The sequence below is a fragment of the Periophthalmus magnuspinnatus genome, chromosome 10 (assembly GCF_009829125.3).
Source record: "Periophthalmus magnuspinnatus isolate fPerMag1 chromosome 10, fPerMag1.2.pri, whole genome shotgun sequence".
In the NCBI taxonomy this organism is placed as follows: Eukaryota; Metazoa; Chordata; class Actinopteri; order Gobiiformes; family Gobiidae; genus Periophthalmus; species Periophthalmus magnuspinnatus.
The window spans coordinates 11,491,943-11,636,121 of record NC_047135.1 but is presented as its reverse complement, the minus strand read 5'-3'; the positions used below and the strand labels follow the sequence as shown (position 1 = coordinate 11,636,121).

General features: G+C 38.8%; 7 protein-coding genes across 8 annotated transcripts; 3 read left to right on the top strand and 4 right to left on the bottom strand.

Moving 5' to 3' along the window:
• Positions 1-4,233: 4,233 nt before the first annotated feature.
• On the top strand, positions 4,234-7,388 carry hmgn7 (high mobility group nucleosomal binding domain 7). The gene is made up of 6 exons (XM_033973927.2): positions 4,234-4,392; positions 5,344-5,376; positions 5,564-5,593; positions 6,153-6,200; positions 6,303-6,422; positions 6,518-7,388. Exons 1-6 carry the CDS (start codon positions 4,378-4,380, stop codon positions 6,563-6,565), a joined length of 294 nt encoding a protein of 97 aa, XP_033829818.1. The 5' UTR covers positions 4,234-4,377; the 3' UTR covers positions 6,566-7,388.
• Positions 7,389-14,020: 6,632 nt separating this feature from the next.
• Positions 14,021-26,250, top strand: LOC117377489 (proteoglycan 4-like). Its single transcript, XM_055224987.1, has 3 exons — positions 14,021-14,269; positions 19,344-19,658; positions 20,844-26,250. Exons 1-3 carry the CDS (start codon positions 14,255-14,257, stop codon positions 23,841-23,843), a joined length of 3,330 nt encoding a protein of 1,109 aa, XP_055080962.1. The 5' UTR covers positions 14,021-14,254; the 3' UTR covers positions 23,844-26,250.
• A 30,758-nt stretch (positions 26,251-57,008) lies between these two features.
• tbx22 (T-box transcription factor 22) lies at positions 57,009-63,335 on the bottom strand (the record flags this gene model as incomplete). The annotated part of the gene is made up of 8 exons (XM_055225067.1): positions 57,009-57,523; positions 58,400-58,485; positions 58,663-58,727; positions 60,077-60,241; positions 61,404-61,578; positions 61,667-61,768; positions 62,461-62,652; positions 63,154-63,335. Coding segments are annotated over 8 exons (1,479 nt in total), but the record flags the coding sequence as incomplete, so codon positions are not given.
• Positions 63,336-82,579: 19,244 nt separating this feature from the next.
• Positions 82,580-97,273, top strand: LOC117377741 (integral membrane protein 2A-like). The gene is made up of 6 exons (XM_033974225.2): positions 82,580-82,800; positions 86,719-86,856; positions 89,875-90,054; positions 90,554-90,664; positions 91,730-91,874; positions 92,530-97,273. The coding sequence occupies exons 1-6, from the start codon at positions 82,729-82,731 to the stop codon at positions 92,622-92,624; spliced, it is 741 nt and encodes a 246-aa protein (XP_033830116.1). The 5' UTR covers positions 82,580-82,728; the 3' UTR covers positions 92,625-97,273.
• Positions 94,180-105,933, bottom strand: gpr174 (G protein-coupled receptor 174). Of its 2 annotated transcripts, XM_055224988.1 has the most exons (4): positions 105,760-105,933; positions 102,849-102,929; positions 99,285-99,595; positions 94,180-96,985 (listed from the first exon to the last, which is right to left on the bottom strand). In XM_055224988.1, exons 3-4 carry the CDS (start codon positions 99,477-99,479, stop codon positions 96,131-96,133), a joined length of 1,050 nt encoding a protein of 349 aa, XP_055080963.1. In that variant the 5' UTR covers positions 99,480-99,595; positions 102,849-102,929; positions 105,760-105,933; the 3' UTR covers positions 94,180-96,130. The 2 variants fall into 2 exon arrangements, with proteins under 2 accessions (XP_055080963.1, XP_033830288.1); XM_033974397.2 differs by lacking the exon at positions 102,849-102,929.
• Positions 105,934-109,495: 3,562 nt separating this feature from the next.
• On the bottom strand, positions 109,496-116,203 carry p2ry10 (P2Y receptor family member 10). Its single transcript, XM_033974396.2, has 4 exons — positions 116,092-116,203; positions 114,094-114,353; positions 112,645-112,825; positions 109,496-111,717 (listed from the first exon to the last, which is right to left on the bottom strand). The coding sequence occupies exons 2-4, from the start codon at positions 114,279-114,281 to the stop codon at positions 110,902-110,904; spliced, it is 1,185 nt and encodes a 394-aa protein (XP_033830287.1). The 5' UTR covers positions 114,282-114,353; positions 116,092-116,203; the 3' UTR covers positions 109,496-110,901.
• Positions 116,204-122,380: 6,177 nt separating this feature from the next.
• lpar4 (lysophosphatidic acid receptor 4) lies at positions 122,381-131,754 on the bottom strand. The gene is made up of 3 exons (XM_033974399.2): positions 131,652-131,754; positions 125,341-126,100; positions 122,381-124,236 (listed from the first exon to the last, which is right to left on the bottom strand). The coding sequence occupies exons 2-3, from the start codon at positions 125,914-125,916 to the stop codon at positions 123,766-123,768; spliced, it is 1,047 nt and encodes a 348-aa protein (XP_033830290.1). The 5' UTR covers positions 125,917-126,100; positions 131,652-131,754; the 3' UTR covers positions 122,381-123,765.
• Between the last annotated feature and the right edge of the window lie 12,425 nt (positions 131,755-144,179).

Sequence of the window (144,179 nt, the reverse complement as noted above, 5' to 3'; positions counted from 1 at the left end):
CCACTTTGGCAACTGAACAAAAACGGTCAGGAAAAGCATGTTGAAAGATGTTATTTTTGCATGAATAAACAGACAAGTGACTTTGAATGTGAGCACTAACATAAGGTATATTTTACATGTTTGGAAATTGGTATTTGCAATTCAAATGTTAGTTTGTGCTTAGCTTTAAACTCATAGAAGTGTAATTTCTCTTGGGAGTGATATGAGGTCTAGAGTGTCTTTGTCAGTTTTACATAATAGGTGCAGCGTTTGTTGTATGACCTAATCTTGGCGAACAGCACTGATTGAAATCTTATCCCTGTCTCTGAGGAGTTCACGTCCAGTCACCAGTGCAATGTTTTCTCAGGCATTACAAACATATACAAATGACTTTTCTTCATTTCAATAAATGAAACAACTGCTTTTAACATGTTTATACATATTAAGACAACGGTCAGACAAATACCTTTCTACACACAAACTACAGACAGGCAATGTATTGAATTATTGATTCATGCATTCATCTATTAATTTAGTGAACGTTGTTTGATTCTGGTCTGTGTACTTCCTCATTTGTACAAGAATGGTCCAAGGCAGAAAAGGTTTTAAAAGGTAGTCATTAAATATCATCAAACTGAAAATGACTTTTAAATAGGTGATTTCAAAATCAATGTTCATGACTAACTTTTGGATTGACATCACCAGGGGCTGTTAAAGGTCAGAGGTCAAAATCGACTGAAAAACTGGAAAGCATTCTTGGAAGTAGGAACCGGACGGAATACAGAGAAACTGATGGCCAATAAGCTCTGCCAATAATTTTGGGCAGATATATAAGGCTGATTTCGATTATTTTCATCAAAATGGTGTCATTACAATCATGATTATATGAACATTATTATATTGCTTTTGTTTTTACTACAATATTTTTAATTGAATGAGTTAATAATTGAAACCACAACTTTAAATTTGATTAACTGTGCAGCCTGAGACTAAAACTAAAGAGAAATAGCATAATTCCAAAGTGTACAAATGATGCCCTTCCCAAATAAATTTGCCACATCACTTTTTTCCCCTTTGACTAAATATTAACAAGTACAACTACTTTTCAAAGTGCTAAACAGAACTGATATTTTTAGATTTGCAAATGGAGACTTCTTATGACATAAAGAATAGATTGTCACTCTAGCCTTGTTTATAAGGGAACATCATTACTGTGTACTTCCCTGCACTCGCTGTCTTTTAAGAGCAAATCAATGGCAGTTCACTAATGCACTTTGCAGACAGACTCACTCTAAACTCAAACACTGACTGAAAAGCAAGACTGAGACTCTGCTTCTAAGCTTCTGTAAATGTCATTTAATGTTTAGCCAATTAACTTTCTCTGCTCTGTCGGACTGCAGGCTCTGAGCTGGGACATTTATCGTGAATCAGCTGAGGATCTTAACACAAGCTGATAAAACAAACAACAGATATATTTGAATTAAGTCAATTCCAAGTGCTTATTAGAATATTTGACTATTCAAACTGCCACTATGTAGGCAAATGAAAGAGGTTTTGCATATAATTCAGGATTTTTTGTTATAAGAAGAACTCTTAGACAGTTGTTAACAAACATTTTGAATGAGTAAGTTTTGCAAAATGTACAGTTCTTCACAAGGGTACTATTATTTTATTATTTTATATTATTTTACAGTATTATGATCTAGTTCAGGCATGCCCAAACTGCGGCCCGGGGGCCAAATGTGGCCCTCAGACCAATTTTTCTTGGCCCTCAAGCTTCCAGGTGAATTGGCCTATATTACTTTAAACAGTACTTTTTACTGTATATTTCTGAAAATCTTCTTTAACAAGCCCTTATCAAATATTTAATGTGTCCCATTGAGTATGTAAGCATGAATAAAGGTCTAGCAGTTCAGTCTAACTTGTAAAAAAAACCAAAACAAACATCTGCCACAGATGCAAGTGTTAATAAAAAGTAATATATCTACAGATATAATATGCAACACATGTAGTTATGATTGTTCTGTCTCATCCATGTTGCCATGGCCTGCTTTACTCACAGCATTATTGTGGTATATGGGACTGGCACAAACCCACTGCAGCCAGCCACAGTCAAATGACCTAAGCTGTGTTGTATAGTGTCACCAGGTGCCTGTTTGCTTTGATGTTTACTAGGCTTGCATAATATATCACAATTTGACTTGGTGCAGTTGTCAGATGCAGTGGTAGTTTTAACCTCTACAAACATATTATGAAATGTATGGGATTCTTGTATTCCTTAAGCAGTTTATATTTCTGTCTTCTCCAAATGTAATGCCCTGGAGTTATTGACAATGTGCACTATGAGCATAATTCTGCTTTTTAAACAGACACATTTCCACACATTTCCACAGCCTTATTTTTGACTATGATAAACTGAAGCTACACACTACTGGTCAATAAGCAGTAGAGTCAGACTAGAAATTATTTTCCTCTGACATCAACATCTTTATATTTAAGTTATTGCTATTGATGCCTGCTAATAATAACATGAAGTCACTTCCTGTATTTTAGATGAGAGGCACTATAGAGGCACAGGCAAACTGGTGCTTTGATAGCTTTGCTCCATGTTTTGTCTGGACTCTGGGTCTAAGGCATGAGGCTTACGCGTTCCTGAGCTCCAGCTGCATTTCTGAAGGGGCCCTGGAGAATTGCATCACCATTATTCCTCTCCTGCTCCAAAGACTGGCAGACCTGACTGAATGACACTGAATGATGTAGCCCCATATACACATACCCTTCTACACCCGTGGACAAGTAAACTGTCTGCTCTTAACATCACAGTGCAAGCATTCTGGATGTGTTTGTTGTTGTAAAAATACTTTGAGCTTTTCCTGTTTTTGTGAGTGTCAGTTGCAGACAGTCAGTACAGGAAGCTTGGTGACAAACCACAGCTAAGAGAAGGGTGCCCAAACTCGCTTCCTGCACAAAAGTTTTTTGGATAATCTGAAATAAATGCTGTCTTTGTTCACAGTCTAGAATTAACCAGAGCTGGACATAGTCCAACGGTGATGAATCAGACCAGCGCATGCTAAATGATTATAATGTTTGGAATAGCTTCAATAAGAGTTCAATAAAAGTTCCGCTGTTCCCATCCCTCTGCTGTCTAGAACAAAAACATAGCTACATAACTGCTAAATGGTGCTGTTCTTACCGAAGTGGATCCGGAGGACGATGCTATGAAGACTCTGATCATGCTGAAACCGTGATGCTGACGCTGTTGTAGCGGTGAAGGTGCTCTGTTTCCCGGTGACAGCCTCACTGTGCGGTTCGGGCGGAGACAACGAGCACCAAACTTCCCGGAGGCTGCTGCTAAAGCTGTCGCGAAACGCAGCGCAGACTATCTGCGCAAATGCTCCGAGCTGTGGATGAAGGTTTGCATTCCTCCTCCGCCTCTCCGCTGCACCCCGCCCCTTCAGTCCTCTCTCTGCTTTCTCTGGACACACACTCCCAGACACGTACGCGCGCGCAGCGAGGCGCAGTAGACCTATCATGATGGCTTGAATCTTTCTCACCGGCCCATTGTCTGTGGCCCTATTGTCCTGTACCCAGAGCAAACACTGGTCATGCCTCGTCTCTTCTCCCAAATGTCGCTGGTGTTTTTGTCAAAGTGGCAGAAGAGTTCATAATTGACCGTGATTTCAGAGGAGCGTGCGCCTTTGTAGCAGCACAGGCAGTAGAAGCGCTTCCACGCCGGCTCAGAGGCGCTACATTTATTTCATAGACTTTGTAGGCCCCCTGCAGGCGTCTGGAGCAGGCGACACTGAGGCTTTTCCCTGAAAAGAACTTAGGAAAGCCGACTGACAAACAAAAAATGTGTCGGAGGGGAATGGGCGCCATATTGGACTCAAACATGAAGTGAATAGTGGTGAAATGCCTCCTCGCGGGGCGCAGCAGATGTTAGGACTTGTCTTTGTACAGGCTATAGGGGATGCATGGCTTTTACCTAGGCGCATGTTGCGCTCGTTACAATGTTGCATAGATGAACAAGGAATTCTCATTTTGACTGAACATAAGCGCTTGCAGGCGACTTGCCCTTGTTTGCAATGCCGATTTGTTGCAGGCTTTCCTCCCTTCTCGCTCTGCAAGAAGCCATTCGCAGAGACCCAAGAAGAACATCACCGGCTCCAAAAATGCTCCAAGTGTTCTGCAGCCTCGAAAGTCGCCACCTGATTGGCCGAGAGCCTATCAATCATGCCTTTAGCCGCACCCCTCCCCCATTCAACCACTCTCCTCTCTGTTCTAGTGTGTTTACTACACTGCCGACCATAGGGGAGACACTCGTCTTCACATGCACTGAGCCTAACAAGAAGAAACTGTTTTTAGTTGTCTTTGTAAGAAAATCTCCAAAAGATCAACATGCCCAAGAGAAAGGTACGTATTCTCCAAATACTGTGAATTATTTGAAGACGGTAAGAGCTAATAACGGTGTGCAAAGGATTGGGAAGACATCCTCAGAGACATTACTTAATTATAACGCAATGAATAGTCGTCGTTTTTTGTTGGTAATTTTTGGGCAGGTTGTAGATAAAACGTGTATTTTTTGTGTGTTTGAATGAATATTTTCCCATTCGGACATGACCTTTAAAATGCGTTTGAGTGCGCGAGCCGCTGTCCTTTGGGGAGTCAGAAGTCTCTCGGTCTCCATGCAGTTAAAGCACAAGCAGCAGCCATGCTTTGCAGCTCTTGTCCACCTTCGTCGCCGACCTACCGAGAACAAACGCCGCACTTATCGCCATTTCTGCACCAAACCCGACAAAAGTACTACGAGAAAATGCCCTAGTACCTTTACTTTGCATTTTGACCACAAAAATAAACATTGGCCGTCACGTTTCAATAAAATTATATATTTTCTCTCTTTGTTCATGGTCCCAAATGGCTGCAATAGCGGGGATCTGCCGTATGGTGGCGCGTGTGAGTTTCATTGGTCCCTCCCCCTTCTCAGAGACTCCCGCGCCAGCTTTCAAATCTGAGCTCCATGCTTTGAATGAGAGAAAGAGATGGGGGAGTGAAAGGGAACAGCGGGGCCGGGGCCCTCAAAATGCGGCTCCAGTGGCGCACAAGGCTCGGCTCTCACCCCTTAATCCTGAATCCAACCAAAAGTGCTTTATCCACAGCCCTCATTTACTAAAATACACCTGGATTTCAAATAAAATTTTATTTACAGGTGAAAATGAAAAGTTTTTTCACCAGGTCTGTAATGATGAATAAAAAGCATTGGAGACATTAAACAAAACTTCCCTGTTTTTATAAACTGCCAATAACCTCTTAAAATGGGTTTTTGATGTATTATGACTAATGTTGTTGTTTCTCTGTATCTTGCAGGCCGCGGCAGCTGAGGGAGGTGAGAAGGAGGAGGTAAGCACCACAATGTCAAAAACACTTTCTAAACGTGATTAAAACTTAACTTTTACTCAATAATTGATCAATAAAATGATTTATTGTCTGTTTTTGTCACACCTGATGATGTTTTAACTTGTAACTCCTAAACGTGATTGTTTTTTAATACAGAAACATGTGAATAACACTTTTTATTCTGTTTTAGCCCCAAAGGAGATCGGCTCGGTTATCAGCGGTAAGAAAACTCAGGGAAAACACACCGCACATGTCCATTTAGATTCAGACAATGATTTAAAGTAGTCAATTAGTGATTTGTACATAGTAAATCAAATTTAACTCCCTAGACTAGTTTAAAGAAGTAAAAACGACAACAAAACAACATATTTCACCTTAGTAACACATGTTTACGCTTTATAATTAAAATAATTACAAAATATATAATTTTACTTCCACCAGCACTATAAATGCGCATTAAAGTGCTTTACATGGTAGAATACTGATCAAATGTTTATTCACAGAACTATTGGACCCTTATAAGCAATTAAAACCTAAATTATGTAATTAAAATGTAAGCACAAGTGATCAATGGTGATAATGTAACTAAAAACACATTTTAAAACTACAATTACATTTAAGGGTTCCAGAAACAGTGTTAGATGCAATTTTAGAGGCATTAATCAATATTTTTTGGGAAATACAATTTGTTCTGCTTAAATTAACATGGGGAAACACTACAGAGCAGATTATAGTGTTTACATTTCCATTTCTTTGTATATTTTTATTCTTATTTGCAGAGACCGGCCCCACCTAAGCCTGAACCAAAGGCTAAGAAGGCAGCCAAGGTAATACAGTTGAAACTGTTTGTCTAAACCCCACATTAACAATGAAATTTAGGTAAATTCAAGTGAAATTTCTAATAAAACTTTGAAACTTTGAATTTGCAGAAAGAAAAGGCTGTGAACGACAAGAAGGAGGACAAGAAGACCAAGAAGGCGAAGGAGAACGCAGAGGCTGAAGCGAACGAGGAAAACCACTCTGAGAACGGAGATGCCAAGACCAACGAGGTAAACACAACACTTAAAATGACAAAAATTCACTTTTATAACCTCTTAATTGACTTATTAATGGACTTTTTGACATTATTATGTGTGTTTTCCAGGATGAGGCAGCTCCAGAAGAGGCCAAGGAGGAGGCCAAGTCTGAGTAGCAGCACTGCCCTATCTCACATCCCTCAGCGCCCCCACTTCCCTCCGATAAAAACCCCAGCCAATCTCACACGGTTTCCCTCCAAGGCGTATTGTTAACAGAGGAATATTTTTATCAATGATTTTATAAGTATCCGTACAGATTTTTAGCACAAAAGCAAAAGCTGAATAATATGGAGCACCTTGCAGACTTGCAGTGGTCAAATCAAAAAAAGAAGAAAAGAACACACGCAAATCTTTTTTAAATGGCATTCATGATTGTTGAAGGCTTGTTTGGTGTAGAAAGTGTGTCCCTTTTTGCCGGATTGGCTACTATGTTGTGAGTTGTGTACCCCTTGTGTTCTCTCCCTTAATCTAGATCTAAAAACCTTTTCCAGCCGATTTAGTCCTCTCCTCTCCTACAACTTTCTCCATGTTTTATTAACGGTTCAACCATTGGTAATGTGGGTGATTTCTTTTAGACTCTAAATGTGCAGTGTGCAGTTCCCTTATGCTTCTGTCTCCTGATCTATTGTTTTATTTTTTCATTGAAATTGTGTTTTAAAAGAAAAAAAGTGTGTTGTCCATAAGAAAGAGGAAGATGAACATGTACAAAAAACATTCCGGGAACAGCCTCCTCCGACCCTGCGTGTACAAAACAGCTACTGCTCCATCCACATTGATGCTGTCATGTCGGCTTTTCTAAATAATTACAAAACATTGTTTTTCTTTTTTTTTTTATCAAATGAATTTGGAAATCTCTCTGACAAATGCAGGTGTCTGGTCCCTCTCTTATGTTCTGAAATTCTCTTAATAAAAACGAGTCCTGGGAATTTTCCTCGAAAAGTTTGCATTCAATTTGTTCTTTAACGATAACATAAGACTAAAGATACAATGTAAATAATACTGTATGCCAAATGTACTTTGAATTTATTCAGCATGTACATCATTGTAAAATACACTGTTCAAGAAGTGGTATAATATAAACCCCATTGAATTTTGCAACTAATGTGTAAAGGCCATTGTTATAATCATTCTCCGTAGCACTTAAAGGGATACTCAGTTAACAGCCATACATCCATTAAAATAAAGTTTACTGTAGTACCTACTTTCACCAAGTACTCACCATTAAAATTTTATAGGTGAAAATCCAATGAGTTGTACATTCAGTTGTCTTCACAAACTATAACCAATAGTTATGATCCCATCTACAAGCTCCCCAAACCAAAATTTAGGGCCACAAAGTTGTCTTCAAGCATTACTTTCCACTGTACTATGCCTTATCTTTCATTAAATGCTGGTAAAACAATTCCGTTTTGTTGTTCATCAAAATAACGTGCAGCTACTTTCAATACAACCATTAAATGTTTTAGTTTTGAAAGACTATGTCACAGGGCCCACCATCCATCCATGTCACCTTTGGGCCTTGGTCCTCAAAATGGCTGACCTTTGTAACCTCAATGTGTATGTCACAAAGACACATTATATCAGTCTCAATCATATCAGTTTCAGCAGATGCCCTCTAAAGTGTTGTGGGGTCAAGCTAAGTTCATAATCCTTGTCAGTGTAAACAATGCCCTAATTAAATCAATACCTATAATCTTCAGTGAGAATAGTTGGCCTAACATATGGTTGAGGGCCTCTTGTTACTGTCATCCCATTTAATACTCTTATCATATGCATTTCTAATTCCCTTAAGGCTTTCTTTTACATTTAAGCTTAAGTGTGCAGTAAACGAACCATAAAAGTCGACCTAGATTCAGCCCAAATCCCCTCTTCAATTTGCTCATATAGTTGCTGGTTCTTCCACTTCAATTCACACATCGTTGCCCATCCAGTACATAAATAAGTGCATCTTCTCTTGTAAGTAATCACACAATGAAAAGGACACGATCTCTTGTTTTTTGTTAATGGAAACTGGCCTGCAGCTTTAAACCGTGCGTATGTAGGTTGTTTACGCACATCTGCACCACGAAGAGCGCTCTGATTTGATTTTTGCGGCTAAAATAGAGTATATTTTGGTAAAAGCCTTGCATAGTAGCAGCTGCATTTATAAGCTTGCTTTAGAGACTGAAGTCGTTGTCAGCGTTAATTAACACGTTGATAAGTTATTTCATCGTCTTTATGTAACATCTTAACGCTTGTGCTTGCATTTTCTTCCGTCCTCTTCAATAGCACTTGCAGTCTTTGTGGCCTGCATTGTGATGGCCGAGACTCCTCCATTTTGTCGATATTTTATTGGGGGAGTTGAAGTTGCTGTTGCGTCGCACGGACACTAGAGGGCACCCGTGTCTTAGTTTTGAATACACGCACCCGATGCCCCACAGCAAGTTGTAGCCTGTCAGTGTTTGATTAACATGTTGTATTTAGTGAGGTATCAAACGTGTCACAGCCTAGCCACAGGGAGTTATCAACGAGACTGGTTACACTAAGAAAGATTAGTTGTTTTTATGATGAAATAACGCCAGTGAGCTCAGAAGTGGTTTCTTTTATGGGATTTCAAAATTTCCTGGCGTCTTTGAACGGTACAATTTACCTTTTAAATGCATCTGACAGTTTGCTGTGTGTTTTTTTGTGCATAAACTTTCACTTAAGAGGAGGACGTAACATCTAAGAAAGGAGAGCCTGTCTGAGAAAGGAGAGCCTGTGAGGATGCCTGTTTATCTGTTTTCTGACTAATTTCCTTTACACTTTTATGCTTGCCTTGCCTAGAATGTTCCACAGTATGCCTTAAACTTGCTATATTGCATTTGTTTTGTCACGAGTCTCATTGCTCAAAAATGCCTTGGAAAAACATGCCACAGATCTGACCTGTAACTTGACCTGGTATTATTACTTGTATTGAATTTAAATTTCCAATAAGAAACACTAAAATAACCCAGTTCTATATTTAGCTCACCTGGTTTCAGACTCAAATGAGTTATGTAATTTGTTAATTTGTCTTGATGCTGAAGTTTTCAAAGTGATTATTTTGGGTTTCAACATTACTTTTTACAAGTCAAACCCTCAAACATAACCTGTTGTGGTGAATCTCTATAGTACTTATATGGTACTTTACAGTTTACATTTAATAGTTTGACTATTCTGATTCTGAAGCAGAATACTTTACTCAGTAGGCCTATACTTTCACACAAGTAATTCATTCATTCATTTGAAGAAACCATATCTTACTTGAGAACAACATTTGATGACTGAACCCATGACACTTATTTTAGATTTCGAGGTTTTGAGCTGTGGTTTTGAGGTACTGGTGTATTTTTAGCCGTGCATCTTCAGCCTGGTTGAATAACCCCCATTATACCCTCATCCATGAATGAGAAGATGCCGTAACTGACATTTTAAATCTCTTCACACACATCATGTCTGAAGAGCATCTATTGACTTTATACAAAACTCTACCGAAACCGCTTTTTATGTGCATGTCTGACACTTTCCACCACTTTTACTCAGGGCTTTTTGCACCTACGGTTATATTTCTTAAAAAAACAACAACACACAAACAAATGTGTTTTTCTTTTCTTTTTTCTTTGCATGCATTTAATTTATGAAATATATTCCATGATCTACTAATTTAACCGGAATGACTCAACTCTGTCTAAACCAGGATCATTCATCTGAGAATTAACTATTTACAATTTAAACCTGGCTGTTCAAAATTGCCCCCATATTTTTAAGGTAGGATATTATTGCTCCCAAAAAGAAAAAAAGCTGGTATAAAAAATGAAATTGTAACCTAAAAATCCTTTCATTATGATGCCTGCTGGCTCCTAGAAAAATAGTATTTAAAGGTCCTATATTATGCAAAACTCTTGTGAGCTTTAAGCCATGTTATAATGTTGTTACTTCCTGTGGTAACAGTGGCTCAGTTGGTAGAGCTTTTGTCCACTGACCCACAGGTTGGCGGTGTGATTCTGGCTCCCACAGATGTATGCTGTTATTGTGTCCTTTGGCAAGACACTTAACCCACCTCGCCCCCTGTGTCTACGTACACTGGTGCATGAATGTGTGCGTGAATGGGTGAGCGGTTCCTTGATGTAAAGAGCTCTGAGTGCCTTGAAGGTGTAAAAGCGCTATAAAAAATGTGACCAATGTGACCATCAAAAACATCCGGTTTCTTCACGAAGATGTTATAGCTTTGCATGGAGTGATCCACAGTATGACAGTAAATTATTAGCCACCACAAGACCATGTTATGGACCATATCTGTGGAGAGGCGACCCTGCTCATAGTAGAAGGGCACAGGAGATAACTTAAATGCCATACTGTGGAACATTACAGGAAAATCACTGACATGTCCATGATAACATAAGCAGTGATGGACTCTCCGAAAGTTACATAGTGCCCCTTTAGTACCAAAATGCCTAGCCCTCTTTATTATAGCTACATCTGTTTCAGCTGACACAACAGCCTCTGGGATCTTTCTCCAGATCTTGAGCCAGTTTATTGTAGTATTATTGATCTGGAGGATTGGCCTCCAGATCTTGAGCCAGCTTATTATAGTATTATTGATCTGGAGGATTGGCCTGAGTGCATTTTTGGGTTGATGAAGGAAAACTGGCTGCCTAGAGGAAACTAATTAAACCAATTAAAGTCCATCAATAAGTCTCATTTTCACATTTAAATCCAAACAACAACATAAAAAGATTTGAATGCATTACACATCACTGCTGAATGCGTGGTTTGTCTGCCTCTGATTTGCCTCATGTGAGAATATCCACCTAAAAACACATCCTAATTATAAGTTGAAAATGGTAAGTGCATTGAAATATTTAGATAAACGTGATAACATAGTGGGTGGTAACACTGGTCACACATTTGACACACGTGTTTAGGTTTGTATTAATAAATCGGATTGTTCAAAATAATTATTTAAAAATATTATGAGTACCCCTCTACAAGGTTGCTATTGATAGGTAGCATGAGGCACTGTTTTTGGATCAACAGTCCTCAAAATGGCACACACTAAAACCCATGAATTAGGATGTGGCAATCTACCACTATGAGCCAAGAGTTTATATTTAGCCAGATAGTAGTTTACAGACGGTGAATGCTCCTGAATCCTGAGGTGATGCCCATTCAGAAATAGCCCACACAGAGTTGCCTCTGGTCCCCTCAGTTGTTTAATTATTTGTTGTGGCTTCTTGAAGGACTGTGCGGACTGTGAAATACCAAGAGCATATCTCCTACACTTCCTTCTTCGTTTCCTGAATAATCACATTTAAATATACGTGAGTCAGAGCTCCAGGAGTGCCTTCTTTCAAATCGTTAAAAGCCTAAACAGATTATGTCTATTATTGTTAGTTTCTGTCATGTTTATGCTGAATGTAGAGGCTAAGAGGCTAAGTCCACGGTATGATATTTTTCTGTTTCGGTAGCTTGCAATCAATGTGCTTTATTGTAGCATACCCACGAAACAATCACCTCTCTAAAGTGCAATTACCCATCTCGATCCGCTCTTATCTTTGGAGGCACTTCTGGCTACCTTTCGTCATACGGTCACGATTTTACATGGCGTCGTGCCCGCGTCTACGTCACGAGCACTGGAGAAGAAGATGAAGTGAACAGAAGCGCGTGCCCGGGATAGACAAGTTCCATTTGGGTCTAAAAATAGTTTGTTCTCGGTGTCGGTACGTCGTGGTACACGTCTGGTGACGTCATTGGTGCTTTTTGTTGAAGGAGTAAATTGACCTTTTCTGCCGAGAGCCGTTCCCAGTTTACCTTCCTGCTTTCATTCATGTTCCTTACGCTATTTTTACGCACAAACGAGAATAACTCCAGCTCTTTTTAGTTCAGATACAGGGTATGTCTTTATGGCATTATGTGTACGGTTCACATACATATTTATGTAGACTGCACCGCGCCTTAATGGTACAACGTGCACAAACCTTGAGCCAAATAACACGATGACACATTTTGAGTGCGCAAGACATGGGGCCAGTATGAAACTTCAGTTATTGAGAATGTGCATCACTATTCCAGAAAGCAGTGCGTTGCGCGTGCCCGTTGGCTTTGTTAGAATATCTGACTTGGTTTTGGTTCTAAAATAATACAAGCAAAAATCAATATTATACAAGTGTCAAAGTTATAATGGAGGAAATGATGTTGAAAGTTTCGGAGAAAGAACAAAGACGTGTCCGTGCGTGTACGTGCACCGGGGGCACGGGGGGCGAGTGGGGGGATTAACGGATGGGTCACGGGGGGAGCGGTGTGGATGACTCATACTGTGTGTTGAGGCTGGACACAGCCCTAAATGCGAGGATGTGAATGGGAAATCAAGGACCATGTGAGAAACAATGTAGGCTATGTAAAAGTGTGCACAAAGTATAAGTATCATAGAATAAGTGATTTTCCTTCCGTTGCCTGTACAGCTGTTATGTTTAGGGGTGAATTTGAATTCCCTAGATTGCGTAATAATCTCTTGTTCTCTACTGAATCCCTTTTGAGACCAAGGGCACGTTTGGCTCATGGTGCGTAAGGGCTACTTACTTAACTTGAAGCACAGTTGGAGTCTACAAAACCAAAACAGATAAACCACTTTAACACCAGGTTTAGTGAGCCATGTTCTTCTAAGCAGTCAGAGTGTCATTTCCCTTTCCTCCCTTCCTGACCTGAAACGCTGTTAAACATTAATGTTCCCACGCAGCAGGCACCATTACGCACTCGCTACAACCCAAACTGTACCCTAATAAAACCAGTATGTCTTAAAGTGCGTATGGCTTTGACTTTGATTTTGTTTATAATTATCACTTCGTGTGATAAGATAGTACCCGTGGTAAATAGTCCTATTTATAATAGTTTTACATGAGTCAGGTTGCAGTTTGTGAAAAAAGTTGCGAAAAAAAGTTGAAAAATAGAGGAAATGTGAGTTCTGGATCCCTCTGTCCCTCTATCCATGTGCAAGGGATATGGTTTCCTGACATTCATTTAACAAAATAAAGGTGTTGTATTTCTAATCCTCAATCCATAACTGTTAGACAAATAGTAAATTAGACACATTTTGGCACATTATCGTTGCTAGGTAACAGTTATGGAATTATCTAGAGGTATGTCACATCTGCTGTCCATGTCCAACCATTAAACTAAAAAAAAAAATGGACAAATAGGGAAAACAAGGCGATTTTAGCCAAGTCTTGAATATAGTCATGTTAACTATGTTTTATGAAATGTGTAATCTAGCCTGTCATATGAACTTTAAATTGAACTGCTGCTTTAAATTATAGCTGTCATTGCCAAGTGGAATTACCCTTGACACCTGTTAACGCCCCCATTCTTCCCACCGACGCCACCAGGACTCCCGGCGGCTCGAGCCTCGTCGTTGTGGTCGTCTCCCGCTGCGCGCACGCACGGTCGCACACTCCCTGGTCATAAGTGAATGACGGCAGGTCGCTATGGAAACTGCGTTACGCTCCGGGCGGCTCGAGGAGAGAAAACAAGAGACTCTTCTCAGTCTTCATTTCAGCACCACGCGTCTACCGGACAGCGCCCGGATGAACTGGCGCTACACACACACACACAGCCAGCCCTCGTTTGCCTTATAAGGGACAACCGATTAACGTATCATAAGCACTGCCGTCTATCCAGTGAGGGTAGGGACGACTTCAGGAAACAAAACAGACCTACAAAGAAGAAGTAAGAAGGCACTCCGCGACACAACCTCTTTGGACACGCTGTACTTGGCTCTGCAGTTCGTTTAGGGGCATACGCTCCTTTTAATGCCACAGCAACAGGTAAGGAGAGCTCTCATTGCTGTCAACTTTACAAAATAGCCTTTAGTTTAGTTAAATGAATGAACTATATAATGCCATGAATCCTTTGAACTCACTGCTTAACTTACTGTAAGTGTTATAGTTCAAACCTACCTGACCTGTCCAAGTCTGGGAACCTATTTCTCCAATGTATAAGCCTGTACTCTGAAACTATTGAAACGTTCTTGGTATAAATATTTGACTATGAAGTATATATTTTCATGTTCATTATAAGAAAAAGAGAGTGTAACAGTCTAGGAAGTAATGTTAAGTTGCCCTGCTTCAGAAAGTATGCTAATTCATTGAGAATTTACAAACATGACAACTTTCTAATGTTTTGTTGTATCATGCACACTGGACAGAAATTGACACAGGACAACACTGCATACATGCCTACCAATCCAAGTATTTTAACATGCTCAAAAAGAAGTAACAGGAGGCTATTCAGTTATTTGCGAATACAAAAATAAACCCAGATCAGCAGTGGTGTCCAGCATGTTGTCTGTTTTGCCTTCTCAGCCTGTGCCCTGCGTGTATCTGTGACACAGTGGGATTTGTTGGTTTTCAGTGGCCATAGATTATGTGAGAGCTGAGCCGATACGCCTGGATGAGTCACTCCGGCTGCAAGTTTGCAGAAATGTGCGAAAGGGGAGGGGAGGAGGGGGGGGGGGGGGGGGGGAACAGTCCTGCAGAGGCACTGGGGTTTATTGTGCTCCCTTTCAACCTCTGGAACAGACCAGACCATTTCGGATGAATATTTGGGGAGGATTTGAAAGATATTTTAATGTTTTCTGGTAAGCTTGATATTAAAGTAACTTTATGCATGGCCATATAGATGCAATCTCTGTAAGCAGTCTGTCTCTTTAAAATTTTGAGAATTTTTTTGAATGAGTTTTGATTTTTTTTTTTTTTTTTTTTTTTTTTTTTTTTAATTAGCTAAGTAACCCTGGATGTCTGGATGTTTTAAAATTGTTGTCAGTATCTGCATTTGACTGACTCCCTTTGAATTTGGTCATTTGTTTAAAGTTTATGAATGTACTAGATACCGTTGATTAATTTGCAGTTTGTTTATGCTGACTAGGCTGTGTTAATTTCAAAGAATACGTCTCGGCACTGTTTGTCTGGGTATTACAACAAGAAGGGCATTTGTTTTAAACATGTGCATAATTGAAATCTATGCTGTGTCAGTCTAATAAGAGCAAAGCTAAAACAAAGGACACAGTTTTTCACCAACTCTTATCTAAATAGATGATCTGTTGTGCTCTGGACCAAATGCACTCACATGTTTGATAAAATGCCCACAGAAAGCATCCCATTACTGCTCATTAAGATTCGAATGTTTACTCCACTGCCATAGACAATCATAGCAATCATGGCCATTCATTTGTAGCTCCCGAGTGACAACTATTGATTAAACCTAACAATACATAATAATGCTTTTCTCACAGCATCACTGCACTTTGGGACACTTTCCCTTTATGCACAAACAACCTCACATAATCTCAAATAACACAGAGTTCTAGTTCACTTGATTAGGCAAATGCGTATTGAAAATGTGTTGATTTTTTGTGGCAACTTTGTGAAAGCTTTGTACACAGCTTGCCAAAAGGGATCGTGCTTTAGAAGAGAAATTAATTGGTTCTGATTGAATTGTAGTAAATTGTTGTTCTTTATATGCGGAGGTGTTGCACAAAAGGCATGTCTGAACAGTCCCCTGGATACGAGCTGGAGTTTGTTGTGCTGTATTGTTTGGTAAGTGCACACATGTGGAAGTGGGGGAGGAAAAAATAGATTTATGTCTTTAATTAGTGACGTTGGTGTGATTAATGCAGTCTGCTGCTGATGACTCACTCGGATTAACCCCTGCCACGCCACCGGAAACAATCGATAAACAAAGATTAAAAACAGGCTACATTGATTTTTATGTTTTGTTTTTTTGTTGTTGTTTTTTTTGCTGCATTTGCATTTTACATTCATGAGGATATGAATTAGGCATAGAACTAAGTGCAGTCAAATTATATTTCATCAATAACTCTGTCTCAGGAAACATTTTATTACGAGACAAGATGAAATTTATGCTCAAAAGCTTTATCCCCAAAGGCAATATTACTTTATTATACTGTTCTATGTCAAATATTTACTTGGTTGTTGATAAAAATAAATACAGCATAATGAGGCTTTCAAATGTTCTTCACCTTTCCACTGTCTGCTGTTTGTGGGTCAGTGCAGTGACAGATTAGAAGTATATGTATACAGAGATCAGTTTAAAGGAGCACTATACAACGTTTTTGGAGGAGGCTGCGCTACTTTCTTGTTTCCATGGAGAAGTTATTGTTTTGTCTGGGATATTCCACAGTATGGCATTAGACTAATCTATCTCCATGTCAAGCAGGTGGCACCATCACGCAAAGTTCCAAGTCATATGTGTCAAGACGCGGCCGTGCTCACAAGTAAGAATATATGCTTTTCAAGGTATTTTTTCGCAATAAAAACACATGAATGTGTAAATTGTTATAGCAATAGCCTCTCCATGGAGACAGGTAGGTGGCAGACCTGCCACCACAAATAAAGTTACACAGTGTGCCTTTAAATGCTGTAGTTGATTGCTTAGTACTTATTTTTAAATTATTCTCTGTTTTATCTAGTTATTATTGTTTTCTCAGCCAATACAGAACTTGAGATTTTATTCAAGATAATCCATAACTTTATTTATGAACAAACATATTGGTTGATTATATTGCCACCATGTTATCTCCCCAGTGGAAACAACCAATACACAATTATTTAAAAAAAGGGAGACAGTAGCTCAGTTGGTGTTGGTATCAGTGTTTCTCCACTGATCTGAATGTTCGTTGTTCAAATCCTGCTCTCGACATAAACATCACTGGGAGAGCTGTCAGATCCACTGACCCACAGGTTGGCAGAGCAATTCTAGCTCCCAGACACTTAACCTGCCTCGCCCCCAGTGTCTGCGTACACTGTTCTATGAATGTGTGTGTGAAATTGTGTGTGAAGGGTGTGTGAATGGGTGAGTGGTTCTTTGATGTAAAGCGCTTTGAGTGACTTGAAGGTGGAAACGCACTATATAAAAATGTGACCATTTACCATTACTATTTAAAACTGTCCATTTTGTTTTAATAATGGCATTGTATTCGAGAGAGTGATGGTGGTTTAATGATAAATTCGTCATTCACAAACCCAAAGGTTGGCAGTTCAAACCTAGCTGATAAGTTCATACTATTGTTGTGTTTTTGGGCAAGACACTTCAACACCAGACTGCTTATACTTATGCTTATGAAGGTGAACATTTAAATATAATTTCCTCATAACATAAACCTTTAATAACCTTGAAAAAACAGCAGGAAAAGGTAATAAACAGTGGAGATAGGCAAAGCTTATTCAAAATTATTATTCAAGTCAATCGTTGCTCATGCTCACCTCAGCTAATTTTTCAGTGTCTTGTTTCTCACATAGTATTATTTATGCAGAGCAGATCTGTGGATGGCTCCATGTGTTGCCGTGTCAACACAGCAGTTACATTAGCATTGTGGTGAAGCTGTGAGCCAAGCTGTGAGTCCCAGACAGCAGACTGAGAGATAGACACTGACCAAGCAGAAAGAGGAGGAAGAGGAGAAAGAGGAGAGGAGGAGGTACTTAGGAGCAGAGCTGTCACTATACTAACATTTTAAATACTAAAGCAATCAGGGGTGGGCATATTGACAAAAGTAAGTATCTAGAAATGTATTTGGAGTATCTTAGTTGAGGTTAAAGTGTCAGACAAATCTGAAATGGTTGTAAAATTATCCATACAAGCGCAAAAAACATTTGTACCCTTTTTTTGGAGTTTGCAACATATACTTATTTTGTTTTGTTTTTTTTCATTTTAATCACCTCATTTTGCATAATACACAATGCACTAAATAATACACTTTTGCATCATATTATAAATAGTTTCAAAATTCTCAATATTTTATTTCAGTTTCTGTGTGCTAAGAAAGAGGGAATCTCCCAACTAGCACTTTTCAGCATCAACAATAATTTACAAATAAAAGTAATTTGAGTATTTTGAACTAGCCATGAAGGAGCCCTGTCTATACCGAGGCCCTGTCAAGAGGACACTCAGTGGCCTTAAAGATAACTGTAGAAGATGGTTGTTTTGAGAGGTCAGAAGTGTTCTAAAATTACAGCTTTATTATAGCAATTGACTTCCCCTTTTGACCTGTACATACTGTTGAACATGGTTTTTGATTTGTAACGCTCACTCTCTGTTGTCCCAGCTATTTGATTTGAACTCAACCTCTTTTGGTGGAATGCCTGACCATTTTACATTGTGATTTCACTGGTTAAAGGCAAGGGAGTAGTTGGCCACTGTTCTGGGTGTACCACACCAAAAAATTGTCCAGTGTTTTTAACAGTGATAAATGAGTCAATAACGTCCTCTTCCAATCCACATTACTTATTTACCACAGCTTAAAATGTTTCTCTGTTTCTCTTTAATGGCCCTCATTACAACAAAGAAGCAATGAAAAAGGAATAAATAAATCTTACGCTTATGTAACATGCCTGGTGGATTTTTTAGAAAGAAACAAACATAATGACTGTTCAATACAAAGCCAAAATGAAGTTTTTAAACATCTGTATTTTAGTTTTCAACCTCATGCTGATAAAATACGACTGTCTTATGAAACATTTTGTTCATACTTCATTTACCGGCATTTGGCGGCACGGTGGCTGAGTGGCCAACACTCACACCTTACAGAAACTTAATTACCCAATTGACGCAATAGACTACTAGGAAACTCATGTTAAGTAATACAAGACAATAAGATATACAAGAAAACAAATTTTACTTTCTGTGTTTCTTTCAGGGCAGCAATATGTCTGAAACCAAACCATCTAAACCATCTATTATCAATTGTCAACATTACTGATAATCCATACTACTACTTTATGCTGTTGTTAGTCCATATACCTAGTAAAACAATACAAATAGTAAAAATTAAGATACCTCTGTAGTATAGAATAAAACTTACTTATTGGCATCCTATATTTCCAGGGCAGCAGTATGTCTGAAGCCAAACCCGGCCAGCGGTTCCACAGTCTGAACGCTGAGCAGGTGGAGGTTCTGCATCAGGTGCTATCTGACGTGGTCCCGATTCATGGGCGCGGCAACTTTCCCACTCTGGAGCTGAGGCCTCGTGACATCATCATCGCTGTGAGGGCCCGGCTGCAGCGGCAGGGCATCCACGTCAGGGACGTGCGCCTAAACGGCTCCACCGCCAGCCACGTTCTAGTTTGCGATAACGGCACCAGCTATAAAGACCTAGACATCATCTTCGGAGTGGAGCTGCCCAGTCAGGAGGAGTTTCAGGTAAACAGAAGAGATACAAATTAACTGTTTTACTTTTATTTACTTAAAGATGCACTATGTAACTTTTCTGGTGGGGATATCATCATCTGCTGGTCTCCATGGAGATGTTGTTGCAATTGCCTAGAATGTAAAATGTCAAAAATACCTGTATGATGACCTGGAACATAACCTGGTGGCATCACCTTCATGTCTCTATGCAGATAGATAAGTTTAATGCCACGTTGTGGAACATTCTTTGCAAAACAAACGACCAAACAAAAGACTCAAAGCTTAAAAAGAAACCATGAAGAGCAGCATTTGGTATAGCCATTGGAGTGCATCTTTAAGAATCTACCAATTTGATAAACTCAAAATGCACTTTTTTTTTATCACATACTGTTATCAGCACGTTCTTATCATCTTCAGGTCTTATTAGCTGCATGGCAAAACTGCCTGATACACATCTGCTTGTGCCTGGTATTGTCAAAAGTTGTACTCAAACAAATGCTTTTCACCTGGACAAAACATATATAAACAATGTCCAAATGTCCAAATGCTCAAATCCCAAAATGATAAAAATGAATGAAATAACAAGACAAACTTTTAAATCTATCTTATTCACAACACAAAAGTAGAAACCAAATTGCAGGTTATTTATGGGGAGTGTATAGCTGAAAACAATATATAAAGTAAAGCTATTATTTTAGATTGTTATCGATCAAGATAAAGGTGAAAAAAAAAATGCATACACAAAGATGAGCCAAAATAAACAGAGCTTATTACTTTGAGTTGTAGGGTAGACAGACTCCCACCGCCACACTTAAATGCTATTGATCTCTTCTCATAATGTGACTTAATACTATGATACTTTCTGTAAGTCTCCCTTAAGCCTTTTATGTGCTCCAAGTCTATTAGACATTTTACACTGGGCCAGGAGGTTGCTTTCTGCAGCTTTAACCTTACTTAAAGCAGCTTTATTATCTTAAGCACTGTACTCCGAGTCAGCTCCCATAGCCACGTTGGTCTATAGATTTTTTCCTCTCTTAATAAAAAAGTTATTGTAATCCTAACAACACTACAATTTGCCCAATCAATACAATCGGTAGTGGTCTTATTTGTAGTAATTTAATGAAACAAGCAATATTGTGGTGGGATTTTGGGTCATTATTACAAACTGTGATTTTGATGTTATGTTTGTTTATATAGGTGATAAAGGAAGCAGTGCTGGGTTGCTTGCTGGACTGCCTTCCCACTGGGGTCAACAAGGAGCGGATCAGCAGTGCTACAATGAAAGAAGCCTATGTGCAAAAGATGGTTAAAGTTTTCAATGAGCATGATCGCTGGAGTCTCATCTCTCTCTCAAACAACAGCGGCAAAAATCTTGAACTTAAATTTGTCAGTTTGTTAAGGCGACAGTTTGAGTTTAGCGTGGACTCTTTTCAGATAATTTTGGACCGCCTCCTTGAGTCTTACATGGCGCAGGACTTGCAAAGAAAAACTAAAGACGTTGACCTCAAAGAACACCCAGGGGATAATCAGAACAAGCAGACAGGTGCTTCTCCTAAACAAGGTGAAATGGAGAAGTCTAGCCAAACCACACGGACAGACAGAGTGCACGAAAAGGAGTCGCAAACTGAACTATCTTTGCAAAACAACGACCAAACAAAAGACTCAAAGCTTAAAAAGAAAGAAAATTTTGGTCAAAAAACACCTGCAGGGTTGAAAGACATCACTGAACATGGTGGAAATGTCATACCCAGCCTCCAGACTACTTCAAATGACTTTTCCAAGCAGCAGGGTGAAATACAGGAAACTGAAAGTGAGACTTTGGACAAGACTGAACGCCAGAAAATGGCAGAACACTCAGTCCAAATTTGTCCGTGCGATGACAGGGAGGCACTATGTTCAAACCAGGAACTGTGTGTCCAGAAAGAGCCATCTAACCACTCAGAAGAGGCAGAGATAACTGAGAAAAAGGGACAATTTGAGCTGCCAGAAATCTCAGATAAAAGTGGGGGCGACCTGGCACAAGAAATGCTCGGTAATGGACACTCAGATGAAGGAAAGTGCTCAAACCAGGAGCGAAGCGAAGATGAAAACGCTACTTCTACTACAGAGGCAGAAATATCTTTGAATGCAGAAGCAGAGTTACACACACTAGCGACAGATCAGAAGAAAAGAGCTGTGGAGAGCAAGACAGGGGAGAAGATAGGAACAGAGAGAGTCAATGACAGCCAGGAAAGCGAAACAAATGAAGGTAGTTTCGCTTCAGAAACGCAACACAAAGACACTACAAGTTCAGATAGTTCCTGCTCCACCTTGTCAAATCATCAAGCTCAGAGTGCATCAGATACACTAGAAATTCCCCATACACTTTTAACAGAAAGCGCAGAGAATACTCAGGATAATCTACTCGCACCATCCAGCCTTCTTCTCATTGACAAAAAAACCTCGAAAGCATCGGAACGACTGTCCTACATGGTGGTGCTCAAACACTCCTCGCCAAAACCTCCTCGGAGAATGTGCCGAAAAGTCTCCCCCACTTCCATTCAGCAAAATGAAACCATCCAGACTTCATCTTTGGATCCTTCTCCCTGTCCCAGCCCTGAACCTGAAGAAACCTTGAAATCAAATGAAAATATTTTAGACTCATCCAAAATTGAAAATCACACCTCTTCCACAAATGTAGAACCAAGCTCAGACCTTACCTCATCATCTACTGATTTAACACCAAATTCACCTTTACACACATGTGAGAAAGCATCGCAAGACTCACCAGCGCCACCTCCTGACCAACAAATCGAGCCTATCACCGTTGCTTCTTTAGAAACTGCCTCTGCTGCGATACAATCAGATCCACCTGACTTACAGAACCAAGAAAGTTCTGAAATCCAAAAATCTATTGAAAATACCTCAGAAGTTGTGCTCAGCGATGCCGTAAAAAAAATAGACGTTGACGAAGCGAAGAGCGTATCACTTGAGATCAATCAATGTGCAGCCCCTCCCGTGTCCTGCCTTGCCCCTCCAATTTTAAGCTTCTCCGCTCCATGCTACACCCCATCACCTCCGAGCCTTAGCCCTCCTCCTTGTATAACTCCTCCATCTCTTTGCATAAACACAGTTAGTCCTTCTACAAGCTTTAGCTCTGCCCCGTTGAGTTTCAGTCCTACCTCATCTTGTCTTAGTTCTCCTCCGTACCTCACGCCCCCCATGCTTAGCCTTAGCCCCCCACCCTCCTGCCTGAGCCCACCCCTCCTCTGTCTCACTCCTCCGGTGGATTCGGCAGACCTAGTAGCTCAGGTATCCACAGACGTAGACATGCCTTTGATTCTTGACACAGACAGTAATGAGCAGCAGTCGAAAGAGACTGCTACTCAGCAAGCAGTTCCCCTTTTAGAGACAGTGGACGAGAAACAGGTAGATTATATATCAACTCTGCCTCAGGGCTCTAAACCTGTGTCTTTCCCCATCACCATCCCCAATGCAACCACAAATGTGCTGCCTCAATCCATAGAGCCAGTGGAGTCTGCTGCTCCCATAGCGGATGTGGCACCTATTGGGATGCAAGAAAGCAAAATTCTATCTCAAAATATCATGCCCGAACCTTGTCTGAATTCAATTGGGTCTGCCCCGGATGTGGAGGTCCTGGCTGAAAGCATGTATGGGGATTTTGAAGCAGCTATGGACCACCTACGCTACAGACTAATAGCGACGAGGAATCCAGAGGAGATCCGTGGAGGAGGACTTTTGAAATACAGCAACCTGTTGGTGCGGGATTATCGCCCGGCCAGCGAGACTCAGATAAAGACGTTGGAGCGTTACATGTGCTCACGTTTTTTCATAGACTTCCCAGACGTGCAGGAGCAGCAGAGGAAGATCCTGTCCTACTTGAAGAATCACTTTATCGGTGAGGAGAGAAGTAAGTACCAGTACCTGATGACACTGCGGCGTGTGGTGGATGACAGCACTGTGTGTCTGATGGGACATGAGCGCCGACAGACCCTAAACATGATCACAGTCCTGGCTCTCAAAGTGCTGGGTGAGCAGAACATTATCCCCAACACAGACCATGTGACCTGCTTCTACCAACCCGCACCCTACATCACTGAGCCCAGCTATTGCAGCTACTACATCCCCCAGGGGGGCTCTGCCCTACTCTACCAGCCATACCCTTTACACCTGCACTCACAGACTGGACTGGTCTAGGGCTCGCTCAGCAAAGACAACAACAGCTAAGCAAAGACAACTGTGCTCAAATCAAATCTGGAGAATAGATTATAATCCAGGGATAAACTGTTGGTCTATAATAGACCTCTGGAGGTGGGATTGAGTGGGTTCTCAGTAAACTCCGTGAGGATCTAACATGATTATATGTAATTATGTGGGCTTTGTGGGAAAATAATAATTCTTCCGATATTGTTAAAATTCCAGAAAATGCCGTATGCACTGCATGAGTCATCAGCCTTTGGTCTCCATGGGAAACCAACTGTGCTGCTGACACTTGCCGACACAAACACACAAGCACACACACAAAGCAGGGCCTGTTCCAGCTATTAGTGGACAATAGACTTACAAAAATGGGCCTCAAAGGTATCTGTGTTTATCTAATGAGTTTAGGAATAAAGGGTGGTCATGTCCTAAATATCCTCTGTGAACATTGGCTTGGTTCCACTTTTTATAAACTCTGTGGTTTAAATGAGGAAAGTCATGTCATGTTGTTGAGTAGACAGCATGATTTTCTCTAATCTATATATTATCAAATCAGATTTTGGTCCTCACATTTTTCAACATAAAAATGACAGAAAAGTATGTTTGTTTGTTTGTTTGTTTTTTATCTGCCTATTGTATAGCTGAAGTGTTATCTCATATTCAGCCCTATCTTAATAATTCTTAGTTCAATTGAACAAGTTCAGTCCCTACATGAGCATTTTACACAGACCTCCACAGTAGCTTGAATGGGCCCTGTGTTCAGACTGTACATAGACACTATTTTCGGCAGGCCCTTGTCGTGAACTTTTCCATGTTCTTATTGTGGCGTTCTCAATGGGTTTGTTCAGACGTGGACTTTTTGCCTGTGTTTGATATTGTGCATGGATCATAGGACTGTTCTCTCACTGCCAAATACTGTGTGACTACTATGCTTCTTAACAGTTCAATGTATCTTCGTTATTTACTAAAGAGTCGTATTTTGGGGTATAAAAAACATTACAGAGTCTACCAGTGTGTACAGAAATTTCACACATGCACGCACAGCCAAAACATACATACAACTATATGCACACAAACAATGCATGAGTAGCTTACTATTTATTTAGACAACATACAGAAGTCCAAGCAAAGGATTTTAACTAAATAAAAGTATCTATTTTTGCAAGAATTTCCAAGATTATAATCAATGGTGATGAACGTGTGGTTTCTATGTGGTAAATGCCAACAACAATGCCTTTGCAATAGTACTGTACAGTGTATCGGTTACAGTATTGTGTGAAAAAATGGCATTGTTTTCAGGTTCCTTGTGTTAGGGCTTAGTGCTTGGTTCCTTTCTGTTGTGTGGTCCTTTCTGTGACGTACTGTACGATCTAGTGTTGGGTTTATTTATTGATGATGTTTACTCAGTGGAGGAGAAGAAACCATCTTTGGGTCATCTCAAAATGTGATGGATATGATCTGTCAGAATGTTTACATTTAAGTTACTCCTTCTGCGTTTTCAAAGGCTTTGCTCACACTGGACTCAATAGTGGGAATTTTGTTTTCTATGTTATGATATTGTTTATTATTGTTTATGTGAAAGATAGCCGTGTCCAGAGAAAATGTATTATTTTTCAATAATTTCAATAATTTTGGACATTTGAGTGAAGGCATTATGTAAATTAATTCAACTGTTCTTTGTATGACAAGAAATTAGCAGTTTTTTAAAGATGTGTTATGATAAAATTAGTATTTGTATTCTAACATTTAAGAACATTTTGTCTGACTAAAAACTATACAAGTCTAAAGACATGGTGAATATCAGATTTGTAATATTTTCTTTAAAATGTGAATTTGGTCTTCAGCACCACGGACAGCTCTACTTTAGTTTATAAAAATGGATTTTATTTATAATCCACCTATTTGGAGAAAAATATGTAAATAGTTCCAGCAAGTTAATGAATCTAAATTAGTTAAAGGTGCACTATGTAACTTTTTTATGACAGAGGGTTTGCTACCTTCTTAACTCCATGGAGAGCTCCAAGTTGATTTGCCTGAAATCTTCTAGAGTATGGCATTTAACTGATCTTTTTTCCAAATTGGCCTGTTTTGTGTCCAGTGTGAACCAGCCCTCCTCACTTCACTGGGAACAGGGAGAACTGGTTCAGATTCACCTCAGTCTAAGTTCAGAGTGACTTCAACTATGACCAAAGATGGTTGGGCGGGGACATTAAGTGCCTAAACGTGGGACATGTATTTGGAGGCGTGTCTCATCTGTCTGCACTGGGGGTGGGAGTGGGACCGGGACGGGTTCGTGTCCAGTTGTTGACTCCTGTTATTGCTGCCTGTTTTGATGTCTTCTTTAATGTAGTCCTTTGTTGTATTTTGTTCATGTATTTTGATAAAATAAAGGACAAAGATAAACTAAAAAAGATGTTTGTGATTGAATGTGATTTGAGGTAACATTTGAGGCTAGTACTTGTGGCACATAAGATACAGGACTGGCTAAACAACCCTTTAAAATGAGGAGTTAGCTTGGAACAAGCCAACTCTTCTTGTTTTTAGTAAAGAGTAACTTTTATATGTCAATCGTCCTCGCCTAGATACGAGGCATTTTTGACCTTCCCTCACACCTAGAGGTTTTTGCGTCACCATACTAGATAATGTATACTAGACCTAGGTAAATCTAACCAAAAACCCAGATACCTGATTACCTTTATGATGAGGTTACAAAACACCTGCACTACCAGTCTACTACCAGTACTATAAGTCAATAATGAATCACTGCAAAATATCTGAATATATTTAAAATAAAATAGTATTGACCTAAAGGTTCACCATGTAACTTTTCTTGATCAGGAGGTCCGCCACATGCTTAAGATGTTCCACAATATAGCATTAAAGTATCTTGCACTCTTGTACTGCTATTTACACAGCTCTAGCATGTAGCCTGGTGCTGTCACCTGCTTGTCTCCATAGCGATAGATAAGGTTTACGCTCAGTGCTATGAAACATTACCTTCTCCATAGCACCTGGAAAGTTACATATCACTCCCTTAACATTATAGGGATGAAAAACACTCTGATCATCAACCTTTACCATATGCATACATATTTTTTCACAAAAAATCCCATAGTGACTGCACATTCTTACTTTTGTAAACAATATATGAAAATAGCAATGGTATGTCACTAAATATAAAATAGTAAAAATAAACCACAAATGTCCTTTATAAAGTCTTTTATGAGAATGAAAATCACTTCATGTATTTGTTCAAATGTATTTTCCTCGTTACATCACAGGCTGAAAACAACAGCTCCCTGCTTGGACTGATTTGGTTTTGTCTTGTCAAAATCAGTTGAAAAATGCAGTTGGTGCCCAACCTCTTATCACAAATCACCTGTCCTTCAGATGTGTGCAGAGCCATTGACGCACACGCTACGCAACTCGGTGGGCTCAACAATGTGTAAATGTGACAGAAGCAGCCCGCTGAGGTGTGTGTGTGTGTGTGTGTGTGTGGGGGGGGGGGGGGGGGGGGGGGGGGGGGGCGCTATAGTGCACTGCGCAGAGGGTCTCTCAGTAGTAGCATCAGGTGGTCATGCTCTCTGGGATTAGTAATGGGGAATGGGCTAGTGTAATGAAACAGCTATGACGTACATACAGAGACAAAGAGAGGGAAAATAGCAGTAATTGCATGGGGTTTATGGGAAACAGTGTACTGAGGGGAAAGAATGTAATGTCTGAGAATGTGGCATGATAATGGTTCTCAAAATAGGCTATTGGTATTATATAGGAATAGAGCTTGGGATTGTGTTTGCACATCTCATAGTTTTTCAGTAAGCCTAGGTTAAAGCAATGGAGATTTTGAGAGACTAAATACTACACATAGAGTTCTTTCAAAAGTACTGTGACACTAGTGTGATAAATGTTTCGTACCTACTGCGCTTGATCCTGAGCTATGATCTATTCTTAACATGTTTTTTCCAGGTTAAGTACTAATTAATTACTAATTTAATTTAGTTGTGTGTAAAAAATGACCTTTTAAATGATTTGGATGTGCCTTTACAAAACACAGTGTACAAGACAAAAAGATTTGTAATCTAAAGGCAATATATAAAGGTGTGGGGGTATGGAGGCAGAGTTGTTCACTCCAGAGAACAGGGAGGTTGTGTATCCTCGGGCTATAAGAAGTAAATATACACTCACATTAAATATATGCACTCTTTCCATTTTATGTTACAATTTACTTTAGCCTCCATAAAAAATATACTTTAAATTAAACATACAATTATTATACGAAAAACAAATACATATTCATTTACGTTTTTATGTATTTATTTATGCATTATTGAAGTTAGCAGGTCTTGGTAAATAATAGAAAATTGATTAATTTTGCTGTTGGCAGCTTCAAGAACCATTTGTTTTATTTAAGGATCCCCATTAGTTTCTGCAATGTAAAGACTGCTCTTCCTGGGGTCCACTCTCACAATACATGGTAAATGGTCACATTTTCATATAGTACTTTTCCACCTTCAAGGCACTCAAAGCACTTTGTATCACAAAATCACTCACTCATTTACACACATGCATGCACCAATGTACACAGACACTGGGGGCAAGGTTGGTTTGTGCCTTGCCTTGTCATCTGTGGAAGCTGGAATCTCACCACCAACCTGTAGGTCAGTGGATCTGACTGTTCTACCATAATGTTTACTTCAAGAGCGGGATTCAAACTGCCAACCTCTGGATCAGAGGACAAGCACTCTACCAACTGAGTCACTGCTGCCTTTGTATTCCATACTATTTGTTCATTGACAGTAAATATGTAACAGCAAGTTCCATCATAAGGGAATTAGGCAGAAAACACACACAAGTGCTTTTATACACTCCTTTAAATAGATGAACAACACACAAAAAAACAAGTTTCCAAGAAATACACCATAGACTATTACATTATTAATCCCACATCTTGTATAGTGTGCCATATAAACATAATGATCCTCCTGCTTCGCTCCAGTTCTCAGTGTGCACCACATAATAAGTAGTATATACAGTCTTTTACAACTCCACAGGGAACTGATGCACAGAGCACACATACTAGGACATGTGAACAAACAACCATAATTATTATTTATGTAGCTGCCAGCCCACCCTGTGAACTGGGCCATTATGGGCACATCAGACTCCATCAGGGTCCTCGTTTCACTGAGCCTATGGTTACTGTGTAAGGGCTTCTAAAGAACTGCCACTTTTACAGTGCGCTTTCAACCTCACCTTTGATTAGGTCATGGGAAGTGGGGGGAGGTCGTTTCATTTTAACACCAGGGAGAAGAAGGATATTTCACTTAAAAAAAAAACGATCTGGCTTTCTTGAAATCAGAAAAGATAATCAGTATTTGAGAAGTATTGACCAGGTTAAATCATATTACAGCTTGAATATTTCACTTGTTTCATGACCTTTGCGACGGGTTCCAGGTATTTTTAGCTTCAAATGAGAGAAAAAAAAAAATGCTAGCAAATTGTAATTGTCATTTTCTTACCCAACTGATAAATAATTTGGGTTGGAGTAGGACTTGCATTGAAATAAATAATATATTTTCAAATCTATATAAATCTATATTAGTTAAAGGTTCATTTTGTAACTTTGTGCATATCTCCCTTGATTTTTTCTTGCTTTGCCTGAAATGTTCAGCAGTATAGTATTTAACTTATCTATCTCCACAGAGACAAGTAGCTGATGTTGCAAGGCCAAGTTACAGGTCAGAGCTATGGAAAAGAGACCCAACTCCCAATAAATTTTTCAAGCTATTTTTGGCCAATAAAAACACCTGATATTGATTAACCACAAGATAGAAATGCCACACTGTAACATAATAACCCAGGTCAAGCTATAAAATCTCCAACTCAGAAAAATTACATAGTGTTAATTCAAATTAACATCACATAATTCAACTGAAGAAATTTAGATTCTCTTTTTTGTGGTGTATATGATATAGCATAGCCCCTCTAGGTATCCATACAATGCTTTGCTCATGGGCGTGTGGCAGTTGTACTCTGAGTGATCCGATAGTGGCTTGATCAGTGCCTTTGTGGACCTATAAGGCACGCTCATGTCCACTCAGCGTTTCCATAGAGACAGAGACGGCCAGAGAGGATTGTGGGAAATACAGGGTAGACCCACACACCAAAGAACAGGAGGAGGCGAGGAGACAGGAGTATTAAAGGAAACGATTGATTCATGAGATTAAGGTAGCATGAGATGTAAATTTAGATATGAGGAGGAAGGAAGAGATGTAGATAAACTGGATTACATGGGAGATAGGAAGCATAGATTATGACAAGGGATTAAATCAAAAGATTAAGGAGGAATTATGATGTTCTTTTTTTTGCTCATACTCAGTGAACCATGGAGACTTGGCTAATGTTTGTGTCAGATGCCCTTCCACATTAATTGATAGAAGTGGCAATGGTGGGAACCTGTAAGTCTTCATCTCATAGACTACACCACCGCAGCCCCATTAAGATATTACTGTAGAATATATGGTAATAATAATAATCTATAGGAAGCAAGGAAGAAAGGCAGGGAGGAGAGACAGATAGACAGATTGCTTATGGATTTATTCATTGGAGAAAATGGGTAATATGCTATAACTGTGATGTATGGGGAAAGCAGGAAAAAGTAATAATAAGGTACAGGCTATATAAGGTAATAGGCAGCGAAATGGGAGTATAGAGTAAACACAAAATAGGACACACAGGGGATAAGAATAGAAAGGAAGGAAGGAGAGATGATGATTTATGATAATGGACCTCTTTACAAGCAAAAGGAAGGAAAATAGTGTAAAGAAGATGTGCCATATAGATAAAATTGTATGTAAACAAGTTAAAGATGTATAGTTAGTTGTAATGTATAGTTCAATTCAAACCCAATTCAAAGCATTTTTGTAAAGTTCAAAAAAAGTCATTATCAGATTATAGAATGTATAGATAATAAAGAATAGATGCAGTGACTTTTGTACAAAATGTATTATTTATTGACTTTTTTTTTATAATTATTGCCATTTTTAAAGTTTCTATATTACACAAAAGTGACTCTTATGAGCTTTAAGCCATGAAATAATGTTGTTACCTCATCAAAAACATACCTGAAGTTGTGTTTTGTTTCATTCACACATGTTTGAGTAATTCCGGTTTATCAGTCTGTCTACATCTCCAAACTCAAAATGCTCTGTTCCACCTTGTGATGTCATGAAGCAGTAGTTTTTAAGTGAACAGCTACATTTTACCATCCATTTTACCATTTACCATCCAAATGATTCTAGTGAATGTGTCTGGAGCTTAAAAACGCAGTAGAGCACTCCCTGTATTACAGTATGACGTAACAAAGTGGAACAGTGTTTTTAGTTTGAGAGAAGAACTGAGGGTTTGAGCAGGGTTTGTGTGTTAAACATGTCTGAATGAAACAAAAAACAACCCAAAGTATGTTTGTAACGCGGAAACAACATTATAATAAGGCTCAGAAAATAGTGTAATACGGACCCTTTAAACGTCATCTTCTGTAAAGCAATTTGAATTACATTGGTTTCAAATATTGCTTTAAAATTTGATGTGCCTTGCCTTGCCCAGCATCTAGTAATAAGGATGGAGCATTAATTTTACTTTTAATAGTAGTGGTCCCTCCAAGATGTTGTCTCGCTTGTTAAATATGGGTGCTGGCAAAATGGAAGAACGGGACTTACTCTAAATTATACTCAAGCCCGTAACCTCAAAGTGTAGGATAGGATTTTAACTTTATCAAAAATATCGTTACCATTTGCAACTACACAATAACAAAAATAGATACAGTAAGTAGGATGCAAGTGCGCTGAGGTTGTCAAAGGAGCCAGGGAAGACCCACACTGGAAAAGAGTGGGCGACTTAAGAAGAAGCAGTCAGCGCACATAAAGCTAAGGACTGATCATAAAACATAAAGAAAGAGAAGAGAGAGGGAGGGGGAGAGAAAAGAGGAGAGATAGAGAGAGGGGTACATAAAAAGAGAGACCAGAGGGAGAGAGAAAAAAAGTGTAAGAAAAGTGTAAAGAGACACAAGGAGAGAAGGAGAGAGGAGAGAAGACAGTAAGAGAATAGACAGAGAACAGAGGTAAAGGGAACTATAAAGAGACAAGGAGAGAGTGAAAGAGGAGTGCGATAAACACAGAAGAGAGTTATAAATCAGAGCTGCTGGGTTGGACCAGGGGACTGTACACGTCTATGGGAGTGGACAGAAAGGAGCAGTGTGGGAGGTTGTCAGGTCTTCAGTCACTGGGGAGTCACAATGAGATGACTGCAGTGACGCTCGCAGTGATGTCAGAAGGGGGACGCACGCTCACACACACATACACACACAGTACAGGCACATGCACACTCCTCATACACGTGCACACTTCTTTAACACGCAGGTACACATCAATTTTCCTAATGGGCTGTTCACTGGTACTCCCGCTACACTGCAATATAAAGAGAGCATAACCATGTTTTGTTTTTTTGTTGTTTTTTTTTTTTTTTTTTTTTACAGTGTATTCAGCCTTGGTTTCTCTGGCTTTGTCCAAATGATGTAACAGATTCAACAAGTTGAACAAAAGCTTTTTAAAAATAATTACTCATCCAATCAATGTTGTGTGATTGCAAAAACTAGCCCTGATGTTTTGTGTATTTACCAATTATAATTTCAAAGATTGTGTGCTGGCTTAATGCTTAGTGTGTCAGGGCGCTGCTGTTTCATTTCCTGCCTGAGCTCAAGCTGTTGTTGTGCCTCTGGGCAAGACACTTCAAACCCATACCCCTCCTGAGTCGTACGGCGGGTGGTTGTTTCAGGAAGGGACTACAGCATTAAAAAAATGCCACAACAACAAACACCATGAGTAAAACAGACATATATAAAGAAAACTAATTACAAAGCATTTTTATCGCCCGTGAACCAGGAAGTAAGGCTGGTGTGCTATTGGCATATAGTTGTTAGAATCACTGTGATACTAAAAATCTGCTCTGGCCTCTGAAAGTTGAGAAAAGTGCTTATAAACAAATTTTGGGGGAATAATGATGGTGCTAAGAATGAGTTAGGAAAGTGAAGGATAAGTTTGAACAACTATGGACAGCATTTTTTCGTTTTGTAAAAATCAGGTACAGTGTCTTTAAGAACGAACAAAGTATTATGGGACAATGGGAATTGACCAGCTATTGTTAATTGCATAGCTAACATTTAGAGACACAAAAAGATTAATTCTATAATTTGAACAACGTACACATAGTCACAAATCTGGTCTATTGGGGAAAGCAGAGGATAAGTAAGAGAACACAGTACACTTTTGCACTTTAAAAGATTAACCACACAGCAGTGAATCAATAGAAAACATGGTCCAGCAAACAGATTTCAGTAAGGTGGTAGACTTTCCCATAGCAGTCAGTCCCAATAGTGGGATTTAAGTTTTTTGTCATTTACTTAACAGTATACACTTTTTGTAACTTGAATCAATGTCTAGTTCCTTCTGCAAGGTCCAGTGTCCCCCATCTACTTAAAACATGGAAAGTAGCCAGCCATGTTCCAGCTTGAGTCCTGGCTCAGTATCTGAAGAATATTGTATAAATGGATATTAAATCTTATACATTACTTCTTGACAACAATATTTCACATGAAAACACATTTACTATCTCTTTGAAGGATTACAGCCAAGACAATATCAGTCACAGTTCAATAAAATGAAAGCTCATCCTTGGAGAGCTCTTCTTCCGGTTAGGATCAATTCTTAAGACTATTGCATTTAGGGTATACCGCCATAGTTTTATTACCTCATTGTTTACTATGTGGAGCCAGCGTGCAGAGATAACAGTTTTACAAGCATTGTCTTGTTTTTCATAGAGCAAGAGCTTTCTTATAATGTAATATTCTTAAAGTTAACTCAGTTTTATGCACCCGCTGAGATTGGTAATTGTGAGTTAAAGGACCCATTACTTTCTGATCTATGTTATAATGTTGTTTCCTCATCACAAACATACCCGGAGTTGTGTTTTGTCTCTTTCACTCATGTTTAACCAACAAACCCTGCATATTAAGGCTGAGTTCTTCTCTCAAACAGAAAACAATCTGTTCCACCTTGTGATGTCATGTGGTAATACAGGAAGTGCTCCACTGTGTTTTTAAATACATACACCTTCACTAGAATTGTTTGTATAATTTCATAATTGCTCTACTGAGCAAAAGGTAAATGGTAACTATTAATTTGAAAGCTACCCCTTCATGACATCACAAGGTGGAACAGAGCATTTTGAGCTTTGGAGATGAAGACAGACTAATAATAAATGTTTACTCAAACATGAATGAACTTCAGGTATGTTTTTGAGCAGGAAACAGCATGACAGCCAACATGATTTAAAGCTTACAAGAGTCAATTTTGCAGACATCTAAACTTTAAAGCTTAGATATCCATGGGGGTTTGTGTCTATGGAGATTTGCCAGTAATGTTCCTTAGTAAGAAATTAAACTCATATGTTGGATTTACTAATACATCTGTGAACTATAGTGGGATTTTGATCAATAGATGATACTATAGATTCTGTTCTTTTCTGTGCATTTAATACATATTTAGTAGATTTCATTTTATACCCGTGTCCCTGTACATCTGCCCTGCCTGATCCTCTTTAGTTCCATCCTCGTCTTTGGGCCCATTTTGCCAATCCCCCTCTCTCTCTTTTAAAAGTAATTATACAAATCAATTCCTCTGCAAATTTTAAAACTCATCTGAGTGCTCTGATTATTAAACGTCATTTTAAAATATGATAATTAGCAGAGAGAGTAAGGATGGGAGAGGCTGCTGGCATAGAAGGCATTATCACTGCTCCCTGCTTAATGTTGTGTGACTAATACAATGCATACATCGACATTCATGATTTTTCTTTTTTCATTGAGTAGATCCGCCTTTTGCGTGCTTCACCCTCGTCGCCCCCGGATCTCCTCCCACCCACCTGCTTCCTCCTCTGCTATGACTCAGTCCTCATCCAGGGTACAGCGGGGTAAGCACCCTGCATGATGGAAAAACAGCCAAGAAAGCCACTTTAGTCAAAGACGCACAGCAATTGGCAAGCAAGAGGTTTTAGCATATTTAGCAATCTTCTATATGGGACAAACTCATACATAACATAGCATTTTGACAACCTCTTTAGATGTATGTGTACCGGTGCCATACCCATTCATAGGCTCTTTAGAATTGATAAGCACAAAAAAAAATGTGTTATGCTGTTAGTTTTGTGCTAATTCAACCTTAAATCGGGAAGTCAGTAAGGGGTGTTTTAAAAATTGTTTCCCATTTCTCTAGATAGAACAAGCTATGTCGTCACTACTCCTCTCTGACAAGGATGAATGATTTCTTAAAGGAAAACATGCCAAAACTGTTCTCTCGGCACTTCAAAACTGTCCATCAAAATTAAACTTGTGATTTTACTAACTATGTCATTCTCAGTCACTTTATATATGATTAAGCCCAGGAAAGTAAAGTGCAAAAGTAAAAGTACAGCGCTGAAGTAACATTTTAGGTATCTGTATGCTTTATTTACTTCACTACATCTCAGAGCGAATCTGTACTTTCAACTCTAGTATATTTTTAAACTGATTTGAAAAGTAAAAAATACGTCTTTCTTTTTTTCTCAATTACTATATAAGAAATCAATTGAGTTGAGGTCAAAATAACTCATCTAATCATAATTTGACCAATAATCAGAAAGTATGTGTTAGCATGTTGGTTGTCCTTACCTATGGCAGTAAAACTCTGTTCTGGCATTTGAAAGTTGTGATGCGTAGAAAAATAAATTGCAGTGAAAAATCAGGATGCTCAAGGTAAGTGAGACATAACCCACTGCAAACCGTTTAAAATTAACATTTTTTTCACACTGATTTATTCTGTTTTTGATGATACTTTTACTTTTTCATTAGTATGTTCTGTATTTTGGTCCTGTGTCTGTACTTTTACTTAAGTAGCAGCCTTGAGTACTTCTTCCACCACTGGTTAAATCATATCTTTTAGGTGTTGATAATTAATTTGAAAACCATAAATAGAAATGTCCTCTGCCTCTTCCTCCCAAAGGTATTGAGTTTGTGTAGTGATCTGTGGGCCACTAATTGTCAATTAATCTAGACTAAAAATGAGCCTAATGAATCATATTGTTTTCCATGTGACAAATAAGAAGCTTACATAAGAGCAGATGAACCATGTGGACATGAGGGGAATTTCCAGTGGAATGGGTGAGAGCAATATACAGGGACTGTGGCAGGAGTCTAGACACTTTTACTAAAGGAACAACAGAGCCGTATGGTAAAGGCTTAATGTGTACTGTTTTACAATCTGGACACAATAGGGTTCCTTTCCTATTGAAAATGTTTAAACAAAACACTATCTGGTATTTCTTTAAAGTCCCAACATTGTGCAGCATTTAGGCTTTTTTTAGGCAAAGCAATAGTGGAGACAAATTGGCAATAATGAATCTCTATCGAGACAAGTGAAGGGCAGAACCTACACCAGAAAAGTTACATAGGGCACGTTTAATTGCTTATGTTTCTTAGGTGAAGCAATAATGGAGACAAATTGGCTGGTCAATAAGGACTCTACATGGAGCTCCACCAGATAAGTTACATAGTGTGTCTTTAGTTGTTTATGTTTTTTTCATAGGTGGACGGCTGTTTTATGAGCTTAAGTCACACACTCTGACCTGTCATGTTGTGTACTTTTAAATAGTATAGTCTGAAAACCAAGTAAAAGAAACAGATTTGTGTATACTGCACTGTTGTGGTGATGGCAGAGGGAGCAGGGACTCCATCAACCACTCACTGAGGAATGAAGCAGTTTAAATAAGCCTATAGTTTAAGCCATCGAAAGAGGACCATATTACTCGTTGGTTTAAAGTTTTGAGTTTTGCAGTCTCTTTTTCTTTTTGTTGGTGTCTCCACTCCAACTAAAACAAAAAAATGAAACTTGAAATTATCCAGAAATCTGTGAAAGAATGGACTGCAAAGACTAGGATACCCTTGGAGCCCTTAGAGGAAGCTTCTGGCCGTCTCTCTTGGATCGCATGCTAGTCCTGTCCTTGGGTTTGGCAGAAATGTAATGCTAAGATATGCTCTTTGAAAATGTTGCTAATTATTGGTGCTAATTAATTCGTCATTTTGGAATATTTTGAAGAACTTTTGACAAGCCAGATTTTGGTTTACATGTAAAAATGTAATCTCAGCCAATTCAAGCGTCTGCTAATAATATTTTGCTATGTATACAATATATGAATGGTGAATTACATCATGCTCGTACGTCATGTGTGCAGTGTGTTTATGTATATGCTGTGTGGGTGTATGTGCTTAATGGTGGTATAGTAGTGGTGGTGGAGGGTGGAGGGGTGGAGGGTGTTGTTTGTTTGTGTGTCCTGATGTTTATTACCACAGTCCAAAGCACTGCTGCCTTCACTGGAGCATGTATCAACCTGGGACTCAGAGGAAGAGTGAGGGAGAAGGGGGTAAAGAGAAGACGAGGGATGTGTGAAAGAGAGAAAGGAGAGGATGGGTGGGGAGAGATAGAGAGAAGGGGAGAGGCAGAGTGTAAGAGAGAAAGAAAAAGAGTGAGGGAAGGACATAGGAAAGAGAGGCTGGGAGAACTAGAAGGTGGGAGAGAGGGGAGGCAAAAGGAGGAATGGGAAATCGGGTGTGTGGAGGAAAAAAGGAGGTGGAGAGAATGACAGAGAGAAGAGAATGGAGGAGTGAAGGGGAAGAAGAGAGATAAAGAGAGGAAGATGAATGTGGGAGATCGGGGGAGAGAGAGGGGTTAAATGGGAGGAAGGAATAGGGCCTGAGAAAAGTGAAAAGATAGAGATGTGGAGTGAGGAAGAGTGATGTACAAGGGGTGAGGGAGTGATACAGTGAGGGAAAGTGATGGATAGAAGAGAGAGGGAGAGAGAGATGATGCGAGAGGGAGAATGAGTGAAAGAAAGGGGAGTGAAAGGGAAGGGGGAATAGTCGGGTAAGGAGTGACGGGGAGAGAATAAGAGTGACGGGTGGAAGAGAGTGAGGAAGACAGAAAACAAGATGGAGAGATGGAGAGTGAGAGAGACGGGAGGAGAAAAGGAGAAGGGGGAGAAAAAGGGGGTTATTGTGGGAGAGAGTGTGTTAGTAAGGGGGTTAGAGAGAGAGGAAGACAGTAACGGAGAAAGAAGGAGAGGGGGGGATTGAGAGAGATAGAGAACAGTGGAGTGAATGGCGGTGCTAGGAGTGATAGAAGAGTGTGGGAGAGAGTAATACATCAAGAGGAGAGAGACGGAGAGTGAGGGGTGGAAGAGAGAGGGAAAGATAGGGAGAGGGAGAGGAGGGGTCTGTTTGTGTCTAGTCTGATTGACGTCACACGCACCCACTCATTTCCATCTCGTCTGTGTGTGTGGACAGAATAGATCCCCCTCTACCCCCCTCCCTCCTCCCTCCTTCCATCCTCACTCCTCCCTCCTCCCCCACTTTTTCCTTTTGCTATTTTTTTTATAATACTTATCCTCCTCCTAATCCCTCTCCATTCACTTATTTACGAGACACCACCCCTACTGAGTGCAGTTACATAAAACAAGACACAAACAACTCGAGATAAAAAGTCAACAATCTTATCCCTGTAGAGGTGTTAGACCCTTTAATACCCCCAGCAATTTACCCCAGCAACTATGAGCTTGAAGAGGGGCAAATGAGGTAATGCTGATGCGGTGTTTTATGTGGAAATAAAAGTATGACAGTTACTACAAATGTGTGAGTACTTCTAAAATTGGATGTACCGCGGATGGCCCGTCAACGGGATGGGTACGAGTGAACATAATGAAGTTTGCAGCCAAGAAGTGATCTGCCCCAGTCATCCAGAGCAACTGTTGAGCCATATGTTGTCAAAATGTGGCCACTGAAAGCTCTGTATATGGACATTGATAAAATGCAATATTGTTTTTTCCTTTGACAAATTGGCTTTCATTGATTGTTTGCTCTGGCAGTTCTCCTGACTTGCAGATTTTCCAAACGATGCCCTGGACAGTAGCCAGTCAAAAATGCTGACACAGTGAAAAACAAAAAAGGGGCGTTTTTTATTCCCCAGTCTCTTGCATGTTCTGGTTTGGGCGACGGAAGTCCTAAAAAATTCATGATTGGCATTGAAGCAAACTCGGGGGAATAACCTATAGAACAGGCAGATGCAGAGATGTGTTGACAGAAAAGCGTGCATTCTCAGATTTATTCATACAGCTATAGGGGCTATATGCAACAATCACAATATTCGATAGAGTTGACACAAATTTTGTGGGGAACCTGTGCAAAAGTTTTCTTGGTTCCAGGTTCAACTCCAGTGCCGCGTTACAGACTTTCAAAATGAAAGTCCGTAACTATTATTTTATATTTCATTTTCTTAAGAATGCATATTTTGACCACCTGGCCCTGTTTGTAACCTGTAATGAAAAAAATACCCTTTCCTTGCTTCTTTTGATTGATTGATGTGATTTATAATAAGTAGTAAACGTCACATGTTCAGACGTCCTCTACCATCACCACCTCAATAACAATAGAGCTGTGAACAATCAAACTACTGTCAAATGCACCAATCTGAAATATTCATGGTTTCAACCTACAGTCTATGTCTACAGTCTACCTTATATATATTTTAAAATGAAACAGAAAAAAAACTTTGGACACCCCCAGCTTAAATCTTGTTGCTGCTCTTCCCAAACCATTTCCAACAGTCAAACAGCATAAATGTAAAACTATAACATAATCTGTCTGGTTTCCTTTGCCTCTAAACATCTGCTCTGTTCAAGCCTGGCTGCGGCGCACCCTAGTGGGAGGGGGGAAGTTGTTAGATTTGGTTTGTTCACAGATGATGGCTCCTCATGAGTGTTTATGCCGCCGGTACATTTACTGCTGTGCAAAGTGCAGCCCTGTGACGTCTGAACACAGCCATTGTCCTGCTGCAGAATCTGTGTTCACACAGCGCTGCTATCTCAACAACATTCAAATGACTTCCTCCTCAAAGGTCACCCACGTCCATTACGCACACCAGATACACCAGGCCTCGCCCCCTCCTGCTCTGTTTATGCAGCCCCTCCCAATAGGAAGATAGTGATCAGAATGGACAAATTAGTAGCAGGGGAATGCTTTCAAAACATATGGAGTGCGTAACAACAGACTAGTCAGGTTTGTTAATGTGCATAAACATTATAAGAATATATGCCTTGAGCACTTCTAGACCAATGGTAATACAATGATGGATATTCAGTTTGCGGACTGGAGTTTTTCCAGCTGAAGTGTGATTTAGTTTTCAGGACTTTCTTTAGTGTAAAAATACCTTGAGGGCAATGGAAAATGAAAATTCTTAAAGTGCAGAACTGTAGTTATGTGTGACTAACTGCAGAGATATGATTTGGTATAAATAAAACACGATAATATAAAACGTATATGAAATGTATTGATCTAGGAGGGAAATTGTTTGGACACAGTGCCTCCAAAAATACAGTGTACAGAAAACTATTCTTAAACCTATGTGACTTTTCTGGTGGATGGTCAAAAACAATATGGCATTCAATATACATTTACATTTACCCAATTAGGTTTATTGCTTTTGGGAAAAACTTACAGAGAGTGGCTTGCTTTTCCTCAGATTCGACCTGTAACTTGATGTGGTGGCTTTCCTGTCAGATAACTAGAGCTTTCACAAAAGCTTTGTATCAGGCCAAAAATGAAAAAATTTCATCTTCTGCTTGTTCTTGCTGAGGCCCAATCTCAGTAATTGGGGTCTTGGGTACACTCCTGGCCTCAGAAAAACAATAAGTCACTCTCACATTTATTTACTACAGGGTTTTGGGTCTTCTTACAGTACATGTCAAAACTTTGGAAACAAGCTTTACTTTTACTACTTTCTACATTTTATATACTGAAGACATCAAATATATGGAGTAAGTTATATGGAATTATGTAGCAAAAGAAAAATGTTAAATAACTACTAAATATGTCTTTATATTTTATATTCAAATCCACAAAGTAGCCACCCTTCGTTTTGTCTAAGCATATTTTGTAGAGTTCTTTAACTTTTTTTTATTTACTACCAACAATTTCCATGTGTCGGCACTCATTAACACATACTCATCCATGTACCAGTATATTTCAATACTGGTGTTTGAAGGCAAGGTGAATCAAGTGTCTTGCCCAGGGCACAGCAACAGTATACACTTGTCCAAACAGGGCTTTAACCATTGCCATTTGTATTGGTGGATAAGCACTCCAACCACCAAGCCACATGTTCACTAGCTATTAAAAACAGAGATGGGCACAGTAACCAAAAGTCATACTCAAGTAATAAAATAATATTACTCAAGTACGCTATAAATAAAGTAGTGGTCCAAGAAACCACTCAAGCAAGAGTAAAAAAAAAAATATTTGGGGGGTATTGGGGGGAACAACTACTTGGACATAACGTCTAATTTATAATTCAAAGCTTAAGTAAATGAAAGGGCAAAACATTGAATAATGCATGGAATCCAGTATTTACAAAGGTTAGACCTTTTTTTTTTTTTAATTAGGAGTGGAGCAGGAAACACAAATGTTCAGCTTTGTCACTTATTAAGAGTACTATTACACTGTAAAATATATTGCTCAAGTAGAAGTAAAGTATGGTGTCTTAAGACTACTCGGAGAAGTACAATTAAAGTACAAGTAAATATACTTGAGTAAACATAACCGAGTACCCACCACCAATTAAAAGTTACATTTACTCTTTCAAAATGAAATGTTGTTGTCATTCTGCCCACATCTGATTTTAGTCTGTCTGTTTCTATATACTCCTACAATCTCCTGTCTGAAATGAGGTATCGATAAAGTGCAGCGAAGTGAGCAGTTTCTAGGGAACTACAATTATCGATCTCTGTAAAAGTTTTTTTCTGATGTCGTGCCACCAAACTGCCCTGTTAGAGCGGAGCCACTTCCCTTCATGTCCAGGGTCCTTGTGCTAGTCCTCAGCTCTCATTCAGTGTCATTGACAGTGCAATGGAGCGTGTCTCCTGTGATCAGGCTCTGAGCTTCGTTAATGGTTCTGATGGATACTGTTCTGCCTCTCTCACATCAAAGGGATAATTACAGCAGCATTATTTCATCCTCAGCACTGGTGGCTTTGCACACCCTTTTGACTAGTCTGGAGGAGAGATAGTGTTTAGCTGTTGTTGTTTTTTTTTTTTTTGTTTGTTTTTTCTCCTAGGTCATTGGCTGTTTGCTGGTCACATCTTTCTTACAGACCATAGCACTTCTCTCAGCATTCATAGTTGTTTTACATTATAGTTCACTTTGTTGTTCATTTTATGGGTCATTATTGTTGTTGGTAAGATTGTATAAAAGTAACAAAGTACAAGTAGTAAAGTATTGTACTTAAGTGGAAATTTTAGCTATAGTTATTCAGTTATTTTAGGCATACTTTTTACATCACTACATTTGAGAGCGTGTATCTGTACTTTCTACTCCACTGCATTTTTGAACTGGACTGAAAAGTAAATAGTGCTTTTCATACGATTTGAGGGGTTATTTTTACCATGTTCATGTTAACATCCTGACTAAAGCTTTTGAGTTCAAGCTTTGGCTCTGAATAAAAATAAATACCAAATACCAAATTCATAAGAAAAGTTAAGGAATTGATTTCTATTGTTACTGTTTACCAAAATATGTATCATTTTTTAATCAATATCACTAACAAGACTTGTGTACAATTGACTTTTACTTTTAAAGTACATTTTTAAATAGGTATTTTTAATAATTTCACTTAAGAAGATTTTTGTTTTTCATGTGATACTTTTATTTTTATTTGAATAACTTTTTACTTTTGCTTAACTAACAAAATTGAGTACTTTATCCGCCAGTTTGCAAAAATCATTTCCCACTAACAATCACTCAAACTACAGTCATACTTGCATAAAAAGGGGTGGCTATCTGTGCATGTACAATCTCGTCTGAAGTGGGATGCTAAGCAGGGTTGAGCCTGGTTACTAAGTGGATGGGACACTGCTGGGTACACCAAATGCAGTAGTGAGGCAGCTGTGGCTCTACTTGTGTTCTCTGGCAAGGCACTTCATCCATTATGCCTGCTATGAATGTGGTGTGAGTGAGCCTATAGTGAAAGAAAAACAAATATTCTGTCAACTGGACAAAGGTTTTAGAGTGAAGATGTTTTGGCTTCTTCAGTTCTGGTCAGATTACTGGTGGACTCAGCTTTATATTTATCTGAAATGCTGAAACTAAAACATTTGTCTAGGCCTACTGAACTATGTGAACTGTGCCTGAGTTATATTTTGCATAGTTGTTCAGGCCTCTAATGGGTTCCTCTTTAACTCCCCTCTCAAAGCCAGTTCTTTTCTTTGGGTAAGATCTGTACCTCAAAGGAGTGGTTTGTGGTTTTGAAATGGAGATTAACGGCAGCTTGGGATCCTGAGCTACTCTCACGATGGTTTTCTTACATTCTTAACCTTGCTTTTGTAAGCTTAGGACAGCTGTGACTTCAGTCGTAACTTACCATCACCATCATTCATTCTCTTTGAGTGCTCAAAAAGTGCTATAGAAATCAAAATCTTTATTAGTCTTTTAGCCCAAGGACTGTATTAAATGACTGAAAGCACAACTTTTCAGGCTTTTGTGTTGCATCTACACTTGTGAAATAAAAGGGTATGTAGAATAGACATCAGTAGTAGAAGTACTCTTTGTTATAACAGAAAATAAACTTTAGCTCCTGGTAAATGCTCTGAATCAAATCTGTCACCTCACCTTTTATATGGGCTATAGTTTGGACACTGCTGCCAGTATATTATCCTCTATAGAAATGACTGTGGTGACGCATAGAATCATGAAGAAAAAGAAAGGCAGATATAGGATAAAAAATGCATACTGCAGTGGTGTTAGGGATGCAAGTATAAGCAGCATTTCTTACTGCTCAAAAAATTCAAATACCTCATATACAGTTTACATTTTTTTGATTTATATCTAAACTAGATATACCGGTAAATGTGACTTTATTAAATGGATAAAATGTGACAGTAGCTCAGTTGGTAATGTAAGTGTGAGTGTTTGTCCTGAACACATTTTGATAAACATCATTGATTAAGTGGTCAGCTCAAGCTCCCATAGATGAATGCTGTTGTTGTGTCCTTGGGCAAGTCACTGAATCTCCCCTCGCCTCCAGTGTCTGCGTACACTGGTGTATGATTGTGTGTGTGAATGGGTGAGTGGTTCCTTGATGTAAAGTGCTTTGAGCGCCTTGAAGGTGGAAAAGTGCTATATAAAAATGTGACCATTTACCATTTAAACGCAGAAGACAGGTTGCACAAGGCCTGAAAAGCTTTTGAATATAATTGGCGGGAGTTTCATAAAGCTTACTGTGTTGATGGAAAGCACAAATTATTGTTACTACGTCTATTTCAGTGCATGCAATCAAGATGCTATCTAACTTATTGGGCGTTCAGTAGAAGGCAAACTGCATGCAATGGTAAAAGTGACACCTAGTGGATACATGAGTGCACTGCAGTGTTGCCTGAAAATAAATGCTAGTAACTTAATTATAATTTTTGTCTTGAAATTTGTATCATGAATGCCAAATGGGCACAGTCACAAACATTAAAAAATTGGGGTTTCAGCTCAACATTAATCAAAATGACTGCTAAATAGATAAGAAGGAGAGAAAATGTTGTTTCTATGTTTTATTTATTTAATGTAATGATATTAGGAAGACATAACTTATCTATAATGCCCCACTAATTGTTATACTGATTTCAGTCGTGGTATAGGTTTAATATTAAGAAGTTAGAAAGTAAATTTGTACACTCATAAACATTGATTGTGTCAGAGGGAGTGAATGTTTTACTTTTATTCTCAATTAGTACATGCATATGCTTTAAAACAATAAATATAAATAAGCAAAACCTCCATCCACTCTTTCAGTTTCTGAACCCAAAGCAAGTCCAGAATGATATTTCTCTGTAAAGTATTCTGGATCTCAGGCAAACTTTTCATTCCAATAGTTTTTCATTGAGCCACTCCTCTCTTTCTCCTCTTTCAATCACTCTCTCTCTCTCTGTCTATCTCTGTCTCTCTCTTCAACTGGGACCAGATGAGAGGTCAGAGGTGTCACCTGTAGAGGAAGTGGTCTTCTGCCATTCGCATGCCAGTATCCAGCAAACCCACCACTCCCCCATGCACACACACACAGACGCATACAGGACACACACATTTTAAACATGTCCCAGAGGAGAACAGGGGGAGCTAGGGTTGAGGTAGGAGGGCTGGGTGTTTCTCAGCTGGCAGTGATTACAGGTGCTTCTCTCCACAGATTTAAACTGGACCAAATTTACCAAATTTACCACATTTACAATCATCATCAGAGATCATCAGGCCCAGACTGCTCTGTCCTGTCTACTTGGCAGATGTTTTGATGGAGAAGCTGCTCGAGGAGAGTCAACTGCTAAAAATGTAAAATATTCACATTTTTTCAGTGCTGACCTCAAAACTCTGTCAGTCATTTCTATTAGATTGATCAGGTTTGAGTCACATATACTGACTTCTACATTGATTTCTTCACTTGCTTAATCATGTCGAACCAAAATGTATAATTTATAGAGAGAATGACACTTTGGTGCTTCCTCACAACTTACTGCAATATCTTGTTTATATCATATCTTTAAAAAAGTCTCAAGAAATCTTTTTTTTTTTTTTTAAATTTATTTAAATGTACATTGTGCCACTTTTCTGGTGGGGTACTTCACACCATGGGGATGTTATTGCTTTGCCTAGAATGTTCCATAGCATGGCACTAAAGAAATTGTATGTAGTTTGTTTGTTTGTTTGTTTGTTTGTTGTTTTTTAAAGGAACTACAGCCATAACTGAACCTGGGTTGCCAGTGTCTGAACCTGCAAATACAAGTTCTTCTCAGTATATGGACTGGCCATGTCTCATGTGAAAGCTCAGAACCTCCAGAATCTACTCACTGAGCTGCAGATGCTGCACTAGCACTGATTCATGATTGGTTGCAGGTGCTGGGGTTTAGGTAATGATGACTCAGATCAGAGAGAGTCCTTTGAGGTTTAAACCAACTGGATTTCATATTGCAAAACATTCCAGGCACAGCAATAACCTCTCTATAAAGACAGGCTATTGGCAGACAATCCACCAGGAAAGTTGATACCCTTTAAGGCTGCAGAATTCTGATGATTTTTCTGATTAATTCTGTTGATTTCTCCCTTTAAGCCCACTGTAATCTTCAAACCTTACATTAGTGAATTTTAACCTACCTTCTCTTTTACAATAGCAGGAGCATAATATGTTTTTTGCAGATGTTGTGTGGAGCAGGTGATGACACAGAGTTGCTCTCCCCTGTCGCCCCCAGCTTCACCTCTGTCCTGGGACCTGCTGACAAGGGGAAAGTGCAGGAAGGGGTCACCCATGAGTGGACCTGTCAAAGGCTTTAGCAAGGTGATGAAATATACGGTACACAAAGAAATAGTTTGGGGAAAATTCTTGCAGCAATTTTGAAAAGCTCATCAAATGTGTTTATCTGTGTTAATCTGAAACATATTTAATTGCTGTCATCATATAGTAAACCTGTATGTGGCCAATCATCAGAGCTTAGAAACTAAGCAGGGCCGAGAATGGTTAGTTGAATGGAAATATTAGATGCCACAGTGGGGCACCAGTGGCAAAACTGTCATTTTATCCTTAGGCAAGACACTTTACCCACCTTGCCTAGTGAATGTGGTGTGTGTGTGTGAGTGCTGGTAGTGGTTGGAGGACTGATGATGCAGATTGACCCCAATCTGCCCCAGGGCAGCTGTGGCTTCAAAAGTAACTTAACATCACCAGGAATGGAGTGAATGAATAATGCATGGAATTGTACAGTGACTTTGAGCATCTGAAAAAGTGCTATGTAAGACTAATATATCATTATTAGTAGCATACTGTAATAAAGCTTAGTTGAATAGTAAGGTATTTCATGTACTCAAATATGTTTTGGGCTGTAAAAGAAAATCGCATGGTCAAAGTCTCTTCCACTATGACCACAAAATATTTCAAAATCTTTTTTCCCAAAAATCTTGTATTTACCTCTGGGGAAATGGCACTCTTGGGCACATGTTCTTTCATCTTTAGATCCAAAACAGTGAATGTCATCATCTTGTATAAAGACTTTATCATCTATGCACATGCTGACAGTGAAGAAAATGTGGCACAAAAATATACTAACAATTGCACAACCTGCGAGCCCATGCCAAGACACAAATTTCCATTTTTATTTTATCATCACAATTTTCTGCTATTATGTTCCCCTCTTTCTTTCCCTCTAACTCTCTCTTTTCTCCCCCTCTCTCTCTCTCTCTCTCTCTCTCTCCTCTCCTCTCCCTTTAGCAGCCGCTCATTTGAACTATTCAATTACCTGGTGTGAAGGGTCAGGGCTCAGACAGGAAGCATCGTGATTGGTTCTCCTCAGATATCTTTGAGCATGTGTGACCAATCGCAGCTGCACAGGGCTTTCCCCATTCCTCTGTGTCGAATCACCACCACTTTCCACTCACCTTGGCCTCTGTTTCCTCTTAGATGTGTTAACGCCGCTTTTAATCAGTTTTACTATCCATGCCCAGGCCTCCAGCTGGTCCTGTCCATCCCAATCCTAACACACGTTTCATTAAGATTTGCCCAAAATTCCTTTCACTGCCCCACACCCTCTTGACCTCTAGTGACCCCTTGGTGACTCTGCTTCACTTGACCCTCACCTCACCCCATCATCGGACTGATCCCCTCCAACAACCTGTGGACATGAACATGAGCAGATTTGTCATAGTCTCTTTATAAAGTCTGTCTATAGTTGGGATACTGTATATATTAAAGCTTATCCTGTGTGGTAATGAGAAGTGTATTTTGGCTTTGTCAAAACATACCTAAAAAGTATGTGTACTTTAGGAATGGTAGGCTTGGAGAGGAACTGGCAGTAACTTTACTTAAACTGTGAGCATCCAATACAAATTTCCCTCCATCTTGTTATATAAATAAAGAGCAAATACTATAATAAATTTGGATTTCTGATTTTCAGGTACTACATACATACACATTCAAACACTAAATATATACATGTATCTATTTCAACAAATTTGTGAAACTGATAAATGACATAAAAATTCACTGCGTAACTTTTGCTGCTTCAGGATACCAGAAAAGCCTTAGCCTTACCCGGAATGTTTCCTCATATTGCACTACATGTGTCTATCTAGCATTAATTACAGGTGTTTTTTATTACTTTGAAAAACACATTTTTACTGTGAGCAATGACAGTGTTGCCTCTCCACAGATCTGACATGTACAGTAACTTAGCCTGGTGGCGCCACCTACTTGTCTTCACGGAGACAGCTAGATATTTAATGCCATACGTGGAACATAGTAAAAGCAATAATCCACCAGAATCTTCTACAAAAGTGAAGAAAAAGTCATGCAGTGCAATTCAGGGCCATGACATGAGATCCCTCCATGAACTCAACGCTCTTGTAGATGTTGGGCCACAGTGAGGGGCTAAATAGGTGACAGGAGGTTACCGTACCTCACACATAATTACACTCAGATAACTATTCCACATTTACTTCTTGATTCAATTATACTTTCAGTTTGATGGGCCCTGTTTTCCGGGTGTGTGTTGGGAGCGTGTGGTGCATCTGCTAAAGCACTCAGCGCCTCTACAGTTGGTCATAGTGCGCGTTCCAAATTGAATTAGCGTTGACAGCGTCCAGTGCGGCCTCCCGTACATGCGTCGGTGTGTACGTGTGTGTTCAAACCTCCACTGACTGTTGGCAAGCTGTCTCTATGCCGCTGTGGAAACCAAGTGAAATAGTGAGATTTGGACCATCCCCCTGAAATCAATTAAGCCCGGGTTGGAGGGGCACATCCTGTACAGGGCGGCTCCAGACAGACAGCACCATCTGGGGCAGCAGGCGGCGCGACCTCTGGGTTAGGAACATGAAAGAACCAGGGCGTGGATGAGAGAGGCGAGCGTACGGGACGACTGTAAATCAAAATCTCCCGTTAGCCTTCGCGCTTCACCTCTGCGCCAGCTCTGCCATTCGATACATCAGATATGGAGCATCACTTTCAATCTAATATATCCCAATACTGGGCTTTTACGGCCGAGGACTGATAACCTGTCATAAGCAGGAAGCAAAACGCACCAAAACCATCTATTTCTCTGTCAAAGATAGCTCCAAAGAGAAAGAGAATATCTCACATCTCTTGTTCCCAGACTTGATTTATTGTCTTGTATTAAATAAACCAACGCTTCTCATATTAGCGTTTCCTCATTGTTGCACCTGTATTTGATTGGCGTTGGGATAGGACTGTGGAGAGGTGCAGCAGAGGGACCTGGTGTGATGGACGGTGCAGGTCAGAAGGGGGCGTCCTGTTTGCTGATCATGAGCCCAGTGTTGACAGTGTTGACCCAACCTGTCTGATCTTAAACAAAAAAAACACAGCATGGGACTGATACTACTTTCTTTTTGAATGCAAGATGGTCTGGAACCAGTTTTAGAGATGCATACATTTTGGTGTAGGTTGGATATGTGCCAGAGTACATTTAGGTTCTGCTATTGCTCGTATGAGAGTAAAGTTTGGCTTGTTTTCATACCTGGCTGTTGAAATTGTTCACTCGCAGTTTTTCTCAGGTCATGTGATGCTGCTGTGTGGTCAAGTGCAATCCAAAACTGTCAGGTATGGGAAAAAAAACAAGATTCTGTTAGAATAAATAATCGTAAAACCAAATGAACCTCACTGGCCCGTTGCTTTGATCTCTACTATACCATCGCCAGAAGAAAGCATCATACCTTGGGGGGCAGAGTCTTCGCCACTGATTTTTGAAACTCAGAATCATTACAATCACTTCTGAAAAGCCGCCCGTTGAAATAGGCCAATCCTTAAAGAAGTAACGTACTTTTTCTGGTGATAGTATTAAACTTCCATATGTGTGGATCCTGATTTTGTCCTGTTTAAATCGGAAATAAACACACACATACGCAGAAAGAGAGAGAGAGAGAGAGAGAGAGAGAGAGAGAGAGAGTTCTAGTTAGCTATGCATATGACTGAAAGGTTTTATGATGATTATTTATGTTTTGATTAGTTTGTATTGTGATTTTAATGTCTTTCTTGTTCTGTAAAGCACTATATTGTGTACAAATTGTGCAATACAAATAAATGTAACTATAGAAAGCAGCTAGTTTAGGTTGTTTTTCATGACTGCAAATACCCACTGACTTGCGCTTTGGGATGAATAAATGTATCAAATTCAATAATAGTAAGTAAGCAGGACTACAGGGTACAAGGATGGGGGCGGGGATAGGGGACAATGCTACATTTGTCAAACACACATATATCAATCAGCATAAGACAGAGCAAGCTAATGATGTTGGAGAACTAATGTAATACGCTATAAAGCTTTAGTAGACTGTTTTGTTTGTGTCTCCTTTAAATTTATTGTCTATTTCAATCCAGGATTTCCTCTTCATAAAAATGATTCAAAGCTCAAATGAAGATATACGGTTGAGTGGAAACTGGCCAAAGCTGTGCCGGTCGTTAACACCTCGGAGATGGCATGAATGGTATGAATGCAGATGGAAAACTTAGGGGCCAGGTGGGACGCCACATGGTAAAGTAGTTGTCCTGGTTCACTGTGACCCCCTGATTTGGGACGATTGGAGGATGTTGAGGGCCACATGCCTCTGCTGTGACCTTTGAACTTCTCCTAAACACTGTCCCGGGTCGCGAGAGAGGGGCTAGAGCACAGGTCCCAGGTGCTGTCAACACACTGTGATGTACCACGGGACAGCAGGGAGAACAGGGGACTAACCGGACTGGAGAAAGAAAGGAAGAAAGTAAGAAAGAAAGAATGAAAGAAAGAAAGAAAGAAAGAAAGAAAGAAAGAAAAAAAATCTTTATAATGTATTATGGATATTTTAGTTTGTAGAAATGTAAAAAAAAAAAAGTAAAACTGAACTTAAAATTGTTACACAGAATATGTACTCTCAAGATAGATGTTTTTTTTATTTAATCATGAATAGCTAAATTTTTTTTGTTTGTTTGATTCTGTTTTAACTCATTTACAGTAAAAAAAAAAAAAAAAAAAAAAAAAATTAAAAATCACTGGAATAATGTATTTTGTAATAATTTGAATATTTCCTCATTATGATATGGTATGTAACCTGTTGAACTCCCTTTTTGTCTCTGAGCAAGACACTATGTAGTTGAAGACTAAATACTATGTAAATATCAGATAATTCTAAATAGTTATAAACTGAGACAATGCATGTTCCTTTTCGATGGCAAAATGCAGCGCTGGAGTAAAAGTAAAAAAAAGTAAAAGTAAAAGTAGTAAAGTACTGCACTACTTAAAGTGGATCCTTTTTACTTTTACTTTACTACATTTGAGAGCAGGTCACTATCTACTATCTACACTACTATGTTTTTTAACTGAACTGAAGAGAAAAGTTTATCTTTTTTTATTATTGTTTGAGACCTGCAGAAACATAACATGTTCATAATTTAATCAAATCACAAAATAAACCATCAAAACAGCTAGAATAAAATGATCGATATAACTGTTTCTGTTGAGCAAAATTTAGCACAATTCTTTATCCAAATCAATACATTTGAGGCCTTATTAGATCTCAAAATCTGTACAAAATACTTTTACTTTTTACACTTCAAGTGCATTTTTCAACAGGTATTTTAGTACTTTTACTTAAGTAGATTTTTTCATGTGGTACTTTTACTTGAGTAAGAAAATTGAGTATTTCTTCCACCACTGGCTATTTGTATATTTGCTTGGGATAGCACTGTATTGGTGCCTCTGCCCTGTAGAGCCAGTGTCTCCCTGTTTGACTGGGGCAGTTTTTGGTCTGATGGGGTAGTTTGAAGTGGATGTTTTTAGTCCGATGGTGTAGTTTGATGGGGCAGTTTGGGCTTTTTGAAGGGGCAGTGTAGAGCTGCTAATAACTGTTAAACTGTCCTGGTTTTTCACATTACTCACTGACTCTAATTGAATTTGACCACAGCTGTTTCCACTCGGAGCTTTACAGTTGGGCCCGGTCAGGTCCATAATGTGACCTGATAAATAACCCGCTTTATTGAGTTTGTGAAGAAAATAAGGTCCAATATAAACCCGTGTAAGAGACTCAAATGAGACTTATGGCTGCAGGGCAGATCGGAGTGGGAAAGAGACTAGAAGATTTTCCTCAAGTAACATAAACAAGCCGTGTGTTCATAAGAATTTTGTTTCTAAGCAAATGATCAACTTTTTAAAGATAAATACTCAAATTCGTATCAGATCTTGGGTATGGGTTCCAGAATGATGAAAAACTAGGACTGTTGCCATAGTAATTAACGATTTAGTATTTGTTTTGAGTGGTGAAAACTCCTCAAAATGTCACCAATGGCAAGTTCTAGTTTGTTCAGCAACAATGGCAATAAAACATATTCTGATTCTGATTCAATAACAGGAGGAAGAAACTCATGAATAGTGAGTATCCATGGGTTTCAGAATGATACAAAATTAGGACCAGTGCCATAGCAATTAACAATTTAAATGTAATTATAATGTAAATGTAATCTATCTTTTCAATGGTGAAAAGTCCTCAAAATGTCGCAAAAATGAAACCCGTGAATAGTTATAGCAGGTGTGTACAAAAAGAATGTAACTGTAGTGGTAAAAGTAGTGGTATTTACTTTACTGAAACTCTTACATTATCTCCACACAGCAGAGAAGATCATTCCAAGGTGACAAGACATGAAACCTCTGCCAGACTCAAACAGGAATCAGATGAGTCAGATGGCAACCCAAGAAAACAGGAGATTAGGTGAGTGTGTTAATCAGACAAGTTCTATTATGTGTACGTGTCTTCTACCTTCTATACCTCCATCCCTCTCTCATCTGACTCATCCTCCTCCCTTTCTCCTTCCTCCCTTATGTTTCCCCGCTTCGTTCACATTCTCGTTTCACTCTCTCTGTCTCTAGAACCAACCTCTCTCCTTCTTTCTTTCCCCTTCTCCTTTTTCCTCCCTCTCTCCCTCTTTTCATCTTTCTCCTGGATACCTCTCTCTCCCTCCCAATCTCCCCCTGCTCCCTCCCTTTTCCTCTTCTCTCTCTACCCCCCTTTATCTCCTGTTCCTTCCCCCTTGCTCTCTTTCCCTCTCCGTCTCTTCCTCCTCACTCTCTCCACTTCTACCTACCCCTCTCTCTCCCCACCTCATCCCTCTGTCTTTCCCCTTACCTTTCTTCTCCCTCTCCCCCTCCTACCCCTCCCTCTCTCTCTCTCTCCCTCCCACCCCTCCCTCTCTCTTCCTCCTGATGCTATTTTTCCTGATTGGAAACAAATGAGTCTTGTCTCGGGTTTCTCGGCTCTTTACGGCCTGTCAATCAAACAGAACGACCCAAACGTTTCCTCGTCGTGTCATTACCGCAGCAGAATCAGAGCTGCTTCCGTGTTATTTAGGCCACCGCCTCAAAAAAAGCGTTTAAGTCTCACTCGGACTCATTGTTGGGTCCATGAACAGCGTGCAGGCAGCGGTGGGCAGTGGGCAGTGAGCAACAGGGAGGGACAATATAGGGGGGTTGGATGTTGGATGTATAATTTATACATTTTTTATTTATTCCTAACTAACTGTCTGATGATGTGCAACAGTCAGCAAATTACCCTCTGAATTAACAAAACATATATACTCTTATTCACTAACAACAATACCAATACCACATTATGTAACTTTTTTCTGGTGGAAGGAAACCTGTTTGTCTTCATAGGCATCTTATTGCTTTACATGTTCCACAGTATGGCATTTAATAGTTCTGTCTCCATGGATACAAGCAGGTGATCGCACCAGAACAAATTACAGGTCAGGTCAGCATGTTTTAAAGGGCCAATACTGAGCTATTTTCTGATTTGTGTCATAACATTGTTTTCTCATCAAAAACATACCTGGAGTTGTGTTTTGTTTCATTCACCCATGTTTAACACACAAACTCTGCATATTTAGGAGTTCTTCTCTCAAACAAAAACTCTGTTCCACTTTGTGATGTCATGTGGTAATACAGGAAGGACTCCACCGTGTTTTTAAACTCCATGCTGTTTCACTAGAATCATTTGGATTATTTCAGCCCTGGAATTTCCAATCTCTACTGGCCCAAAGATAAAAAGTAGTTGTTAACTTGAAAGCTCCCACCAAAGCATTTTGAGCTTGGGAGATGTAGACAGATGAATAATGCAGTGTTACCCAAACATGTGTGAATGAAACAAAACATAACTCTGGGTATGATTTTGATGAGGTAACAACATTGCAACATGGCTTAAATCAGTTTTGTGTAATATAGGATTTCAGATATTGCCAGATATGTAGGTGGCAGATCTTCCACCATCAATATTATTACTTTACTGTTTGTTTACAGGCACCATTTTGAGGACTTTTGGCTATTCTAAAGAAACCCATGATGAACCCATGTTTGAATCTCATGTAATGAATATATGAATCTCAAATACATTTTTTTTTTACATTTTATTTTATCAAAGCATATTTTTAGTCTATACAATTGCTCTGGTATCTCCATAATCCAGCATTATGTCTTCCCAATAGCAATGACATGTCTATAGTATTTTCTATGACGATATGGAGCAGGTGCAGGGTTCAGCTCTCCTGGTATGAAAGCAATTAGTCAAATTGAAAGATCAGGCATTAGTGGAGTTTAAAACGATCGTGGCCTATAGACAAACACAGAGATGACAGACAGTATCGGGTAACCACGGGATATTACGCCTGTTTTTGGACAAAGGCAGGGCTGTGTGATAGGGGCACACCTGACCACTGACTCTATCTCAATCTTACTGCTTCAATTAACTTCTTCCTGTGATTTCCTCGTCTCGGCCACGTTAGCTCACCACCGTCCCTCGCCATGACAACTAAATGACTGTTTGGTTATGAGCGATTTTGTGAAAGCGGTCCATTTCCCCATGCTTTGGGTTTAAACCGCGATTGGAGCAGATTTGGAGAAGGGCTCACAGGAGACTTTGGTTTGAGCAGAAGTGAAGGCATGTATTATCACGTCAGCGGCAGAGCGGGCGTGGACGCTTTTAGGGGCGAGGAATAGGGCTCGGAGTGGGTAGTGGTGGTGCAGTGGTGAGCTGAGTTTAACACTGTCGTAGACGTGATTTGTGAAGTTTTTCATATTAAAACTTTCGACCTTTTTTTTAAAAAAAAATTAAACTAATGTGCTAATCTAACAATAACTCAAATTATTATTTTAGCTTCACTATAGGCCTACATGTTACGTGCTGCATCTGTTGCAATTGTTCTCTAACTATAATGTAGCTATTGCAAAAATGGCACAACTCTGACTGCAGATTCCTGGACTCCATGAAAACCCATTACATTTATTGGTATAATTCATTTTGTGAGTACATCTCTATGATATGTTGTTTGCACTAATCCAAAAGAGGTGGGGGGCTAAACAATGACTTCATTAAAACCTACATTTTCTTGTGGGCATTCCACTGTGGTAAATGGAAAATGATAAATCGTCACATTTATATAGTGCTCAAAGGCACTCAAAACGCTTTACATCAAGGAGCAACTCAATTATTCACACACACGTCCATACACCAGTGTACACAGACACGGGGGGCAAGAGGGGTTAAATGTCTTGTCCAAAGACACAACCACAGCATTCTGTAGAAGCTGGAATTGTACCACCAACCTTTAGTGTACCAACGAAGCTACTGTCGCCCAAACTATACCATTTTACTTCTTAATCACTTAGGCTTAAAAAAAAAAAAGTTTGAATGAATTCAAATGTTAATGGTAGGCTACTTCTATTTTACTCTTACAAAATATAATGGGAACCAAACCATCTTTTCAAACTGTGTTACTGATTCCTCATAGACCTCAGATTATAAGCTTATCCAGTATTCCCTGTGTGTTTTATTACCTTGTTGTACCTTCTGCCTTTTCCTCTGGGTCTGGGATCGTCTGATTATTGTTAATAAGTGCAGCTCGTGGAAATGAACCTGAGCATCTGCTACAATCACACTGATGAGCTCAAGTTCGACACAGGAGGTCAACGCTGGAATCAGGAATGAAAAAGGCTTTGTCTAATACAACTCAAGCCTGGATGAGAATTTATATATGTGTTATGGACTTTAACATGTACACTAAATACTATACTAATGTAATTGTGCTGGTGCTTTTATAATTAGGAAAAGAAAACTGATACTCAATGTTATAATAATAATAATAATAATAATAATAATAATAATAATAATAATAATAATAATAATAATAATAATAATAATAATAATAATAATAATAATAATAATAATAATGCATTGGTTTTATAGAGCACCTTTCAAGACATCCAAATCAGTTTAAAAAACATTATTCATTCCCTCCACATTCGTTGGTGTTAAGATACTTTTGAAGCCATAGCTGTCCTGGGGTAGACTGACAGAAATGAGGCTGCTAGTCTGCGCCCCTTTGACCTCCATTAATCATTCACGCACCACATTTATACTCACAAGGTGGGTGACATATCTTTCCTAAGAACACAACAACATTATGCACTTGCAGCACTTCCCCACCACAGTATGTGATTCATAGTGGTGTAGGGCCAGAATTACACTGCTTTTGCTAAGTGTTTTAAAAATGTGCATTTCCACCATAAGCTGGCTCTCCACTCCACAGATCTGTCTTGTAATTTGGTCTGGAATACTGTGAAAAATTCCAGAAAAAGCACTAACACCTCTATCAGAGACACACAGGTAAGAACAGCTTTATCTTTGATGCAAACTAATGCTAATACTAATTTGCTATTGAAGGGGTTATTAAATTAGACTCTGACTTGGAAACTGTAGCCAGATACACGGCACAAGGCACGTATGGCCAATGCAACAGTCAAATCCTTGATAATATTTAGATTATTACATACCTACTGAAGACGCTCTTTGGTATTATCAGACGACTCAAAATTACACCCTTACGCACATGTCCAAAAATATTTATACATCTACTTTCTTTGGTTCAGTTCATTGTGATGGTAAATCCAACACTTGTCTGGAATGTTCTTGTTCATGTCCTGGGGTCAGAGGCAATGATTGGAAGGGGGCGGCCATTTTGACAGATTGTTCGTAGCGTCCTCTTCCAGTTTTTGTCGTGAAACAGGTGGGAGTGGAGGGCTTATGGGAAAACTGTATCGGTATAAACAGTATGGTCCCAAAGTATCAGTGAGGTGCAGAGAGGAGCTTTGCGAGGTGAAGTGATTGGATAAAGGAATGAGATACGGCGCACTTAAGTCTCTAGATTTCTTCCCTTGTAGCGCAGACAGCAAAGGCAGGTCAGAGAGAGTAGGTAAGGGGGGCAGGAGTCGGTCCGGTCCTAGATTTGAGAACCCTCGGAGGGGCATTGGGGAGGAAGGAGAGCACAGGGCACCACCCGGGCTGCTCTTTGAGGGGTACAGGGGGAGAGCCACAGTCTGGAGAGGGGTGTCCCGACAGGAGAGAGCCGTCAGAGAGAAGGGATGAAGAGGAGAGGAAGAGGAGAACGGGAGGAGAGACTTCAGAGGAGACAAACTGCTGCTGCTTGAACCAGGGCTACCTGCAGGAAAAGAAATATTTATTAGGTTTAGGGAGAAATTCGACAAAACAATTGTTAACACAAAACAACAAAGTTTTGTTTATATTTTTTATTATTATTTTTATTAACACTTAAAAAAACAACAACAACCTAACGTCCTTGTACCTATTTCTGTTTTATTGTAAAATTCATAAATGTTTCATATTTGCATTTGAAGAGATATTTTATACATAGATTTTTGTTAGACACAACAACAATTGTTGTTTTTTATATGACTTGTACATTTGTAATATCGACTGGTTACATTGTAATCTCTGAACCCTCCCAAAAAGCACTTGAAAGGTAGGTCCATAAAGACTTTGCCTATCAATCATTTTAAAGGAATTCTTACAGTTGGACATACATATGTATGTGAAATTACAAAATAGTGTATGTATGTGTACCTGCAGCTAATTAGGGGTTGCAAGATTATCTGAAGATATAACTATTACATTTTTTTTATTTATTTAATTATTTAATTATAATCATTATGTTATAACTTGGACATATGTCGGGCGCGGTGAAAACGGAGTTGATCAGCAATATGACGTCTTGAAAATAATTGATTAAAGATTGTTCAAACATGCACTAATCACTCCAAAAACAACTTGGAGGGTAAATGAGATGGGGAAACAACTATAACATGGTTAAAAAATCTGAAAAGTCAATTTTGCATAATAGATCTGCTTTAATTGAAAACCGTACATATCAGTGAAATTGGGTTAAATAAAACAAATAAATACTGTTAAACCACTTTAAACTATTACAACTGCTAAGATAATTTAGCATTGGAGTTCCCCTAGTGGTTGGATGATTCTTTTAGGGGTCCGGGACTGAAAACTTCAAGAACCCCAGTACCTTGTAGCGTCATGGAGAAAGGCTTTAGGTCCAGGCTGAGTGGTCCTCTCCAGGGATAGGACTCCAGCAGGCCGTCCAGTACACCCCTGTTCACACAAGTACAGTCAATACACACATGTACCTCTAAATATTATTACCACAGTCTAAATATTGGTTCTGAGGGGTATGAAATTCAGCCCAACTCTCTTCCCACTGCACTATAACTTTTAATTTGGTGTCATGTTTCAGTCTTTCTCTGGAGTTGTGTTTTGTGGGTGTCGTACCTATTCCTCCCTGGGTCTCTGAATCCTTTGGCAAATGGGTTCCTGTCAATCTTCAGCTTGGTGATCTGGAGAAAAATAATGCAAAAAAATACATGGGTTACAATTGGGACAAGTGACGTTATTTAAGGCAACAATGAGCTCAACTTTATGACAAAAAGAAGAGTGGCAGTGTAGGTCTATGGGGACTGTGAGTTACTGCAAGCACCCAGGGCCCACAGCCATGTCAAACAGGATTTTGGAAGAAAGGTTGGGGTCATTTGGTTTTATTTGGTGTTTTAATAGCTGTGGAGTGTAGAGGGGCATTATTGAATTTCTGTAATAATACTTGTGCTGATTGTAAAGTGAAGCCTGATGAAAAGAGCTGGCAGTCCCCTCACTAGGTCTCTGTGTCTGGGCTAATATTAGCCAATGGAGAGGTCAGAGGAACCACTCAATGTGTTGAACCAGAAAATCAGGGCAGAAGTGAGTGTGAAGTTGTTCCCAGCAATAAAATAGACTATTACTATTTGAAAGGTGTCCTTATCCACCAATACTAAAGTAAATACATTTTACAGCACATTTTGTGAAATACTAAATAAATAAGCAGAACCAGAAGAAAGCAGTTACAGTGAAAGTTGTGGATGTTTTATTGTCCAATTTGACATCTCTGTGATCCCTCAGTCATTCAGTGTCCATAGCAAAAGGGAAAAAATACTTTGTCCAGCTGACAAAATTCAGAATTTTGCTGTCCCATTTTCATATTTTGGGAATACTGTACTACTAAATACAACTGTGGGCGACTACATGGTCTAAAGTACTCATCTGGATGACAAGCTAATGGCGCATTTTATATTGAGGGGGAAGCAGAGAGCCAGGAAGAAACCCAGTAAAACACAATGCCCACTCAGAACACAGAATTTCTTGCTGTGAAACAGGAGTGCTCTCTGTGCTTTTCCCCCAGTACAGCGATGCCAAACAAGCAGCCATTTGCCTTGGTCCTATGCTAGCAAACATTCATTTTGATTATATATTATTTCACAATTAGATTATGGTTAGGGTTACAGTTAGGGTTAGGATTAGGTTTAGAAATAGATATTTTGGTTAAGGTCAGGGCTTAGCGACAAAAAAACGGGCTTCGGCAGAACTGCATTGAGAGATAAAAATAAATATGATAACATTGCAAATTAAATGATCAAAAATAGTATACATTTATTATTTATTCTATTATTTGTTCAGAATTGAATAGGGATTCCTGCTTCCTTAAAACACACTTGCCCGTACGTACTCCAAATTATAAATACATTCTCGATTGCTGGAAAAACTGCAAAAAACCCAACAACTTACAAACATGTTCACACGGTATAATGACCAAAGCCTACACACAATCTCATCTGATTAACTGAATAAAACTTGATGTGCATTTGGTGCTTTGTACCTGTTGGTTCTGATAGGCTGTGACGGTGGTGAACTCAGTCTCGGGGAAGCAGAAGCTGCGGACCCCCTCGGCAGGCACAGACTGGATCTGGGACAGGTCAACCCGAGGGTCCTGCCTGATGATGTGAACTCGAGGCTTGTACTTGTGCATTGACTGTAGGATGATCTGAGTGAAGACAAATAACAGTAAAATATGCTCCTCGCAATGTTTTCAAATTTTGCATAATAGTATTGCATTTTAAAAACAAGATAAGTATGTAAGTGCTAAAGAAATTCACATATTAAATTCAATAGTACAAACGCATTAATACATTTTTTTTTGCCTTTTTTTTATATAAACTGATTGCTACAAAATCTAAAACCTAAAATTATTTACATGAAGTTTAAATATATTTAATTGAAAAACAGAGCACAACTTAATGACTTGAGTCCTATTAGTTTTATTTTACTTTAATTTTGCTTCCTAAATAATATTGATAATAATATAATTTTGACTGCACAAAAATGTACCAAAATGTGTCTCTATGTCTCTTTCTAACACATAACGGAGTACTTGAGTGTGTGCTGGTCTAAACAGTAGTATCAGGTCTACACCCGAGCAGTCGCTACCCTGACCACATCTGTCACATCTGCTCATCAATGAACCTCACAGGAAGTTCAGACCACACCAGGATTTCCTCTTCGTGATCTGGGATTTACCTTCTTGGAATCAGTCTGAGTTTAGACTGAGATGGACCAAATGTGGATCACTGCAAGTCAACTGCAAGTCAACCAGGACTGAGACTGCCTGTCAGATGAGCTCAAATCACAACCCACCTTTTTGTGAATGGGAGAGGAATGCGGGACAAAAACAATGCAAAAGCCCAAACCAATGTGTAGATTCGTAATGCAAGCAGGATTAAAAGTGTGTATTTTTGAGTATTTTCCATCTGATGCAATGCACAGGTCTAAATACAAAAAATAACAAGTTATAGTCCTTAAAATATTTTACCTAAAAAGTTAAAAAGAGGACAATTTTGACATTCCTGACCAAAAAAATGTGGCCACGAATGTCAACCCTTCTCTGACATGAGGGGATAGTGTGAGTCAAAAACTATAACAATCATAATGCAAGTTGGATCTTAACACTGCAGACTGAAGATGTTGATTTTTGCCACAAAGCATAACTACTGTTGCAACGCATATCCCCTTGTTATTACTATTTTAAACTGCAAAGAACTAAAGCGGCCAGACGTTTCATAAATCCCCATACCTTCTAACATGAAACATGAAACACGAAATAAAAAGATGACAAAAGCAGCTGGTGCGTGCGCAGTGATGTTACCTACATGTCCCTTGTCGTCCATCTCGTTATTGGTGAGTTTAACGCGGTCAAAGCTGATGACCTGACGCATCCACGTCTCTCCCGCGCACGGTGAGTCCGGGTGCACGTAGAGCCGCGGGGAGATGCACGAGTGGTCCGTGTTTCCAGCCACCATCCACTGTGAGCTGTGGTACACGTACCTACAAAACACAGGGACGACATAAGTATAGGCAATTGTTTTGTTTTTTTTATTTTCTTATTAAAATCATTCAAATCTAAATCTTATACCTGTAGCGTTTGGAGTCGACGGGCATTACGTCCATTGCCACATAGTACTGATGGCAAGGGTCCAGGTTGCGCACTTTTACGCGCACAGACGGAAACATTCTCCTGTTCGTAGAAAAAGATTTAGAGACTTATTTCTTCAAGGTAAGTTGCTTTACGACCCAACGATATTTAATACGCAGAATAAAAATATTACTAGGGCGTTTTACAATGTTGTTCTTATCCTTCTGGGTCATTTGCCGTTCAGAGAAAAGTTCATTGCGCTCATGGGGCCTAGATTTATGGCGCTTGTTTTCGGTAATTGAATCAACTGATCCTGGGTTTCAGCAGGTATTTAACTGCTGATAAGTTATACAGGATAAAACTATACGAGAGAAAACAGTAACTAAAACACATCTCACTCTGGTGCAATTCCAAACGTGATAACACTTCAAATTCTTATTTTTTTCTATAAGCATTTCCTCCATATGCTGTGCGTAAACCAATATATTTTAAATGTAGCATAATTTAGACGCAGTAAACCCATATAATTTGTCCTCTGAACAACAATGTGTAAATGTGACAGTTCATTACCTATCAATAAAAAAGACTGTGGAAGTAAATGCCTGGAAACAAACCTTTATAGACTATAGTCATCAATAAAATAAAAGGAAACACAAAATAATAGACCATGGACAATACGTTTCTTATTTAAATTTCTTAGCACACTATTGGTCTAAAAATAGCAACTCTATTCTATGTAGACTATAAAGAATCCCATATTACGCACGGCCTGTTTTAATCATATGATTTTGTACCTTCCCGCTTTGGTGATGATCATTTCGGTGCCAATCTCGTAAAAGCGCCTCCACAGCTCAGACCCCTGCAGCTCCACGCGCACCTCTGTATCCGCCACGCGCTCCACCTCTGCGCCGGGCTCGTGCCTGACAGCTGCTCTCTCCGGGTCACAACACGTGTCCTCTGACCTGCAGCGCGCGGCTGGAGAGGCCCTCTTCACCTGACGCACCGGGGACTGCTCCAGGCCTAAAACAAGAGTTCAAATAATGGCAAGACCGTCCCAAAGCGAATAAAGACATTTGGACTGAATATAAATTGGTTTGTGATTTTTACATTGTAATTTGATTAATTATATTTGGGATGTGAATATGTTGAAATGAATATTTGCAGGGAAGTAAAGTCCGATCAAAATTCTAAATGTACGAAGATAAAATATAAAGTGTAACGAGTATGACATATGTGGATCATTCGAATTTATGGGTTTCACCTTTTTCTTATATAAGCCACATTTTGAGGACTTGCCATCGGTCAAAAGGTAGGATATAAAGATATTTTGTTTTACATTTTGCGGCAACGGTCTAATGTTTCATAATTTTGAAATCCATGCATAGGTTTAAGTTTGGAAACTCACGGCCTTATATTAGTCCAGTAGTCGGATTGACACATTAAAGCCACATTTAGTTTCTGTGCGTAATTGTCCTATCCATGCGTACAATATACTATCCTTATTATTATTCTCACCGGTGCTGAGTAGGCTGGTGTCGCTGCCGGTGTCTTCAGTTGAACTTGAGTCGTGTTCGTCCAGTTTAATCCGTTTGCAGGGCTTCCCCATGAGCGCCTCGACTGAAAAAGCGTGCGCTCGCGAGCTTAGGCCCTGCATCCTCTCGCGCACAGACGGTTATATCCACCACAGTTTGCTCCGGGTTGGTTCAGAGTGAGATAGGGCGCAGCGGCAGCCCCTGATCTCTTCCTGGGCAGTAGTGATCGATCTTCTGTCCTCCCATGTATTTCGGAGCCGCGCGCTGGAGACTCGTTGACCCAAAGCGCGTAGTGTTGGCACGCCTCTAGTTCGCAGTATGGGTCCATGTCTGTGCGGGTTTTGCCTGTAGTTTATTTCTCACTGTGCGTCATGGAGAGGGAGGGCAGAACTGCGCATTCCTCCACATCCAAGGCCCATAGACGCTCCTACAAATCACATTAGTTCTGACCCTCGCCAATAAATTATGGTGTAAACTAAAGAACAGGAAACAGGGACATTTGAACGATCTCTTTCAATACATATTTACAGTGCAACTAGCAAGCAAAAGTTGTTTAAAAGTGTTCTGTTTAGAAGTAAATGTAGAAATGTAGCCTAATGCCCCTGGCACCCTTTGCTTTATATGTTGATAGAGTTTATGCAATAGGCTACAATACTATATAGCCTAAGATACAATACAAACACCAATATTAGGCCTGTTCTCTTCTCTTCTATGTTCGTGAATTACTTGTTATTAGCCATTTTAAATTCAGAGGGATTTCAGAAAATGTTCAAAGTTAATAGTACATTGCCATCTATCTCCATGGAGGCAAGCAGGTGACATCACATGAGAAAAAAGATGAATCCATAGATTTGTTTAATGCCATATTTTGTGTAACACTCCAGGCAAATCAATAACACGGAGACCGCATGGACACCCCCACACCAGAAAAAAAAAAATAAAAATAAATCATAGTTCACTTTTTAAACAGCAAATTTGTCTTATAAGCCATTTGGGAGTTCTCCACTTGGATTATATTTGGTGTGGACTATATATCCACGTTTCTTTCGCTTCACCTCAAAAGAAACCTGCTCTGAAGTTCCCGGTGGCCACACTGTAACTCCCTGTTCAGCAAAAATTCAAAAAAAAAAAAAAAAAAAAAAAAAATTGAGTTGACTTGTACTTTCTAATTTTAATGCAACTTGATTTGATTTACCAAATAAAACGTCACTCTAAAATAAAATTTAAAAAGTCACATTGGTCCAATACACGATTGAGATGAAGCGATAAGCGTGGTTAAGCCTATAATGTTTACACTTACTATTTTGAGTTCTTTTCAGTTTGTGCTAAGGAAGCTGTTTAATTGCCCTATGTGGATTGTACATGTACTTCCCTCCTCTTGGACAGCCCGTGGATAAATACAGGGCCCATTTTGGAGCAGTGGGAGCAGAGTGGAGGCCCAAATATTTAAGTTTGTTAATGCAGAACATGTGCAATGCAAAATCTCAGAGCGCTGTGTGTGTTGAAACCTACATTTCCTTTTATTAATTTGAAAGCTTCCCAGTTCCCACTCTCTGTCCCTCTTTCTCTCTGTCTCTCTTTCCCTTCTTTCCCTCCCTCACTTTCTTACTTGATGTCACCCAATCCATATCTATTTCCCCCTCCATGTTTGTCTCTTCAATCTATGCTCACCCTTCTCTTATCTCTCTCCTCCATTCCATTTCTCTCCCTTCCTTCCCTCACTCCTCCCTCTCACTTTTTTCTCTCGATTACTCTCTCTCTCCTCTCTTTCTCCCACCTCCCCTTTTACTCTCTCCCTCTGTCTCCCTCTATGTTTCTCCATCCCTTCATCCCTCTTTTCTATCTCTGGCTCAGATCCGTCTCTTCATTCCTTCTCTCTCTCACATTCTCTCCCCTTTTCCCTCTGTCCTTCTCTCTGTCTCTCTCTCTGTCTGTTTCTCATAAGTGCTCACATCAAAAACATAAACCGGCCCGTAATGACAGCTAGGGATTATTACATTACTCCCCGACATGAAATAGATCCGTTTTACACAAATAAAAGATGTATTTAAAACGTATTTGATCACACTGCATAATTGGTCAGGGGGGAAACAAATGAGCTTGTGTGCTTATGCGATGGTCGGTTTGGTTGCTGATGGAAATCTGGGCAAAGCAGCGGTAAACGGAGAAGTATGACCAAGAGGACTCACATGTCGCTGTCATCAAGAGGAGCAGAAAAGATTTATGTTTACGTTAAAGAACGGCTAATTCTACTTGTCTAGAACCAGAGGAACAACCACACTGGGGCATATTATGCAGTGAGAAGGACGTTTAACCAGGAGCCAAATCAGGATGAAGGCACAAAAATCTTTTATTCTAAACTGAAAAACACTGAATAATTACATAACAAATTCCATATTCATGAGCTGAAGTTTATATTTCCTTTGTATGGTGATGGCCAAATAATATGATTCACCACAGAACCACTTTGTTTGTTGTGAGGTGATTTGCCAACATGAAGACAAGTTTGGTGATTGTTTGGAAATTATTCTACAACTCAACTCAACAAGTGCTGTCTCTGATTTGTAGAGAGAAGCTGGAGATTTATGCTCTACAGTGTGGCATGACAAGCCGATGGTGCCACTTGTTCAATTTACAAGTCAGATCTGTGGAGCAGAATGGTGTGCATGTGGTGCATGCTTTTTAAAGTATTTTGATGAAGTATTTAATGCCATATTGTGGAGGATTTCAGACAAAGCAAAACATGTCTGTACCATTGCACATTAAAAATTTTGATTGGGCTGTATAATATATTAACAGAATTAAAGTGAAGAACATGAACCAGTAAAACTCCTGTGCGTATTTCCACATGTGATGCAGCCAATATTTACACCGGATGCCCTTCCTGTCACAGTCAGCTTCACTGTGACTGGAATGAGCAATATTGGTGAAATGTCTTAACCTGGTGACACAACATCCGTTTTCACCTTGAACTAGTATCAAACTGCACACCTCCTGCTTTCAAGGCGAAACCATAAAATCTGAATAAATTTTAAATTGTAGTTGTCAAAAACGTGTTACCATATTTTTAAAAACCTATGTTGTCAGAGCATCTTTTTGCTTCATCATAAACCTTAAGACTTCTGCCCTTACTGGACTAATGATTACCAGAAATAGATGCCACTCATAAAGAATTTCGCCTGAAAAATCTCTCTCCAAAACCCAGGGATCACTTTTCTTGTCTTCAGCTCGCAGCTCATAAATCATCTCTGCATTTTGGCACATCCACCACACTATGACGTCTCATGGACCTAACAGGAAGTCCATTCTCCAAAGTCCGATGGCTGCTAATCCAATGCAAGCCTATAGTGTCCACCATGTTTTGTTTGCCACACATGTTTCCTGTTATTACCCCAATACTTAGAGGAAGCAACCTCCTTAAATCCAATTTGGAGCAAGGCTTTAGGTTTCTATTAAATACGGAAGTGTGATGATGACGACCAGGTGCAATTAGGCTCATTCTAGCGCCTTAGGCTCCACTGGCTGGTCCTGATTGGTCTCATTTATGAATAACTGCTTTATAATTGAGGGTTTGTAAAGATTATTTGACACATTTGTAATCGATTGGATTGATTTTAAGGAATTCTTAAGTGATTTTGTGTCATGTATTTACACCACATTATAGTTTGACACTAGGGTCAAATTAGAGACCCATTCCAGGAAGTGATGTTAATTGATTTGAAATGGTCCAGAGGTTGTGCAGCCAACACATGGTCTGAAAATGTGGCACTGATGGGATATTTACCAAAAATTGGGCTGGATAGTTCTGTAGGTTCTGTTCTGTTCAGACATTATACAAGGCAGTAAATGCACTTGCTGTCTATGAAATAGGAAAGGGAGAATCAGTCTTAAATGTAGCAACCATTTAGAGTGGCTGACGAATCAGCTTCAAGCTTCAAATATCCGACTTGAAGGTGTTTTTGGAGTGATTCGTGCACGTTTGAACAATCTTTAATCACTCCATTTTGCTGATTTACTCCTGTTTTCACTGCCACGGTACACGCCCACTGTGACATACTTACTTCATTTTCCAATTTTACTTTCTTAATCAGTGATATACATAGGATCTGGCAGTGTGGCGTAGTCATTTTGATACAAAAAAAACAAAAAAAAACAAAACGCTACTCACTAGAATGATCTGCAGCTATCCACTGAAGAGGCTGACAGCTACAAGGCGCATTGTTGTGATGACATTTATGGTAGCTTCAGCTCCTATTGGCCACTGCAGTTTTCTTACATGGAAGTCAGGAAAACATTTCTTTTATTAAGTAGTTTCAGATGAATATTGTGATTTCAAATGTCCAAATTATAACATATTAAGCTACGGGTAATAGATTATAACTATAGAGTAGACACTGCTATAAAGCCTGCTATAAAGTCGAGCAAATCTTGTTTATTCATGTAAGATTTCCCTCTCTTTTCCTGCTTAAATTTTGTATTATTTATTGTATTTATTTATCTTTGTGGTGTTATTTTGTATGCAACCTTAATAACTGGTAAGTCCATCGCAGTCCTATATTTAAATACAAAGTTTATATACTTTGATTCAGGACTTTGTATGCTCCTGCTGCAGAGGATGGAGTTAGTTTTGTGCCCACAGCGTAATGAAATCCAGACTTAAACTTGGCCCAGTCTGCTGCCCCTGTACTGTATGTGTCCATGTGTTTATAAACAGGCATGTACACGGCCCGCTCAGTGTTAGTGGATGTGACGGGGCCCTCATGATTTGTTTTAGACTCAAACCTCAATGCCAACTCCACAAATACTCCACCAAAACATGTGTGTGAGAGAGGATATTCAAACTGCAGCAGCGGATGCCCAAACTCTGCCAAATGTCAAACTTTGCCCAGCCAACACTGTAGGAACATGCAACTCTAATGCAAAATGAGACCCCGGTTTGGACATGACAAGAAACCTACATGTAGTGTTTTATGAGGACAACTTAATGCTAATTGTGCAGTTTGTGAAGTAATATGTAGTGTTTCTTAAATAGACTCTTTGGAAATGCAGGCCACCAATGAAAAAGTAATTTGTCTACATTGAGTTGGCTGGTTTCTGGTAGATTTAGAGCAGTACTTTAAGGGAGTCTGAGTGGTGAGTTTTAGTAAAGGGAAAGTATATATGTTAGTTTACTATATATAGAATCGTTTTTTTTGTCCAACTGTGAAATGAAGACACAGGTTGAACGCTTATTATGAAACGGAAAAAGGGTTGCAAAGTTTCCATATCCTTCGCAGCAATAAAGCCATCAACCTCCTCAGCCTTTCAATCTTTTCTATTTACTACTACACCGTCTTGGCCCTTGGAGGAGAGAATATACCTAAAATAACTGTCATACTTTCTTACTGGTGACACACTTTAATTAATACTCAACAATAAGCTATTACCAAGTTTTTTCCCATGTAGTCTAACTTGTTACAATGAACATTTAATGCCTCATGTGGCGGGGCATCCAAGCATCAAAGTTTTTCATCCCAGCAAATACACAAGAGCAATGCCAACAGAGAAAAACTACCCCTCTCCCCAAGTATCCTCCACTCCCTCCTTCTTTCCCTCGCTACCTTTATCCAAACTTCTCACACTTGTTGCCATTAAATTCGTATACATCTTTTTGGTCTTTTCCTGGGGCTGTATGTTAATCCCACGCTACATTCATCTCCTGTTAATTCTTTTGATGAAAATAGCCTTCCTTTTGTGGTCTGTGCCAGTAACAGTGTGGTTAAAGCGTGTGGTGAACAGAAACAAAAACAGTCCTAATTGATAATGAGAGGCAGATTGTCCCGGTCCACTCCCTCCCTGTGTTCTCTGTGGACTATTTGAGGATCCTGTCCTGGGCACACAATGGTCTATAGAGAATTTTTAGGGATTGAAATATGTCAGAAAGAGGTGAACTAATCCGTTGATTTTAATAACTTAATGATTTAATGTAGAACTTGGACGTGGCAGTGGACAGAAAGATTGTGCAAAGGTGAAAAGAAATCCAACAAAAATATACTCTAGGATTTGGCTAAAGCTACATTGTTAACTGAATAATTCAAAATCATTGACTGGACATGCCTACAGTTAGCAAATACAATGGATAGAACAGATTTATGGATTAGATGTTACATAATATTACTGTCTTATAGACAATGTTCCTTTCCATTCATAGTTATATTAGAGATCTCATTGAAAAGAGTTAGGATGGGTAAAACTGAGTGTAAAATGTCAGAAAAGTTCATGTGCCAAGAAAAAAAATGTACCATTCAACATGTGGATATAGAATTGTAATCATATCTTCAAAGATTTTACATGCTCACTCAGAACTTTAGACTGTATAAAGAAGTGAGTGAGACATGACCCGTAGTGTTCGGCTCCAGTCAAATGAAGCTCATCGAGGCTAGCAGTTATAGGGATGAATTTGGAGCTAAGTTCCATATTTGGATTCTGACCATGGGTATCATAGCAACCAAAGAGTCAATCCAGACCAAAGCTGTTGAAAGTAATGTACCTTTCCACCCACGTCTCTGGTTTAGCAGGGGTTAGGCGCGTAGCGACACAGTCTACTACAGTCTACTACAGTCTTCTACTAGCAGGATACCTCGGGGAAAGAAAGTGCCTGATTTGTCTTTTATTAATGTTCATATCATGATTTATGGACACAATAGCAAAATAAAAATACCAGCATCATTTAGAGTGGGTTAATACAGACATTTTAAAACCAAATTGACAAGTTTGACAGCAGCAATTACGGAGGGGGGGCGACTGTTTTTCAATAGAAAGTTAATTGGAGGCAGAGTTGATGAAGCTGGAATGCATGCCCACTTCCTATTTGTAATGCAGTCTCTAGTAGGTTAGTTATGTCCATTTATAAATACAGTCTGCTCAGAACTGAAAACTGGCAATATGACTTTTTGATTGCAAGGGAGAGCCAATGCCTTGGTTTGGGTTTGGACTCTCTAAAATGTGTCATGTGGTAATGCTGAAAGCAAAGCAGTATAAATTAGTATCACCCCAACAGTTTCATGCAAAAGATTTCCTGGTAAGTCCAGATCCTCAGTATTTTCAAACCGAGGGATATCATTCGGTTTACCACTCCCTCCTCGCGCTTTGAACAACATTCAGACAGTGCCTTGGAATTAGATGTGTTTATTTCAGTGATGAAGGTGAAATGAAAGAGCTCATCCTTCATTTATCATTTTGAACAAAATCACATTGCTCTAAGTGCTCTACAGTCTTTAGTGCTTCAATCATTGATTTGTCAGTGATCAGTGATAATTTTTAATCGCCTGTGATATTTTTTTCCCTTTTTATCTTCATAAGCAGCCATATTTGTTTTGATACAGACCGACAATGCATATGTCTCTGTTCCAATATTGCACATACGTCTTGAAAGCTATTGTTTGAAAAGTGAACAATAGTAACCCAACAGTGAAATTATGTGCGGTTTGTATTGAGGTTGAAAAGTGTTGACATGTAAATTGTTGTTGTGAACATGGTTGGAGGAAGCAGCAATTATCCTAGAGGAACACTGGGTTTCTCCGAGCTTTTGTAGCAGGACTCACAAATGTCTCTGTGAGTTTTTCTCGACTTGAGACTGATGGTTTTGAACACAAATATTTTTTATCAAAGCCTGGCCACAATTTGGGGAGATTATTTTTAGATTGCCCTGATAAATGATGGGTTTCATATATCTGGATGTGGTCAGACTGACTGAGATTGAAGAGTTGAAAAAAATTGGCACAACTTTTAAAACAACATGTGAAAATCAGCAGTGCGCTAACAGTTAGCTTGTCATTTTTATTTGCCTCTTCACATGATGGCAGTGCAAGTCGTTTAAGCCTGTGCCAACTCTGGATAGCAGCAGCAGCCTGGTCTGGTTAGCACTCTTATTATCAGCACCACAGGCTGTAATTCATATGTCAATCAAACTACAGAGAGGGAGGAGCAGGGGCGGGGCTTAGATCTGTGCGTATCTCTGCAATGAGCCAGGACAGTGATGGGATCTACAGGTCTGGAAGTTGGATTATGCTTCCTTAAAGAGGAGATATTTAATTTGACTTCTATAGGGTATTAACTGCTAACACATAACATAACATATTTAGATCACCGTGTTACCTTCTAATGTTTTGAAAATGATGTAATCACCAAAAACATCATATTAAAAAGTTTTACTTTCATTTTTGACACTCTGAGTCTCTCCCTCTGTTCTTTCCGCTAAGTCACTCCTCCTTCAGAGCACAATCACCATGCATCCCGCTAATGAAACTATTGCACATCACATTCGATTTGTCAAAGTGTTGTGCACAGTTTTTCAACATACTTTTGTATATATATGGGAATTGTTGTGTGGGAGAATGGGGAACTTAGGCTTTTGGGCTGAGCATTGGACAGAATCTTATTGCTAACCATAAGGAGTGTTCAAATAGGGCCTGGGAGGGATCGCTAAATTACTGAAAAATGCATGGATGACATCTAAAACCTCTTCAGGCATGTTTTTGATGAGGGAACAACATTACAACATGGTAGAAAGCTCAAAAGATCGATTCTGCTTAATACTCCCTCTTTCAGAGAAAAAGTACTGTTGATCCAAGGAAGTATATAGTGTTTCAGACAATGTTCAAATAGGACAGAACTCATAACATGACTGTGGTCAGGTCTGTGAACATAGTGTTTTTCGGTTTTGTACAGTGTCCTCACTGTTTGGCTAGGGACTGTACAAATGAGCTTTTATGGTCTAAGGAGATGGCTTTTTGTTCTATATATTTTAAATAAACACATAATTATTTAGTTTCAGTTAAACATTTCAACTTTGTATTTAAATGAGTCGATATTGTTCCTCGGTCTTCAGGGTGTGAAGTAGTAGCCTTTATTTGTGACAAATATGACTATCTTATAAATGCATGGGTAATTCACTATAAATAAGCTGGGAGCCTAATACTTTAACACTGGGTGTACACTGATTGCAAGTGCAGTTCGTGACTCGTGTGGGTCTCGTAAGACTTACAAAGTCTTTCAAATCAACGCACTCTGTTACACTGAAAGAATCCGCAAAGAGTCCCGGACACTGCAGAGGTCTGGAGCAGTTCTCAGATCATTAGACGTGTGTTATTGAAATCGTGTTGGTTTGGTAAAAAATACGCAGCGCAGCGCAGTTATCATAAGTGGTGTAACAGGTGATCTGCAAGTAACTCACATGAGTACATGACCCGCCTAGCAGTTAGTGTTAACTTAGTGCAATTTGCCTTATGTCACTATTGTTGTGTCATTTTTAATGTGGTCGATTTGTGAACACAACACTTGGCAAATTTAACAAAACAGTGGAAATAATAAACCCTGTCTCTGCTGAATCCAGTTTTCATTTTGCAGGCTATTCAATTTTCCTTAATCACATCCAACACAATCTTCACATTTACACTGCCACTTTTCCTGTCCCACCACCAGCGACACTGTAATTTAAAGACTGGCGAAATAGGAAAGACGACATGCTATTTCAATCAGGACCTGTATTGGAGCCCCATACGATGGATGCCAAAGTCTGCCTCACACTGTAATCCTGGTGCAGCATGCGGTTACATCAGTGAGGAGCTAATGCTGTGGTCAGAGCTGCATCAGGGCCACAAGAAATGATTTATTAGAGTCTCCTGACTGAATTTACAGATAATGTGGATGTGTCTGTGTTAATGTGTAACACCAGCTATGTTTTCAGGCATAGGGAGCACTAGAGACACCCCAAAAGATTAATGTTCCTTGTTTAATTTAGTGTTAATTGTATTATAATTTCGCACATTGTACTTTTTTATTTTTTTATTTTGTTTGCCAAGCAGCCAAGATCATGCACTTTTATGAAGTTTTATATAGACCAACTAATTTGAAGTTTTATATAGACCAACTAATTAAAGACCTATTAACCAACAGTCTGTTCCCTATGTCTCCATATCAAAACAGACATGGAGGCTTATGAGTTAACTCTGTAAATCTGAGGTAAGGAAGTTATATATTTCATTCTGAATGATACCAGAACATTTGAGAACAGATGTCTTCCACATTTAAGATTGGATCATCCCAAAATTGAATGGTTGTCTGATGCACATATTTTTCCAGACCCACCAGGATGTGAACAGAAAGTTGGAGGAATTGACTCCCTAGGTAAAATATTGGTATTCAGCAGTGATAATAATAATAATAATAATAATAATAATAATACATGTGTTAATGTTTTATTTCATTTAAAGTTATGATCTGCTATGAAAGTGGCTCATTAGTTTTTGCTCACCGGTATAAAAGACCATCCCAAGCTTGGACCTGCAAATGTTGTCATATAGACGTGCGTGGGTGTGAGTGACTGTCAGTGATAGAGTACTAATATTTTAGACACTGTACTTTCCTGCCATTAACTGACAATACTTTCTTGAAATAATGGCATTCATCTGTGTGAATTGCTATTGAACTACTATAGTATTTATTGATCACAGTTCCAGGCTGTGTCCACACAGATTTTTAAAAATACTTCATTGAAAGGTTCTCCACATAGTTATAGTTCAAAACAATTTTATGAACTGGCAAATCATTGACTGCAACTCTGGTTAGGATGAAGTTTGAGATGAGATATTTTGACAGCAAGACTTTTGTATGACATCACTGTTTCCCATCATGCCTTGTTCCCATCAGATAACAGCACCTGATAGAATAATGACAGATAAAGCAGAAACAGTTTCGGGCCCAGCTGAACCGCGCAATCAGACAGGTCTCAAATGAGCGCTTCAAACCGACATCCTGAGCCTCCTCATCCTCTGTAGAGCTGTTCTGGTTTGTCCTCCCTCCTGCATTGTGACCTTTGACCTCTGGAGAAGCCCGACTGGTGTTGAGGATGTCGACAATTTTAGCGGCTTAGTCATGTCCTGCAGACATCTCGTACCTATGAGTCAAACACAGACAGGGTTAAAGGTTTTGGCAGCAGGCCTGTTACAGCAGCTGTGATATTACCATTCCCAAAGTTTCACAATAATATCAAACATTTTTACTATACAGATACACAGTACATTGCTCCATATATATATATATATATATATATATATATATATATATATATATATATATATATACACATACACACACACACGCATATACATATATATGATGTTGAGCATTGTTGCATAAATACCCTCTTGTTGGAAGACAAATACTTACCAGAAGTGCCACTGTTGCCCCTGTAGTCTGCCAGTGGTAAATCAGTACTGTGGTTGCTCCTCTTGTGAACTGAAGGTGGCGTCACTGGATCTGGAAGTGATTGACTGCGATGCTATTTACTATATGTGTGTGTGTATGTATGTGGGTATTTATCACATTGTGGGGACTGAAATCTGTACACTCAATTTATAGGGACAAAAAAAGGTCTGCATAAGGTAAATCTTTCACTATTAGATTAACGGCAAGGTCTGTAGGTGTGCTATGAAACTTTTCGGGTATAGGGATGTTGTTTGCATGGCTTTTCTTTGCTCTACCATATGGCTTAAGACTTGAATGAAACAAAACACTAGTCCAGGTATTTTTGTGATGACGAAACTACTTTATCACATAGGTCAGAACGTAGCATAATATGTGCCCTTTAAGGGTAAGGTTAAGGTTATAGGCAAGCATGGTTAAGGTTAGGATCGGTCATTAGGAAATGAATGTCAAGTCAACATTATGTCCCCACAAAGCATGAAACCCAATGTATGTGTGTATTAATCTGCGTGTAACTCCGGCCGTCCCTTAATGATGAGGTAATCCCCCCAGGGTCCAACTTTCACTGACAAAACATCCATCCATCCATTACTGGAGCCTTTCATCATGTCTGTCTCCTCCACCTCTCTCCTCTTTACCTGGGACAGACCTGCACCCCTGGCCCCTCATCACATCCAGGTGTAACCCCCTCTGATGGGACGTCCTGACGCAGCGCCATACACTACAGTTATTAAGGGGGAGCGCAGCCAAAGCTCAGATCTCAGAGACGGTGGGACTTCAGATGGACATGTACGTTTTCATGTAGATCTGGTAACAATATCAGTGCGTTTTGAATAGGATTTATACAATTACTCTGTCTTATCTTCAAAGCAATGCACAAAAGATCAACCCACGTCAATGTGTTTAAGGCATCGCATCAGCTGGTATAAAGACTATTCTGATAGACAAAAGAGGTTTCCAAATGGTGGACTGTTGGGTCATGGTGAGTATAGGCCATAGGGTATTTAAAGGTGCACTGTGGAACTTTTCTTGGAAGAGGGCTCACTCCTTGCTTGTCTCCATGGAGATGTTATTGCTTTAGAATGACTCACAGTTAAAGTTATCCATCTCCCTGGATCTATACATTGATGTGATGACTCTATTTACCGGCTGTTGTAGTTAGCTAAGTTTTATTTATTTAAGTTGTTGAAGAATAAATAGAAGCTATGTAACATTTGAATCAAGTTATTGGTATTTCAAGGACATAAATGCAATTTTCAGTCGCAGCCCCTGTATAGGTTGATATCGAGTATTGGCTCCTTAAAGGTACTTAAACACAAAGTATCAATAACAATAGGAACAAAAAAAGTTGTGACAGGATTGGAAAAAATATAATTAATATCAAGTGCCTCTATTGTCAGTACAAAATGCATAAAAAAGGCATCCAGTGGTAAGTAAAAGTACAGATACCAGAACAAAGACATACTTAAGTAAAATTATCACATGAAAAAAATCTACTTATGTAATCAAAAATCAACCATCAAAAATGTAAAAAGTAAAAGTATTTCGCTTCAAGTATAATGATTTTGCTAAAGATTGTTGCTGAATTTTGTTCAACAGAAACAACTGAATTGATTTTTTTTTTCTAGCTGTTTTTCTTCAATTTTGTTAGCTCAGACAACAAATGTATTAAACCCCCAACCTTTTCAGCATCTCACAGACAATAATAAAAATACATACTTTTACCGAATGTAGTGGAGAGGAAACTACAGATAGATGCTCTCAAATGTAATGAAGTAAAAAGTATCAACTTTAAAATCTACTTAAGTAAAGTACAGATACCTAAAATGTATATTTAAGTACACTACTTTACTACTTTTACTTTATTAGATTTCACCATTGAACTCATCGCGTACAATTATTTTATCTACAGCATTTTTTCAGCTCCAATATTGTTTAGCTGAAAACAGTTTGAATAATAATACTTGTATAAATAATGCATAATTCTGTTTCTTCATGGTCTGTCAGTCAGGCTTCTTTGTTGTAACTCATATTGCATTTTCACCACTTCTCTCTGATGGACAGCCAGCCGTAATATAAATCCATTCCTCTTGTGTGTGCTCATTTTAAAGTGCTGTTCCAAGTCCCATCATATGTCATTTTACTCCCAATTTATATATGAACCAAAGTGTGACTACAGAAATGCCTCTAATCAGGAAAGCTTTTTAGTAACTTTGGTGTAATCTGATCATTTTGTCTGACTTCGACCTCGCAAGACAGCTCCTCCGTGAAATTATAACATTTCGCTGTGCTCCGTGCCAAGCTGAGAGGAAGAGCAGGAGGAGACGAGGAGATAGGAGAAAAGGAGACACAGTGAAGGACGCTTAAGTCGATCCTGACAGGAAAACCCCATTTGTCACCCTTGGGTCCAGAGGAGGAGAGGAGCAGAAGACAGGAGCATGAGGAGGAGATGGGTGGGCAGCAGATCCTTCAAGTGTATACCATTTTTGTGAGGTAAAACAGCTAAAAGCCCTCTTTCCTGTCTCAGTTCTGCTGCAGCTGGTCCTTAGCCTTATGCAGTCATGTGATCTGGCGTTAAATGTTTCGGTATTGCCGATTAACGTTTAGATGAGTGTTGCACATTATGTTAAACAGAGAACAAACTATAACAGTCATTTTAGCTTGTGAAAGTAAGTCATAAAATTGGAATAAATAAAATGAAAATTATATTTTAAAAAATGCATTCATTAAATGAATATAAAACAAATTAAATCTAAAAAAAATAAATTGTAAAATCTCTGAGCTTTAAAAACGCACACCCTTTTCTTTTTTCCTTCTTCTGAATCTTTGTCTGAAACCACTAAGCATTCTCACACAGTGATTTTGGTGGATTTGCTCCAGCTCATGTCAGTGACGTTATGAAGCCCAACTTTTCTGGGTCAAAGCAAATCTGTGTTCCATAAGACCATTCTTTTATGTACCACATCTTTAACCTTGTGGGACTTTTTAGAGCAAGTAATCATTTCCCATATTTTAATGAAATAAAAAATTCACACCAACTAGTGTAACCAAAATAAATGTTTAAAACTTTAAAGGAAATATTTCAGAGTGATGAAAAATTAACCAATAGCTGCAATGGCAATTAACAATTCAAAGCAAAATATTGTATCTACTTGAATTTCAAAAAGTTGGAAGCTGAAACCCATGAAGTGAAAGTGCACCAAAGTAAGAGCCGCACACAATACTGTACTTCAAATTAAACAAGCATTTCTCTACAGTTTAGCTGACTTGGAAATGCATGATGTCAGTAGCATAGGCCACACAAAAACTGGACTCAGTGTGTTTTTGAGTTTCTTGCTGCAGGGACAGAGTCATTTGTCACTTGTGGTTTTGGTCCCTGGTTTTTAAATTGGTGACAAATGGAGGAGGTGAGGCGTGCTGGCGGCTGCTCTGCTGAAGTCATGCTGATTTTCACACACAGCTCTGCGCTCTGACTGTTCACAGGCTCCCAGTCCCGCACTCAGGGACAGGAGCTTGCGTGTTGTTGGGACGTTTGCTCAAAAACTGCTAGAAAGCACTGTTCAGACTTGATTATAGAAGGTTCTCATAGTTTGCTGTTTAGATGCTGCATCTGTGGTTTGTGTAACTTTAAAGGTCATCATAAAGGGCCATCATGTTGAATCAATGTGTTTCATGCTTGAAGGTCGAGTCTCCATGGAGATATTAAAATTTTAGAATGAGTCACAGTGTGACATCAAATGTATCTATCTCCATGGACCAGTACATTAATGTATTAAATCCGTTTACTGGCTATTGAAGTTAGTGAAGTTTTATTTGTAGAAAGTTGTCCAAAAGATCGCATTCATGTTGTAGACTTTGGTGATGTCATAATCTCAGATGGTGAAGGGCCTTTAACTCTATTGGACTGCTGTTGTTTTTAAAAGAAATATTGAAAACTATAAATCAGCAAACAAATAAGATAACATTTTCAAAATAGGAAAAACTGAATGTGGCTTTAAGGGCATATTATGTGCACCAGTAGCGGATGAAGTACTCCACATTGTTACTTTGGTAAAAGTACAGATAAAAGTTACCCAAGTAAAAGTAAAATATTAAATGAAAAAAAAAATCTACTTAAGTAAAAGTATTTAAACACCTGTTTAAAATTTAAAAATACAAAAGTGTTGTTAATTTGGTAAAGTGTTAAATGTAGTGATATCGATTCCAAATGTATACGTATTTCGGTCAGCAGTCATGGTTTTTTTCTTTTTTGTGTATTTGTGTGTGTTTTTTTCTGATTTTTGTGTATTTATTTTTGTTTGCTCAAAGCTGAAGGTTAAACTTGAACGAACATGGTAAAAATAACCCCTCAAATAATATCACAAGTACTTCTTACTTTTCAGTCCAGTTAAAAAATGTAGTGGAGTAGAAAGTACAGATGCCTGCTCTCAAATGTAGTGAAGTAAAAAGCATCCACTGTAAAATCTGCATCAGTATCTATAAAGTTGTCGTAACGGTGGGTGTAGCGGACCAAAGAGTGCAGACTCGGGGAATATTTACAGTGTTTGAATGTACAGATGGAGACAAAATACAAAACTGAGGGTTGATCTGATGGTGAGCAGGAAGCCAGGTGCGGGCCAGGATCCAGAAACGTGGAGTGCAGGGAAAAACCAAGACAATACCAGGGCTGAGAAGCAGGGTAGGATCAGGGTCGGAGCAGGGTCAAAGCAGGGTCGAAGCAGGGCTGAAGGCACACATAGGATCCGGCACCAAACACAGATAATCCAGTACGGAACAGGGTGAAGCAACACAAGCATGACAGGAACACAGGAATGAAGGGCCGACGGCACAGACAGGGTGAGGATACGCAGACGATCTCACCCCGAGTGTCTTCTCCCAGCTCCTCTTATCCACGGCAGGTGTGGTGATTAGCCAGATGGACAGCAGGTGCGCGCGGGAGGAGCCGAGAGCTCAGCCCAGCTCCGGCAGGTGAGGGAGGGAAGGAGCAGGACAGGAGGTAAAACGTGGAGCGGACGGTGCGGATCATGACAAAAGTGCAGATACCTAACAATTTTACTTACGTACAGTACTTTACTACTTGTAAAAAGTTTCACCACTGATGTGCAAACATGATACATTAGCACCACAGTCCTATTGGCTTCTTGTGACCAGTTGATTCTGCTATCAACACTATGGTTAGTATCTATAAAAATATACTATTTTCAATACTTTAAAAAGCATAGAAATGGGACACATTTACCCTTCTCTGTTTAAGTATGGTTTTGATCTATACTAGAACAATAAGACCATGCAGTAATATTAAAGACATTATGATTTTGTGTTGAAGATTAAATGGTGAACAATCGACTATCATTCTGGCATCAAAATCACAGGTTGGAGCCTTTTCCATAAGATCAAAATCTGCTTTGAAATGTTAGTATTGCAACCCTATGCTATATATAAATGATAAGAGACAACAAAGTCATTAAAATATACACTTTGCCAGTCATTTTGTTCTCTAGTGGTGGTCGTTCCCTTTACTCTTTCCCAGCTAAAACCCCAGCTAACTGTGCATTAAGTTTCAGACTTTGAGCCGTAAACTGTGTGGACGTACAGTTTAATCAGCTCCTCGGAAAACTCACTCAAGCATCACATGTTGTAGATTGCTCCAACTTCTCCTTGTTACTTTCTCCAGTCATCACTTTACAATTGGGCATCAGCAAACCACATCACGTCCAAATGCCTATGTGCATAATACATACATGTCCGTCTATCCGTCTAAACCCCCCCCTCTCCCCACTTACCCCTCTCCCCACTTACTTTACTGTTGTGTGAGAAGCCCTCCGGATTAAACTTAAGTCTTTTGTTTATGATCTTGGCTATTACGGTTAACGCTAACCCAGTCTCGTGTGTGCGTGTGTGGGCAGCCCCTCCGATCAAACGCAGCGCAAGTCGAGCTCATAAACAGGCTTTCAGGACCACTTAGAGTTTTGGGGGAGACGAAGAGGGAGAAAGTGCAGAAATCAGCTGCAATGTTTATGTACCTTTCAGTGGTGATTACCGGTCCAATCTGTCTGTTTAGTTGAGGAGATGTCAGAGCCTGTGAACAGTACAGTGTGTATGCAACTGTATGAAAGCTCATTTTAACAGCTACACAAATGACAGTAAGAAACATTCCAGGTGAAGCGATTATATATCCATGGAGACAAGCAGGTGGCGGACCTGTTCTGTTACATAGTGCAAATTTAACACAGGGACAAGAAAATAGCGAGAAATATAAAAATAAGTACATACCGGTAAGGATGAAGCGAGTAGAAAAGGCAACGTAATTCAGATGGTCGCATTAAACATTAGATAGCATGTTGTTATTACAATTCTAACATAAGACTTTTTAAAAGACCAAGTATAAGTTATGTTGATTTAGTACATGTATAAACACACTAAATGTTACTAGTGTCTGGACAATAATTTTTTATTTATTTATTTATTCCTATTAAGTTTAGTGAGAGTATAGCAGGTATATTAGTGATGACAGTGATGTCACCATAATCCTCCTCCACACATTCTTACAGGCAAGAAATTAAGTGTCTTGCCCAATTACAAAACATCAGTATAAAATGCAGAAAGCAAACTACCGAATGTCTAAGCTCCTTAAGTGCAACTGTAGAAACGCAAACTATAAGGCTAAAATCTTGGGGTAGTAATTTTCAGTAAGTGTAAAACAATGTGTTGAATGCAGCCAGTCAATAGAGACCTCATTAACCTGCAATAAGGTACCAATTGGGAAGTGAAGTTGCAGCATCTGTACTGAAAAGATTAGCTGCCACTATAAATGGCACAATATCTCCCACTCTTTAAATAAATGTAATGTAATGTTTTTAAAGGTATAAATAGTCTAACATTTTTGTAGCCAGTGTTGCAGTTTCTATGAGAAATTCCAGCGTAAATGAATCCACGGACTGAGCAGATTAAATGACTAGAGCAAGTGTTTATTTACCTTCATGGACACGTTTAAGTAAGTCCGGAGAGTGGAGGAGGCAGGGACCACCGCAGCCCTGTGTGTCACTGTAAACTGTACGGCTTTGGCATCGGTCTGTGTCTCCACTCTGTCCCGTGCGTAGCGTGAGTGCGCCGGCAGACACTGGCAGGTACCACCCGACCCTGCTGTGCGAGAGTGGAGCATATTTACACTGTGTTAAATTATGAAAAGACCACATTATACAGTGGAAAGATCTTAAATGCATTACAGCCGTCTCCTGATTGAGTCATTTTAATGCCATGTAGTATAAATATGAAGTTTGTAAAGACAGGAAAGTCAATGTGAAAGTGTAAACAGTTTGTGTCGTTGCGCATTTGGCTCAATCTGATCAAATGTATGCTGAGTTTAGCACTTTGAAGGTGCAGTATCAATTATGACCACCAGATGGAGATAGAGCTACAACCACTGCTAGAAACTAACCGAAATAAATCAACCTTAAAATGCCAAATAAAACACTACTTGTAAAGATTTTAATTACAACCCACTAATGTGCATTTTGTGTATAATAAAGAGGTTTAAGGTCATAGTTCAGCAATTGCCTTACGTTTTGTCTTCTTCGTTAATCTCGGTGTTGTGTGTAATTGCGCATCCCTGACCAGCTACGCACATTTCCAACATTTTGGCAAAGTGACCATTCTTTGTTGTTATGACAGACTTGAAACGCATTGGTGCTGCATCGAAAGTCTACGGGGGGCGTTTGATATTTGTCGGCTATACCTGAGGATACAATCCATTTTGCCTTTTAAAATGTAGTCAAATATAGCACCACAGACAGATCGCAGTGTGCTTGCTAAATAAGTGTAGTCCACTGCTCTTTTTATATTTTTCGGAAAATGCAGTGCTTATTAATTATAAGTAACACCATTTTATAAATGTGAAACTCTGCTTTTGATTGTTCTGAACAGTTTGCTTCAATCCCTAATGTTCCTGTCCAGTTTATATCATATATATTAAGGTTTACGTGAAAACCAATGGCCTGGGTGGAATAAGATCACTAGGCTATAACTTTCTCACAGTTTATCTTTGAATAGACATATTTTTAAATGGTCACTTTCGCTGGTCAAGACTTGGAAAAGATGCAGCATTCGGCAAAAAACAATGAGATGCAAATCTGTCCGTAACACCGGAAGCGCTAGATAAAGCCGAGGTTGCAAAGTGCGTCACAGTGGCGAGCTGCTCAGAATAAAAGGGAGACTGCAATTCAGCGCCAAAACATTCACCGGGGCGTGAAAACCAGACACACCGAGCTGTAACACGGGTCTGCGAACATGGTGAAGATCGCTTTTAACGCTGCCCTAGCCCAGAAGGGCCTAGGAAAAGAGGTCCCTTCCGCCGTGAAGGTAAGCTAACGGTGCAGTCTGGAATAGGCCTCTGCACACGCTAAATCCATGCGCATCCTTTGCCCAAATCCTTTTACATTTGGACGTGTATCTTTGCGCTCTTATACAGTCTTAAGTAGTGCATATTGCTTATTTGAGCGAATTTTGTGTCTTGCACCTGATGCCGCAGACAGTAGTGAAAAGGACCGCCCATTTGAACATCTGTCAGACTCAGGCCAAACATCCATCTGGATCAGAGCGCGCGGAGTCAAGGATGCGCCCCGCGCGTGGACATATGGCTCACACGCTGCACGTATACCAATCACTTAGATCTGATTGTGTGTCAACCTGTTAGAAATATACAATTTTGTTTCATTCATTCCATTTTCCCAGGATTATTGTGATATGACATGATTGTAGGCCTATATGGAGTTTGATATTTGTTGCATGCATATGTTGTTATATTTCAAAGTGGGCTACATTTTGAATTGAATAAAACAACTGTGTTCAACAATTTGGGATGGGACAAGGTAGAATTGTAGAAAATGTCACAGTATACTGAATGAAATGACTCACAAATTGTGTTTGACATTAAGAGGGGACACTATGGTGGCCCTAACATATGGGGGGAGCCCATATAGTCTAAAATTAAGATAATACCTTATTATCATTAATATGTAGAAACTTTATTTAATCTTTAATTGTTTATTAATAAATGGTATTGTATAAACCCATGGGAAACAGTGGTAGGCCATAATATTGAACATTCTGTGTGGGTTTGATTTAGTGAGAGGAAGTCACTTTGCTGATCAGATATTTTTGCTTATGTTGATGTGAGTTATGAAAGTGTTATGTCGAAAAAGTTTTAGAACTTCTGCAAATCCAGTTAGAATAAACTGCACATAAACTATATTTTGATTAAGCAAAACATATCAAACCTCAGACAAATGAATAAGTGAATAAATCATTTTCAATCATCAAATCATCAATCATTTTCAATATATCTTGTTGTGTTTCAAACTATATATATATATATATATATATATATATATATATATATATATATATATATATATATATATATATATATATATATTTTAATAAACAATTGGTCACGAACCAATAACATAATAATGGCCAGTAGTGTAATAAGTCAGTGGCTCTCAAACACCAAGTACCTCCAAAGAAAAAGATTTGTCTTTCCGAGTGCTATCAGATCTAAACCAAGTCTATTACAGGACTGTTCTAGGTCTAATCTAGGGCTAAACTTGATCTAAATGTGGAGTACGTTATTTCCACTGTAGTTCTAAACAAACATTTTCCAAAAGAGAACAAAAAAGTGGATAAAACAAACTCTAAATTCAGCAAACCCAGAAACTGAAGAACTATCTGAAAGAGCTTGCGCACCACCAGTGGTACCTGTACTACATTTTAAGTAACAGTGTAATTAGATTACTGGCTGGTTATTATATCTCTGGTTTGACAAGAAACATCCTCTGATAATGGAATAACTGCCGACAATAATGTAGTAATTATTGTCAAGATGTTAATACGTTATTGCCTGACCATAGTTATTACATTATCGGCCTATTATTACATTATTGGCCATTATTATATTATCAGTTGCTACAGACCAAGAAAAAGAGAAGCTGTAAAAATATATATTACAAATGATGCAAATATTGTCCTCTCTTTATAATCAGATCCCAACTTTCTTTTTGCAACTAATATATTGTTTAGCAAAATAGCAGAATATAAACATATACGTGTTAATTATTTTTGTTTGTTAATGCTGCACCAGTAGCTACTGCCAATGTAGAAAACTAGAATTTAAGCAACACATATAAATTATAATACTGATTCTAAGAAATAGTTTTTATCTACCGTATTTTCCGCACTATAAGGTGCACCTAAAAGCCTTTAATTTTCTCAAAAACCCACAGTGCGCCTTATAATCCGATGCACTTTATATATGCATCAATATTGGTCAATTATGACACCCATAGTCAGGAGGCGTCACCGAAGTAATAGCGGTAATAACTGAGCACACTATGGGCCAGTATAGCTTACCTAGACCTAGACTTTTATTCTTTTTTAGCCATAAAAATCATGTTAAATGAAGTATCAGAATTTACTGCTATTTTTTCACACTACTACTTCTATTTTACACATCCATCCGTATTTTTTCTTTTACGCATCGAATAAATGACTTGGAAAATCCCTGCAGCACCCGCACTCTCATTCGTCACCTTTGAGGGACAACAGAGGCAGATTAACATAATGATGGTAACATATTTAGATAGCCCCATGGCCGTGTCTCAATTCGCCAAACTGGCCTTAGAATCACCATGTGTGCGTCGAAGGGCAGTTACATAATTTCCGGTGCGACAAGGGCTGTCCCAATTCAACGCACCCGACTGAATGCGCCCGACAAACCTGCCCTTCCCTTTCCACCGTTTCCATGGAGATCGGACGTAACCGAAGCGTGCATCCGTGCACACTTCACGCACTTCTATATCCCATCATGCACCGCGACTACGCAAGAAACAGAAGAAAATGGAGTTCGCTGCGCAATATACGTTCAAATGTTCGTACTGGTTTACCTCATCTACAACAGTGCGACATGAAACTGTTAAATCTGAATAAAGATTTGTACTGTGTGTTTGAGGATTAAAAAGGAGGGGAGTTACATGGAATAAAGGAATGTGCAGTTATTGCTACACAATAAGAAGACATTATTATCATTAGAAATTATTACTGCAATAAGAATAATGTAAGAATATTCGTTTCTATTGTAAGCGTCAAAGACCAAGAGACTGAAACATAAAATGAGAAGAGTTTAATGAGTTCCACACAGGTAATGTGAACAATGAAGCAACGGACTCTCAGGAAAGAATAGAAGAGAGTCCTGAGACATGCACAAAATCTTCATGAGTTCCGTACATTCCATAGGTCTGCACCCCCTGGTGGCACGTGTCATTTACCTTCGTGTTAGTAAATGAAGATACTAGTTTGATGTAGCGCTGCACTGCTAGAAAATACCTCACAATAATAAGGTGGAAAGAACTGGCACGGCATAGAAGGTAAACATCGCCCTCTACTGTTCTTAAAGTGGTGTAGCCACTGGGCAAAATACTGAATCGTTAAACTGCAATATCCCACTTTATGTACAACTAATCAGTGTTCTCTGGTTTATAGACTATGAATGTAAAAATGATACTGTTACCTCTGTCTCTGTTATTACGTTTTCACAAGGTATATTTTGATAAAGTTAGGAAGTAGCTACAAATGAGAAAAAAAATCACCTTGAACGTTATATTTGCCTATTGATATTCAATCTAAAAAAAAGAAATGGCTGTGACGACGACATCTTGGCTTTTCTTCTATTAAATAATAAATAATTAAAAATAACATACGTAATGTACATATCATACGCTCAAAGACAGCGGTGGAAGTGCGGTCCATGGTGTGGGCCTGTCCCACTTCAGCAAGAGGCGGCTACACTGAGGAGGGCAGATTCTCGTCCGGAAACTTCAAACTACACTTTGAAGAGTACTCCGAAGGGTCCCTTCAAAAGGCATTTGGATGCATTTGGTGAATTGAGACACGGCCCATGTCTCCGCTTTGAGACGCTGTTTGAATTTACATGAGAGCACGACTGGTTGCAGTTACGCTGCTGGAAAGTCTGCAGCCGCGCTCTATCTGCGACGATAGGATCCTTTAGCGCAGCTCCATCTTGTGGATGCGAACACAACCCCAGCTACTACAGTAGTTTCTATTCTATGCACCTTATAATGTGGTGCGCCCTATATATGAAAATAGGCCATTCATTGAAGGTGCGCCTTATATTCCGATGCGCCTTATAGTGCGGAAAATAATCTTTCCATTTTTGGTCAATTTCTGTGCCCTATAAACTAAAGTGTACACTTTGTATTTTAGGACCCGGAGCTGGCTGGTCCCCTGCCCCCCAGCGAGGGCTCCACAGGTCGCTGTCTTCTCACTCTGCTGGGCATTGCCTTCATTCTGAGCGGTCTCATCGTTGGAGGGGCCTGCCTGTACCGCTACTTCACCCCCAAGGTCTGTGCTGTGCTTACATTATTAACCTAACTAGTTATTTTCAATATGCATCTATAAGCTTGATTCTTGCATTTAGATTCAAGTGAATATAGATTGCATAGATATCTCACAAGCGCAAAAGTATAAATTGCAAGGTCACAGCAGATGAAAATGTCAATGAAAATTCACTAGTCAAAGAGAAAATTGGCAAGTAAAATAAATATTTGTTATAATATACAACACATTAAATACTATGTTTCTGCATGACGGTAATTGGAACAACATACCCTCCCATGATAGGTTAGCAATTAGGAACTTGTTTGTCTATGTATCGGGTTGGTTATAAAAAATACCTATTATGTAAATTAATATGGAAATAGCAATTACATTGACTTAAAGAAGTGGACTAAGTGTGACCTCATCCATAGCGTTTGAGTCGAGTCAAATAATGCTCATCAAGGCTACCGGTTATAGGGATGAATTTGGAGCCGAGTTCCATATTTACAATTCTGACCCCGAGTACCATAGCAACCAAAGAGCCAATCTGGAGCAAAGCTGTTGAAGGTAACACCTCTTCCCGCCCGCACCACTGGTTTGGCATCGAGCAGGCGTTTAGCAACACTGTCAATCAAACCTGTTGCTAACCCTAGTAGGAGTGACCTTGGGAAAAGAAGGCAGCTGATTTGTCTCCTAATCATATTCATATCTTAATTTACAGACAAAATAGAAAAATAAAAATACCAGAATCATGTAGAGCAGGTTAATATGAACATTTTAAGACCAAAAGGACGAGCCTGGCAGCAGCAGTTACACAGAGTTTTTTTAATGTAAAGTGAATTGGAGCCAGAGTCGATGGAGCCTGAAGCGTGCCCATGGTCACTTCCTTTTCCATTTATATATACAGTCTATGGTTTAAGTGTTATAGCACAAGCACTAATGTCAACACCTGTCCATTGGGGGCTTTTCAAATAGTTTAATCCTGAAAGTCATAATACGTCTCAAACAAATGTTTTGTTTCAATAATAATAACTAAATTAAAAAGATATGTGATTGAAAGTTTACTAAAAAGCCAAAAAGAGTATATTTATTTTCAGTTTTTATAGTCTTTTTCTTTGTGACTTCTGGTACGTTCTACAGTAGGGAATATTGCTGACAGTGGTTTTCCCTTTTCTAAAAGCGCACAGTGGTTTGTTTGGGCCGGTGCTGAGCAGAGGCAAAAAGACTTTAGTTACTGTCCAATCAATCTGACTATTGAAGGAAAAAAAATTCAAAGTAAAATGTGTGGAAATTTACACAACCAAGTGTAAGCCAGCACGCAGTTGTATTGTTTTGTGGCACATACAATTCTATCTAACACATTTTGATCAAAGTATTTATTTGTATTGATGAACAGTAATGAAAAATACAAGTATAACATTGTTTTATAGGATGCACTGTATAACATTACCAAGTAAATTAATAATCTTTCAGTTTTTCTCTAATAAAGTCTAGAATTGTTGTGGGCACTAACTTTGTGTGGGCAGTTGCTGTTACTGCCAACATTTGTAAAAGGTTATGAGCACAAATTACAAAATCCAAGCAATTGCACTTGTCCAAAAATCTTGAATTGTACCTTCATTTTAAGAATCTCTTGCTCTTCTCTATTTCATGAGTTTAATCTTCTTGGTATAACATTCTAAGAGTTTTTCTACATTCAAATTATATAATATTTTGTTTTAAATTGTTAATTGCTATGACAATGATCCTAATTTCTCATCATTCTGAAACCCATGTACAGCTGCTCTCTTAACACACCAAACATAGTAGTTCCAAGTATCTTTTACAAAATGTAATTGGAATTTGTATTTCTATATTTCATTTTAACTCTAAGAGTAAAGTTAAATGTTATATATGGTAAGAATGTAATCATTACTGTATTTCAGCGTTAGTTGGCTCCAACACATTAGATTATACTATGCCTATCACCCTCTGCTGGTCAAACACTCAAGCTCAAACTACAGGAAAACTACAGCTTTGTACATACACATTTCACATGACTAAACTATTTTGTACATCACTACTTTTTATTTACTTAATTATACACATTACTAGGTTACCTATACATTAAATAGTTTGTTATACCATGGCCTAAAATGCATACCCAACGATATAGAAAATATTATTTGTTTGGGTTTTTTTTCCTTTTACATTTGAAGTATTTTTGAAGTAGTTTTCCAAATTTTACAGTAATTTCACTAGTGGCAAAAACCCAGCTTAAGTAAAAAATATCAGTAGGATATGAGTATTTTTATGTTAGACATGCTTTACAACATTCAGATTAGTATTAATCATGTAATAAATTAAGAAATATTTTAGGAACAATTTTACCATGTTTGCTTAATAACACAAAAACACATTAAGTCTTCGGTCAATCGTATGCTTGTCTTACACTGATATTTGAAACTATATTTAGTTTGTTATTAGATAAGCTACAATACGGCAACTTTTATTTATCCCACTATGGTAAAAATCCAGTGTTGCAATGCAAAGTTCAATAACAGCAACAAGATATAAAATATCTGCATTCAAGAATTAAGATAAATAAACATTAAAAATATAATACATTGACCTTAAACACAGGAAAGATGTATGGTGCCAGGTTATAGCGTAAATACTAATTTCAACCTGTAGTACCTGGACAGGCTGATGTTAAGTAAGAGTAACAGTTTGGTGTGGGTGGATGAAAGACCTATAAACATATGGTACATGCTTCAAATACAACACATCTCGCCCCTCAAATACACCATTTCTAAAAACATTAAGTACAGACACACATACACAACCATACCAATTTATTCACACACACAATCACTCAATTACAGATATACAAATACTGTTTCTTTTATACACTAATGGGTGCAAACTTGCTTTGATATCAGAGCTGACTAACTAGGCAATTCTAATACTTTTAATAGAGTTAAGATACAAATAGGTGTAAAAAATAATAAAATAAAACACATTCTGTAAAGTTGCTTTGTCCTGTGTCTATGTTGTCCACAGCGGCTGTACCACGGCTCAATGCAGTTTAATGATGGGTCTTCTGGAGGAGAGGCTCAGCCGTACTACCTGCCACAGGTGGAGGAGAAGATGGAGATCTCAGACAACATGGCCGTCATCAGTGTACCTCCACCACGCTTCAGACCAGGGGACCCTGCCTACATCCTGCACGACTTCAACAGGGTGAGGCTGCTCAGTATAATTCGGGAATGCAAGGGAATTATGCCGTTTAGTAGTTTCAGTAAGTGGGGTTAATATGTTGGAAGAGTTGATTTTATATATACTTCCTGATATTTTTCACTGATCAATAATTGTGTTGGACACACTGATAATGTTATAATAGCCTATAATATGTATTATACAGAAATAAGGGCACCAAGAACTTATGCATGCAATCAAATATATATTAAAAATATTAGGGTGTTTACAATGTCTTATTTTAGTCACAAAAAGCAAAAATGTAAATTACTATAATATATTAATAATTCATAGTGTATAATCACAATGAAACAGTCCCCTAGTGCTAACATTACTTAGGAACACAAATGCATATTCCAACAGGTATGTTTCTTCCTAATAAAGTAGGTATAAGTGGTAACAATACACCTGTAATGAAATAACCAAGCAGAAAAGTTGCACAGTGCACCTTTAACTCTTTACTTTGTGTATTTTGTGCAAACAGAAGCTGACGGCCTACCTGGACCTGACCCTGCGCACCTGTTTCGTGATTCCCCTGAACACCTCTGTCGTGCTGCCTCCTCAGGACCTCATGGACCTCTTCTCACAGCTCATGGTGAGATGAGAGATACTTGGTTTGGTTCTGGTTTAGTCTTGGTCTAGTTCAGGTTTATTTCTGAGTTTATTTCCATTTTCGATGTGGTGGGAGGGTATTTTTCACATTGTGGAGAAAGATTCTGCATACACACTCACAGTATGGGGATCTACCTCTTTTATTGGGACAAAACTCCAGTCTCCATGACTAAAATTCTAGATCAGATTAACAACAAGGTTAGGTTAGGGTTTAGGTTTGGCAAGTAGTGACTGTGGTTAAGGCTAGGCAGTGTCTCCCATTGATTTCACTCAGATTGTGGTGGCGCATATACTTTCTATGTTAATCATTTTCTTATATACAATTTGAGCAATGTAAAAGTCACGTATTGCTCTGCATTTCATATTCAAGTAGTATTTTTGATCAAGATACTACTACTAGTTACTTTGTGAAAGACAACACAATAAGCAACAATACCTGTGGTTCAGTGGGAGAATTTGACACTATGGGGGACCACCATAGTCTCCTCTGTTAATGAGAAACACTAAGTTAGGACTAGTCTCGAGGAAGTGAATTTAAGTAATTTCCCCCAAAAAGATGTGTGTCATAGACTGTATAAATGCACATAGCTAACGCACCAGCTGTCGAGCTCCAAATAGGAAGTGACCATGGGCGTACTTCCAGCTTCATCAGCTCTGGCTCCCATTTGTTTTACATTGGAAACCTGTCCCCCCTCTCTCTGTAACTACAGCAGTGAGCCTCATCATTCTCTTCTTAAAATGTTTGTATTAACCCCCTCTACATGATCCTGGTATATTTATTTCGCCATTGTGTCCGCAAATCAACATATGAACATTACGAACAGACAAAAGGGGCACCTTCTTTCCCTGAGGTCGCTCCCACTAGTTTTGGCTCTTTGGTTGCTATGATACTCGCAGTTGGAGTTCCTAATATGGAACTTGGCTCCAAATTCGCCCCTGTAACTGGTAGCTTCATTTGACTGAAGCTGAACACTATGGATGATGTCACACTCACTTCTTTATACAGTCTATGGTCCAAGTGTGAACGTCTATAGTATGTGTTTTCCAGTCTGGGTCATACCGCAGTTACCTGGTGCAGGAGGACCTGGTTGTGACTGAGCGCATCGAGGACATTAAACCTCTGGGCTTCTACATTCGCCGCCTGTGTGATGGGAAGGAGACGTACAGGATGCAGCGCCGCGATACCGTACAAGGTCTGTGTGGGAATACAACTGTAACAACTATGAGCTTCATTTAAAACAGAACTGTTTAAGTATAGGTCTGGAGAGGCTTGATAATAGGTGTTTCATCTTCGGGCAACTTTAGATAAGAGTAGGGGCAAGTGTCCCAATACTGAAATTTCAAAGTCTTATACTACTTAAACTAAAGAAAATTCTAGAGGAATCAATATAAATTTTGATGCTATTATGAATAAAAAAAACACTTTTTAGGTAATAGAATGTAATTTTCAACTCAAAATATTAATAATGCACTCTTCAGTTAAATATTACAATGAGGTCTTTTATTCATATATATGACAAGATAATTCGAAAACTCCCCAAAAAAAAGTCCAACATGCTTTTCCATGTGCATGAATTTGTTTTTGTTGTTTTTTTTTACAAAATTACAATTACTGCCTATTACACCTTTAAATATTTCAACTTTTAGTACACGTTAAAGTTTACCTTTTGTCTCCCTCTAGTGGATGTACCAGTAATTAGTAAAGGGACTAACTTCACAGTGCTCTGTGTTTAAGTGTTATTATATCAAAATTGTATACAAGACACAATTCATAATTTCTTTAGAATATTTTTAACAACCTGAATCCTTTTAAGTTTAAGTAATATAAATGCCTTTGCTTTGTTTTAGGTGGGGGCATTGTGAAGCGCGCTGCCCAGGACTGCTTCACCATCAGGCATTTTGAGAACAGGTTTGTGACAGAGACCAGGATCTGCAAGCCCTAATGTTTTAAAGTATTGGAGATTAAAAAGAGGTTGAACCGGTATATTTGTGAAGTAGGTGAATGAGGGTACAACCTTCAGATGGAAACTACTTTTGTACAAAACATTTCTGCTGCTTTAGCCTGAGTGAAGTTGTGATTTATGTTACAGTGTTTGATCTCTTCTTTATCTGCTGCTTCCACTATAGAGATCATAGGTCATTATGCTTACAAGTATTTCAAATAGTCTTTAATGCATCCGCCAGCTCATATAGGTAGAGGTGAGTATAAGTCTCCTGACATTTGGCTTAGTTTATTTCAATGCTTCTCAGCTTGTTGTTTTGATAGTGTTACTTCTTCCTATTCACACTATAGACAAGATTGTACATCCTGAGAAATTGTTTAAACTTAATTATCTCCCTAAATGTGACCCTACTGTTCTTGCACTAACTCAATGTAACCTAAAGGGGGAGTAAGTGATCTCTTTTGGCATAATTATAATCAGATTCTTTATTAGTACTTTTAAGTGTTGGCAGTTGACTTGTTTATATACACGTTCATATGGGATATGCCCATAATTCTAGTTTTGTTCCAACTGTATCCTCTGTGAAGTGATGCTGGTCAAGTTTCTTCCTATTGGTCAAAGTATCTACAATGTAATTTGCAGATTTTTTTTTTTTTTTTTTATCAGATCCCCTTCCATATGCAACCTACTCCACTTATTCAGGTTTGGAAGTGGTAAAAAGAGTACCCTGTCTTCTGATTCAGGATTTCAGATAATTTATTTTATTATCTCTTATGGCTGGTGTAGTCCTAAAATATTGGACTAATTTAGTAAGTGTAACATGGAACTTGGAAAATCAGATATTTTTTTGGAATTTAAAGTTGCACTGTGTAACTTTCAAGTGAAGGATCCACCACATTTTTTGTATCCATGGAGATTTTATTGTTTTTGTCTGGAATGTCCCATGTATGACATCATTTAATATCTTGCATTTATTAAATAGCATGTACTTTTAACAGAACTAAAAATGCATTGCTGTGAGTAGGCTCACCACGCTACAGTTCTGATCTGTAACTTAGCATGGTGCTATCATCTGCTTGTCTCCCTAAAGATGGAGATAGTATAATTCCATACAGTGAAAATTCCTAGGCAAAGTAATGAGATCCATAGAGACAAGTGGATGCTGGACCCTCATCTTGAAAAGTTACCCAGGCATCTTTAACTACAGCCATATTGATGTTTGATTGACTAGGTTTTGGGGGCATTTATTGTACATATACCTATTCAAGTGTATACACTACAGTTTGTTAACAATAAAAGACACTGCATAATTGCATATGCTGAATATAACGCCAAATTTGCAGAAGCACTTACTTCCCCTGATGAACATCGTCTACATTCTTACCATAGATTATATATAGTCTATAATTCTTCTTAACCGTTAAAAGGGTCTGTCTTGGTACTGTGCACATGGATGTCCAAGCACAAACCACTCTCAGTCACGGTGTAGTTATTTCCCAGAATGCTTCTACATCTCTGAAGTCCTGCTGTTACATGTAAATGATGGTGACCAGTGTTTGTGTTCAATGTGTAAAAACTTTATTTGTGAAAGAGCACTTGACAAATAGCCATTGAAGCACATAAGGGCAAAGATTTTTCCTTTTTAAATCTCTTATTTGAATGTGATGTTTATGTTGTAGAAAATAGGTCTAATATTTGCTTAATCCTTAATATCTGAAGATGTATGTTGCGGAAAAACATGCAATAAATTTGCATTAAACCCAAACAGGATGTGTTTTAAATTCATAGTCCTAAGAAGCAAGTTATTTATCTGTAACATATGTTTTCTGCATTAAAGCCACAGTATGTAACGTTTTAGTCAAAAATTAGACTAAAATAAAAGCATGTTTTTGCTATTTGGTTGCAGACATGCCTATCCACAAACCTGACTCATATTTGGTCTGGAGCAGGCACTCCTGCTTGTTTCCAGGGAAATGTTGTTCCTATGGCTGTAATCTTCCATCATATGGCATAAAACGTATCTTTCTCTAAGAACAATGTTTCAAAGTAAAGTATGGTTTTAACTTTCTATTTCCATGGACTCATGCAGGTGACGTGCCACCCCCTGAAAGTTGCATACTGTACCTTTTAAATGTCTCGTGATCATAATTAGCAAAAGAGTTCTTCAAAATGTCACCACATTTTGTATTTTAAGCCATGTATACAAAATGTATGTATTAATCAAAACCTTTTGTAGGTGGTTATTATAAAAAAGTAAAATAAAGTGACTTATTAAAAGCATAGTTTTGTACATAGTTACTGTTTTACTTACTGATGTCAGTGGTGCAGATAGTGGCTCAGTTCTAAGTCTAAAGCTCAGTATGCAGAAAGTACAACAAAATACATGCATAAAATAAATATATTCACATATTATTTTCACATACACCAGTCAGACAAAACATTATGACCACTGAGAATAAAATCATTTGGTCTCAAAAATAAGGTTGGCTTTGAGTTTCACAAACAACAGACTAAGTGCTGCAATCAAGTATTTAAAGGTGCACTAGCTAAGATTTATAGTGGAAGGTCTGCCATCTGCTTGTTGTCATGGTGATGGTGTTATATCTTTGCCTAGAATGTTCCACACTAAACCTTTCCATGTAAGCCGATCTCCATGGAGATTATGTCAAAATATCAGAGGTGGAGTAGTTTGTATGTTTGTTTGTTTATTATTTTTATTTTATTTTTTACTGTTTAAATTATCTATTACTATCGAGTGAGAATGACCTAAGCCAGGCATGCCCAAACTGTGGCTCAGGGGCCAAATGCGGCCCTCACACCAATTTTTCTTGGCCCTCAAGCTTCCAGGTGAATTGGCCCATATTACCTTAAACAGTACTTTTTACTGTACATTTCTGAAAATCTATTTACTGCCCATCTCAAATAATTTATGTGGCCCATTGAGGATGTAAGCTTGAATAAAGGTCTAGTGATTCAGTCTAACTTATTCCTCCCCGAGTCTGCACTCTTTGGTCCGCTACACCCACCGTTACGACAGGCCCTTAATGAGAAAAATGTTTGGACACCCCTGGCCTAAGCAGAGAGCACAGACTGTAAGCATGCATAGACATGCTACATACAGCATATAGATCATATCCATCCAATGTGATCTTGTGTAAATCTTGGGTCTGAATTTGAGGAACACACATTGTGTACCACAAAGGCCAGTATGATCTATTTGCTCATCTGACATCTCTGTTTTCTTCAGCATAGAGACTTTGTTAAAACACAGTCATGGCGGACTCCCCATGAGAAAAGTTACACATTAGTATTCAAAGAATCAGGTACTTTGACATGAATAGGGGAAGTGAGTTCCAGATTGCTTTCAGAAAGATAAGAGGGGTTTGGTCACCATGCTAGCAGCCTATAGAGCAGCTGGTCACAATGTCCTGCCTGAAAAGTGTTATCTCAAGTCTTAGTGGTTTTATCCAAATATAACTTATTCAATTATAATTCATTATACTTCATCAGCTCGTTTCTGTAGTATCGCCTGTTTGCATGTCTTCCCCTGTTATGCATGACATTCTCCTACTGAAAGTCAATCCATCTGGGATTTCATGTTTACTTAACCTCCTCCAAAACTCATCTGTCATGAAGTAGTACATAAGAGGATCAAGGCCACAGTTCAGACTGGCCAGGCACAGAGTAATGGGATGGCAACGTAATACAAAATCTCTGAGCGCGCAGTTTTTTAAAGAGTTTGATTTCACCAAAAAGTCTAAAGGCATTGTGATATGGTATGGGACAAAACAGATCAAGAATACACCTGCACAACTAAGGACCATTCTTAGTGCTCTTCGTTTCTCTCCACGGTCTGGGATGGCTTCTGATGCTGGATGTCGCAAACTCCAAGCTGTTAAACAAGTGCAACAGATCACTAGAACTAAAGGTATTACAAATCCAATGAGTTCTGCGATGATCAACAGTGCCCAAGCACCAGGTGGGCTAAGGTTTCTCATTGGAAGCTCCGCAAAACAAACAATGTTGAATTTATGGCTGTCTTTAAAATGGTCAAGTCCATTGCTGATAGAGTTTTGACTGTCTTGTGCGGAGGGGCTTCGGAGCAAGGGGAAGAGGAGGCAGGCCATGCAAACGAAGAACCATCCCAAAGCACAAATGAGTATGTCCCATTTGCGACGTGCCGCGTTATACCGTAGGGGGCGCATGATGAGTTCACACCTCCGCACGCTTACACAAACCAGGAAGAAGATGGAGGCGTACATGTTGACGTATTTGAGATAGAAGCAGATCATGCAGAGGTGGTGTCCAAAGGGCCAGCTGTTGTTCAGGTAATAGTAGATCCGCAATGGGAGAGACAGCACCTGAAAGCAGCACAGACAAGTGTTTTGTAACTTTTTAGGCCTATATCAAACAAAAAATCACTTGCATAATATCATAAGTAATATTTTGACATAAAGTAACACCGTGTAACTTTTTGGAGGTGGCATGGTTGCATGATGCCATGGAAATTTAAAACTATACTTCAAAACATTCTCTATGGAGGTTTGTTTGATGCTATACTGTGGAAGATTATAGTGACAGAGACATGGAGGAAAAGGCCCTCCTCCAGGTCAAATCAGATTTGCCTATGTTTTTCAGTGCAATAAAAACATTCAAAATGAAACAAAATTATTAAGTACTGTCAAGTATGTGGAGAGACCTGTAGGATATGTTTTTTTTTTTTCACAATATTTTTAAACCACCGATTATGCAATATAGGGTTTTATTTTCCCTTTTTACTGTCTAATGATATTATGGGCTTTAATTCATGCCAGTCATTAGATGTTTATGAAATATTGACAGTTATCGGTGCTTTATTACAGCTATTCTTTTGAGTCAGATTTGAACAAAGATATCATAATGACAAAATATATCTACATAGACCTTATATAATGGCTACAAAATGTCCTTTCTTGTTCAGTGCCTAAAAATGAAAAAATCAAATATTGGCAGAAGAGCAGAGAAAATAGCATAAAAATCCCTTTTCTCTGATATCTGGATAAAATAGTTGCACAGTGCTCCACAGAAACTGGTTTATCATGATTTGTGTGTTATTCTAAAATGTGCTCTTCTGTTTGGTTCAAATTACTCCATCCATCAACAATATTCAAAACAATCTGAGTGATTTAGTGTTCCTATTTCCTGTGCACTTTCTCATAGATGTATTTAACGACATAGAGCTTTTAATATAGGGTAAATAAAATTAGGACAAGTGGGCTGTAAAATAAATTGATTACTTCATTAATGTCCCACAGGAAATTGCAAAAGTCATATACGTGACATGGTTTAGAATATGGTACAGATGTTGTCCAAAAGTATTATTTGTTTAGCTTTGTTTGTTTAGCTTACCAAACAAATCATTTGGACAATAAAATAAAATACTTATAAAATAAGCATATTGTAAGTATATTAAAATATTGCTTGTTTAACTATTTGGTCTCTTTTTCTAGGTGTAAATGAACATAAAGCTTCTATATACATATATGCCAGTTAATGAAGACCAAATGTCTATGTGAAATAAAATGTCATTTCAACTCAGCAGCAAATTTGAATTGGCACGACAGTAAGCTAAATATCAGAAGTGGATAGTAGTTTGTGTGGGTTATTTTATTTTTTTACAGTTTTAATTATTATCATATCCCCATGGAGTGAGAATGGCGTAAGCAGAGAGCACAGACTGTATGCATGTATAGACATGCTACATACAGTAGATAGTTCATATACCCAGTGTGATGTTGTGTAAATGTTGGCTCTGAATTTGAGGAACACACATTGCCAGTATGAAGCCGATTTGATCTATTTGCTCATCTCCCTGTATTCTTCAGCATAGATATTTTGTTAAAACATGGTCAAATCTAGTAAATGTATGCATATGTATGCAAGTCCACTGAGGTTCATCTGGCCTTCTGTTAATGTATTAATTTATTTTTAATAGACTCTTTTTCTAGAACAAGGTTTAGCTTGTTTTCATATCTGACAGTTTTGACTGCTCACTGCGGTCTTCCTCGGAGTGGTCAGGTGATGTTGCCAGACACGTCATAGCAACATCACATAACCACTCTGAGGAAGATCACTAGTGTGCAGTCAAAACTGTCAGGTATGAATAAAAAAAACAAAAAACAACTAAACCTTGGTCTGTACACATGCAAGTTTTTGTTTCTCAAAAATGTTGGAATGTATAAACTGTTTCTAAAAAGCAAAAAACAGCCATTTTAGTCCCAAATTCATTTGTATAAAGTGTAATGGCTGTGGTCCCTGAGAGCAGGATGGCTGAGCAACAGGGTCAAATGAATTAAACCATGCAAAACGACACAAAAGTTTGAGAATTTTGATGGTAAAACTTAATTTTGGGCGATGATTATGTACACATATTTACCTAACATTGATTGAATTATCATTGTTTTATTGCCCAAAAGTACCTTGATAAACAGTTATAGTTACAAGTTACAGGGCAGATCACTGTAAGAAGGCATTGCCCTGTAACTTGGCCTGGTAGTGTCGTTTGATTGTCTCCATGGAGATTCATAAGTTTAATGCCATACTGTGGAACATTCCTGCCAAAGCATCTGTACCCTTACCCCAATAGCCAGTATTTTTGGAATGTTTCAAAGTAGACTTTACCTGCAGGAGGTCGGCCACAGCCAGGTTCATCATAAACACCACAGCCTTCTTAGTCTCTTTGACGTAGACTCTGAACACCCAGAGCGCCAGCACATTACCCAGCAGCCCTGGCGCCAGGATCACACTGTAGACTACTGCGTACAGGTAGTGCTGATACGTCCGAAAGTCCTCACTGCTCCCACAGCTTTGGTTCATCTTATCTCAGGCTCAAAGTCTCTCAGTGAATCCCTAATCAAGATGGCTGCTCCTCAGAGGTATCCATCATGGCAACAGGGAGTTCATGTCATTGTAGGTTGTTCAGTGTTGGTCATCTGGATTAAAAGAAAAACACAAAAATATATGTAAATAATCGATATGTATACATAGGGGAATACATCTAGAACCAGAACTATATAGACTTTATGGAAGACATATAGGGTGCACCACTTCATGACATCAGTAAGTGAAATAGAGCTTGATAATATCTAGATTGTATTAATTATTTATGTATGTATACAGTTGCATTTATTTATTGTGATTGAGAGAGACTGAATATGCAGGGTTTTTGAAACATGTGTAAAATAGATTTGGGTGTATTTGGGTGTATTTTTCATGAAGCGATAACACCCAAACATGATTAATAGCCCTAAATGAGAACAACAGTTTTTTGCATTATTTCTGGTTGAACTTTTGGTGCTCTTTGGTGGAAATATAGTCATGGGATTTACATACAGTAATAGAATATTTATGTAACTGTTCAACCTATGTTGAAACAATAAAAAGAATCTCACCCTAAGCCTTTGTCTCATGTTGTTAAAAATGTTATTTTAATATGTATTTAACACATCCTACTTCTTTAAACAATAATGATATTTCATTTAGTCCTATATAGCACTTTTCCAGACACTCAAGTCGCTTTACAAAGGTGTGCATTTTTTACTCACTCCATACTTGGTGATGGTAGACTGTATTGTAGCCATAGCTGCCCTGGGGTAGAGGCTGCAAATTTGCGATATTGGTCCCTCTCACCATTTCCAACACTCACCAAGACATTCATATTAGACAAGGTGGGTGAAGTGACTTGCCTAAGGACATAACAACAATACCCTGACACCTCGTATTCCCAACAAACATTCAAGAACTGACAAGGAACTACACTTAATATGCTTGATTGATTCTCCTTAGCACCCATCTGTTGACTTGGTAAACATTTGTCTTAATGCAAATAGCATGTAGCTCGCTTGGTTTTCACACCCTTATTTCTGTCATTTTTAAAGATGTGCACAATTATAACACCTTTTGTCAAAACATCTGCACTACTCACAGTAACTCTAAGTGAAACAAGCCTCATATGTGGTTTAGCCTTTGCAACTGTAATTTGCTCATCTGTTCTGGACAAAAAGCGTGTGGTGACATTCAATGGTTAAACTCATCAAGCAAATGTTCTCACAATATTACCCCATGTATAGTGCAAAGTGTAAAACTGTACTTAAAGCGTAGGAGGCAATAAGGCAGGTTTCCTTTTTAGAAATGACAATACTGTAGGTGTGCACAATAGAATATAAGATCTTTTGCCTGAAATGAGACACAACTGCACCAAATAACCCACAGAGGTTGCAGTTTTGAGGTTTCTTGCAATTGCTTTGAATCAATGTGTGTTTTTTATAATTACATTAATTAATATGGCTACCACTTTATAATGGCTACACGTTAATTAGCCTTATTAAAGCATGAACAAAGACTAAATTCATAATCAGCAAATAGTTTATAACGAATGATTCAGGCTTAGTACCGTAAGTACCGTAAGTTACTGTTGGGAGTTAGGACTGTATGTATGGCCCTGAGTAAACTGTTAAAAATCCATGTCTTTTACTAATAAGAGTTGATTACAATGTTCTGCCTAAAAGCTCATTTTATTTATCTTTATTTATACAAGGAAAGCCCAATGTAATTACCAGATTTTTTTTTCATGAGCACCCTGTTCAAGCAATACAAACAAAACAATAATAATAACTGCATGGGTTCATTTAAAACAGGTACAATTATGACTATAAATTATGACTCTGAATGTCTATCACCAGATTATTAAAATACAATTTATCCAGTTTTGCATGTCCTTGAAATTGATTCCATTTGTGGGAAACAAAATAATTGTGCATTAAACATAACTGACATAGAAAAAGTGGTTAAGTGTAAATAGAAAATATATACATATACATTTATTTATAATCATTTTATCCCTTCAACATCTGTGCTTGAAACTCTGTCATACTCCTACTGCTAGCGTTACATTTATGACTCACCATTACACAAATAGACTTCTCACCGTTACATAAATAGACAATAAACCTTTTCTCAGAGCTGTGACTGGACTTCTCAGTAATCACACACACTCAACTCTGTCACACAGTCTATTTTTATAATTTAAGGAAGCATTATATTTTAATCCAAACCATTTTAAGCAAAATGTTGGCTCTAATTCAACCATCACATCTGTGCTTTTTATCCTGTCTCCAAACATAAGCAGCTTCCCACAGGGCTTCCTCTGACCTCTGGTCTCTGTGTTGCTTCTTTTAATGTGTTTATTACAACTGCGGCACATACAGCAAAGTCTGCCAATCTCAGAAGTTATAAGAGCAGCTTAAACGTGTCTACCAACATGTCCTGTAACGTTTTGGGGTTTTTTTGTTTTGTTTTTTTCTTTCATGTATTTGAGCAAAATGTATTTTGCTCCAGCACAGATATATTGTATAAGCAACTCTCAAGGTCAAAATAAGTCAGCTGTGTACTGTCTACATCTAATTATAAAGCGCTATATTGTAAGAGAATTCTGAAGTGCATCTTAGCATGCAAGTTGTTGTTAGCATTACCATGATGGCAAACTCTGCTCTCTCTGAAAGTTGAGAAAAGAGCTTATAACATTATCACCACGAATAATTTGGATGTTTTGGAATGCACAAGGTAAGTGGGGAATACCTGGACCACTGCAAACCATTAAAAATGAAATAGTTAATGTGAATAGCACAATAGACTGAGGGTAACTGTTAAAGTAGCAGCAGGCCACACGAGAATAATTTTAAAGTGGCAGATCTTTGTAATCACAGTTGCCTTGGGGTAGACAGAAGCAAGGCTGCCAATCTGCGATATTAGCTCCCCTGACCAATACCAATCACTCTCACATCACATTCATACTAGGCAACGTGGGTGAAGTGTCCTGCCAAAGGACACAACAACAGAGCCTCCTCCACCCTATTGTGGTGTTCCCTGTGGTCTCCGATCCAAGCACCACCAGACCCAATCCTGCTTAGGTTCCAAGGTCAAGCATTGACAAGGAAGTATCACTAATACATTTGATGAGCTTGATATGTTGACTTAGCAAACATTTGCATTGTCTTATTGCACATAGTCAACTTGCTTTTGCACTTTTAGCCGTTTTGTTATTAAAGATGTGTTTATGTTTGATCAAAGCGTCAGATTTGCTTGTTTTAGTGGAGATGTAATGCTTTACCTGGAATGTTCGTTGTGGCAATAATCATATATTGCATTATTAATTAAATAATAAATGTTTTTATTGTTCATAAATACCTGTGGCAAGTGGTGGTGAGCGGGGTTGCCTTTTCAAAGATCTGACCTGTCACTTGGGCTGGTGACATCACCTGTTTGTCTCTGTGGACAAAGAGAGATTTCAAAGTCCATGTTTCCATGAAGACGGACAGATTGCAGACCCTTCACAAGAAAAGTTACATTGTGCATCTTAAAGCACAATCTCTCCAAGAAGGTTTGCAAGCACTTTCATTTGCACTAAGGAAAGACAATCAAAATAAGAATTCACACAACAATAATTTGCTGCACGTGCTGCACATGAGACCAAAGTCACCACAACATCAGTGTTTGTAAGTGTGATATGCAAGTAAACCATGGATACAGCTCGACAACATGAAAAGGGTTCAAGACGGCAGCGCAGTAAACTGTTACAGAGAAGCGCAAAAGTGAAAATCAAACTCCTGTGACCCCCCAAAAAACTTCAAACACCTAAAAAGGTGAAATGGAACGAGACATGGCAACCCCAGTAGATGCACAGCTAACGCAAGCTGTTCAGAAGTTGTCATTTGGAGGTATTCCTGGTGAACTACAAGTCATGAAACAGAGGGTGTATAAGGCAGAAGGAAGAGTTGAAAACAAAATGGTTGGCTCACTACAAGCAATGGTGGAATTTGCGACTGCGTGGGATGCCAGAGCAGGAGGGAGAAGAGGTGAGGTTGGTGGTGATTGACATTTGTGGAAACACTGCTCTGGGCTATAGACAGAAGTTTGTGGATGTTGACTCGATGCATAGACTTGGGAGAGTGAACCCCACCAAGGCCCCTGCATGACATATCATTATCTACTTCTCAATGTGACAATACCGAGATGTCATTTAGAAAATGTTAAAAAAAAAAAAAAACAACTCTGACTACTTGAAACAACAGACCCTATGCTTCAAAAAAGACCTGTCGGCAGAGGACCACAAAAAGTGCAATTGTCTGTGACCCATCATCTAAAAAGGTTACTTTGTTTGAGGAAGAGCCTACAACAAGGAAATACACCAGCTGGTATGATGCTGATCAAAACTTTTCTATAGGAAGAAACTCTGCTTTTTTGTCTTACTACTCTACACCTTTAGGTTAAGAAGGTATTGTTCTGACTTTTATATTTCATTGTTTAGTCAAATATTTCACTGTTAACATTTATTTCAGTTAATGCTTGAGGCTTAAGAGACATTACAAAATGCCAGGCAACGGGATTACAATGTGAACTACTCTCAAATATTTGGAATGACATATTTTCTGATTGTGAATAGATAGCTTCATACAAACCTAAAACGTAATGCAAAACATGTACTTATTGATGTCTTTGAAGAAGATATTGCTGCAATATATATATATATATATATATATATATATATATATATATATATATATATATATATATATATATATATATGTTGAACCTAATCCTATCAAAGTATCATATCCATTTCACATGTTCTAGCTACTAAACATTTGTTGTATTTCAGTCCCTTTTGTCCTCTTAAGTTATTAAAATTATTGCATAAATTCAAAAGCCTTGAAAACAAAAGCACTATTACAGAAAGTGAAATTTATTCTTAGTACTTCTACATTTGTATGATGCATTATGCGAATATTGCACATGCTGACCCTTGTAAATGTGTTCTAACAATGTTATTGTTAATACTATTTGTATATTTGTCATAATTTGGATAAGACAACGTAAGTAGGCTATTCTTAATAGAAAAGCACAATTGTTCCAAAGAGAGTGTTGGTTTATGTACTTACATAAGCGTAAGTAGAGAAACCAAAACTCTCTTTGGAATAACTTAGAAAGAAGTTAGTAGTATTTCTTGAAATTACATTACTGTAATAACATCCCTCAGTTGTTTGCTCAGCAAACATTTCCTCTTACAATGATGTTTATTCTCAGATATTAATTGGGTTCAGAATGAGAATAAGAAATGGTTAGGGACAGTGGTAACCTAGTATTAGTCGAAGTATATCAGCAGTAATACAAGTAATAGAATTTGTTTTGTAGTAGCAGGTGCTAGTAGTAGTAGTAGTAGTAGTAGTGGTGGTGGTACTAATAGTGGTAGTGATAGTAGTACTAGTAATCACAATATAGAACTACTATTTTAAATAATTTCTTATAAACCTGTTCATATTCACAAGCTGAACTATGTGTGTGTTTTATAATAAGCATGACATGTTTTGCTTGTGTTCCTTCTTTGTAACCATTATTTAAACTGTGCATATAAATAACGTAGCTAACATTTATTATTAAAATTATTATAAGCCTACTATGCTTATAAATACTATAAAAATTGCACGTTTGTTCAGTTTCACACTACTACTTGAGTAATACAATATCATTATTTCCAAACTAAATACAACTGCAATAAATATTGCTTTACCACTTCTGAAAATACTTAAACTTACTTCATTGTTATTGTGTAACTAAGTATGCAGAAATCCATTACTCCCAAACTCTTACCATTGTGGTGAGGAGTACATCCATGGTATTACTATAAAACCATAAACAAAATAAGGTAATTTTACTATACCCAATATAACTGACATAGCTCAGATATTTCAACTTCACACATCAGCATAGTAGTGTTGCTAATGGAAACTCAATATATTTCTTGTATGAATCATCTCTCCGTGGGAAGTTTGGGGTTTTTCCACTTCTGCTTTTTTGTAGTGAGCCCCTAAAATGTTCCTACTAGCTTTAGCTTTGTCCATGTGTAACTCCCTTTTTCACAATCACCTCCTAAACCAACATAATATCCCTGGTGGTCCTCTTAAGTCGTACATAGCAAACATTCCTCACAAAGAAGATACATACATTCTAGGGGAGCATGACTTCATACACTAGCTAGTCCACTCAACAAAACTATAAACTTTAAACTGCAAAAATGTACTCAAAAGTGACCATTTCTTACCTTTTCCTTGGTGATGTTGTTATGTCCAAAAAGTCTTCTTCTGTGTTCAACTTGTACTATTGGTCTTGTTCTTTCTCAATAAGCATAGGTACATATTGCGTTGATTCTTTTAAGTAATTTCCTGTTTGGGGCTCTCCATCTCTGGCTGTCTTCTGTGATGTGTAACCCAGGTCTATGGCTTCCACAGAGCTGACACATATGGGCTAGCTTCCTGCAAATGTGGGGGGTGTGGTCTGCATGCATTTTTGACACATTACTTCTGCTATTGAGTTGCAACAGAGCCCAGTAGGCAACATAAGGGCATTTGTTTTGTATGTGCATCATAGTGTGTGGTTTATAGTGTTTCTCAAACCGTGGTATGGGTACAAATGTGGGGGCTTTTTATAACTTAGAATCAGTTTTATTTACATTTTTTAAGTCTAGTATGTATTACAAATATTGAATTCCAGATGTAATTTAAGCCAAATTGTGTGCTCACTCATTTACCTGGTTGGATCCCACTTAATTTTTACTTGGGACTAAGTTTTAGCAGACTATTACTGGAATCTTATTGTCCTCTTTTTTGAAGAGAATATAAAGCTCTAACCACAGAAATTACTATTATTTACATCCATTTACTTCAAATTAACATTTCAATAGGATTGAGATCAGGGCTTTGTGATGGCCACTCCAAACCGTTGACTTAAGCCACTTTGTAACCAGTTTGGCAGTATGTTTTGGGACATTGTCCATTTGGAAGACCCATTTGTGTCCAAGCTTTGACTTCCTGGCTGATGTTTTGAGATGTTGCTTCAGTATTTCCACTTAATGTTCTTTCCTCATGATGACATCTATTTTGTGAAGTGCACCAGTCCCTCCCGTAGCAAGACAACTCCATAACATGATGCTGCCACCCCCCGTATTTTTTACAGATAGGATAGTGTGCTCATTATGGCCAAACAGTTCAATTTTAGTTTTGTCAGAAAAATTTAGGTTTTTGTCCCTTTGTGCATTTACAAACTGAAACTGTCTTTTTTTTTTTTTTTTGTTTTTTTTTTTTTTTTTTTTTAGTAATGGCTTCTTCCTGGCTGAGTGGCCTTTCGGCCCATGTCGGTATAGTACTTGTTTCACTGTGGATAATGACACACTCTTACCAGCTTCAACCAGCATCTTCACAAGGTCTTTTGGTTTTGTTCTTAGGTTGATATGCATATTTCGGACCAAAGCACATTTATCTCTGGGACACAGAACCCATCTCCTTCCTGCGCACTATGATGGCGCAGGAAGGCGCACTATGATGGTGTTTATATTTGTGTATAATTATTTGAACAGATGAACATGGCACCTTCAGGCAACAGGAAATTGCACCCAATGATGAACCAGACTTGTGCACAATCCACACTTCTCTTCCTGATATCTTGGCTGTTTTCATTTGACTTCCCCATGATGTTACACAAAGAAGTAGTGTGTTTCAGGTGTACCTTCAAATACATACGTGTGTCTCTAATTAACTCAAATGTTGTCAATAAACCTCATCTGGATCATCCATCATTCTGGAATTGTTTAAAGGCATAGTAATCTTACTGTATGTGAACATTTTACTTTTAAGAAAGTAATGGAAAATTGTCCTTCTCTCATTATTCTTGCATCTAACAAATAAAAATAATTTTGGTAATCCTAATTGACCTAAAACAGGACAAGTTTAGTCTGATTTCATGTCAGACAGGGGGAAAAAAAAGTGAATGTGTCTTTTTATACAGTGTATGTAAACGTCTGGTTTTAACTGTAACTGCAGTGGGCTAGAATCTCCTCTCCTTCCTCCTTAGAGTGGTCTACTCCAAAGTTATATTTTGGGTGCTCTGGTATTTTATTATGTATTAAAGATCTACCCAAAATAAATATTGTTAAAGAATCACGAACTAACGGATCGGGAGACGTGTGGAGACACTCAGACTAAATTTTCAACAGTTACACAGACCATATCCTCTCCAGCTGTCTGAGTTTACATCGTGAATGGCTCATCAAAAGCCTCAGGTCAATAACGGCTTCATCCATTCCACACCTGTATCTATCTTGTATCTGTGGGAGTCGCTGTTGCAACTTTGTGCTGTTACCTCATTTACCTGTATACGCCCAACAGTCTGCAATGACAGCATATGTGAATGAAATTATAGAGACATGGTCCTGCTTCTCTGCACCTTGTCCGATGTTGTTGTGTGAAAATGGCTTTTGTTTCATATGCACAAAAATTGCCAGTTGTGGGTGTTCCAGAAAAAAAACAAAAAAAAACAGCGGCTGATCTATTCCTCAGTTTTGTTTTAAAATGTATGTATTTTCTTAATTTATTTGTTTGTTAAGATATATTGAAGATCTCAAGACAGTGCACAAACTTGAACACAGGCTCACTGCAGAAGCAGACACCCGGCTGTTTTGGTGACAGTTCCACCTACTGGTCACTTGAACACATACTGTAAAAGTCATGTCAGTATTTAGTTCCACTGTGGGGCACTCATTCAGTTTCACCTGTTATTTACAAATGGGCACAACTTAGGTCATTTGTACATACCATTCAATTCCTTGTGCCTGAAAATACCTTTGCTCCTTAATGCAAAAAGATATGTGATAAAAATGAGAGACCGAATTTTCTTTTAATACACAGCTTTGTTTTTCTTTGTTGAATGAAATTAATAAGAACACTGTGTGGTTTGTTGTTATTGGGAAACATGAAATCAGCAATCTATGACTATTCTGGACAGTTTTTTTAACCAATGACTCTTACATTGTTAACATTGTCATCATTGTTAACATTTTCTGACTTCCTGTTGGCTAGATCAACAATTTTGTGAAGCCCTGAGCCAGCTGCTGTTTGACTATGGGCTCTGCAAAAATAAATAAGTGAAATTGTTTGTCTGTCATAGTTTAACGTTAGAATGAGAGAAAGGCTGAAGCTAATAGTTCAAACAAGCTTCAAAATCAGGTACATGGTCAGAAGTTACCATATTTAATCAGACTACGTAAGCAGGCATTCATTGTGCTTTCAGTTGGAGGGTATGGGTTTATGTAACTCTATAGGAAATACACAAGATACACACTTTTGAAAGCAATATTTTCTATTTATAAAATGGTTTCCTGGGATTTATCTGTTTTATGGTTATTTTGCCGTTTGTCGTTGTTATCGTTTACCATTATATTTCTCTGTAGCAATAAATCAAGCTTCAAAATGTGTTATCGTGACAGGTCTACTTATAATTATCATTATTTGGAAGGGATTAGCTCCTCAAACTTGCCATATTATTCTTATGGGTTAATGTTCTACAAATTCTGCAAAGTCAACAATCACATCTTTGGGGTTGAGTAATAGCTTTCACTTTCTAAATTCATCGTTAAAAACAAATATCTTCACATTTCTTTATGCTGACAGAGAAGACATTGAACTTTGCACCAGCTTTTGTTTGTGGATAGGCCCCGTAATTACAGAGATATTAACCATAAACCAGGTCAACAAATGTGCAATTGGAAAGTTAAAGAGCCCATATTATGCTATTTTCTGATCTTTGGTATACGGTAATGTTGTTTCCTTATTACAAACACATTGTACTTGTACTCTTCATGCATGCAAATTCATTATAAAGGGGGTTTCCTGTTGTTGCAGTTCTTGGTTTATCATGCACAGTGTGGGCACAGTTGAATTGAGGTCATGGCAGTTAAAATGAGTGCAGTGTGTTCTGTTGTCATGGAAGAAAGTTTAAGCACAGTAACTGCCACCTGTTTGCAACTGCTGTCAAAGACAATACAACCACAAAATACTTTTATTTACAAAACAATACATTAAGCAATGGACTAAATAGTGAGAAGTACAATAGTGAGAAGTGGCATTGTCATTACAATATTAGTATTTAGTTACTTTTTTAATGCAGGGTAAAATAAATTGGTTGCATTGTTTGTGTTTTTTTCTTATCTCATGCATATGGTTATCTGCATTACTATTGTGTATTAGCTTCAATATCTGTCAGTTCCATAGTTCAATATACTTAAGTTTTATACCAAATCAATGTCATCACTGCATACTGAGGGGTACAAAGGAAAACAACAAAAAAATGTTGACCTCGAGATAGATAAATTGTGCCACTTGTTCCATATAAATACTGCATGAACATAGGCGTACATATTTTAGGCCTCTGTTCATGCAATAATTAAGTACAGGCATGAAATACTTTCTTAACTAGTTCAATTCAAATAAATTTATTTTTCCCCAGGGGCAAAAATATTAAATAGTTTTAAGATGAATGGATGATGGCCTTTGGAACAATAGCGTAAATTACCGGAACATGTTCATATCTCCTCCTTCATTTTTACTCCCAAGCCCATGTGTGTTATTTTAAGATGAAGATAATATGATAAAAATCAGCTCATATGTTGCCTTCCCGGAAAAATTGGGCTTGTGTTTAGTTGGTAATGCTGATACAATGTGGGGTTAAGTAAGAATGAGTTTTTTATTTGCGAGTTTTTGTTAAATGAGGCGTTTCATTCTCAGAAGTGAACTCTTGGGCTGAGGGACTTTAACACCAATGTCACCGCTCTGGTCAGTTTAGACTCAAATGCATTAAGTGTCATTAACCACAGTCTATCAGCTGCTTATAGAATGGCACTGTTTTAATATCGCAGAATTTGACTTTTATTTACACATATTCTGAACCTCTCTGAACCCCCATAAACTATATTACTGTATCTTAAAGTTGTACTACAAAAAAATTGATGGTGGAGATCTACTATACCTGCTACTCTCAGATCTCATTACTTTCCCTGGAATTTACCCACATTATGGCATTAAACGTATCTATTTTACCATCTGATTGTCTACATGGAGATACAGCTGTTTTAATGCCATACTGTGTAACATTCTAGGCAACTCTAAACGGTCATAAATGTACCACCACATGGTTGTATTTATATAGTGCTTTTCTACCTTCAAGGCACTTAAAAATTGTTCATATCAGAGAACTACTCACCCATTCACGCAAACACTCATACACCAGTGCACAAAGACAATGGGGGCGAGGTGCTTTAAGTGTCTTGCCCGGTGACACAACAACAGTGTTCATCTGTGGCAGCTGGGACCAAACTGCCATCTTTTTTTCGAATAGAATTTAAGTCTCTGAAGCATCAAAAATTTGACAAAGTACTATCCATCCGTTTTGGCTTATACTTGCCTGAATTATATTTTGGAGAGCTAAGGGGCGATGAGAGGAATGTATCAGAAAAGGAGGTGGTCCGCTGCATAAAGTGCATCCGGAATTCAGTTGTTAGGAAGTAATACAGAATTGGATTTAAGCAGCAACTTAGGCTGGCTATGCACAAAGAAAATGGGTGAAATTTCCGTACAGCTACTACGGTTACACAGTCTGTCAAAATATCCTGCGACATCAATAAGTAAAGAAGGAAGTTGACATGATACGGACCAAAACAAAACAGGAAAAGACCCGAACAACTCAGCACCATTTTCAAAGCCCGATGTTTTTCACCTTTAGCTTGTTTTTCCTGGTACTGAATGTCAACATTTGAGCTGAAAGAATGCAACCTGTTTCGTAGTGAGTTTTGATGATCTAGACTTTTTTGTTTTTGGGTGAGGGAGTGCGCAATTCGAAATGAGCTATAGCTTATGCAGAGTAAAGGCAAAAGAAATCCAAACAGTTCACCAAACGTAATCATAGCTACAGCAGTAGACTGAGAGACATGCCGCATTGGTAAGTCTTTGAAGCATCCTTGGTTTGTTAAAGATAAGTTCAAGTCCTTAAACTGGGTCAAATTGGAGACTGTAGGTTGGTGTTTAGAAGGGGAGCGCATCAAAATGAAAGGAGAGCAGCACACACCGACCACCACCCACACAATGAAACTGATCAGAAGGTCATAGCGTCGTCTCCATCGTCGTGCGGAGAAGGGCTTAAGGAGGAACACACATCGCTGAACACTGATGCACACCTGGAGGAGATAGTCAAATAATTACAAACACTGAAATGACTGGGAGATAATATACAGGCTAATGTAGCATTCACAATGTCATTCATTCAAGTCCTGGATTGAACCAAATTTGAGTCCTAGTATAGACTTGGTTTGGTCCTCTTCTAGTCTTGGTTTACTCCTGCTCTAGTCGAGGTTTATGTTTTAGGTTTATTTACAAGAATGTGTCAAATAACCTACACTTTGCAACTTTTCATGGATGGTTCGCTGACTACTTGTCTCCATGGAAATGTTGCTGTGCCTAAATGTTCCACAGTATGTCATTAATTAACTTATCTGTCACAATAAGGCAACAAGGCAATACCATCCAAGCCAAGTCTTGCCTTTCCACAAGATTTGTGACTTCTCACAGTAGGAATGCATGTTTTCAAGGTAATTCTGAGTAATAAAAGCATATGTAACTGAATGGATACAAAATAGATGTTTGATGCCTTATTGTGGAACATTTTGGGCAATAACATCTCCAAGAAGACAAACATCTGATCCCAGAGAGACCACACTGTAGATGTTTTAGTGGTGTGTGTGTGTATGTGTATATATATATATATATATATATATATATATATATATATATATATATATATATATATATATATATATATATATATATATATGTGTATGTGTATATATATATATATATATATATATATATATATATATATATATATATATATATATATATATACATATATATATATATATATATATACATACATATATATATATATATATATGTATGTGTATATATATATATATATATATATATATATATATATATATATATGGGGGGGGGTGTATACATATATATTTTTTATGACCTTGCTAACTTTCATATTACATTTGAAATGTATGAGAGAATGTTGTATGGGAGAATGTTTGTGGTCTTACCAGAAATACGATGGCGGCGTACATATTGAGGTACTTGAGATAAAAGCAGAACAGACAGACTCCACGTCCAAATGGCCAGTGGTGGGTGAAGTAGTAGTAGATTCTCAGCGGCAGAGACAGGATGTGGGCTAGGTCTGCAATCGCCAGGTTTATCATGAAGATCACCGCTTTGGTCTTCTTACTGCAAGGTACAGTTCACTAGTAAGTACAAAACCATTACCAATACAGTGTGAAAATGGCTTTATATATTATTTAGGCAATGATCATGGTAGACAAAAGTAATATTCAAACATAAAGATGGTAGGGACATGAAGTTGCCCTCATGAGATGTGAAAAATAAACTTATCTCGTATATAGAGATTGAAGAAAAATATGCTAAACAAAAACAAAAATGCATGTTAAAGACCCTGTACCTGATTATTAACTATGGTTAAGTTTGAACAGTTTGCCCCGCTCACTTAGTCCCTCCTCTTAATCTATTGTTGCAATGTGATAGAGAAACAACTGTGTGGAATAGCTGCTTGCTTCCTCATAATTTGTGTCCAGTAATGGGTCTCCATTATTATGGGCAAATATGGATATCACTCATATGCGGCATTATGTTGTCTGTTTGTTTTAACAGTGGAAGATTTTACAGCACACTGAACTAAAGGGAATAAAAATCAGGTACAGGGCGAATTAGTTGCATCCCTTTGTCGTTTGGATGAAGCATTGTAATTGTCTGTCTGTTAGCCTACAATAAGTACATTCAGATTTGAGCCCATTTTAGTCCTGATGTAAACTTTGCTTAGTCCTGATACAGTCCAGGTTTAGTTTTGGATTTTATACTGGTTTAGAGTCCGTTTTGATGTGATGATTGTACAAGTGTTAATATATATGTGGTGATGAAGTGAAAGATGATGTTTAGTTAACTAGGCAAAGTACAGTTTAACATCCTTATATTCATGATCTATGAATATTGTCACAGACGAGACCAGAGCAGGACTGATGTGTTTCAGTTCACTTTTTTATGAGGGTAAATATAGATAAGGTTAAAAATATGAGAATGGCTGTGGGTAAGGTCAGAGAGGAAATTTAGGCTTTAGGCTTTACACTTATCTGTCACCATAGAGACAAGTAGGTGAAACCAGCCAAGGCAGTTACAGGCCAGATCTGCCGAATAGCGAGCACACTGACAGTATCAATCCATGTCTTTTAAGGTAATTTTGAATAATAAAAATATTTTGGGAAATAACTTTTTTATTATTATTATTTTTATATTTTATGACCTTGCTATTTGTATACTTCAATTTCAAATACATGAGAGCTGGTCAAAGTGTTCACATGGCTGCAACCCAGTTTTGAAGTGGTTGTTTATTTCCAATAGACTCTCTTCTCTCAGTAGATGTTGTAGTAGCTTAGGACCAAGGAGGTGAGGAAACAGAATTGGTTTGCTTCATATATAATTACCTGATGTGTCTGCAGAGGACCCAGAGGGCAATGGTGTTGAGGAACAGTCCAGGTAAAAACAGCAGCAGATAGAAGTACATGTACATCTGCTCACTATCCTTCTCCCACCTGCTCGTGTTGTTGTCATGGCAACGGTCGGACGAATTCATCGTGGTGCTGACCCATGACTCGGAAGCATTTAAGACCATCTTTATCCTAGGTATTCATCATTAAAATCTCAAAATATCCTTTACAAGCTGCAATTTGGCTCCCATAGAGACCTGCACAGACATCAAAGTTTGATGAGAATATATGTTGTTTAGACTTAGACAAACTTTACTGATCCACAAGGGAAATAATCCTATTTATGTACTGTATATATTACATTAGAGATTTTGCCTGTAACATGTAGCAACGTATGAATATGTAAGGCTCATAGTACAAATTGTTTCCAAATGAATTAGTTTAGTTAAATTAATAATAAATTTATTACATTTCAGTTAAATAAACACAGCAGAAAAACCTTGAACAAGGTTTACCCTTAGCTGTTTTAATATAATTTAGTCACGTTTGGCGAACCGGATTAATAAACCCAAAGGGCTGTGTGTGGCCCTCGGGCTGTAGTTTGCCTATGTCTGGCCTAGTATGAATGTGGTGTGTGAATGTTGGTGGTGGGCAGAGGGGCTGATGGCTCAGATTGGCTGATGGCTCGCTTCTTTAAGTCTGAACCAAGGCAACTGTGGCTATAATAGTAATGAATGAATATTGCATTGTAAAGCCTCTTTAAGTGTCCAAAAATATAAATGCATTATTATTATTATTATTATTATTATTATTATTATTATTATTATTATTATTATTATTATTATTATTATTATTATTATTATTATTATTATTATTATTATTATTATTATGTGTAACTTTTCAGGTGATTGTTACTGTTACTGTGTTGCCTGTAATGTTACACAGTATGGCATTAAAATTACACATCATTTATTTCAATACATGTGTTTTATTGCTCAAAATGTTGCATGTTGAAAACATGCATTTCTGCAGTAAACTAGATTGCCACTTCACAGATCTGATCTGTACCTTGGTCAAAACAGTCAGGCCAAAAAAAAAAAACACACACACAGTAAGTTTCTGCCTGAAAGCAGCCCCCGCCCTTCCTCTGCCCAGCCCAATGAAGGAACGGAGACTTTCTCCACAAGTGACTTGATTTGAACATTGACTCTTCATTGCAGCGTGTGGTCCTTTAGTATGAACCAAATTATTATTATCCAAGAGACTGGGTCGTTACACTCTCTAAATTGAGGAAGTTTAAATACGCACTTTTCAGTTTAGCTCAGAGGAGGTAACAGTCCCACAACAGTCATAGAAGTAGTTTCAAACTGAATATAAATGTATACAGACCTGAGATGCAGCAAGATAGCTGTAAATTCATGTCTGCACCATGTAATTGTTTTGGGTGGAGGGTTTTCCACCAGCTTGTCTCCATGGAGATGTAATAACTTTGCATGGAATGTTCCACAATTATTAATTAAACACATTTTTCTCCATGGCTATTAGCAGGTGATGCCAATAGGACAAGTTACAGTAAAGAAATAATGCATGATTTTCAAAGCAATAAAAACACATTTATCCATTTATGGAGATAGTCAAGTTTAATGACAAAATGTGGAACATTACAGGCAAAATCTCCATGGAGACAAGCAGGCGACAGATCATCACCAGATAGTGTCATAATGCACCTCTAAAGCTCATACAAAAAAAATTTAAAAATGAAATAAATTATGTAAATGATTGATGATTGATTGTACAGTTTTGTAGATAAATGCATTTTTTTTAGTAAGTAAAGCTTTAACGATTATACTGCTATATGTTTTCATGCACTGAAATATTGGGGGAAGTGCAAGGTATAAGATAACTGTACAACTGTCATGAAAACACAAGTCCACATATACTTGTATCCACAATACAATACAACTGCAAAACCTTATCATAAAACTCACACATTACCTGTAAAAGTGTCATCTTATCTTCAGGGAGATGGATAAATGACAGCGTAAACCCCAGTCATCTAAAGTGAATTCAACTTGTCGTGAACGCTGCATGAGAGATGCCACTGTCTGTCTGTGGAGAGAGGAAGACAGAATAACATGCGTCACTGTGGTTTGGTCTGCTCATAAATGCATTGGCATTTGATAAATCTGCAGTTACAAAAAGAACAAAAAAAATCTGCCTATGATTACTTTTCATGACTTTGTTTAGTTTGGTTTGATAGCACCCATGGTAGATGAAATAATAATAATAATAATAATAATAATAATAATAATAATAATAATAATAATAATAATAATAATAATAATAATAATAATAATAATAATAACAACAATAATAATAATAATAATAATAATAATAATAATAATAATAATAATAATAATAATAATAATAATAATAATAAATACATGTAAATAAAATAAAATACAAACTTTTGATACAAATGTAAAAATAAATAAATTACCTCCATGGCACATCTTCACTGAAATAATAAATTGGAAAAAACTAAGCAAGACTTTTTAGCAAAACTTTATTAAGTCAAACCTACCCTATGCTCTCACTGTGTTTCTGCATCAGTGACACTCTGTGACAAGACAAGGTTCTCTATATTTCTATAAATGACCCCAATGTGTGGTGTCAACATTTTATTTATTTATTTTTTATTATGAATATTACATATAACAATGAATCTTAAATGTATAGTGTAGTGACTTTAAAATTAACTGTATATTTGTCCTACAACCTGTTTTGGGTTGAAGCTGCAGTAGCTCTTATTTCCTGTGTGACCATGCATACTTCCTCACGTGCTGTTTAACGGTTATGGGTTTCATCACGTTCGTTATGGTTATGGGTACAATGGATAAAATTGGACTCAAATAAGATTACAGTGTAGACTCAGATTATTCAAGTAAAAAGTACTAACCCAAATATATTGTAGTATTTTGTCTGATCTATAATGCTGTATAGTAATTGTACTCAAAAGCCAAAACAGTATAAAACAAAAGTCATGAATTAATGTTATTCTTGATATATGAGGATCCTAATAAAACAACAGTAAGAGGTTGAAAAGAATGTATTTTCAAATTCAAATCTAATAGGAAGAGTGACCGAAAGTTCAACCCAAGTGCAAGTGCATGAAGTAAGTGAGAGCACATTTGCTTAATGCTACTGAAGAAGTTACTACTGTTGCAACTGAAAAGTTAAGTGTCCAATGAGAGGAGGTGAGATGGTCTGAAAGTGAGACTTTTTCACACAGTTACATAAAGCTGTGGTTAATCTTTTTCCCATCCTCCACCTGTTTATCTGAAAAGTCAACCCAGGGTGTGCCAAAGTGAGACTTCCTGTTTGATGTTTCACATCAGCAAATTAATTACTTTCAATCTGATATAAAGTTAGTGCTCAACTTTCTGGTTTGTGATTTCTCAATTTGACATCTTGGTCAAGTTAAAGGTGCACTATGTAACTTTTTGGTGGCCAGAGACATTATTCTGCCTGGAATGTTCCACAGAATATAATTAAACGTATCTATCATGCATTCATTGATGTACATGTGTTTTAGCCCTAAACAAACATAATATTACCGTATACTTATCACTGTGAGCAGTGTTACCTCTTCACAGGCATGACCTCTTGCGTGTTTCCATGGATTTGATGCCAAATTGTGGAGCATTCCAAGCAAAGCAATGACAACTTAATGGAAAGAAGCAGCTGGCGGATCCTTCTTCAGAAAAGTTGCACTTTGCACCTTTAATCTATTATAACTGCCCTGCATTGTCTACTGGGCCTAGAAGCATATTTAATTTCATTTTCCACTTTTGATCAATGCAATTCCAGCTTCTAACCACTAGAGTTCAGTGCAGCATTGACATTAAATGGGCCTTTAACTACGTGTATGCAACTAGTCTTTCTGCAGGGCAAACCTACTGAAAAACCAAAGCATTTTGTGACCTGCTTTGGCGTCTTTTTGTGACATTCCTGAAGTGCACTAGCAGAGCAGCGTGTGAGCTCTGAGCACATCCCAACACTCCCACACAGCACAACTATTTTAACTGACCAACAATGGACCCCCACCCTCTGTGGCTGTTAAGATGTTGTTATTTCTGATTTGTACATGATGGGAAGAAGCAGTAATAGTAGTGTTGTAGTACTAGGTATTAGTATTAGTGGTAGTAGCAAGTAGTAGTAGTAGTAGTGGTAAGTTGTGTTCAGTATTTATGCTGCAGTAGAAGTAGTAACAGTAGTAGTAGTACTTGTCGTAGTAGCAGTAATAGTGGTACTAATAGTAGTAGTAGCTGTAACAGTTACAGTAGTAGTATTAGTAGAAAATAGGAACACGTAAAACAATATTTTAGGTCAACTGGATAGTTAGAGTGGTAGTGGTAGTAATAGTAGTAGTAGTCTAGTGGTAGTAGTAGTTGTATGTTTTATTAACAGGGCCTTAACAGCAGTATATTTGTTGCATAATAATTGTCTTTTACAGCCTATAGCCTAATATTCTGAGTATTATATTTGACCGTACATGCAGTTATTTATTTTACAATTAAAAAGATGTATTATGTTTTATATTAACATTATTAAGAACAGTGACTATTATTGTGTTACACTCTCTTTTTTCCTACTCACTTATTTCTGTAGAGACCAACCTTGACCCAAACAAACCTATAGGCAGGTGTAACATTCCAGGTCGTCTCTTGAATAAACAAACTGGACTAATATTTTGACATGTGCCTGGGGAAATATATGTGTTTGTAGAAGTATGCACACAGTATCCTATACAGTCTCTGCATTGTGTCTGGTATGTCCCACACAGCAGGAAGTGGCTCTGCTCACTCCAGTGGACACACAGGACAATGATGAAGAGGTATTCAAATATTTCACCTTGAATTTGTAGTTCCCGTAGGAGTTCTTCAGCCATTCCATTTAGATCTGCAGGAAATGGTTTAAAAGAGTGTTCATATCTATGGGTTTCAGAATGATTCAAATATTAACACTGTTGTTATAGTGATTAACAATTTAAAACAAAATATCTCTTTAACTGGAAAAAAGTCCTCCAAACATTTCATATAACAGGAAGCTGAAGATAAGGTCTAATCATTTGCCCTTTTTAAATGGTTATGCTGACTTGAATTGTCAATAGGCTGTGTTGTAGATGACATATTGGAATGCTACAGTGCTATGCCATACTGTGGAACATTCCATGCAGGTGAGGCAAGAACATTTCCATGAAGACAAATAACGCAGTGCACTTTAACAAGTTGTAAATACATAAATATACCATTAACAAAACACTTTCCTTCATATGTGAGGTGACTGTTTTTGTTATATTGGGCTGTACTAAAATAAATACAATGGTAACATGTTATACACTTAATTAGCCTTAATAAAACAAGAAGAAATGAGGCCAACTACTTACCCCAGTACTAACTCCTAATACTAAGCCCAGTTACCGAGTTAAGTGTAATCAATAGATTGAAAGATTTGCTTATAAAAATCAAACTGCAGACTTGGCATTACCTTCATGTTGGACTCATCTGAATTCATTGTTTGTTGAATTTGTATAACCGACTGTAGTGTAAGAGACTTGGTTTGATCCGAGTGTAAAGCAGATTAAACAGAGAGGGCTCATTCAGAAGAAACAATGGAGCATTTCTATGTTTCATAATGAGCATTTGGCCCATGACACAGCAGCTCCTCCACAAACCCACTCAGCTTTCAGAAACTATAGAGGCTCACACGGAGACTGGGGGCAATGGGGAGCTAATGGACAGGCTCATTCAAAGCAGTTAAGACCAGGGCTATTGTGAATTTTTGAAGGAAAAATACTGAAAACGCAACCATATTTACAAAAGGTGGAACATTTGTCAAACGCTCATGTAGCAATAAAGTAGGGTTGTATGTTCTTGGTTGACTACCGTAAATTTCGGACTACAGAGCGCACCTTGATATAAGCCGCACCAGCTAAATTTGAAGAGAAAATCAATTTTGTACATATATAAGCCGCACCTGAATAAAAGCCGCAGGTTTTCATATTGTAACATGAGACATTTAAACAGAAAGACGCTGCACCGACACGCTTTTTTTAAACTGTGCCTGAAAATTGGCACCAACACGACAACAACACGGGATGAACACATCTGCAGGTTTAGAAAATAAAGCTGCACCAACACGGAAAATCTGCTTTTATTTCCTCTGAAAACTTTTGTCGTCTTTTTACATTGACCAAGTTGGATTCATTGATGTCGAGCTTACGTGCAGTGGCTCTATTTCAGGGGTCGGCAACTCGCGGCTCCGGAGCCGTATGCGCCTCTTTCCGCCTCATACTGCGGCTCTGCGTGGCTTGGGAACTGACACAGACACAGCTCACAGTCCTGCGTAAAGAGCCCTGATTTTCAGACGTTGTGCGCACAGGGGTCAGGAGCAACTTTGGCCCGTCCCTAATGACACACTAATAAGCTCGTCCGTAGATGTATCATGAAAATCCTGCTGGAAATCGCCACAGAAATCTATTTGATGTAGTAGCAAGTTTATTATCTGCTCTTGTCTCCGCGGTGACGTATCACGTATAACACATCAGACACGACGCACAAAACTAGAGCCACAAGCGAGTGAAAATGAGCCAAAACAAAAGTCTTTGGAGATCTTTTTAACAAAGGGGAAAAGGACAACTGAGGAGCCAGAAGAAGAGACTACGACCTCCAAGAAAAAGAAAGATAAATTTAACAGACAATGCCTACTTAAAATCTGGATTTGTCGCTACAGGTGACTCACGCGCACAGTCCGCTCTACGTAACATACGGGAAAAGCAAATAAGGCAATGAAACCTTCAAAACTGCTTTGGCACATGGAGAATAAGCACCTGGGATTAAACGATACGCTACGAGTTTTTTTGTTGTTGTTTTTTTTAAAGAAACTGCGGAGTAGAGTAGACATAATCACATAATCAGCGCGATGCATGATGCAGCGGTTTGGTGAGTTGTATTTTTTTAATGCACTTAAGTTGTTTTTGCCATATTTATCTGCCACGTGTAGAAGGCTTGTCCGTGAAAGTAAAACCTACATTATTCCGTTACATTATTGTTATTATACAGTGTTATCTTCATTTTAGATGTCAAAAAGTATTTGCGGCTCCCAGTGTTTTATTTTATGTGGAAAGTGGGTCCAAATGGCTCTTTGCGTGTTAAAGGCCGACCCCTGCTCTGTTTCCTTTCTGTTTCTTTATCTTAAAAACTGCATCATATCCATTTCATGATGCGCAAAATGATCGTTCAAAATCAAAACTAGTGAATTCTTCAGAGCAGAATCTTTCCCCACGTCTGTCTCACTTTTACGTTTACAGCTAGAGAGCGCCCCCCAGGGTCCGTTATCCAGTAAAATTCCATATATAAGCCGCACTGCTGTAAAAGCCGCAGGGTTCAAAGCGTGGAAAAAAAGTAGCGGCTTATAATCCGAAATTTACGGTAATCATTTTATTTAGATAATAAGGATTTACATGGGGCAATGACATAAAAAGGAGAAGTTAGTGGGTGAATTAGCTGAAGATTTTGTATTTTTGGGTATTTATATGGAAAAGGCAGATTAAATGCAATGTTTCCTAGTATTTTTTCTGCTTAAGTAGGTGCAAGAACTTGAGTGGAGTTTAGATCAGATACACAGGCATATGCAATAGTTTTGTGAGCTTCTGTTAAACCTCCCTTTTAGTCGACTAATTGATTGGCAGAATATATACTTGAAACCAAGATATTCAGTCTTTACTGGGTCAAAAATGGCAAATTTTACATTAATGGCCATTTTTTGCTGCTGAATTGCTGCAAGATATAGGTGTGGGACATAAACTGTTCACCCATCTGACTGAAGTGAGTGAAACATGCTCAAGGACACAACAGCAGTATGCAATGTTTTTACCCTTTTAACCATATTTGGCTGTACCTGAGCAGGAATTGTTCCTCTGACCATCGGGTTGGGGGACCACTGCTCTAACCACTGAGCCACTGTCACCCAAGAGTGTACGCAGGATGCTCAGAATCCATAAGGTAAGTGAAGAATAACTAGACATCTGTTAACTGTTTAAAATGTACTTATTCTGTTTTTTTGTGTTTTTATGACAGCAAAAATTAGACCATGTACAGCGCCCTTAAGAATAGTCAGTTAAATATATTGTGCATGTCTAGTGAAGAAGGTGACGAAGATAGTGGACTAAAGAGCAAGTGTCACAAGGCGACTACAATAACAGACGTAGCCATGACAACAATTCAAAACATTTAACTTTTAATGGCCTCAAACTTCAACATGAGACACACATAACCCAGCAGGTTGGTGCACTGCTGCTACACAAACAAGTCAAACTGCACTAAAGAGTGTTACAACCACGATATGAAATAATGTGCAGAGTTTAAAACAACAACAGTTAAGGCTCAGGGTGTTCCTAAAGTACTTTCAAATAAACGTCAGTGCATCTGTGGACATTTGGTGGAGAAGAGCCTTTTGTAACAGTAACATTTTAGGCAAGTTTTGGAAATAGAGATGTCGCAACTTCAAAGGTGTTAATTACTAAACTAAGCTTACCATATAAATCATATGAAATGTAAACAAGGGATATACTGTATGTCCCTGCTGCCTTTTGCACATCGTCACAGTATCTCTCTCTCACTTTTTTTGTGTGATATCATTGGATTGACTTAACGGGAGTGTTTTTACTTTTCATGAATACAGATAATTGCACATGTTTCAAAGTAAAAGGAAGTTAAATAAAATAAAACATCTGTACCAGTTAACTAGTATAGTAATCAAATTTAAGGCTACTTTAATGCTAATAGGAGCCATATTTATAGTATCTTAAATCAATATAGTGAACAAATGTTGTGCTATAATAATATTTGCATTTGTGTTAGGTAAACAACGAAAACACTTACCAGTACTACAAATCAAAATAGCTTTGACCATCTCCAAGTTTTTCCACTATTTCTCTATGAATTCAACCAAGATATAGATATATGACCAGAGACCCTTGTATTATTACTATGCAACTACCCGTGGCTGCAGTCTGCACACTCTAAACCATAGTTTTATCATTTTTTTGTTGTAAGATGACATAAACACCAAAATCATCTGATATCTTTGTGATCATTGTCCCTCAGATTACTCACATCAGATTTTGTGGTTTGTGAGTCACTTAAATAAATCTGATAAATCTGTAAGTCAGATAATAATCAGACTTCGGTGTCCATGTGAACATAGCCACTGTGGTTGAATAATGCCCATTCAGAATACTGTTAGCAATTCTATCAAATTACATGGCATGGTTTAACAGTGCATTTGTCAGACATGGGCAGTTTGTTAAGCGCTTTCATGGCAGTCATTTTGACCCAAGTCAGCAGCCACCTTCCGTCCCAAGTAAAATTGCTGCTCTGCTCTGTCTCTGGTCTTTCTCATCACAAAAATCCCATTGGTCCAGTATTGGATTAATCCTTAATCCCAGGCCATAGCTCGGGATTTACCTCTTCGGACCTGCCTAATCTGCTGAGCTATGTGTTTTCCACTTGGTGAACAAACATCTGATTACTTTATTTTGTAATTCAGGTTTAGTCAAATCTGCTCTGAAAATTATTGTTCCAACTTTTTCTTTCTTTTCCAAATTCAAAACTTGCTTTCGGACACTTCCTTCCCATTGCTATGCGTATCTTTTGGAAGTGTGTTGCTAGGGTCTTGAATCTCGGTATCGCTCCGTGGGATGCTTTCTGCTCTAGATCCTGATCCTTTAGCTCCCAGAGTTAGACTTTTCTGAAAACTTTCGGATGTAAAGTAGTACACCACAGGGTCCAAGCAGCAATTGAGGCTAGCCATGCAAAGGGTTATGGGATATAGAGTCCGTGCAAATTTCTCCACAGCACAGTTGGCCAAAGCTTGGGTTCGGACAAGGGCGTAGAGGAAAAGGATGGAGTTGTAGGGGACAAAGCAGATGATAAAGATGCTCAAATGGACCACTATCATTCGTAAGACCCGCTGTTTGTTGTCGCTATGGCCGATAGTTACCGGGCGACGGAGAGTGCGGAGGACCAGGGAGGAGCAGACAAGGTTAGCCAGGAGTGGAAACAGGAAACCCACAATCTAGAAATACAAGAACAGTGAAATGAGATACTGGATAATCCAATAAGTATTACATTACTGTATTTGAATGAATAAGTATCTATCAAGGGCTGCAAACAATTCATTAGAAATATTTTGAGGATCTGACTTTTAAAATAATTGTATTTAGGTAGTGGCCATCGTTATCTGGACTACACAGACTCCAAAACAGCAAGTAGTGTGGAGAAAAAGTACGTAGTGTGTATATATATATATATATATATATATATATATATATATATATATATATATATATATATATATATATATATATATATATATATATATGATGAATTTATTCTAATTTCTTGTTTCTTGGAAGCAAAAAATCAGACCTTCAAGGCATCCGGTATGAAACTGTGATGTGTTAAAGGGAAAGTCCTTAAGTCCTAAATCTCAACTTTGTGGTGAAAAAGAAAAAAATATGCCCAAGTGTCTGCTGTGATGAGATGTTTGCACTTAGTAACAGATGAATGGTTATATTGAGCTTAGACTGATTATATTGAGCTTACACTGGCCCTAACCACAGTGGTTAGGGCCTTTCTCTCACAAAACTCCAATGACCACTTTTGATTTTCATACCATGTGTTTTTTTGTTTATTATTTAAGGTAATCTACACTAGATATACACTATATTCTAATGCATGGCGCCTTGTAGTGGCTTTCACATTATCAGCTGCGGTCACCATATACTCCCAGATGGGGACACACAATTTTACCTGTGGACATTTTCGCATTTGAACCTGATCTTAAATATCAGTAAAAAGACTTCTAATAGTCCCTATAACAAAAATTGAGTGTGGATAATATTCATTTTACCCGCACCCAGCCTCTATTGATACCATATGAAACCAAGCAAAAGCTAGTTAGATCTGAACAGTGGCACACAACAAATCCAATCATTATCTAATTTATGGAATTGTCAGATTAGTGAAATATCATACGTGAATAAGATGATTTCTGGTTGTTCACACCTCTGCAGGTTTTGATTGTTATTTTAAAATGAATTATACTTAGTCAAATACAACAGTTACTCATTGATTACCAAAAGCAATCAAAACACTGTTAACTATTATTTTCTCTCACCTCGATGAAGATGGTGATTTTGGACAGGTAGGTCTTCCAGGTACTCTTGGAGAACCCCTCGAAGCAGGTGGTGGCCCTGTGTTTGTTGTTGATGGTGGAGAAGAACGTGACTGAAATCCCTCCTCCCACGATCGTCAACCAAACCGCCGCGCAAACCAAAGCCGCGTTTCGCCGAGTTCGGATTGACCTAGACCGAAATGGGTACACGATAGCCAAAAATCGATCCACACTGATACAAGTAAGAAACAGCATGCTCCCATAGATATTAGTGATAAAAGCAGTGCCGGAGACTTTGCATAGCCCATCTCCAAAAGGCCAGTGACGATTGACATTGTAGAAAACCTTAAATGGCAATGTGAACACAAAAACTAAATCAGATAGCGCTAAGTTAGTCATAAACATCGTTGTTTCATTCCGCATTTTCATCCTGAAGCAAAAGACAAAAAGTGCGGCGCAGTTAGTGACCAAACCAAGCACAAAAACCACACTGTAGACCACTGAATAGAGGTTGTATTTGAAGGAATCGTCAATCCCACAATCCTCCATTCCAGTCTCATTCAGTACAAGACTCGCCATGGTTGGAGTTTATTTAAAAGAATCCATAAAGAAATGTCAAAGGGAAATAGTAAAAAAACAGGATGGATGTGAGGGGTAGTATGCTGATCAGCAGGGGACAGGAGCAGTTTAGGTCCAACCCAGAGCCATTGTAACGAGTGGGGCTTTCTTAGATGGAGGATGTCAGGACTCAAGGCTGCAGCTCCTGCAAAAGAGAGAGAGAAACAGGAAAAACTCAGTCACTTCCTCACAATAAAACTTCACACCGAGGAACAAACAACTTTACGTCCATAAAGGAGGACTCCAGCTGACAAAGGCCACAGTGCCAATGTATTCAATTGTAAGTAAGAGGGTAACCCAAGTGTAAATTGGTTTTGGACAAATATCTTCAACCATTATTACAGAATTATACAAGAATTATGCCAACAATGATTTAGAAAAGAACATCATGGATAAGTAGCAGTTTTCTGGTGGTTTAATAGTGATTATCTTTGTCGGTGGCTCACAGAACTCATGGAAAATTGGGTTCTGTATTGTGCCAGATTAACTGTGTAAAAACAAGGCTGTGTATTATATTTGATTATTGTGAATATACTTAAAGGTGCACTATGGAATTTTTTTGCTATAACCATGGAGACAAGCACGTGACCCAACAAGGGCCGGTTACATACATGTCAGATCTGTCGAGGGGCAAGCCCGCTCACAAGACCCGCTCACAACACCTGTAATTGAATGAATGAAAGATGGATAAATACTATACTGTGAAACATATCAGGCAAAGCAATATAATCTCCATGGAGATAAGCAGGTGGCAGATCCCTACCAAAGAAGTCACATAGCTTAACTTTTAGATTCAATTATCTGTCTATTTTCAGTCTACATTAAAGACAAAAATCTGATAGAAATCTGATAGACAATCTATCTATACTTGAAATGCATAGACAGTTTTCTTAACGTTGCTGCGTGTGGCCTGCCCCTGATGTGCCCCTGTGTTATCTGCTCTTATAAACTGGTCTCATCTCTCTGATCTTACTGCCCTGGGACTGTCTCTGTTCTAAAGAGGGTGAGATAAATCACAGGAACATACTGGAGATTATAGCAACCTAAACACTATAGTACACGGCCATAATTTTACACACAACCAAGACAGTAAATAGACCTTGAGTGTAACTGTAATGCTTAAGCAGAGGGTGTGTTCAATATTGTAGGGGTAATCAAAATTACAGTGTGGTATGTTTGTGGTGTATTTTTACAATAGTGTTATAATTACATGGTGTTAAAACAAATATACATGGAAACAGACAGCAAGCAACTCAAATCACTTTGTTGGATGAGAACATGTAATTACTAGTAAGTATGAACTAGCATATAGAATGAGTAAAACCTGTTAATGTTTAGTTTTTCAAATACCTCCTGCTTATTCTGAAATAATTCCAAGTAGCCTCTTCCAAGTGCTTGGATACTCTCTTAATTGCTCATACTCCCAGTGATCTACCCAACTGACATGTAAAATAATAATGTATTTTTCATTACATAAATACAAAACTTTTTTTTTGGAGGGTGATAGCTCTAAGCAGGAACAAATGAGAGCCCAGAGTCATGTGAACAGAGGAACTGACTCCAAATATTGAATACGCAGAGCTGTACTGTTGGATCTCCTAAAGGCTCTTTGGTCCCTGTGTATGTGAGTGGTTAAAACAACAGCTGACATCTTCTTTGATGCCACCTGAAATAATAGCAATTCATTTGATTATACTTTTAGTTGAGAGACTGTGGTGGCAGAGGTGATATCTAAATAGAAGACTATACATTTTCTGCTGTATAAATCTCATTGTGTAATTACAGTTTAATACATGTAGCAAAAGTTGGGTTAAAACAAATGTGTGTTTTTAGTGTGTTTCATTCTTCATTCATCATCACTGAACAAAATACAATCAGATCTTATTGTGCTGTATGAATTTATATGATTGAGGAAGGGCATCCGGTATGAAATGAACATGCAAATCTATGCTTAATACATTTGGTGTGGGAAAATTTTAACAAGAAATTAAAAGTCAGTTTATGAATAACAAGGTCTATTCTATTCTTTGGCATTATTGTGATATTGGGTTATCCATATCACAACAGTTTTAGAGAAATGAAAAATTGTCATAGTTACCATAGTAATTAACTATTATAACCTATATTTTGTATCCTTTGAATCCATAAAAGTCCACAAAATGGCACGTAAAACTGGAAGTTGAAACTCAAATTCAAATGCATGTATGTATGGCGCCTTTGTTTATTTTCTCTATACACTTGCTAATCAAGAAATTATCCCTTGACTTGGACCTGTTCACAGTTTACCATTCAAATCTATTCTACTGAGCCCCTCATCTCTCTATAGGCCAAACTCTAAACCATGCTATAAGTTATTTAAACGTCCTGAGCCTTTAATGTGTTTGTTATGGTTTAAATCCGCCTGCTTGGATGGGACTTTACTTGTGTTCTGTCTCTTTGCCTCATTCACAAAGCCTCTGGTGTGAGTGTGGGCAGTCCATCAGCTCTGCTCTGTGCCAGCTGCGGTGTGACATCTTTACTGCAGTTTCACACGCCCTCCCTCTCCCCCAGGCACCTCCTCCTCCTCTCCAAGTCCTCCCACCTCTGTGCACAAAGCCCTACTGTAGCCGTGTGTATCAAAGGAAAGCCAACATCAAGTACCAAGGTGGTGTGTTCAGACTTCAGACTGAACCCGAAATCTGCTACGTCAAATAAAGTCAAGGGAACAGAAGCATGTGACCTTGGCAGAGTGATTATCCTGCTCTTTTTACTAGAGGTACTTGTACATGTACAGTAAACACACTCACAAAATATGTTACAAAATGTACACACAAAACTCATTAAAAGGCCTGAGCTGCAACAAATAAGCAGCAGAGCGAACCAATAATTAGCCATAGAAGTTGTTTTTTCAACCCTCTACAGCTCAAATCTCATCATTTTACATTTAAAAAATTGCTAAAATCACCCCTCTACATATTGCAAAGAAGTGGTACATGCCATAAAGACTGAGCCCCAAATATATTGTTCAATTTTTTTATTATCCATTTATTTTATATATATATATATATATACATGAAAATATTTTCATGTATTGAAAGATAAGTCGATATAGTAAGTATCATGACAGGCCTGTATGTAGACTTGATGATCAAAATCAAACATATATATCAGTCTCAATATATTGGCAGAACTTATCGGCCATGAAAAAAAAGGTCTCTACTAAGTCTGTCAGGACAATAACTGTACTGGCATTATTCAAAAAAATGAAACTGGAACAACTTTTTCTTTTACTTTTTTAGAATATGATAAGATTTAAGCAGTACAGGATCAAATAAGTCATTTATATGGCTAAGACATAACTATAAATTTGCGCTTTTCTATTGCAGTTTATACTGTATTTACAGTATTCCTCATTTTACTGGGACTATCCTGATTTATAATTATTGTGTCAGCGACATAAAGTAGTTTCAATATTTCTCCATGATATTTTAATAAGAATACACCTCCCTCCAAAATATGTTATGTGACCTATTTGTGTTCTATTTGTATAGGTTAATTCAGTGTGACCTGTGCACATGCTCCATTTTATCTAAACCCCAAAACAGTTGTTAGCTCACATAAATCCCAATTTTAAACCCTTTCACAATATAACATAATCCTCCAACTAGAGTAACTACTGTTTTGGGGAAATAACACTGCAGTTGACTGTTGACTGCTTTGCCTCTCTAAACACTGGACGGATGGGTCAAAGAAACAGAACACAGCATCTATCTTGCTGTCTTTCTCTGGAAAGAAAACAACATTTGCAAGTGAAGTATGAGCAAAGTTGACAAAGCTTTGAGTATTGTGAAAAGGCCCCATGTTTGGGTTAATCAAACAAGTATCTCTGCAGAAAAAATGAAGGCTTTTGTGTGGACTTTTTGTTCTCTTGTAACATGTTGAAATAAAATTGCAAATATATTTTTTCTAATTACTGTTAATTTGTCTTGGTCACACTGCTGCAAAGTCTGGGAAATAATATCCATATAAATTGGGATTTCGAGTTGAGAGTGATTAATGTTGCACATATTTTTTTCTAGTTACTGTCATTTTCTCTGGCACTTGACACACTTCTCCTTTAATCTTCCCTTCTGAATTAAGTTTATATACAAGCATAAGCATTGCACTGTCCTCTGCCTTGGCCCATAAACAGCTGACTCATAACCCCATTTACTTTGGCTGTGGTTTCCTCTCAGTCCATTCACACAAGCAGCACCTCCACTTGCACTTAAGAGGACAGATATTTAAGCACGCTGAGGATTACTCGTGGGATTTGAGTGAGTCTAACTTTTCATGCACTTTGGCGGGACAGCTGCACAGGCCATCGCTTTACCCCACCCCCCCCACCCCACGGAACCTCTGCTCTGTAGGATCGGGTTCAGAATCTGCACATGGACAGCTGTTGCTTTCTCTCAGGGAAGACTCAGGAAGGAGCCAGAGGAAACCAGGCATCTTCAAGTCTGTTTACATCCTGTTAAGCCCATCATGTTTGGGTGGGACTTGTTCAATAAATGTGTAATAGAGTACACACACTTACAGTCTAGAAGCTTATTTATTGACTTTATTCTACTTCTAACACTTTTGCCTCTAAAAGCTCCAAAAGGCACTGTCTTTGTGGTGGTACTCCTGGTTAAGCGTCTCCAAATTCTACATTTCATTTAAATGGAGAATTTGAAGACATTTTGCTACTAAAATATGATATAAAGCAGGTTGATTTGTGTAAAGTGTTCATGTGCACCAACAAGTCTGCACTGATTCTGTGGGGGGCTTTAAAATCACTACTACAACCACTATATAACTTATTTGCTGTTGAGATCAGCAGCTCCATGCAAAAAAAATACAACTCGGATGACGATGGTGGCACCCACGACAACTTTCGGAATAATCTGAATAGGGGCGGACAATATAACGGTGTGAATATTGGTATTTCATATATTGGTATTGGTCCTCAAAGTATCAAACATGTGTGAGTAAAACAAGGAGTAAAAGCAAGGAGTAAACGCAGAGATGCTAAAGAGGTGGCTGTATGTTTACACAATACTTATAAAAAAGGTTGATTTTGCAATTGATTTTTACACTGTTAAAAAGTTTATTAGTGATCTTTGACTTTGAGTAATTTCAGTGCAAATATGGGATTTACTATATGAAACCGAATAAAAGTGAAAATAAATCCCATGAATATGCTGTGTCTTTCAAAAGTGCTTCAAACTATTATTATGGATCATGCACTTGACCCTGCAATATTGGCACAGTGAGTTAGATAATAACAGCAGTATTACATGAATAAAGTAATAAAAAGCTGTTGATTACATTTTTCACAGTTTCGTCTTAGTTCAACCTTCAGCTGCTTACATTTGTCGTGACTGTTCTGCCTTTAGTCAAAACGCTAACAAATCAGTACTTTCCACTAAATTGAAACCCAACTAAAACCAACACTCCCCATTTTGATAACCCTACATGCCTAACATATCTAAACAGGAGCATATTCTGACTCTTTTAGTTGTAACTGTAAAAATACTGGTTAAACCTTTTAACTTTTTTGAGAAATAACAGGTGGTAGATTTTCCTTTGAAACCTTGCCTTTGTAGTTCTGAATTAACAGCTGGTTCAACTCAAACGGTTCACATCCAGAGTTCAACAACATCAGAAAAACACAATGAAAAACAGAGGGGACTTACTGGCAACCGGTGACAGCTCACTTCGGGCACCGCTGTTTGTCACGAGCCGCGGGCAGCTGTCAAAAGAAACATCCCAGCGTCTGCGTAAAGTGCATCCACGTGCGACTTCCACGATAAAAAAAAATAAAATAAAATAAAAAATAAATAAATAAATAAATAAAAGATCAGCAGACTGCAATGCGCCGTTTCTCGCTGGAGTTGTCTACAGTTGTGCCTTGTTGTCAAGGTTTACTGAAAGAAATGACCACTTCACATCCCCAGCTTGCTGCTCACGAGCTGTGCGCGCGTGCGTTACAGCGTGGTGGGCAGTGTGCGCGCGGCCGCCACAGGAAACGGGACAATAGCACCTCGAGCGGCCTGGGGAAAGGGAGGGGGGCTGACCCGCTCTGACGAAAGGGCTGTGGAGAGAGAGGGAGGAAAGGTTTGAGACAGCGCTGAGATTGTTATTACACAAGGACACTCCTGTTAGACATGTATATCATAGAGGAACATAGAGCAGTAGGTCTATGTGCACTGAACCTCTACAGTAGTGATTCTCAATGAGGAAGAAGTTCAGCGGTGTAGTTTTGATTTGTTTTATAGCCTATCGTTATTGATTCATGGTCTATTTATGTTTTTTGAACTATTGCATAATGCATGCATACAGAAAATGTTGCTGTAAATGTGCTTTATTTCGTTTTTAATTGTGCTAGTTGCCTCACAAATGCTATTATGGTTGGTTAAGTTGTTTGTTGATGCTCCAAATATTTTCAGTAATGGTAGTCTATATTGAAAATGCTTAATAATGTAGTAGAAGGCCTATAGCAATTCAAAATGAGCCAAATGACATGGGTACCATGAGAATAGGACCAAAGCAGGTCTACATCAGGACTAAGCTGGGCTCAAACCAAAACCAAGTGAACACAACTTTACTTTTGGCAGTTGTTGGAGTGACATATTGATATATTTCTCATTCAGTGTATAGACAGTGCTGAAATGTTAATCGTTAGTAAGTGATTTACGACTGAGGCTGTTCCCAAAATCAATTTAGCAACAGTTACACGCTTGTTCAATGGTTTCACTGTCAGTATTGTGTAAGGGGTCATTTAAGGGTCACTATGGTCAAAAGGTCAACTGATGGGAGACACACTTGAGATAGTTTGTGATCATACAACCCTTCACAGTAGTAGCAGTCATAATAGCAGTGGTTGTAGTAGTAGTAACAGTAGCCAAATAATAATTATAAATTAATAATGAAACAGCTTATTAAGTTCCTCGAAATGAACAACTCCTTTGATGTTTTCCAATCAGGTTTTAGACCCCACCACAGCACTGAGACTGCTCTTATCAAGGTGACAAATGACATCCGCCTGAACACTGATGCAGGCAAAGTCTCAGTCTTGATCCTGTTAGATCTGAGTGCTGCTTTTGACACTGTGGATCATGGGATCCTCTTACAGAGACTGGAGGTCTGGGTGGGCATCTCTGGTACGGCACTAAACTGGTTCAAGTCCTATTTAGAAAACAGGGAGTACTTTGTTGAAATTGGAAAATGTATATCAGATAAAATGTCCCTGACCTGTGGGGTGCCCCAGGGTTCAATCCTGGGACCCCTGCTGTTCAATCTCTACATGCTGCCGTTAGGCCAGTTAATACGCAGCAATAATGTGTCTTACCACAACTATGCAGATGACACTCAGATCTATGTCTCACTAGCAGCAGGTGACTATGGACCAGTGGATTCACTCTGCCACTGCATCCAACAGATCAGTGTGTGGATGCAAAACAACTTTCTTCTGCTAAACTCAGACAAGACTGAAGTTATCATCTTTGGCCCACAGAAACATAGAGAAAGTGTCAGCAGTCACCTCCAGTCTCTCTCTCTAAAACCTTCAAATCAGGCTAGAAATCTAGGGGTAATAATGGACTCAGACTTGAACTTTAACAGCCACATCAAATCAATAACATCTGCAGCTTTTTACCACCTAAAAAACATTGCAAAAATCAAAGGTATACTGTCAAAGCCAGTATACCTTTGATTTTTGCAATGTTTTTTTAGGTGGTAAAAAGCTGCAGATGTTAAAAAAAAAAAAAAAAAAGTCCCCCCTCCCCGAACCGCCACCTTAACGTGGTGGAGGGGTTTGAGCACCCGAATGATCCTGGGAGCTATGTTGTCGGGGGCTTCATGCCCCTGGTAGGGTCACCCATGGCAAACAGGTCCTGGGAGACGGGTCTGACTAAGAGCGGTTCAGAAGCCCATCATGGAAAGTAAAAGATCAAGGCCAGTTACGTCGCCCGGACTGGCGTTACCGGGGCCCCACCCTGGAGCCAGGCCTGGGGTGGGTGCTCGGCAGCGAGCGCCTGGTGGCCGGGCCTTTCCCCACGGGGCCCGGTCGGGCCCAGCCCGAAGAAACGACGTGGGGCCGTCCTCCCGTGGACCCACCACCTGCGGGAGGAGCCATGAGGGGCGGGTGCGGAGAGCAGTCGAAGGCGGGGACCTCGACGACCGGATCTCCGGACATGGAGACTAGCTCTGGGGACATGGAATGTCACCTCGCTGGGGGGGAAGGAGCCTGAGCTTGTGCGGGAGGTTGAGCGTTACTGGCTAGATATAGTCGGCCTCACCTCCACGCACAGCTTGGGCTCTGGAACCCATCTTCTTGAGAGGGGTTGGACTCTCCATTTCTCTGGCGTTGCCCGCGGGGAGCGGCGGCGAGCTGGTGTGGGCTTGCTCATTGCCCCACAGCTCAGCCGCTGCCTGTTGGGGTTCACTCCGGTGAACGAGAGGGTCGCGTCCCTGCGCCTTCGGGTCGAGGACAGGTCTCTCACTGTTGTGTCGGCCTACGGGCCAAACAGCAGTGCAGAGTACCCGGCCTTCTTGGAGTCCCTGGAAGGGGTACTAGACAGTGCACCAACCGGGGACTCCGTTGTTCTCCTGGGGGACTTCAACGCCCATGTGGGTAAGGACAGTGACACTTGGAGGGGTGTGATTGGGAGGAACGGCCTCCCCGATCTGAACCCGAGCGGTGTTTTTTTTATTGGACTTCTGTGCTAGTCACAGCTTGTCCATAACAAACACCATGTTCGAGCACAACGGTGTCCATCGGTGCACGTGGCACCAGGACACTCTAGGTCGGAGGTCGATGATCGACTTTGTTGTCGTGTCATCTGACCTCCGACCGCGTGTCTTGGACACTCGGGTGAAGAGAGGGGCTGAGCTTTCAACTGATCACCACCTGGTGGTGTGTTGGATCCGCTGGCGGAGGAGGAAGCCGGACAGACCTGGCAGGCCCAAGCGTATTGTGAGGGTCTGCTGGGAACGTCTGGCGGAGCCCTCTGTCAGGAGGGTCTTCAACTCCCACCTCCGGGAGAGCTTCTCCCTGATCCCGGGGGAGGTTGGAGACATGGACTCCGAGTGGGCCATGTTCTCCACCTCTATTGTTGATGCGGCTGCTCGTAGCTGTGGTCGTAAGGTCTGTGGTGCTTGTCGCGGCGGCAATCCCCGAACCCGGTGGTGGACACCGGAAGTAAGGGATGCCGTCAAGCTGAAGAAGGAGTCCTATCGAGCCTTGTTGGCTCGTGGGACTCCTGAGGCAGCTGATGAGTACCGGCAGGCCAAGCGTGCCGCGGCTCGGGCAGTCACAGAGGCAAAAACTCGGGGTTGGGAGGAGTTCGGGGAGGCCATGGAGGAGGACTATCGGACGGCCTCAAAGAGATTCTGGCAAACCGTCCGACGCCTCAGGAGGGGAAAGCAGTGCTTCACCAACACTGTTTACAGTGCGGGTGGAGAGCTGCTGACCTCGACTGGGGATGTTGTCGGGCGGTGGAAGGAATACTTTGAGGATCTCCTCAATCCCACTGTCACGTCTTCCGAGGAGGAAGCAGAAACTGGGGACCCAGAGGCGGACTCGTCCATCACCCTGGCTGAAGTCACTGAGGTGGTTGGCAAGCTCCTCGGTGGCAAGGCTCCAGGGGTGGATGAGATCCGTCCTGAGTACCTCAAGTCTCTGGATGTTGTGGGACTGTCTTGGCTGACACGTCTCTGCAACATCGCGTGGCGGTCGGGGACAGTACCTGTGGAATGGCAGACCGGGGTGGTGGTCCCTCTGTATAAAAAGGGGGACCGGAGGGTGTGTTCCAATTACAGGGGAATCACACTCCTCAGCCTTCCCGGTAAGGTCTATTCCAGGGTGCTGGAGAGGAGAATCCGACCGATAGTCGAACCTCGGATTAAGGAGGAGCAGTGTGGTTTTCGTCCTGGTCGTGGAACACTGGACCAGCTCTATACTCTCCATCGGGTCCTTGAGGGCTCATGGGAGTATGCCCAACCAGTCCACATGTGTTTTGTGGATCTGGAGAAGGCATTCGACCGTGTCCCTCGTGGTGTCCTTTGGGGGGTGCTCTGGGAGTATGGGGTCCGGGGCTCTTTGCTAAGGGCTGTCCGGTCCCTGTATGACCGGAGCAGGAGCTGTGTTCGCATTGCCGGCAGTAAGTCAGACCTGTTCCCAGTGCATGTTGGACTCCGCCAGGGCTGCCCTTTGTCACCGGTTCTGTTCATTATATTTATGGACAGAATTTCTAGGCGCAGCCAGGGGCCGGAGGGGGCCTGGTTTGGGAACCACAGGATTTCATCTCTGCTGTTTGCAGATGATGTTGTCCTGATGGCTTCTTCGAGCCAGGACCTGCAGCAGGCACTGGGGCGGTTTGCAGCCGAGTGTGAAGCGGCTGGGATGAGAATCAGCTCCTCCAAATCCGAGGCCATGGTTCTCGACCGGAAAAAGGTGGTTTGCTCTCTTCGGGTGGGTGGTGAGTCTCTGCCCCAAGTGGAGGAGTTCAAGTATCTCGGGGTCTTGTTCACGAGTGAGGGAAGGATGGAGCGTGAGATTGACAGGCGGATCGGTGCAGCGTCTGCAGTGATGCGGTCGCTGTATCGGTCCGTTGTGGTAAAGAAGGAGCTGAGCCGGAAGGCGAAGCTCTCGATTTACCGGTCAATCTACGTTCCTACCCTCACCTATGGTCATGAGCTTTGGGTAATGACCGAAAGGACAAGATCGCGGATACAAGCGGCTGAAATGGGCTTCCTCCGCAGAGTGGCCGGGCGCACCCTTAGGGATAGGGTGAGGAGCTCGGTCACACAGGAGGAGCTCGGAGTAGAGCCGCTGTTCCTACACGTTGAGAGGAACCAGCTGAGGTGGCTCGGGCATCTGCTCAGGATGCCTCCTGGACGCCTCCCTAGGGAGGTGTTCTGGGCATGTCCCACCGGGAGGAGGCCCCGGGGAAGACCCAGGACACGCTGGAGGGACTATGTCTCTCGGCTGGCCTGGGAACGCCTTGGGGTCCCACCGGAGGAGCTGGAGGACGTGTCCGGGGTGAGGGAAGTCTGGGAGTCCCTGCTTAGACTGCTGCCCCCGCGACCCGGCCCCGGATAAGCGGAAGAAAATGGATGGATGGATACTGTCAAAGCCAGACTTAGAGAGACTTATCCATGCATTTGTCTCCAGTAGGTTAGACTACTGTAACGGCCTGCTCACTGGCCTCTCCAAACGAGCCTTAACACAGCTGCAGTACATCCAGAACGCTGCTGCTCGGGTCCTGACTAGAACCAGGAAGTATGAGCACATAAGTCCTGTGCTCAGGTCTCTGCACTGGCTTCCTGTAGCTCAAAGAATAGACTTTAAAGCAGCTCTGCTTGTGTATAAGTCTCTCCATGGCCTAAGTCCAAAGTATATCTCCGACATGTTAGTGCCATATGAACCATCTCGCAATTTGAGGACTTCAGGGATCGGCCTCCTGCTGGTGCCCAGAGTCAGGACTAAACATGGGGAATCAGCGTTTAAATTTTATGCAGCTAAAACTTGGAACTGTCTTCCTGAAGATGTGAGACAGGCCTCTACTTTGACAATGTTTAAATCCAGACTCAAAACAGTTCTGTTTAGCTGTGCATATGACTGACAGGTTTTTATTCTGCACTCTTCTCTTTTAATGGTGATTTTATGATGATTATTTGTGATTATTTATGTTTGATTTGTGTGATTTTAATGTCTTTCTTATTCTGTAAAGCACTTTGGATTACCTTGTGTACGAATTGTGCTATACAAATAAACTTGCCTTGCCTTGCCTTGCCATTATGCATTATGGGCTCTCCCTGTATAAATAAAGATAAAAATGAAAATGATTGTGGTCAGACAAAAAGAGTAAAAAAAGCATGTGAGAGACACCCACACACTGATCTGTCATTCATAAACAATAGGTTATTGTCCATTAAACCATAAAAATAGTTAAAATAGTACAAATGGGCTGTGTTTATTCAACCCTGTGGGATTAAAACAAAGCAATCTGAATATTTTCACAAGATTCTTCAAGAGGACAAAGTTGAGCTATTTTTCACCCATCAAAGTCCATTGTTAAGATACAGTGTAGGTGTGTAGGACTGCGTGGTTATTTTTAGCAGGTGATGGGGTGGCCTGGACTGTTTCCTATTGTGTTTGGGCTGTCAGAGTTTGGGACAGGGGCGATAGGGACCCTCCGAGGGGCACTTGGACCCAGAGGAAGTGAATTTGAGGGGGCAGCGTCTGGCAGGCTGACCACGGCACAATGGACAGGACAGGCCTGACAGGACATCCTGCCTCCAACTCTAAGCACGCACACACACACACACACACACACACACAAGCATATAAGTTTAATTGCAGTGATGTCCCCCTCCTTCGAAAAGAGTTATTGTGGATGCTTCTAGAGTAGACCCATGTGAGTCATGTCTTTCTCTGTTAAAAAGACATTTGTGTCTGGAACATGTCTATTTAAAGCTGGCATCAACCATTTGCCTGGAATAAACGTTATATTTTTTACACTGTTTGTCTTATTAGAAGAAAACAAAAATGTTGTCATAAAATAAAGACAGAATAAATATTCTAAGATACTTTATCTGAAATGTCCCACTGTGTTGCATTAAACTTAGCCAGTTATAAGTGTTTTATTGATAATCAAATCCATGCAGTCACATTTCGTTCAGTGTTCACATTACAGCATTAAGCTTATCCATCTCCATGAAAACAAGCAGGTGAGACAACCAGGCCAAGATTACAGGTTAGATATGTGGAGAGGCAAGCCCGCTCAAAGAATGCCACGGTCAAGGTATTTTTGACCAATAAAAACACCTGTTATTTAATAAGAGCAAGATTGATAAGTTTAATGCTCCACTTTGGAACATTCCAGACTTAACTTATCCACTGAAACAACCCTCCATTAGGAAAGTTACATAGTGCACTTTAAGGCGTCTTTGTGAGGAATAGCTAATAATTCAAAGTAATTCAAAGTGTTTTACAGAATAAGAAAGACTTTAAAATCACAATACAAACAAATCAAAACATAAATAATCATCATAAAATGAACATGAGAAGAGTGCAGAATAAAATCTTTCAGTCATATGCACAGCTAAACAGAACTGTTTTGAGCCTGGATTTAAACATTGTCAAAGTAGAGGCCTGTCTCACATCTTCAGGAATATTGTTTCTGCTTTTAACTGCATACAACTGAAACACTGATTCTCCATGTTTACTTCTGACTCTGGGCACCAGCAGGAGGTCCCTGAAGTCCTCAGAGTGTGAGATGGTTCATATGGCACTAACATCTCAGTGATGTACTTTGGTGCTGTCAGTATTTGGGTCAGGGGCAAGAGGCCCTATAAGTTGAAGGGGTAAGGCAGGGTGCTAAAACCCATTCAGAAATGTGAAAATGTTGCATGAAGTGGTATTTGTACAGAATTTGAGAGGGAACATTATTCCACTTGGCCCATAGCTAGGCCCATAGTTTCAAGTATAAAAGAATATGTCACTTAAATGACTCAAATGAATACTATTTTTATGGCATAACAAAACATATTAATTAATAAGATTAGACCTGGGGAGGTATCTTGAAGTATCCATATAAACTTGAACGAAAATATTTTTTTTGTCAGGGATTTAGCTGAATCAGTGGCGGAAGAAGTAATCAATTGTGTCACTTAAGTAAAAGTACTGATACCGGAGCAAAGAAATACTCAAGTAAAAGTAAAATACCACATTAATATACTTAAGTAAAAGTATTAAATGTACTTAAACAGTAAAAAGTGAAAGTATTTTGTGCAGATTTTCAGATCTAATAAAGCAAATGTAATTATTTTGATAAAGATTTGTGCTGAATTTTGAATTGATTTTTGTTTGCTCAAATTATGAATGTTAAAAATAAACCCTGAGCCTTTTCAGCAGCTCTCAAACAATAATAAAAAATACTTTTACTTTTCAGGCCACTTAAAAAATGAATAGGAAGTACACATAGCTGCTCTCAAATACAATGAAGTAAAAGTAAAAAATATCCACTTAAAAATGCACTCAAGTAAAGTACAGATGCCTAAAATGTGTACTTAAGTACATTACTTTACTACTTTTACTTTGTTACGTTCCACCACCACTGAGCTGAATGGAGTTTTATCCACTCTGAAAACAAACTTGCTTTTTTTCAGCCGTATTTAGATGGATGTTTTTTACAGTTGTGAGTTTGACACTGATAGCTGATACAAGTTCAAAGACATGTCGGTTAAAGTGTTGATTTGAGGAGGGCCAAACGAGACAGATGAACAACAGAAAAATGGTTCACGTGACCTGCTTTTGAACAGACAGGAGGAGATGAAGTCTGACAGGGAGCTTAAAATAGGACCACAGCAGACCACTTATTTTTACTGTCACGGATAAAGAAGTGAATAAAGGGAAGTCAAAATCACACTGGCTATGTCCACATGCACACCAAAAGTCTGATCAGTATCTGATTCCTGGAGTTATCAGATTATTGAAAAATCATATGTAATCTGATGTCTGATTGTTCACACCTGTACACATTTTGCAAAATTATGCAGAAAAGTGTGGGAATGTGGTAAAAATATAAAATGAAAGAGAAAATGCTGTACTTTGTCTTTCAAATACAACAGTGACTCTAAAAAATCTATAGATTAACTGACACATGTCCAGAGATGGGAATAAAACTTTGAAAATGTATTTAGTTACAGAATACTGAATACCTGCATTAAAATGTATTTTATAACATATACATTATCCAATCAGAGTCCTGTATACTGAATAGTGTCACGGCCCCTGTTGTGTCATGTTTTTCATTAACAATGTGTCTGTTTTTGGATGCACTAGGGCCCAGCACATCCACCTGCCTCCAACGCCCCATCACTGCTCCTCTGCCTCAACTCCACCTGGCCACACCATCAGCAAATCACCACAACACACTTTAGCACAGTTTGTACATATTTATTGTAAATTCTTGAAAAATGCTCCAGCAGACAGCCTAAAATCTTTACAGTCATGTTTGCCACCTTCCTTTGTTGCAGTCTCACGAGCCCGTGCTGTGAGGATTTAAACTATAGTGTAAAAATGTGCTCTAGGATTATAAACAGTTGTTTGTTTCACTGTTTATTTGTATTTCTGTTCACTGATGCAGAATGAAAGATCAAACTGTATATGCACTCACAACAAGCGGTATTTCATATTTTTCTCACAAATTTTATGCAGTTTTAGGGCTATATTGTTTGGTCAAGTATCGTCATATATTCATTTGGTTTTAGGAAAGTATTCTGTTTTCTGAATACCACCAAATAAAAGAGTAACTGTACCAGAAGGCAGTTGCTCAAATTTAGTATTCTGAATATATATTCTCGGTACATATATGTATATATATATATATATATATATATATATATATATATATATATATATATATATATATATGTATATATATATATATATATATATATATATATATATATATATATATATATATATATATATATATATAGGGTGTGTGTGTGTGGGGGGGGGGGGGGGGGGGGGGTGTATATATGTACATGTCACCTGGTTCTATTGAGGATCAGATTTCTTTCAAGCTTGTAAACCCACACCAAAAATCTCTATCTAATCTTATTATTGGGTCATCTAATTATTTTTTGAATGATGTTTTGAAAGTCTCGTCAAGCTTATGAAGATCAATTGAAATGTAGTGTGGCATTTAACTTGTCCAACCAGGCATTTATTCAATTACAGATGCTTTTAATGCTCAAACCTTGACAAATGTGCACTCTTACTGTAAGCGGGGGTCTAATTTGCACAGATCTGGCCTGTATTTTGGCCTGATGGGTCCACCAGCTTGTGTCCGTGGGAATAGACGTGTTTAATGCTATACTGAGATTCAAGGCATCATGATATCTTAATGTCAAGCAGGCTACAGACCGTTCATAAGAAAAGACTGCACCTTTAATAAGATTATTATTGCTAGCTGGAGAATGAGCCTAATGTGCATGCTTTAGGTTGAGAAGGCAACATAAGTCCTGTTTTTGGCATTTCAAAACAACTGATTCATTCAAATGACCATAGAAATTTACACCTTTGTGCAGTTGCATGCCTCAAATTTTACTCCTCTCTGGCACTTCTGTTTTTGGTAACTAAGCACTGCCCTGTACAAGTCTTTTAGTGCGTCTCACCAACCAGAACAAAGCCCCTCTTACAGCTGCCCCCTGCTCCTCCCTTACCCCCACATCCCTCCCACCCACCCCTGTCTTGGGTCTGTTTAATGTGATGATGGGTGTATTTCCTCTGCCTCTCTCCCCACTTCGCTGGACCATCCTGGGGTGTAGGACCTGCCCACACATACCAGGCCCCTGACAACAGACAAGGACAAAGGCAGCAGGCGGCAGGACATGGGGCTTTGAACTAGGCTGGCTGCTTTTATATGAGCATTAGCCTGGAGCGTGAAGTTCAGGATTGTACAGCAGCAGATGACCCTGTAGTTCAAATACATCTTCCTTTAATATGTCTTCATTGGGCCATGCCTCTGTTATTGGAGAGATCGAAGTAAGAGAAGGGGGTGAGTCATTTTGAAATGATCATTGTACAGTCAGTGTTTTGCCGTTTTTGCTTCTTAGTGAATAAATGGAAACTTGACTATGAAAATGAGTAATGGACAGAAGTAGTGTGCCTTACCTCAGCCAAGTTACAGGTTTGATCTGTGAAGAGGCGACCCTGCTCAGAGTAAGAATGCATCTGTTCTACTAATAGACACACTTGGATATGAATTGTTGTGGAAATAAGACTCCTTTTGCAGGCTCTGTTGAATGTTTCAGCAAAGAGTTTATTTTTTGCAAGAAATAGGTTTGACAGCATCTCTCCCTAATGTCAGACACCAAATGATAGAAATCACCAGGTTTATATAGTTTGAGATGACCAGAGGACATACATTTCAAAGTAAGGATGTGACTTTCCTACTGAGGTGTGGTCAAACAAGCTCCTGGAGACATTCATGCGCTTGATCACCTCAAGAGTCAAAACAATACAAGGTGTGATACATTTCAAAGGAGAGATATGTCAATGCCAACTGTTTGGTCTGATTGCATCTATCACCACATACATTATAAACAGTAATATATATGTGCTGATATCTTGACAAGATTAGCAATCAAAAGGGAACAAAAGGGTTTGCATGAAAAGTTTTCCACTCAACCAAACCAAAATACTTTTAGTTATAAGACCAAGTGATTAAAATAATCTCACAATATTTTAATTTCCTGTAATGGAAATTAAAATATTGTGTCATTATTTTACCTTTTAGAAATCACATGGTCTCGTAACTAAAACTCATTTGGTTTGGTCGTCAAAGACAGTGTTAGAAAAACCTTTCTCACGTCAACCCTTTTGTTCCCTTTCTGGTGGCTAGACTTGTTAAGATGTGTTGTAATGCAAGTGAAAGTAGATGCAACCAGACCATACAGTCGGCTTTCAATCCCTCCCTATTGACCCCCTGAGGGGACCCAGCTCATGAATGTCTTCAGGAGCTGGTCTGACCACACCTCAACAGAAGTACCACACTCCCTCCCCTGAAGTGTTCACATCTCGTATTGTTTCTACTCCACATGCTACTTCACACCTTGTATTGTCTCTACTCCAAATGTTACCTCCTGAGGAGAACCGGCTCCTGAATGTCTCCAGGAGCTGGACTGACCACCTCTCAATGGGAGTGTCACATGCTTACTTTGAAATGTATGTCCTCTGGTCATCTCAAACTATATAAACTGGGTGCTTTCCAGCATTCAGGGTCTGACATAAGGGGGAGATGCTGTCGGACCTATTTCTTGCAAGAAATAAATTCTTTGTCTGCTTCAACATTCATCAGAGCCTGCAAAAGGAGTCTTATTTCCACGACATTCCTTTACATCGATAAATGAGCAATTTAATGCCATCATATGAAACATTCCCCATAAAGTATGCAACAAAATCTCCATGGAGACAACAAGCAGGAGGCAGACCCTTCACCACAAAATGTTGCACCTTTAGTTAATAGTGAGATGGGGAAAAAAGACTTTTGGTTATTTTGCTTCCAAAAAATAGAATATATTTCAAGGACAAGCAAAACTGGATACATATGTGCCACAAATTCACTTAAAAAATCTGGTGATGAACATTTATAATTACAATTGTGCCAGTTTTTTATGTTTTAAATGGACTAATGTATTATGTGTTT

What these genes read in the sequence shown, in the direction of transcription:
- hmgn7 (XM_033973927.2), top strand. An exon ending in AGGGAGGTGAGAAGGAGGAG is followed by an intron (nt 5,377 to 5,563) that starts GTAAGCACCACA and finishes ATTCTGTTTTAG; the next exon opens with CCCCAAAGGAGATCGGCTCG. An exon ending in AGGCTAAGAAGGCAGCCAAG is followed by an intron (nt 6,201 to 6,302) that starts GTAATACAGTTG and finishes TTGAATTTGCAG; the next exon opens with AAAGAAAAGGCTGTGAACGA.
- LOC117377489 (XM_055224987.1), top strand. An exon ending in CCAGTCAGGAGGAGTTTCAG is followed by an intron (nt 19,659 to 20,843) that starts GTAAACAGAAGA and finishes TTGTTTATATAG; the next exon opens with GTGATAAAGGAAGCAGTGCT.
- LOC117377741 (XM_033974225.2), top strand. Translation starts at nt 82,729, where the DNA reads ATGGTGAAGATCGCTTTTAACGCTGCCCTAGCCCAGAAGGGCCTAGGA. An exon ending in TCCTGCACGACTTCAACAGG is followed by an intron (nt 90,055 to 90,553) that starts GTGAGGCTGCTC and finishes TTGTGCAAACAG; the next exon opens with AAGCTGACGGCCTACCTGGA. An exon ending in GCGCCGCGATACCGTACAAG is followed by an intron (nt 91,875 to 92,529) that starts GTCTGTGTGGGA and finishes GCTTTGTTTTAG; the next exon opens with GTGGGGGCATTGTGAAGCGC.
- gpr174 (XM_055224988.1), bottom strand. Translation starts at nt 99,479, where the DNA reads ATGAACCAAAGCTGTGGGAGCAGTGAGGACTTTCGGACGTATCAGCAC. An exon ending in CTGTGGCCGACCTCCTGCAG is followed by an intron (nt 96,986 to 99,284) that starts GTAAAGTCTACT and finishes TGCTGCTTTCAG; the next exon opens with GTGCTGTCTCTCCCATTGCG.
- p2ry10 (XM_033974396.2), bottom strand. Translation starts at nt 114,281, where the DNA reads ATGGTCTTAAATGCTTCCGAGTCATGGGTCAGCACCACGATGAATTCG. An exon ending in GTCCTCTGCAGACACATCAG is followed by an intron (nt 112,826 to 114,093) that starts GTAATTATATAT and finishes TGTACCTTGCAG; the next exon opens with TAAGAAGACCAAAGCGGTGA. An exon ending in ACGCCGCCATCGTATTTCTG is followed by an intron (nt 111,718 to 112,644) that starts GTAAGACCACAA and finishes TATCTCCTCCAG; the next exon opens with GTGTGCATCAGTGTTCAGCG.
- lpar4 (XM_033974399.2), bottom strand. Translation starts at nt 125,916, where the DNA reads ATGGCGAGTCTTGTACTGAATGAGACTGGAATGGAGGATTGTGGGATT. An exon ending in AAATCACCATCTTCATCGAG is followed by an intron (nt 124,237 to 125,340) that starts GTGAGAGAAAAT and finishes TTGTATTTCTAG; the next exon opens with ATTGTGGGTTTCCTGTTTCC.